This window comes from Eschrichtius robustus, chromosome 10 (assembly GCF_028021215.1).
Source record: "Eschrichtius robustus isolate mEscRob2 chromosome 10, mEscRob2.pri, whole genome shotgun sequence".
In the NCBI taxonomy this organism is placed as follows: domain Eukaryota; kingdom Metazoa; phylum Chordata; class Mammalia; order Artiodactyla; family Eschrichtiidae; genus Eschrichtius; species Eschrichtius robustus.
This window is the reverse complement of record NC_090833.1, coordinates 99,775,041-99,919,219: the sequence shown is the minus strand read 5'-3', so window position 1 is coordinate 99,919,219 and position 144,179 is coordinate 99,775,041.

Below are 144,179 nucleotides of genomic sequence, written 5' to 3'. Positions count from 1 at the left end.
AAGTGACTGATGTGGTTTTCCTTTATCACCTCAAGGGGAGGTGGGATTTGCTGCCGGTTTTCATGATTCTTTTTCTTCAGTGTTTGGGGTTTGCTTTGGGTTGAAGTTTGCAAGCTCTTTGGTTATGCAGCTTGGTGGTTGAAGTGATTCAGCTTTTTTTGTGGTCTCTGCAGTTATCCCCCAACCTTGTCATGGTGGCCTAGGTGACACTCACTTACATCATGTCTTCCCTGAGTGGGAATAATTCTGGAGGATGATTTCAAATTTGTTGGATTTTTATTATGATAAAGTACAGGTGAATAGAATTGTAAGCAGCAACATTAATACAGCAATACATAGCAAAATGGAAAGTAAAGAAACAGACTGGAGAAAGCATCCTCTTTCTCAGCAAGATCAAAGTTCCCTAGAGTGATTCACAGCAGCAAAGTGATTCCTGGAACTCTTTGCATGGAGAGGAATTCGATGCTAAAATTCCAGGAAGGAAGACACTGAGGGTGGATTAGGCACAGCTATCGGGAGACCCATTAAAAACCATTGTGCATTCATTTTCTGTCCTTGGATTTCTGCAAATCACTCAAGTTCTGATTCTGTGGGCCCAAAACAATGATGAGATAAAGCCCAGGGATCGGGTGGCTGGCCCATAGTCATCGGATGCTCAGCTTGGCTAGCCGGGGGTTTGTGGTCCTGCTGGGCAGCCTCAGAGCCCATGCTCCCGGTCCCCATGCAGTCAGGGCCAGGACTACCAGCCACTCTCCCTCCATGTGGCCTCCAGGCCCCTGGGCCCCCAGCTTCTCCAAAAGCACAGAGAACACTGCAGAGAAAACACTACCCACCCAGGTGCAGCTGAGGAAGCCAGAGGGAAATGTGGGCCGGGGGTGAAGCCCTGTGCCTTTGCTGGGCCACCCAGCCTTGGCCATCAGGGACTCCTCTGCCCAAGCAGAAGCCCCTGCCCTGCACCAATCCTGATTATGCTGTTGGAGAAGAAGCTGTCCACCCAATTCCGGCAGCCTATTCCAGGACAAGAGGACTATTGCACCTCTCAGCCCCCATGACGGCCTGGCAGATGGGCCGAGGCCTGGGCTAGACCTTGTTTGCTCCCTCTCTGGTCACCAGCCGCCAGCAGTGCCCCTGTAGTTGGACCTGCCCTTCCTGCTGCAGAAACATCTCTTTTATCTCCCTACCTGTCCCTCCCTCCCCACCTGTCCCTCCCTCCCCACCTTTTCCTCCCTCCCCCCGTCCCTCCCCTCCACACCTGTCCACTCTCCTCCCCACCTGTCCCTCTCCTCCATACCTGTCTCTCTCCTCCACACCTTTGGTGCAGGGTCTCCTCTTCTCAGATCTAGACTCTCCAGCCCCTCTGTGCTGGCCTTGAGCTGCCTGTCTGCCCCCCTGTTGTCATCCCCACCTCCCACATTGCTGGCAGTCAATTACCTTCTCATGACGCCGGTGTCATCGTGTTACCCCCTTCCCTGGAGACTGTGGGACCAACAGATTCCTGTTGCTTCACTGCCCTGCCCTGCTCCAAATGTCAGGCGCATCTCCTCCCACTTCTTCATGGGCCCCCTCCTCTACCCTCTCAAGGCTCCTCTTACATATTATGGAGATCTGTTTATAAGCCTGAGTGTTCCTCACAGAGAGGGAGAGGATTTCACCTGAAATACCTTGACTCCATCATGGTACTTGGGACAGGCTCACTCTACTGGCTCACTGGGTGGAAGGATGCTGTGTTCTTTGGGGGATGTACACACATCATCCTTATATCCTGCCATGTAGTCTATAACACCTGCACTTTGAATGCTTAATGAGAGAGGGAGAAGTAGAACCATTTAAGCAGGAACGTTGGTTTGGTGTCTGTTGTAGGAGCTAGGGTAGGAGTTGATCTTTCATCATCATCATCATCATTTGATCACCATGATCACCAATCACATTTGCCGAGTGCCCATCTGGTAATGGAATATAGATCCTAGACAATTTGAAGATGTTAAACTTTATAAGAAGCAACACCAATTTTTAAAAAATCAATAGGAAGACAAACAGTGAGATGCACTCACTTCAAGAAGGATGGAGGAGGAGGAGCAGGGAGCAGGCAGTGAAAGTTTGAACAGGGACTACACAGTGGGAGGGTCTCGGCTCTCTTCTGCAGAAAGCAGGAAACCGCAGCGCATCCTGCGTAGAAGCAGGATGTAGCCTCATGGGGACGGGAACGGCAGTCAGCCATTGAGGACTGACCTGGGTGCGGGGTGTTCCTGGAGGGGCAGGATGGCTTCTTAAGGTTGCAGTGTGTCTGACACTCCTAGGGCCTGGGGTGACCTGGCAGCATCAAGTGTTGAAGGGAAGGTGGGGCCAGGGGTCCCTCAGCAGCTTGAGGACTTTGGCAATTGTCTCAGTTTCCCTGCAGAACAAACCATCCCCAAACTGTCTCTCATGATTGGCTGGCTTGGGCTCTGCAGTCCTTTCGCTCCACCTGGTGCTGCCTGAGATGGTACCTGGAGGGCCTGGTGGAAGACTGGACTTGGCCAAGGTGCCAGGATGTCTGAGCGGCTCTCCCTCCCGCTGCGGCCTCCCCCTGAGCATCCTACATAGGCGTGGTGCCATCCCTGCTGCATTCTGTTGCTTCACTGGAGCCACGGGCCTGCATTAAATACGGGAGTGTGATTCCTGGGACGGTGGTCCCGGGGTCCCCTCTTGGAGAGTAGCTTGGACTCCTGTTTCTGAGTCAGGTTTGAGCTAGTGAGTCCCTTGGAGGTGTATTTAAATGATATAACCCACTTGGAGGGAAGAACAACATGAAAGTACAAAATGTAATCGTCCGTAAACCTTTAGTTGGTGTGCGCTGCTGTTCTTTGCTAAGAAAAGTCTTCTTTAAAGGATGTTTACAAACACCAAAAATCGCTTAGATAAATTCCACAGCAGACACATCCCCTCCTCAGCTCAGTGTATGGTTATTCAGCAAGTTGGCATGAGGGTGTGTTGTGGTCCACACGGACAATTTACTGGTACCCGAGGGTGCCAGGCTTTGTGCCCTCCAGCCTTGCAGATGTGGTATCAGCACCCCCCACCTCCCCATAGCCTTCCCCGGCCAGACCCTGCCACCGCCCACCCCCACCAAGCAAAGCCCCGGAACTTGACTTCCCTGCACCTCCATCCTGACCCAGCTCCCCTCAGATGTTCTCCCATAGAGAGTATGGCTTCACATTTCTGAAAGACGGATCCTGTATCTGAAACATCTGGGCGGTCTGAGCATCTGTTAGACAGTGAGTGGGTTCAGTGATGGGGAGGCCATCAGATTGTGCAAAGAGGAACCGTTCAGCGGGGGCCGAGAGACCCTCACGCACTGGGAGTCAGCCGGGGCTGGGGGTGCGCCTCCGGGTGCAGTGAGGAAGGGGTTTCAGTTCTAATCCAGGCCTCTGTGAACTCACTGTTCTTCCTTTTTTGGTGGGAAAAAATAAGGTCATTTCATACAATGATTTAGGTTTGAGTACTAAAACTATCAACTAGTACAATAAGCTAAAATCTGGAATCTAGTCGAGGTGCAGTTGTGCTCGGCGCTCTCCAGCACAGGCTCCCTGGGCCCCCTCTGGTCGGTGACTGGAGGAGGGCATTGCCCAGGCTCGGCCCCAGGGCTTCTCTTTGGACTTGGCCAACCGGAGGGTCGGGGGGAGAGGTCGGTGTTTCTTCCCTCTCCCTCCTGCTTTGGGGCCCTGTCCCCGGCAGTGCCCCACCCCCTGCATCGCACCTGTGCTAGAAGCCCCTCCCCATGTGCTCTGGGCTGACCACCTCCCCTGAGAACACCTGGCCTTGAGCCCAGCATACCTGACCCTCCTTTCCCCTGTCATTGGCCAAAGCAAGGTCTGTGACTGTGCCTAAATCAGAGAGCAGCGCACCCGACACGTGCCTGCATGGAAGGGCCCACGCTGAGGCCTGACTGTCGGTGGTATCCACTCGGACCCTCTTTGCCAGCAGGTGCACCAGCCACTCTTGCTCTGCAGAATCGCCCTTGGCCACAGGGGGCCTTCAGCCACGGCAGGCTTCCTCTCCGCAGACTCAGCCGAAGACTTCAGACAAAGAAGGTGCGAAAGGCCACTCCATGGCATCCATGTGGGAATCACTCTGGGTGCTCTCGGGAGGGAGTCAGGCAGAGGCCCCCCAGTGCTCTCCTGCCTCCTCATGACCCCTCCCAAAAGCATCCCGTCGGTCACTTGAACTGAGGCCATGTGTCAGCTTCTAGGGTCTGGGGAGGAATGTCCCCGCTTACTGGCTGGGTCAAGGTATTCCATCTGAAAGGCAGGATCCGCCTCCTCAGGTGGTGTGAGGATGCAGAGGGACAAGTGCATGCAAAGCGCCTGGAAGCAAGCCTGCAGGACGAAGCCTGCGGAGGAGATGGCCAGAGCCACCTCAGTTTGTTTGGTGGTTTTAAGGGCTAGGGAGTTCCCCCATTTTTACAAAGCAACAGAACTGGAGACATTGTGCAGCCCTTCTATGCACTTCTCTCTGCTGACGGGAGGACGGTTGGGCACTAAATGACAAGCTCAAAAAGTCGCTCAGCCCCAAGGCTCAGACCACCTGCAGGCCTGGCTTCAGGCCCTGCTGTCCACTGTAGCACAGGCGTCTCTGATCAGGTGCGGCAAGGGACAGGCCGTGGCCAGTGAGGCAGAGGGGGCAGGGGATCTTCCAGGGCTGCCTCTGGAGGCTGGGGAGAAATGTGCCTGAGAGGAAGGCCAGGGACCCCGAGCCGGGTCCCAGGGGCCGCTCTTGCCGGCTTCCACCAGATTCTGTCCAGTGGCTCTTCTTGGCCCTGGGGAGAGCAGCCCACAAGCGTCTACCCATCTCCTGGGGTTTTGTGCAGCGTCTGGGGCCCTGGAGACTTCTCCTTCCCATCAAGCCCCTGGCAGTGCTGCAGCTGCAGGTCCCTGGATCATGCTGTGAGCTCTGAGGGCACAGAGGCTACCCCCTGCACCCCTTAGGGTCGGGGGGGCTAATCCTAAAGTTACCCTGAATGGGAGTTTCTGCTTTCATTTAACACACGACGGCCCACAGCCCGCTAGTTCTGGCTGACCCCTGGCAGGAAAGGGGTCTGCCCCACCCTGTGGATTGGACCCTGTAGAGGTGGCCATGGAGAAAGGGGAGAGGTACCAGCCACCTGATGAGGCAGGAGCTGGTCCCAGGCCCCTGCCCCTATTAGGCATGAGGCCAGGCTCTGTGTTAGGAGCCTGGAGAGTGGGGGAGTTGGGGGCCTGCATTTGAATGCCTGACCATGGACCACTTTCCAGCTGTGACCTCAGGACTCTCGGTACCTCTCTGAGTGTTGATGTCCATATTTTCAAGAGCTCTGACCTCGCACAGTACCTGTAGGCTCAGAGGTGCCCAATGCACCTATTGACTCTGGACCTGAGGTCTGGTTGGGTTGTTGGCAGTCCCTGCCTCAGTCACTCAGTGCCTCTAGGAACAAGCTAGAGGCCTTTTTGCTCTTAAAGAAAGCGTTGAAGTCCATGAGTTCTTCAAGTCTCACAGTTATAAGATTCCAACTTTCTACGGTCCCACAAAAATCTGTTCTATTAGCAGCTTCCTCCAACACACCCACACACTCACTCATACACACACACACACACACACACACACGTACATTTCCATAGTCCTCTGTTGTGAGGCCCAATCTCTCAACCTTGCTGGACCTGCAGCTATGAAATGAAGTCAGCAGGGTTTGCTTTATCAACTTCAGACGGCCAAGGATGCATGAAAAAAAAGGAAGCTCCCTTTCAGAGGGTGAAGGTGCCCTGAGAAAGACAAGAACCCCAGGCTCAATGGCATGGCCATGTCCTGCGAGAGCCTTTCAAACATGCCTGGCAGTTTGTTTTTAAAGTTGTGAGAGCTGGAAAACAACAGACAGTGCTTCTCTGGATTTTATTTCACTCTCCCAGGCTGCACTTTCTGAGATGTACTCTCTCACCCTTGTCTTCCTCTGACTGTCACTGAGCCACGAGCTGCACAAAATCTCAGTGCTCGTGGCCCTTTCTCCTTGCTTTTGCTCCTATCCGTGGAGGCTGACATCTGTCTCATAAAAATGCAGGGAGGCAACCCTATTTCAGAGCTGAAGGATCCAAAAGGTCTCTGCCTTTCCCACAGGGACTATTCATCTCAACTCTTTCCTACAAGCATTCTCTGTCCACAGCACTTGCCTTATTATTGTTTTTCTCAGGGCTGCAAATTACTTCAAATAAACAAGCTAGTATGTAAAAAGTAATGGCTGGAACGCTTGGTTTCCACTAAATGATTATACTATGGGAACATTGTGACTTCTGGAATACTGGGGTAAGGTGATGGGTGGACAGCCGGTGCACAGAATGTTCTGTTCTGAGCTGCAAGTTGGTGGCTTTCATTCTCGTGCTTGGCCTTGCACAGGTTAGCAACCAGTGAGGAGAACTTGAGCTCTCAGGGTTCTCTGGGAGCCTGTCTCCTTTGCCCGGGGCCAGGTTCTGGCACAGAGAGTGGATTCCAGAGCCGGCCCTGCCTGCATTGCTTGTGCTGCTTGTGTGCCTGGCTGACAAGCTCACCTCAGCAAGATGGAAGCTGCCGTTAGCATATCTTCAGGGAGCAGAGGATCCCCAGATAAAGCTGTCTGGTGGGCGGGGCAGGTAGAAAACTCTGGGGCTGGGGTCTGTTTCAGGTCAAACCTGCTGGAAGGCAGATCCTTAGCAAGTGAACCTGCCCCTGCCCAGGGCTGGCCCCACTAACTGGTCCTGGTCCCCAGCCTCTCCCTGTCTCCTCTTCCGCCCATTGAGCCCACTCAGACATCTCTCGTGGGGTCACTGCTGAGGCCGACTGAGTAAAGACGTGAAGGTGCCCTGTGCGACCCCGTCCATAGTGGACGCCCTGTAAAGGTTGGATCCCTCTCTCCCACCTGGAACGTGAGCAATGCTGATTTTCTACCGCATGTTGAACTTGAGGCTGCAGCTTCACCCAGGGACTCCCCACCCCACAACCTGACCCTGGGGGTAATTATGTCTGCGTGGCCATCAGGCTGACCCCCGGAGGCAGCCTCGCCTTGGTCCACCTTTCCCATTAACGCATCCTGACCACCCCAGGGCTCACTTCTCAGGGAACGCACGGGGGATCTGGGAAGCTGTTCAATAGGACTGTCTGTGTCTCATCATTCACCATCAGGGCAACGTGTATTTCTCAACACGGCCACCGTGGGAGGTTTTGTGGAAGGAGGGTCTACTGGGGTTGCTGGGGACGACAGCAAATGAACTCAGGAGACAGAGAAGCCACCAGGAGAGACACGTACTCTGGAGGGTGAGGAAGCTGGGCCACGGGCAGCCCAGCTGAACATGAAAGGGATTAAAGTACTTGTGGTACATGGTGAGGTGGCATTTCTGTTTTATTGGAAAACAAAAGGAGAGAGGGTTTCCCGGTAGCCTTGGGGTGTCGCACCATCTTTCTGGCAGAGAGTGAAGGCCGCAGACACGGGGATGGAATGGCTCTGCAGTTCCCAGCGGCCTTGCAGAGCTACTGTGTCATAAGCCAGAGAGCAACTGAAATTACACATACGTCCATATTTGCTGTTGTTGAAAGCTCATCGAAGCAAGATTCCTGGGGCACAGCTTTGTGGCCCTTCTCAAGCTGGTCCAGGAATTGTTTACGAGGCCGGGTTTAACACTATGCCAGGAACTGTGTATCACAACTGCACTTCTTGGATATCTGCTGGAATCAAGAAGCCAGACGAGAGGGAGGGAAATAATCTGAGTGAGGAGGAGGGGGGACCCGGAGCCAACTCTCTCAGTGACTCGGGGTGACCTGCCCTTGTCCTCACACTGCCCTGTAGCCTGCTGCTGGCAGGACCTCGTGTACTGCTGATATTTTTATCTCTGCGTTAAGTGGTACTTTACCTTTATTGTTCTGGTTCCCCATCAACACAGCTTGCCATCTTCCCTTCCTGCCTTCTTTCTTGGCACTGAAGACACACACCTGCCTGCCTTTCCAATCTTTCTGGCAGGCCTCGGGTAGCAAGAGGAGGGCAGGAGGTTGCCAGCAGGGTCCCCCTCCAGCAGTGGGCTGTGCTGAGAAAACGCAGGGAAAGCAGGTGGGCCCTGTAGGCTCCCGGCCGCTGTCAGGCTATGTCCCTCCAGAGTGGCTCGCCAGGGCCCCGCCTGGTCAGTTTGCTCAGTCTTGGGCCATGTGCACGTGTTCCATGCACAGGCCGTCCAGGAGGAAAGGACCAGAGACAACCACCCCCCACCTCATGGGCCAGGGAAACTGCTGCCCATGTGAGAGGCCCTCGGCGCCCCACGGCCAGCTGGTTTGCGGCCAGGCGGCACTGAGCGTCCTTTGTTTCTCGCAGCGATGACTTCCCTCTTTGGGTCAATTATGCAGCCTAAGAGCTGTTATTACTTCTGAACAAAGTGTGCCTTGCAGCCTGTGGCAGCTTTAAGGGCAGCCCTGCCAATCAGCACCCTGCCACCCTCCAAAGACAGGGGGAGAGGGCGCCCCCAGCAGGTGGCGGTTGCTTGGCTGGTCCTCTTGTGGCCACCACCCTGCCAGGGCCACGAGTTACCAGAGGGCATTTGCTTGTTCGGGAGACCAGTGGGAGGAGGTGACGTGCCGGGGGGATGCTCAGAGGGCCCGCCTTTTGACCTGCCTTGGAGGCCAGCTCAGCAGCGTGAAGAAAAGCTGTGGCGCTCAGTTTGTCCCTGGGTGCCTCGCTCAAGAGAACTGAAGTTCAAGGCACAACAGGTGAGAGGGGGCAGCCCCAGGGGCGTGGCTCCTGGGAAGCAGGATTTGGGATTTGGAGGGAAGCTCAGAGCTCACTTAGTCCTAATCTCCACCAGCCTGGGATCCATGTCTGCAGCGCCCCTGTGGCTCATTTCTGATTTTCCATGACTTCCACGGGTCCTTAAAGAGAGGGTGAGCCCCACCCCCGCCAGTGGGTGTTATAATGAGGTTCTAGATGGCCCCCCTCGGCACGCCTTTGACCAGGGTCGTGAACCCCATGGACAGGAGCTGCGCGTTCTCTGTGGTGGCTCATGCAGAACGCAGCACGGATGAGCTGACCCCAGGTGGCTCTGGAGACAAATGACAAAACCCAAGTAGACAGTGCAGAAATCTCATTCTATCTTTTTGTTTCATGGACCGTTCTGGGATGTTTCGCAGGCTGAAAAGGGATGAATCTGAGGCCACCTCCCCTGGTATATTTGATGGAAGAATTTAAGAGGAGTTGGAAGGAGGGCTACGAAAGGGAGAGATGGCGTGGATGGGACCTGTCTCCCAGAGGTTCTGCTGGGCCAGTGAGCACGTTTACAGTGGTTGGGTCAAAGCCCCTGCGGGGAGAGCTTGTTTCCCCTTAACTCCCGCGGAATGTTTTGGAGGGAAGAGGTGAGGCTCTCTGGCTTGGCTGCAGCTCTCCTTGGGGCTTGTTTTCTCTCAAGGACGACACAGACTTCTGTCCTGGGGCTCCCTGACAGCGGCAGAGGCAGGTGTGGTCACCCTGCAGATGTTTTGGGAGCTCCCCTTCTAGGCGACAGACTGGGCTGGGCAGCGTGGGGCTCTGAGGTTGTCAGCTAGTTCCTGCCCTCGGGGAGCTGAGGGTCTGTCTTGTCCACCAGTGGCTGTGGTCTGGGGGGGAGGGGATGGTCTCGGCCCAGCTGGGAACAGCGCTGTGGATGCTGCAGGATCAGCAGGCAGGTGACCGCCTCCACCAGACAGCCAGGTGTGCAGAGCTGGGCCCGTTCTAATCGGACAGCGATAGCGTACTTCATAATCAACGCCTTGGTCATTGCTCTGAGAAGGCCAAGTGACCACGACAGCAGCCAAGCCTGCAGGCAAAGGAGCCCTGTGCATGAGGTGGCCATGGGTTGTCCAGGCTGTGGGAGCTGGGCTGAGGGGGGGGTCAGTGAGACGGGGCCTCCACCCTTGTGCCTGGGTTGACTCGGTGCTTCCTGGGATGATGCTGGCCTTGCCAGCCAGTGGAACCCTGAGCACCGTGCATTTTAGGTGGTTTTGTCCCTTCACTGGGCATTTTCGGTGTTGTTGAAATGGGGCACATAGCAATGGGATAATAAATTGACCTTTTTAAGGGTAGTCAATAATGAGCGTTGTTTTAGCTTAAAACAAAACATTAACTTTTCTGTCTAATCCTTTCGCTCAGTCACGGGTTTTCTTATTCACCGTTAGGCAGTACAAGGCTTTTTGCTAGCATGCACCTCTTAACTGTTCGGCTGCAGCTCAGTTCAGTGTGAGGGGCTCAGCTGACGACACGCTGTGTGTGGCCCCATACCTCCGAGCAGGGGCGACTGGGCTGCCCTTCGCCACCACGTTTGCTCCGTCATAAGTCATAAGCGTCGCCCACCGCCAGGCTCTCTGGCTGTGCCCCTGCTGAGCTGTGGTGCTGTTAACAAGCTCAGTGAAGTAAAAAATAGCTACAAGGCCCGCCAGTTCTGTGCTTCCGAAAGTGTCTTTTTAGGCCCATCACAATTCATCTCAGTGCCACATACAAGGCAGCTTAAATCAGGGGACAGATTTCTTTTTCTTTTCTACCTTCAGATTCTCTAGAGTGAAGAACTGAAAGTGAGGAAGATGGGGAGAAACTGAGGTCCAAGACTGGCCTGCAACCCATGCAGTCACTCGGACCCCATGCATGGCTTGATGCTCTGTCGTCACTGCCCTGCAGTTCTGAACATCCTTGAGCAGGGCCCCTCACTCTCAATTTTTAAAAAATCAATTAATTAATTAATTATTGGCTGCATTGGGTCTTCCTTGCTGCGTGCAGGCTTTCTTTAGTTGCGTCGAGCGAGGGCTACTCTTCGTTGCGGTGAGTGGGCTTCTCATTGCGGTGGCTTTTCTTGTTGCGGAGCACGGGCTCTAGGTGCGCGGGCTTCAGTAGTTGTGGCATGCAGGTTCAGTAGTTGTGGCACGCGGGTGCTAGAGCGCAGGCTCAGTAGTTGTGGCTCACGGGCTTAGTTGCTCCGCGGCATGTGGGATCTTCCCGGACCAGGGCTTGAACCCGTGTCCCCTGCATTGGCAGGCAGATTCTTAACCACTGTGCCACCAGGGAAGCCCCCCTCACTCTCATTTGACACTGGATCCTGTGTGTGCATGTGGGGGGCCTGTGGTCTCCCTGTGAGCAGGTCTGGTTTGCCCACGGCCACATGGAGATGTGCTGGGCACTGCACCCCCTTCCAGGGTCCATGCGGTTGGTGGAGGTGCCTCCTTAGTCTGGGTGGGACTCTGCTCCTGGGGTGGTCTTCCCGTTATATCTGGGCCTGGTCTTGCATGGGTCTCTCTGGTGCTGACCAAGCCCCTGGGCCGGTCCTGAAAGGCCCCACTGCCCAACTGGCCTCCACATTGGACCCTCCCTGGCATGTCTGTTTTCTCCTGGGCTCTCTGTCTGTATCATGTCTATGTGGTTCCTTGAAGGGCAGGACCAACCCAGCTCTCTGTTGCCCTTGGCAGGTTTCACCTCCCCCAGCCAACAAATGTTGGCTGAAAATCCCACTCTACCTGTTGGCCTTGGAGGAAGGGACGTGGCCTCTGGGTGGCTCCTTGTGCAGCCCTGAGACAGAGTCCCATAGCGCGAGGGGACCCAGAGGCTGCCCCCTCCTGAAGTCACATCATTTCCGCCTGCAACGCAGTTTGTTCTTCAGTGCCCACCTGCTTGGGCATTTTTGCTTTTCCTCAGGGCTCCTGTCTTGCGTGGGTAATTCCTTGCAGCCCAACTGATGGGGCTGGAGGCTCACCAGTGGGCAGAGTGGCCCAAAATTCACACAAAACTCCGTGGATGAATGTTAATCGGGGCTACCACTACCAAAGTCAAGGTCTGAGCTTGCTCACATTTCTTCTGAAAATCAGGGAACACTCTGCACTCAGGCGGGTGTGAAAAAGCCCATAGGGCATGACTTTCTGGCCAACAGAACCATTCTGAGAAGTGGGAGAAGTGGTCCTTATATTGCAGCTCTGGCTCATGGTCTGATATCAGCCTGCATGATGTCAGAGGGAAATAGAGTTTGACAAGGTCAACAGCAGAGCTCGGAATCCTGAAAGGGAAACTGTCCTCCTTCTCATTGCCTCTTGGAGAGGACAGGAAATCCCACAGGTGCCCGGATGCTGCCGGGCCTGGCCTTCAGTGATGTATGGTCCTGTAGTGTAAACAGAGAATGGGGAGGGGCGGGGAGTGGAGGGGTGATAGTGCAGGTTTAGGGCTTCAGTTAAGGAGCCCCTGAATTCTCACCCAACACGTTTTACACAGTGCATGCCAGGTGCTGTTTTAGAAGTAGCAGACATACAGGGGGGCAGATCCTGCCCTGGGAGGGATGGACATGTGGGGCAAAGAATCCCACATGTCAGGTGATGACAGAAGTAAGCACACGATTACAAAGTGTCACGAGTCCATGAAGGCACATGCTAAGGAGGGAGCACTATGCTGAGAGCTGAAGGACCAGTGGGAGGGATGTAGATGATGTGTGTATGTGCAAGGTTATCCCAGATAGAAGGGACAGCATGTGCAAAGGCCCTGGGGCAGGAGACTCTTGGCCTGTTCAAGGGACTGACGGGGGGCAGGGGGGTGGAAATAGCCTCGTGCTGATGTGGTGCCACCAAGAGGAATTTACTTTAAATAAAGGGTCCATGAAACTACTTGCTTTTCCGGTGTGTGTGTGAGTGCATGCACACACATAGGTGGCAAGGCAAAGAAGAAGGGAGCATAGAGGGAAGGAACTGGGCAGCCCCTGGTACCCCACAAACAGCATCCTGCAGGAGAGTGAAGCTGTGGTCTTATAGACATCATGGTGTGGACCCGGCAGGTGTCAAACATACCATACGAGTGGGTCACACCAGTCACGGGCAGCCTGGGGGCAGGATTACGACAGGGGCGGAGGGTCTTTTCCCCCAAAGGAGGGAGGCTGCATCTTCCCAACATTCCCAAAGGGCTAATTGCTGTTGATGGGGGACTCTGGGATTAGAAGAGAAAGTGGGGTAGGACGTTTTTGCTGTCCTTTTTTGTTAAAAAGGGAGTGGAAGTGCCATCCCCTGAGCACCTACAGGGGTCAGGCACGGTCCCCTTGCTTTATCACAACCGCCTCTTGAGAAGGAGTCCCTTAAACCCCGAGTGCCTCGACCAGCCAACAACTCTGGAGGGAGGGCAGGCGGCGGCCTGGGGACCTGCGGGCTGTGCCTCTCTCTGCAGCCTGCTTGCTGGTTGGCCTCGCTCCAGGAGGCCTGACATCACAAGCCCCTCTCTCCTCACCCTCTTGCAGCCCTGGTCCTCGGCGGCCTCCCTGTCCTTTGGCTGCGCTGCCTTGAGGAGGGCCTGGTCTCCAGCCCTGTCCTGCTTCTGCCCCGAGCTTTCCCGGGCCCAGCCCAGAGCTCCCCACACCTGCAGCCTCAGGTTTCTCCTCTCGTCCTCCTCTGTGGCCTGGAGAGCTTACTGCCCCTGAGAGTGTCGGGGAGGGGGAAGCTGAGGGAGGCGCTAGGTCCAGGGGGTGAGGGGGTTGGGAGGGTGCCAGGACTTCAGTGTCAGGGGGAAACTTGGGGGTTCTCCATTGCCCTGATCACCAGCAGGGTGAGCTCACTAATCTTGCTTTCTCCTTTGTGCAATGGAGATCTGGGTCCCGTTGGTCTAAGTACTGTGAGCTGAACCCGTGGTCTGTCATGCAGACTTGGCACAGAGCAAAGTCTGTCCCTATCAGCCTCCTTTCTGCCCTTCCTTCCACCGTTGACCGCCCCTGCCCCCCCGACAGAGCTAGGCTGTCCTTGGGGTCCCCAGTAGCCTGGGGTGGGGCTGGCCTGGGCCAGGCGGTGGTCCCAGGTTCCCACATGCCAATCCATTCCCGTCACCACATGGAATCCCCAAAAGACCTTGGGTGCGGAACATTCCCAGGTCTAGTTTGCTCCTTTCAGGCAGTTTCTTTCTGGAAAACAGAAATTTGCCAGTCATAAGAGGCATCCCTGGGACTCATTGGACCCAGATGGAGTGTTCCTGGAGCACAGATTCCACTGCTTATCATTAAGACTAGGGAAGAGGGAACCCCAGCTCCCACTGTGGGCGCCCAAACGGTCTGCTTCCAGAATTGGAGTTCCAGGCCCTGTGCTGGCAGCCAACTGGTTTTCTTACTGTTGACTCTTGTATCTTCCAGAAATGACCCCTCACAATAGCCTCCTTGTTGTACTATGAGTGTGGCTCCGTTTCTGTTCTGTGCCCTTCATGCTCCCAGCTCTAGAGAAACCCCTGACCATCTAGTAAATACAAAAGGTATCGTCCCCCGAAGCCATCTTTTGAAGTCAATTCGTAAAAGACAAGCTCCCTGCCCATTTGGAAGGAGCCGCATGCCCCTTAGAGGCAGCCAATATGAAATTTATTCCTTGAATCCCCTCTTTTTTGGTTTTAATAACAACACTCTTCAAAGCCAGCCTGTGTAGCAGGAGTTCTTTCCCCATCGGTGAAGGAAGCTCGTCCTCTGCCACGTTTGCGGCCATCCCTTTCTCCTCTAACAGTGTCTACAGAACTTCGAGGGCAGCCGTTCCTGCTGACAAGCCCTGGTTTCAGCCTGGTATTCGTGGGCCTGGGGCTCTGAGCTGAGAAGCGGAGTCCCGAGGCACAGATTCCCACTTTCCCCTTGATGAGTGTGATATTATGATTTATAATAAATATATAGTTTGGGCTTTGCCCAGTTTCCTGGCTCATGGCTCCCAAAACCCTTGGAATTTCTGAGCAATGAGAGCAATGGGAGCATCTTTTGTTATAATGTTTTGTCCCTTGTCCTCAGTTTCTGAAATTGCTTCAGAGCCATAAAGGTGAAATGGATGTCCTTTTCCACCATGCCTGAGTTTCTGTTAATGAGGTGACTTTTGGACCACACCTAAGGATGGGAGGCTTGTTGCCAGGGTAATCAACCACGAATAGAGGGTTGGAACTTTCAGCCCCATGCCCTGATTTCCAGGGAGGGGAGAGGACGTTGAATCAATCACCAATGGCCAATGATTTAATCAATTGTAACTGTGTAATGAAGCCTCCACAAAAACCCAAAAGAACGGGGTTCAGAGAGCTTCTGGGTTGGTGAATCAGAATGCTTCCATGTGCCACTGGACCGGGCCCCAAACTCACAGGGACAGAAGCTCCTTTGTTTGCGACCTCGCCTTAACAGGTGATTTAGTGAGTAAATTGGGTTTCCTGAGTTCTGTGAGCCTCTCTACCAAGATGATGGGGCGCAAGGTTAATGGGAACCTCTGACCTATGGCTGGTTGGTCAGAAGCACAGGTGACCACCTGGACTTGCAACTGGCATCTGAATGGAGGGCAGTCTAGTGGGAATGACCACTTAATCTGTGGGATGTGGCACTATCTCCAGGTAGAGAGTGTCAGAATGAAATGAAATTGTAGGGCACCCAGCCAGTGTCTGCTGAGAACTGCTCGGTGTAGGAAAACCACATAGCATATGGTAACAAGCTACAGGCAGGTAAAGTTTAACGTGGTGGAAAAGATTCAGGGTGAATGCTTTCCTGAGGCCAGACAAACACCAGGGTCAGGCTGGGAAGTGGTCGAAACAATTGGCACTTAGTGAGGAAGGCGTGGAATTGTCCCTTGGTGACTTGGAGGCATTTACATGGGTATTGCTATTTTGTTTATTCTTGGCATGCCCAGAACATCCTTGGGTGGCCAGGTTGTATGTGGCCCTTTGAAGCTCTAGCTTGCTGGTTTCTGCACCCAGTATACAGAAATGGCTATTTGCTTGGTGGCACTGCCCCAGTTATAGGCACAGTGTCTTGCTGGAAATGAGAGGATCTCTGAAGTACTGGCAAGCTCCACACTGGACAAAAATGCTGCTCTGAGAGTGTCCTGTGGAGGCAACCTCACCCAGCTCGCTGGATCTTGGGGACAGCATTGCTCTGGTCCAGTAGGACCCCGCTGCCCTCCTGAGCTAACCTGAGAGGGTCAGCCACCAGCCCTGCATGGTGGGTAAGGAGGAGGTGCCCTCCGCCGTGGGCCTGGGCCTCCACATGAGCGTCTGCACAGCGGCAGCCCCGAGTGTCTCCCGGTTTTCGTATGTGAGCTGTGGTGCTGGGCCTCTGGGTGATGCCATTCTAGGTGTGGGCTTTATTGGTGTCCAAGCACTCGATGGGTCATATGAACAGTCCCTTGTAGCTGCCCTTGCCCTCTAAATATCTGTAAATGTTAACATCTTTGCAAGGTTGGGGAACACTCAGCCCAAGCTGGATGAATAAGAATTACAAAATTATAGCCCTGGGGAGGGGGCTGTTTCTATCATGACTGGACCCATTCTGCATGCTCCTTCTCTTTTCCTTTCAAAATAAGCAAGATATCAAACCTGGAACTCACAGGGAAAGTTTGTCATGGATCCCGCAGAGGTGCTTGCAGGAAGGGAACGCAACTCCCTTTCTCTGAGCTGCTGGCGGCCACACTCCATCTGACACCGCAGGCTTCGACCGGCACAGCTGAAGGCTCTGCATCTTGGCCTGCGTGGCCCCCTTGGTCACTGCCCTCCTGAGGGGGCTGGGGCACAGTTAATGTGCCAGAACCTTGCCGTGCTTATCAGAGGCTGCCAGGCCAGGCAGCCAGTGGCTTGGGGACTTTCTGAGCCCTCAGGATGTCTCCCCAGCACGTCCTCGTCCTTGAAAGGCACCCAGGAGTCCAGAAATGAGAGTCTAATGTGGGCCTCAGACACTCTGGACTCCTTGTTCGTTCAGAATGTGAGATCTGGTTTATAACCGACCGTGTTGGCCTTTGCTTATAAGGTCTTTACGAGGCCAAGCTTGGAAACCATGTAGAGTGTGCAGAGTTTCCAAGGCTCCAGCTCGGTGGAGGCTTCACAGCATGCTCGGCTGTTTGCCTGAGCTTAACTGGCTGACCTCCACTGCTGCATGGACTTATCAGCAACTTGTCGAAAGGGAAATTTTTCTGTTTTACAAGAAAATGGAATGTTTTCTGCAGGAGCCTTCCAGGACTGGCAGGCAGAAGACCAGCAAGGGTTGAGAGAATTTAGCCCATGTTGATCCTGTGTGATGTTTGATTAAAGGTTTTTGTAAACTTCTGCCTCAGAAAGGGCTGGGGGGAAGGCGGGTGGGTTCAAGGGCCAGTCTTATCAGAGATCATGAGAAGTAAAATGCTTGCAAAATACCCTGGCATGGAAGACAAAACACAGGTCACATCCCAGGGAAACCTGCTTCCAGGAGGGGATTCCTGGGGTGCTCTTGGGGTTAATACCGTAGAAGGGAGCAGAGGGCAGTAGGGTAGGTCAGATGGAGGTGTGCAGGCTCAGGGCAAGCCCACTAAGGCCGCAGATGAGCCCTCGGGGCACCGGGGAGCCCGGTGAAGAGCAGTGCGAAGCCCATCGCAAGGTGGGAGAAGACCAGGCTGCGGGCTGACGTGGGTGCACGTGATTCAGGCAAGCCCTCCTTCAGCCACAGCCCCTGCCTGTGGCCTCCGGGCACGCACCTGCAGCCCATAGGCTCCCTCCCTCCAGCAAGAAGCACTGGGCCGTGTGGCTGAGCTGGGGACTCCAGGACTTGAGAGCAGCCTGCAGTAGATGGGAGCTGGGTGTTGGCGGATAAATCCTGACCCCCACGTGGACGACTCTGAGGCAGCATCTATGTGTCACCGTGTTGAAAATATACAACTTTTATCTGTAAGGGTTCCCCAGAGAAACAGAACCAATAAGATAGACAGACAGACGGATAGATGGATGTAAGAGGAGATTTATTATAGGAACTGGCTCACACATTTATGGAGGCTGAGAAGTGCCACCATCTGCTGTCTGCAAGCTTGAGAGCAGGAAAGCCTGGTAGAATTCAGTCTGGGTCCCAAGGCCTGAGAACCAGGAGCTCCATGTCTGAGGGCAGGAGTAGATCTCACCTTAAGAGGAGAGAGGGAATCCGCCCTTCCTCTGCCTTTTTGTTCCTTTCAGGTCCTCAGCAGACTGGATGATGTCCGCCCACACTGGCAAGGGTGATCTTTACTCAGTCCACGGAATCAAATGCTAATCTCTTTTGAAACACCCCACAGACGTACCCAGAAATAATGTTTTACCAGGTATCTGGTAAATAGTTTCACCGGTCAAGTTGACGTATAGAATTAACCATCACACAGCCTCTTCAGAAAACAACCCCAGTGTGGCCCACTCAGATTGGCTCTGCCTGGAGAAGTAGGACAGGAGCCATCCGGAGCTCTTCGCAGGAGTAGGAGGGATGGAGCTGGTCTGGGCTGGCTGGGGAGAGATAATCCAAGTGGCCCTGAACAGGCCAGCATGGACACAGCCCCCTCATAGTGTGGATCTTGCCTGGACATCTGGTACACCTGCCATCTGGGGGTAAGATGGCCCATAAACTGCAGGTGGCTCATGCCAGACCGAGACTGTCCGTGGGAGGCCAGAGGGTCTAGGCTTTGCTTTTCCTCTCCAGCCAGCTTAGAGGAGCCATACGAAGAGCAGTTAGGCCAACAGACCTCCTGGTGTTTGGAGGGATTAGTCTTTGTGGGCAGCGTCTTTAAAAACCACAATAAGGAAAGTTCTGGGATTTTGATCAGTGCCAAGTATTTCAGGGTACAGGCCATGGCTGTCATCCCTCCACGGTGCCATCGGAGGCACTGACCAGTGTGTCCAGAGAAGTTCTGAAGGCCGGTTATGGCTTGGATGCTAACGTTGGCCAAACCACCATTCTCTGTTGGAAGGCTCTGAAGAGGGTACCAGCTCTTCTGAGGATGAACCAGGGCATTTCTTTAACCATGCCAGTCACCATCAATTTTTAGACTTAGGTCTGTGCTCGGCATGGACCGTTCTCCTAGTAGCTGCGACGATCTATTGAAATGGGCACAAGCTGCCCAAAGATGTCGTGCTCTCGTGGATATGCGGCCAGGGTCCATGCAGATTTTCTTTGATCTGACTCATCAAATTGGAGAAAGCACCACGCCTCCCTGTTCTCCTGTGAACTTCCTTTAAAATCAACAATGAATTAACTTCTGATGACCATAGATAACAATCGACGTAGATTTTAGAATTAAAATTAGAGAAATACAAACAACAGGGTGCTGATAGATTCCTTCCAACTCCCCTCAGTTCTCGGCAAACGCTCATTGCTTCATGGAACCCCAATACCACCTTGGATCTGGAAAACTTGTGCCGGACCTTGTGGGAATGGTTCCAATTCTGCCAGTGGCTTTGCCAGTGTTGAAACCCCGATGGCCTTTCTCTCAACCTGCGGCTGTGTGCAAAACCTTCCCTGTGCCAAGGGCTGAGGGGCTTAGCCCTGCCCTGGAGAGCGGACCTCCTTTTGGAGGCTGAGGAGGGATCCTGGCTCCTTGGGGAGAGACCTAACCCTAACCTGACCTTAACCCTAACTGACGGTGGATGCAGCATGCAGCCGTGGGGCTCATGGAACCAGTGGATTTTTTACTGAGTTGCAGGCTTTCTGCTTCTTCCAGTCAGCTATCTATCTGGCTGCTAGTTTTCCACCGATTAGCTCCCTTCATCTAAGTAAATGCCTGAGATTGATTTTTTTTAATCCCCGGGTTGTGCTAGATACCATTCATTAAAGGAAATGAGGGTCTTTCCTCCAACATTTAAAAATACATTAAAAATACTTTAGTCGAGAACTGAGAAACTTGAAGGTGGTTCTGCGTTTGCAGACACTTGTTCCTTCTCTGTTTTGGGCTCTGTTGTACCTTGTGGCTGATCCTCTTCATTAAGTGGACCGGGGCACCCAGGCCTTTTAATGGCTCTCACCAGATGGTGGTCTCTGAGAGCTGGCCGGAGGCTTCCTTCCTTTCCTGTGAGTGATGAGCCTGGCTGTAGGGGGCAGTGTGTTTGGGTGCCCTTGCTGGTGTGAGACCAGTGTCCGTGACCTGGGTTCTTCAGTCCAAGGAGAGGCCTGGGAAGTTGAGCCGTTTGTCCTGCAGGATGCTCGGTGGTGCAATCCTCAAGCTGTCAGCAGCATGACTATCCAAACACGACCCTGAATGCATTATCTGTATGCTGATCTGAGAGCGCCAAGGCTCTGTCCTCTGGATTCCCAAGGCGGCCATGGTCGTGACTGTCCCCTCACCCAGAGCCCTGAGTCGGCCCTGTCCTTGCCCAGATTAGCCCTCCTGGGGAGCCTCCCTCCACGTGAACCTGCAGCCATGGGGCTGTGCAGTCCTTGGCCCCGGCCTGCCACTGCCTCTCTCAGGCATCTCAGGAGGGCTGAGGTAGATCGAGATTGCTCCTCCACTAAGCTGGAAGCCTCAAGGGATGGGGGACACGACTCAGTTCCCAGTCAGTTTCAACATCCGCTCCTGCATTTCGAGCATGTTCAGTGCGGTGCCTTCAGAGGGGTAAGCAGTCTCCAGTTTTCCACGCTCCCCACCCCTCCTTATCGCAAACCTGGGCATTTTGTGCAGCCACCAGAGGCATTGGGAAGTGTCATCTTCTAACCCTGAACTGGCATGAACGTCATGATTTCAAGCCAGTTAGGGACCATGGCCCATGGGGTAGGCACCGGGGCTGCTTCTGGGGGGCGGGGACAAGAGGCCCGGTTCACATAGGTCCCAGCACTGAGGTGCGGCTTCTCTTTGTGTCTTTTCAGTCCGCGGACTGTGCTTCGCTGTCTGACCTCCCTTTCCAATAAGCACTCCTTGGGTGACTCACTGGCTGAGGGCTGCGATGACGTCAGAGAGCACGTGAGCAGGGGGCAGGTCTCCAGGCGCTGGCTGATGGATGCCCAGCCCCTCTGCTCTGCTTCCCTCCTCCTCACCCCTTCGTCCACTTGGCCAGATCCCACAGGGCCTTCCCATTTTAGCTCACATCTCACCTTCTCAGTAACACGAGCTCCCACGAGACTGGCTGCCCGTCCCTGGACCCCCTGCTTTCCCTTTCCTGGCAGCTTGTCGCTGTCTGCATTCTACAGGACTTGCTTCTTCAGTGTTTTCTGTTTATGTTGGGTTCCCCCTCTGCTAGAATGCAGACTCTGAGGGCAGAATCTTGTCTTGTTCAGAACAAATGCCATGTTCTGAGCAGAATGCAGTTCTGGGGTAAATATCTGGTGATTGAATCAAACGCAGGTTGAAGCTGCGGGAGCCTGGCTCACCTCGCCCAGCGTTCCATCCTCAAGGTGTGAAACCCAGGCCCCGAGAGCCCACTGACTTGCTGGAGATGACAGGATAGCCCTGGCAGGGGTGGAGTGGGTGGCCTGGGGTCCACTCAGGGACCTTCCAGTGGCTCACCATCCCCAACTATGAATTCCCCATCCCCTTGCCCTCCTCAACTTCCCCCTGCAGATGGCGTGGAGCCCTGTGGGCAGCCCTCCAGGCACTGAATGAATGAGCAGGTGAGCACGTGTCGAAGGCTCTGACCAGCCACCCCTGTGTAGCATGGATGGGGCGCTGGGCACAGGTTCTCGAGCCTGGCCTCCATCACCAGCTGCTTGGCCTGGAGCAAGCTATGCCACTTCTCCGTGCCTCAGTTTTCCCATCTGTACAGTGGGGATAATAAGAGCAGTGCTTACCTCCTAAGATTACTGTGTGGTTTAAAGAGGAAACTGTGAGGAAAGTGCTTAGGACCATGCTGGCCCTTTAGGAGGGATGCAGTAGATGTTCACTGTTGCATTAAGAAGAACAGTAAATGTTCTTGTTACAGTGTTCAGTAAACAGTGTGGGAAGAAGGAATGATACACAAGTGCTTACATCCTTGGAGGGATCTGCAAGCATCTCACAGGCGCTTTCTTGGTGCATAGCGGGCAACACAGCAGGGAGTCTCCAGTTAATAGGTTTTCTTTTTGGAGTGTCTACAGCCCTTTCTCTGTCATTTACTAGCCCTGCACCCACGCCCACTGGGAAGCTCATTGGTTTATCCTGCAGCAGCAGCCTTTCCACTCAAGGACATATCAGTGGTGCCAAGGAATCCGTTCTGCTCCTTCCCTTCCTCCCATTCGGAATTCCTTCCTCCTCAGCCCCGTGAACTTCCTGCTGCTAATGGACTGGTCACTGTACTGAGGGTCCAGGGTGCTGCCTCTTTCCTCCAAGTGTTGGGACTGCACCCCACATACTAACACGCTATGCAGCCCCAGGACCCATGCTGGGACCAGGTGGGGTCAACATTGCAGTGAGAGGAGGACGTGGATTTCAGAAGAAACGGCTGTGGAAATGACTGTGGTGAGACTCACTCGACCTGGAATGCCTTCCTGCAGCTCTCTGCCCCAGCATCCTCTGGGCCCCCACTCCAGTAGCTTTCTGGCTGCTGTCACACTGGCCATCACCTCCCACCTCCTGTATGGCGTGTCCTTCCCTGGCCACACGGAAGCAGGTCTTGCTTCTGGCTGGCTTTGTTCTCCCAAGTGTAGGTAGGACTCTGTTTCTTTTCCAGGGAGTTGCTTTCTAAGCAGCCCTGGTGCCAGCAGAGAGAGTTTTTTTAGGGATGAGTGGGCAGTCTGGCATTTGTATCGAGTGTTCTGAGTTGACCTGGCCTGTGCAGGGTCACCAATGGGAACTGTGTAATGGGAAAGCGAGTTGCTTCTGAGCCCGGAGTTTCACTGACATTCCATCCGGCTGCCTGACAAGCTTTCTTTCAGGGCTCCATCCAAAGAGCAGCTGTGGCTGCTGGTCTGGGTCTCCACCACCTGGTCTTTCCTTCCTCCTCCCTGACTTCCGCATCCCTCCTCTTCTGCCTTTCTTGATCCCCATCCTGGCTCTGGAGGAGGGAAGAGACCCAGGCTGCAGGTCTCCCTGCCCACCGACAGAGGCTGCAGAAATCCCACCCCTACCCCAAGTCGCAGATTAAAGGCCAAGAACAAGCCAGTCCAGGAGATGCCCAGTCTCCATGCTCTCTGGGGAGGGGCTTGGGTCTCCCAGGACACATGGGTTGGATACTCTCCAGTCTGCCCTCCTTGCATCCAGGAACCCATCGGTTGGCTTTTACTGGCAGGCAGGCTCCCCCATCGCTGCAGTCTGTGGGTATGAGGAACATTAGACTTTCACTTCTCCAGTCTGATGACAAGAGTGCGGGTAGCAGGAAAAACACAGCCAACAGGCATTCCCAAACTCCCAGGGAGGAGCAGAGACCTTTCCATCCTGAAGGCCAGCACTCTTGCCCTCAGTCCCTGCGATAAAATTCCTCTCTCTCCTTTCGGTGCCCCAAAGCAGAGGTCCTTATGGCTGGAGCGGGAGGAAAGGATGGAGGAGGGCTGTAGGGCCTGGGAGAGGTGCTGAGGAGGGCTTAGTGGCGCCTTTGGCCTTCCTCATAGACTCCTGGGTAGCTCTGCAAATCACCACCACCCAGGACTCCTAGGAGGGGCTGAAGGCCTGTTGTGGGCCCCGGAAATAACAGAGGGGGCTTGGTCAGCTGCCTTCTTTCTAGAAGGCGTGGAATCTGCTGTCCTGAGCGTGGGTGACCTCCCTTTCTGTTTCTGTTATTCAGCCTCCTCCGAGACCCAGCTGCCCTGAGCAAGGCGATGATAGGACATGCAGGTGACTGGATTTCCAGGTGGGGCTGCCCTTGATCAGGAGGAGGGGCATTTGCAGCTGCAAATGGACCCTGACTTCAGACCCAGGGGGGAGTTTCTGCAGGGCAGTAAGGAGAAGCGGTGACTGGCTGCTGGGTATCCGGACCCTCCCCTAGGAACACCACGCCCCACCCTTGCATGCTCAAGGTCCCACCCACACTGCTCCTGACAGGGAGTCGGAGCTTGAGAGGAGTTGCCTGTCCTCCAGCCCAGGGGCAGCACAAGGGGTGCCTCCCCCAGTCGGTCAACAGGCCCAGTTATTGGAACAAGCTGTGAAAGGAAACAAGAGCTGCCCAGAGGGGCCGGGGCCTCCAGGACTGGCATCTAGAGGAGATGGTAAACAAGTCTTTCTCAGGGTCTCCCCGTTCAGTGTGCATTTATCAGGACAAGGGCCCCTCCCTCCCAACCCAGATGCACCTTGCGTATCTCACTGTGGGGTGAAGGTCAGATAGCGAGGCCTCTGTCCACTCCTATAATCTTCTTGAGTTACCCTCTACCCAGTGGCCCCATCCCTAATTATTCCCAGAGTCCAGTGGAGTAGGGGGCAGGGGGAGAGAGAACGCTGTCTTTCAAGACCCCAGAGAGGCTCTGTGGAGTTCTTACAGCCAGAGCTGAGTCCTGCTTTCCAGGGCAAGGCTGGGGTGGGGTCCTGGCCTTTGCATTCCTTGAACCCCGAGTGTTAGTGTTTCCATACTAAGGTCCCTGGAGGCCTGAGGTCAGAGATCTATTTCCAGCATCATTCCCATCCCCCCCCCCGCCCCCCCACTCATGCCGAGGCAGTGTCACCTGCAGAGGAAGCACCTGGGGGCTGAGAGGGCAGAGGGCAAGTGCCAAGTCACCAAGCAGAAAGGCCCGCGACCGCAGTGCTGTTGGCAGGGCCACTGGAATTCATACCTTCCTCCAGCCAGCCTGCGCGGCCACTCTTTGGCAGCCTCCGTCTAACAGTCTCCAAGGTTAATCTTTTCTCTTCTTTACAGGCACCCAGCTTGCTGCCTCAGGCCTTTGATCATGGCGGGAGTCTGAACTGAAGGTGTGTGATGGGTCTGGGAGAGGAGAAGAAAGGGACCAGGCGCTGCGGGCCTGGCCAGCGCCTATCGCTCACGGGTGCTGATAATACAGACTTTCAGAGTTTACCTATTTCTTGTCCCTCTGAGCTGGTGCCTCCTGCGCAGTTAGGGCTGACCACCCAGTGCTCGCTGAGAGAGTTGTGTTAAGAAACAACTCCTCCTGAGTGGAACTTTCTAGCAGAATGCTGGGGGTGGGGCTTCGGAGCCAGACCACCTAGGTTCCCGGGGAGACTATCCCCCCACCCCTTCCCTGTGTGAGCTCAGCCAGGTGATATCTTTTAGGCTTACCTAAAGATTTGCATGCTAGGCCCTGGGGCAAACTGTATCTTCCAAAGGGGTCACACCAGCATCCATCCCACCCACTAGCTCTCTGACAGTGTGACTTTGATATTCCTACACCTTTCTGGAAATTGTCCCTCCAGTGAACTGTGCTGGAGGTCGCGCTGTGAGGCTCTGAGGCCATCAGGGGTCACAGACGTTGCCCGGCTGCCCCTCTGGTTTCGCTTGCTCTGGGGGAAGCCAGCTGACCTGCTGTGAGGACATTCAAGTAGCTCGAGGATCACCCCACTTGCCCGCTGGGAGTGACTACAGCCTCTGCTGTCCCCTGACTGACCCTCCTGGGACCCTGAGCCGGAAAAACCCAGGTGAGCGGTGTCTAAATTCCTGCCCCAGGGCAATCGGGAGAGATAATAGAGATTGCTGTCATGTCCAGACACTACATTTTGAGTTTTGTTACTTAGCCATTGCACCCTGAACAGGTCCCCAGCAATGAAAGGAGACCATTCCTGCATTACTGAATCTCAGATTGCAGGCAGGCTGAGACTTCCTACCTCAATGAAGCTTCTTCCAAAAATCCGGACCATATGCTTCACTTGATGAATAAAATATCTGTTGCACCCACTGACCATTTAGGTATCGATTTCTAAGGTGTTTGGATGTGGCTATCTTGTCTTTGATAAAACTGAAAGCGAAACTGAGATGCATACCTTTCTCCTGGGTCCCCGTGGCACCTCAACCATGCACAGCACATGTTAGGACCTGGGCTCCTAGTTTATTTTTCTCCTTTTCCAGCCAGAAACCACTGGAAATAAGAAGAAAGAGACTGCTGACCTACCTGTTTGCCTGGACATCTAGAAAATAACTTTAAATATTTATATGTGATCTGCAGGAGATTACACATTTGCCACGGAGAACTTCAACTATTAGGTGATCCACTAGAGTAAAAAAACTGTTCCCTTTCGGGAAAGCACTTTATAGGCCTGCTTGAAACTTTGCTCTGTTCTGCTTAAATGTGTTTGGAAAACAAACAAACAAACAAAAACTTGTACTCACAAAAGCAAGTTGCCAAGTGGTTGAAATGGAAGGATGCCCTTGGCTTTGCAGTTCTAGGCACCGGCTCTGAATGTCCAGCTGTGTGCCCGTTTCCCATCAGCCCCTGCTGAGAGCAGCGTTGTCGCTTGGAGCAGTTTCCAGTGGAAAGTTTCTACTGTTCCCTGGGTGGGGCCAGCTCGACATTTGTGAGGGGCAGTGTGTGTGCCCCCCTCTCCATACTGAGCACCAGTTCCCACCGCAGGGAGATATGGCCTTGGGACCGGGTTCTGCAGATGGGACTGGGTGGGATACGTCTTCCTTTGTGTTCTCCCCTCCCTCGTACTGGAGGGAAGTGGGGGGCTTGGATGGTGACAGGGCCTCTAGAGAGAAGCCCGATTCCCAGATGACTGTGCAACAGGCACCCTACCCTACCTGCATTGGACTGGGGCGGAGACAAAGCAAACTCTTATCCTGTTACAACTCGCCTTGGCTAGCCTACCTGCAGACACGCCTGGAGGACAGGTGCGTTTCTGAGTTGCCCCGGTCTTTGCAGAGTCTAGTTGGTGATGTTCACAGAATAAGTGAGTGGAAGAGCAGTGTGACTTCACTTGGGATAGCAAGTGCTCAGTGTTTCCTTTCATTGGTTTCCACAAGAGGAAGGAGGAAGAAAGGGCTGAGATAAAACACTGAATGGGAAAGTGGAGCCCGCCAAGCTCTTTGCGTCTTGTCCCTCGTTTATGGCAGAAGAACGCTCCGAAGAGTTATGGAAGCGGGTCAGCCTTTTGCGTGGGCGGGCAGGCAGAACGGGATGTACTTCCAAGTGTTTACCTTTCTTTCAACCTGTTTTGCACTGTGTCCTGGTCAGGCGGCATTACTTAGACTGAATTGTTTTCGTCAGTAACCACAACTGGCAGTAGCAAAATAAGTGAGTGAGGATGTTTTATATAATACGAGTCCCTTCCTTGACTATAAAGATTCCTTTAGGAAATCTGGTTGTTCGGAACTGTAGACAAAAATCAAGGCACCCCTGGAAAGGACCAAGGTCAAATGGGTTCCTATATTAGCATTATGTATGCAAACTTGAAGTGAGGACAAGTGTTATTATTGAATATTTTCTGCATGTGTTTACATACTCATCCATAAAGGCACTAAATTGTCCCTCTCCCCTGTGTGTAAAAATGCCATTCGAGGTACATGCACCTATGGGCCTCACAAGCCTGTTCAGAATCAGATCGCCCACGAGCACCCACCATAGTCAACTCCAGTACCTCAGAGCTGACATTCATAAATCACCCTGTTTCAACTGGAAAAGGAATGTGCAAAATGCCAAGTGGTAAACTATGACGGAAATCTGTTTTTTGGAGCTGGTGTATTTGGAGTTAAAAGAGAACAATTAGATTTCCAACATCGTAAATGATTTTTATAGTGCATGTTCATGTCAAAGCAGAATTTTTTTACTTTTTTATTTAAAAAAGTAAAAAATTTTTTTATTGAAGTATAGTTGATTTACAATGTTGTGTTAATTTCTGCTGTACAGCAAAGTGACTCAGTTATACACATACGTGCATTCTTATTTTATATTCTTTTCCATCATGGTTTATCCCAGGAGACTGGATATAGTTCCCTGTGCTATACAGTAGGACACTGTTGTTTATCCATTCTAAATGTAATAGTTTGCATCCACTCACCCCAAACTCCCAGTCCATCCCTCTCTCTCCCCTGCTCCCCCTTGGCAACCACAAATCTGTTCTCTATGTCTTTGAGTCTGTTTCTGTTTTGTAGATAGATTCATTTGTGCCATATTTTAGATTTCACATATAAGTGATGTCATGTGGTATTTATCTTTCTCTTTCTGACTTACTGCACTCAGTATGACAGTCTCTAGTTGCATCCATGTTGCTGCAAATGGCATTTTTTCATTCTTTTTTATGGCTGAGCAATATCCCATTGTATGTGTGTACCACATCGTCTTTATCCACTCATCTATTGATGGACATTTAGGTTGTTTCCATGTCTTGGCTATTGTGAATAGTGCTGCTATGAACATAGGGGTGCAGGTATCTTTTTGATTTATAGTTTTGTCTGGATATCTTCCCAGGAGTGGTATTGCTGGATCATATGGTAGTTCTATTTTTAGTTTTCTGAGGAACCTCCATACTCTTTTCCGTAGTGGCTGTACCAACTTATATTCCCACCAACAGTGTAGGAGGGTTCAAAGCGGAAATTTTAAATGGAGACGTGGAGAGGTACAACTATTCCACATGCGATTTGCTTAATTGCAGGCCTGGCTGTGTGCTGTGGTTAGTGTATTTGTACTGGTCTATACTCATACAAATTTTACTGGAATTAGTGGCTAGAAATGCCCTATTTTCACAAGTAGATTAGGAGCTTTTAAAAGATGAGGCTGCAATCTCCTACAGATAGCATCCAAAAGCTTTTTGTGTACCTTTATTTTGAGCTGCAAGAATGATCTTGGGCATACCCTTCTATCTCTTCAGTGTACAGGGTCTGATTTAAAGTTTTTATGACACAAGCGCTGTGCCAAGAATGCTTGCGTCTGCAAAGAGCGGGGCACGATCCTAGTCATAGCAAGTCACATTTCAATGCTGAATGTTTCAGAGATTAGATTTTAATGTGTCTCACAGGAGTTAAGGGTTTCTTCAAAATCCTCTGACCGGTGGATTCCAAGTTTATGATCATATTTGCTAACTCCTCCTGTGGGAGACAAATCCCTTTCAGAGCCGTGGCTGCATTCATGAGGATGATTGGGCTGTGGAGTAATGTTTTGCTCTTTTCAGCAGATAGACTTGTTTTTCTCAAGCTTTGGGAGGCGGGGGTAGTGGTGGTGATGTCGGGGAGGTTACATTGCCCCAAATCTCCCCACTCCCCAAGACTGGGGAGTCATAAAACCTCAGTTAAACTGAGTATGAATGCAAACCTTGCAGCCAAGGCCATGGTGACAAGGAATAGAGGGCTGAGGCAACCCTGGGATGGGCAAGCACATGCATTGTGGTTTCAGGGACCCCAAATTCTTTGATACTCCTCCAAGTGAGAAGTGGGGTCTCTGACGCCCTCCCTCTATTCTGGGTGGGTCTGTGAGTGTTTCACCCAATAGCCTAGTGAGGTGGGAGGGAAAGTAGGTGACCTCGGAGGCCCAGCAACTCTGCCTCATCCTTTTGGGACACCAGTCTCAGGATGTTTCTTCCCAACCCGGCAATACACCGTGAGGAAGTCCAGATCACGTGGAGAGGCCACGTGTGCCTTCCCAGGGTCACCAGCCCCCGTGGCCCCCAGCCCCGGAGTCATCCCACCCCAGGCTCCAGCTTCAGTGGGCTCCAGCCCCCAGCACTTCTGGTGACCCCAGCTGGGGATGCAGACACTGGGGAGCAGGGCTGTGCCCCGACTGAATTCTCACCCACAGCACCAAGAGTATGGCTGCTGTTTTAAGGTGGGGTGGCCTGTCACATAGTAAGGAATATCCAGCCAGGACCCAGGTAGGTCTCCCTTCTTGCTGGGTGTAAGGGCTGAGGCCGGAATAACAAGGACAATAGCAAACACGAGTGCGACAATTTCCAAGGGCAACGGTCCTCCAAGCCCTTTACATCTGCTCACCATCTGCTCCTTGCGACAGCCGAGGCTCAGAGCCCGGGAGCCCGGTCGCTGGCGGTGAAGCCCCGTCCTGGGAGAGCCGAGGTTCACTGTCAGGGGCATGAGGGTTGGGGCAGTTCTTAGATGAGGGAAGGAGGAGAACGCCATGGAGGGAGGAATGAGGCCGCCCCACAAGGCCCAGCTGGCATCCTTGTCCCAGGAAACGTGGACATCCCTGCCTTGCTCCAGTGTGCGTCTGTAGGAAGCACAGCTGCACCATCGCACACACTCAGCCCCACCGTGGGGTGGTGGCCCTGGCCTGTGCCCCTTGCTCAGCACTTACCTGTGGCTCCTTGTGTGTGACACGAGTCCAGAGCCGATGCTGCTGTTTCAGGCTGTGAACCCACAGGAGGCAGCAGGGGTGGGGCGCTGCTGTCCTCTGAGAAAAAGGAAGGTGCCCAGTTCCACCGTCTGTGCCAGCCTCCATCTGTAGCTACTTTTTTTTTTTTTTTTTTTTTTTCAGTTAAGAGTGTACTTCTTTTTAGACAAGTTTTAATTTCACAGCAAAACTGAGGGGAAGATTCTTCCCCAGGCTGATCAGTGTGTGTGTGTCCAGGGTGAGGCCTTCTGGAAGCAGGATGGAGACAAGAAATTGACACAAATGGTTTATTTGGGAGGTGACTGCAGACAGTCCTGCTCAGGGAAGGGAGCAGGGAGACGGGGAGGGGACGTGGAACCATAAAAGGGGTGCCTTGTTGCAAACTGAGCTCCCAGGTGCTGCTTTGGGCACCTGGGCTGGATGCTGGGGAATGCCTCAGGCCTTCCCGGTGTGGTCCAGCTGCTGTATCCCTCCTCCCACTCCACACCCATTGGCTGAGGCCACTCCTGGAGGCTTTGGCTGAGAATTACAAGTCTGTGGTAAGGCCAGGCACCCGCCCTGGCCGCTCGAGGAGGACCCAGCACAGCCTGGCTTCCTGCAGGGCTGGGAGAGAGCGGTCTGTACACAGGTCTTGTGGGAACACCTGGGGCCAGGACTCAGACATTCTGGCCGGTGGTGAGGTCACAGGATTTGTAGCAAGGAGTTAGAAACATTCGTTTGAAAAGAGATCTGCCCCATCACCCACCACAACGGCCCGCAGGTCTTTCTCTGCTTCTGAGTGAGGAATCCCAGCCTCCCTGGTGACAGCCCAGACCTGTGATGGAGTTACAGGATGTCAGCTGTCGGCAGGGCCAGTGCAGCTCTGTGTGGGCCCATCCAGGAGGCAGCTCTTGCTTTGGAGAAGGAACTGCTGCCTTCAAACACCCCCTCTCCCTTCTCCCCAGCCTATGCCAATCAGACCACAACCACTAGCAGCCTTGGGAACAGGCTTGAGGTTGGCATTGGGCCCGATCCAGGCCATGTGAGAGTCATTCTTTGGCCCTGGCCAGTTAACAAACCAGTTTCCTGTCTCAGCACTTGCCATTTTTATGATACTGCACAGCGTAAAGCTCTATCTCATGTGCTGGCTCACCAGGTCTCAGCCGCCCACGACTGCATGGCCAGAGCAGGCAGACGTCATCACCTCTGTCTTAAAGATGAGGAAACAGAGGCCTAGGAATTGGCGGGGCTTCCCTGGCTCACATGACCTTGTATGTAAACAGGCCTGGCCCCTGCTGGTGAGTACTTGACATCCTTCCTTCCCCAGACCACATGGCTGTTGAATCTCAGCACCACCTCTGAGAGTTCCTCAGATACAGCGGAGGACAGGAGCCCACCTTCTCACTGTGCCAGGAAGGGCTGAGCAGACCCTCTGGAAGTAACCAAATCATGCCATGCTTCTGATGCTCTATGCACTTTTCACCAGAAAACCCCCAAATCATCCAAAACTCTGAGCCAAGTAAATGATACTTGTGCCGACATGCTTGGGGTGAAGTGCATCGATGTCTGTCACTTACCTTGAAATGAGCAAAAAATATGTTGCAGTGATGGTTGAAACTGACAGAAAACAAGAGCAGCAAATGTTCACAGTGACATCTAGGCACTGGGGTTCACTAAGCGATTCTTTCAAATTTTCTCTCTATTAGAAATGTTCACAATAACATGTTGGTGGTTCTTAGAGCTGCGAGGTCCCGTAGGATCACCCACTCATTTCTTCGTCCTGTCCTGATCACATAATCAGAATACTGTAGTGGAGACAGGGCCACCTACCCAGGTTTGAAGGCCCCGTGATGCGTGTTCCTGGAAGCAAAGGGTTGTTGTGGAGGCCCAGGCGGCATCTCGCAGGACAGTTAGCGGCTGTGGCCCCAGAACTGACTCCTAGCATCCCACATCGCTGAGACAAACCCAAGGCCCAACACATCCCTAGAGAGCCTCGGAGTGGGGAAGCACCACCCCAGGTTGACAAGCACTGGTTTACCCCTCATTTGACATGAGGGAAGCCTAGAGAAAGCAATTCACCCCAGAGACGGCACACAGCATTCAGGTGGCCACAAGAATCTAGAGCCAAGGGGTTTTGAGTCCTTGGCTGGGGCTCTTTCTTTATTCCCTGGTTTGTCCTAAGACTCTCAAAGGCTGAGGCAGTCAGTCATTCAGGGTAGCAATTCTTTGCACTGGGTACCATTTAAGATACTGAAACCCACTGTTAATGTGCTTTCTCTCTTACCCAGGTCACAGTGCCATCAGGAGATGTGCTCGGAACTGCTTCTCCAGGAGCTGTGACAGGTTTTGAGGACTCAGGCACAGCAGAGCAGCATTTGACAGGGCTGACCAGGTGTACGGATGCAGCCAGTGACACTGGAAAGGCTCTTCTTCGTCTGAAGTCCCTGGTTTAGGTAGTCATTCAACCTGAGACCAAGCAGTTCCTAGCGTGGGTTCATGTTGAACTCCACTGAGTCAGATTCATCATTCCTGGGACGCTCGCTGGGTGTGCATGGTGGCTGCAGCTGACCCATGCTCACCTCTTCATTCCATCCTGAGCTCTCTGTTCTGATAACGTATATACACGAGGCAAGGTGGGTGAGGTGCCACTGGACTCAGAATGCCTGTCAGAGACACAGCAGTGTTTCCAGAGGCTGATGAAACTCTGGGACACACCTGTTTCCCAAAGTTTGGCCTCAGTTTACCTGAGATGATTTAAATTTGGAGCATTTTAATTTGGCTCTGGGTTTAGCTATTCAGAAGCACTACAGAAGGTTTGCTGCAATCTCTGTTGAAACTGGCAGATCAATTATGTGTGTTTTTCTTCGTTCTCTCTGAATCATCATAAAATTATAGTAAATGGATACAGAAAGGTATAAATCCAGAGGGATGTGACAACAGCAGACTGGACATGTCAACAAAATTTTGGAAAATAGGAAGTACATGGTTTAGTGGAATAGATCAACTGCACACTACGTGCCAGCAAGTGCGGGTGTGCACATGCGTGTGGTGCGTGTGCATGTGTGTGTGGGAGATGGGTAATGGGATAATAATAAGGAAATTTAAGGTTGTTCCAGTTACTGTTGGTGCACAAAAAACCAACCCATAGTGACAGGCATATAATATCCTCCTGGATTCAGTGCTCAGGAATTCAGACAGGGAAGAGTGGGACTGGCTTATCTCTGTTCCTCCATGTCTGGAGCCTTAGCTGGGGAGACCCAAAGGCTGGTGGACCAGAGCACCCCACATGGCCCTTCATGTGGCTTGGGCTTCCTCACAGCATGGTGGCTGAGTTCTCGAAGGAGCATTCCAGGACAGCCAGATGGAGGCTGCTTGGCTTTCTGTGACCTACCTTCAAGAGTCAAACAGCCTCGCTTTGGCCATAATCTGTTGTTGAAGCAGTCATGAGACTGCCAGTAGAAAAGAAAGGTCCATAGACACTCACCTCTCAATGTGAGGGTGTCAGAGAATTTTGGAGCCATGCAGAAACCCAGGGGACTTGAAATCATAAGCATCAGATACTCTGAAGGCCAGAGTGAGGGCATAACGACCCTGCAGGAGGCAGAAGGGCTACTCTTCGGAGAGACTGACTTAGTGAGGCTCTGAGCTTTGAAGCCCCAGTCAGAGCTCAGAATGGAGAACCCAGACTGAAAACAGATGAATCAAGTAAAAATCTAAAAACCTGTTTTCCAAATAGTCAGATCCCCTCCCACTCAGTCCTCTTTCTCCCTCAACTTAAGTATGTTGCCACCCTGCAGGCGGAATGTTGACAGTTTCTTCTCTGGTGAGACTGAGAATGCAAAGAGAAAAGACCTATAGGATTGACATCAGTGGGTAGCTCAATGAAATAGCCCAGCACCCACCTGATTAGTGAAATGACCGGATGGCAAGCTCAGCCACGCTGAGCTTCCAACCAGCCAGCTAGGACCTTAAATAGGGGAGAGACGACTCCAGACACCTGAGCATTTGAGGAAAGCTTCTAGTGGGAATGATAGAGATAAACAATAACAACAAAGGATAGGAAGAAGAAACTCAAGGAAAGAGAGCCAACGCAGAAAATAAAGACATATCCATGAAACTATAATGTGATATTAAAAAGAAGAACATTTAGAATATGTGAAAGAGCTCTTAGAAGTTAAAATTATGTAGCAGAAGTAAAAAAAATCAATAGAATTTTGGAAAATAGTATTAAGGATATCTCCCAGGAAGTAGAAGAGAAAGACAAAGATAGTCACAAGAGAAAAATTAAAGGATTAATCAACAAGGTACAACATCTGACAAATAGGAGCTCCAGACAAAGATAAAGGAGAGGAAATTATCAGAGACGGTAACCAAAATGGAAGAATAGGAGTTTCCAGACTGAAAGAGCCACCAAGTGCTTAGCACAACAGTTTACGAAAAGACCCACATCAATGCATGTTATCATGAAACTCAGGACACCAGGGATAAGGAGAAGATACTAAAAAGCTTCCAGAGAGAGAAAAATAAGGTCATATACAAAGGATTTGCAATGAGCATGTCATAAGCCTCCTCACAGCAGCACTGGGAGTCAGTGGAGAGATGCCTTCCACACTGGGAGGGGAGGTGATCTGCATCCTGGAATCCTATACCCAGCCAAACTATCAGGCAGGTGCATAACTCAAATAGTAAATTTGCTGCTAGGAAACTTGACTGATTGCATGTGAAAACGCTCATATTTTCTTTGGTTTAGATTTATGTGGAATCTTTCAGGAAGGAACTATATAGCTACACTTGGTGTAGTATTTATCCTGGGGTTTATTCTTACCTCCTTGACATACCCTGCCCTTCAGCCTTCTCCCATCTCTGTTTTTCTTTATGGTCAAACTTGAAAACGTAGTGTGGGTTTCTCCCGATATCTGAAAGTAGAGTGTTCCTATGAAACCTTTCACAAGCTGAAATGGTGTAAAGTGAGGAATCAGTTACCTTAGGACACATTTTGCCAACAGATGCACAAAATCAACTGAGATAGAGCACAGATGCTCACAGACACAGCTGACAGCTATGGCAGCTTGATGCTGAGATGCTGAGTGTGTTTCCTGGGAAGAAGCTTGGCGGGGCCACTGTCGCTGCTCGGGGTACGCAGTGCCTCTGAAACGGCCGCTGCAAAACAAAAGCCGAACGCTATTTTCACTTTTTGCCTTTTTTCATCAAAGTGCAAATCCTCTTTGGATATCTTTTGTTTAGCGAAAACAGGTACTAATGCAGGTCTTTCGTAAAAGTGAAGTGGTGCAAGGTGAACTTTTGAAAAGCGGGGGATACCTGGATACATGAACGGTTCTAACCTCCGTTGGATCCATGGACTCATTCTGCCTCCTCTTTCTCATCCCAGCAGTCCCTATGCATTGCATTTTCTCGACTGCCTTTTTATCCATTTCCTTATTTTTAAAATAATAAACATAATACAACGCAGAAAACACTAATCAAAGAGAAAGTCCCAATTCACCCATTTACTTACCATTTGCATCTTCCTCCCTCAGGTGTTACTATTTACAGTGTGCTTCATGTTTTGCTTAGGAAGGTCTTCCCCATGCCAAGCTTCTGAATGCTTCCTCCCACATTTTCTATTCAATTCATATTTTAAAAGCATACTTATATACTTAATCCAACTGGCATTTATTTTTATGTGTGTTGCGAGGAACTTGGGTTTCAGCTGAGGATGTTTCCACTCTGCTCAACCCTCTGATGGTGAGGACACCTGGCTTCCCATCCAAGGAATGTTTTCAGTCTCATCTCGCTTCCCCCACTAGGTGTCTGGCTGTGTCCCCACTCCTTCCTCACAACTTCCTGGGCTCCAGCAATGGGATGGGTTCTCTCCTTCTTCCCTGGCTGCCCCACCCCAGAGTCCTCCCCTGGCTCCTCGGCCTGGGCACCTCCCTCTTCCAGCTGGCTCGGGACACCCTCCCCCTGGAGCACCGGGGTCCCCCTCCATCTTTCCTCCTCCTGCCTGCTGCCCACAGACCTTACCTCCCCAGCGCCTGTCTCTTCTGTATCCCTGAGAGACCCCAGGGTCATTTCTGCTTCTCCATCTGCTGTCACTGCAGGTCCCGTGGATCCTGACATTGCTGAGTGTGAACTTCCAGCTTCTGTCCCTATCTCTCCCCCCTGGACCCGCAGAAGTCCCCATCCCTCCTCAGTCTGAGCTTTCATACCTCTGGGCCTTTGCAGGGCCATTCCTTCTGCCTTGAACCCCTTTCCGCTAGTCTGTCTGACAAAGTCCACGTTTCCCTGAGAACCCAGTCCAACTCCACTCCCTTGCTCCACTCCCTGAGCTGCCTGAGCACCAAAACTTCCTCTCTGTCTGCGTTAGAGCCTGTGTACCCCGGGCCTGGTCCTCTTCTTCTGTGACGCCCATTCCCCGTTTCTCATTTATGAGGCTGGAGCCCAAATCCTCTGGTTCCCAGGCCCTGGTGCTGGAGCCTCACACGGGCAGGGCCTTGATGAGAGCACACACGGTCCCTGGGAGGTGAGGAAGACAGGTACTGTGCCGGCAACGGTAAGAATCTGGCACCAAGGGAGGCAAGTTGCCTGAGGTGGTGCTGTCAGCCAGGGCCTCTAGCCAGTGGCTGGCCTGCCTACTGGGAGTCAGGCTGCAGCTGGAGGAGGTCAGGCTGTCCCGGCACAGCCCTTAACAGTGCAGCTGAAGGGATTCAACCAGGAAGCTCCGTGGCTGGATGCCCTGCCTGGACTGCATGCGGATTCTTTGTAAAAGGATGCATTTTGTTCTTCCAGATCCCAAAGCCTTGTGCAACCCTGAAAAAATGCAGGCTCCCAGAACTGCTGTGCCACGATTGGGCTGCCCAGCACCTCTCACAGGGAGGAACGATGGCTCCATGTCTCAGGGCTGACGTCTCTGGGTTGGATCTGACACACATGCACAGTTTGTATGCTCTCCCTAAGCCCTGGAATGAACATGGTGCTGTGGCTCCGTCTCCTTCAGCATGAGGTTTTGATTTCCTGGTCCTCTGAGTGTGGGGAGTGACCGGAGAGCTGGCTGCTCGAAGCACGGGCTCTGGCCTGGTTAGAGGCGCAGGTCTGGTGCAGGCAGGGTCACCGTGGTCCTTTGTCCTCCTGGTGCAGAGTAACTAAGAGGACCAGCTGTGTTTCAGGCTCAGACACTGGCCAGCACCACGATGGAGGCACTGCTTCCCTCGGTGGGACTTTTTCTTCAATGGCTCTGTCTGTCTGTCTGTAAGCCTTGCTCCACCCTGACTTTCTATAAACCTGGGGTGGCAAAGCGCCAACACGCAGCCACCACCACTTCCTTCCTCCTCCTTGGCAGATGCCACTAAGTAATCATGGTGGTATCTGAACGTAAGCCCAGAATCCTTCTCAACACTTGCTGAGAGCTGCCATTCCAGATGAACATTGTAGACCATCTGTGCAACTGGGTCAGTTAGGAGATGTCCTGTGAGGCGACCATTCGTGGCTCTAGTGTGAACACCGGCCCGTGTCCACAATGACAGTCACAGACAGCACTGGGCGGGGCTACAGCCGGGGCTCCTGGTTCACCTCTCTTGTTCCACAGGCGAGGAGGTGGAGCCCAGAGAGGGTGATTGCGGGATGACTGGCGTAACTTCAAGCACGCCCTATAGGAGACGTGGGGAACACAGGCCCCATTCAGGAATGCTGCATTTGGGGGTTCCCTCTTGGAGGTGGAGTGTGAAATTGACATTACAGGCTCTGATGAGTGTGGCTGTGAGGAGCTCTTTTGCCCTGACGCAGCCCCGCATTTCCCTGAGGGCAGAGCCAAGCTCGGAGCACAGCATGTGTGCTGGTGCAGTTTCTGCCCTGGTCCTTGAACCTGTTTTCCAGGTGAAGATACTGAGGCCAAGCAGCTTGTCCAGATCCCTGGTTGGCAAATCAGAGCCAGGCAAGGGCCAGCTCGCCTGTTCCTTTCCACGAGAACCTCTCTAAGTGTGCCAAGTGTCAATCTTTTGTTCCTTTGAATCTGCTTTATCACCTTTGGGGCATTTCTGCTTGTTAGAAAGAACCTCACGCTCTCAGGACCAAGGCTGAGGCTGGCGAGCTTTTGGTCATCCCCACAGGGCACAGTGATGAAGACAGAGCATCTTGCTACCGTGAGAAATGGGTCCCCACAGGCAAAGAAGAAGCAGCACCTGGGACCTGTTAAAACCTCTATAGGTGTTTGCTGCAATTCAACTGAAATTAGTTAAATTTATGTCTTTGTTAATAATGCCTCTGTGCTCAAGCAAATTAGCCTGACTGGAGCCTTGGGTGCATGTGGGTGTGTAAGACGTGCATCTGCACACCTGACTTGTCACGGCAGTAGGTAGTTTTGCTTTCAAAAGGCCACATGTCCCTGGGTGCAGCACGGGTGAGCACTGGCCCTATGCATGGATGGTGTCGCTGTCTCTTCCCTGACTCTGCTCGGTGCGGCTGGTGGATGGGGACACGTTTGTGGAGGTGGTTGAAAGTGAGATAGAGGTTTCTGTCCTGGTGATCTACTGCCACATACCCGCTACCCTGCATTTGGAGGTTTAGAACAGCAATCATTTTTATTGTATGTCCTGATGTTGTGGGTCAGGAATTGGGGCAGGGTATGGCTTATCGAGTCTCCTGCTCCTCCCAGAGCTGATAGAGGTCACTTTGTGTTACCCATCTGATGGGTGGGCTGGTCTGGGGCATCCAAGACTGCATCTCTCACATGCCCAGGGCCTTGATGGGGGGGTGCCTGACCAGAGCGCCCCCATGTGGTCCTTGCAAGGTCCTGGGACTTCCTCTATGGACTTTACCAGAGTGAGAAGTTTCCAAGAGAGGAGGTGGAAGCTGCAAGCCCTGTGATCTAGTCTCAGATGTACCAGAAGGTCTCTTTGGCTGCATTCCCTTGAGGAGCAAGTCATGGGAGCCACCCCGGATCCCAGGGAGGGGAAATCGGCTGCCCTTCCCACTGGGGGGAGCGTAAAGACCTTGCGGCCATCCTTCATGCTCCACAGCCCATGTTGAGCCACCCGGCGCGCAGGGCAGTGAGTGTGCAGCGGGGAAGCGTGAGACCTAGCGCTGCAGAGGGGTCTGGCGAGTCAAAACCAGGATTGCTCCTTGCTCTTCTCTGTGCCGGGAGAGGCTGGTGCTCTGAGCAGAATTGCCTGGGGCCTCCTCCATAGAAAGGAGACGGGGGCCCCAAATGTATCCTCCCTGCCCTTTTGGGGTTTAGCAGTAGCTCGTTTCTCTCCGCATTCCCTCCCCACCCCCCGTCCCTTATCCCTTGTCCTCCAGCCTCTCCTGTCCTCCACTCTCTGGTCATTCCTGCTGTTGGGGGGGTCTGCACACTGCACCCTCCCTGCTGGCTCCTCACCAGCTCCGCTCTGCACGTGTCCCCTCATCAGCCCCTCTCTCCTCAGCCCTTTACATTGCCAGGTGTTTCCCAACAGGTGCCTGACCCATAAGGCACATTTAAAAATAATTAATTTGATCATATTTTCATAATAAAAGAACATGACAACATTTTTATGAACTGTGAGTAATAAAACAACAAATGCTAAAAAATAACTTGTGAGATTTCCCTTTTTTGGGGAGTGTTTAAGAGGTCGCCAGGCTGTATACGGGTGGTTACTCTGTCTCACAAATCTCGGGCCGCTTGTTGTGCTTTCCCTTTATCTTTGCAGCTGCGGCCCTGGGTGTGGTCGGCGGGCAGTGGCTTCTCATCAGGTTTTGTGGGGCCTGAAGCTCGTCCCTCCTTAAGACAAGGGCAGGATCTGAGCCCCACATTAGGAGAGGGCATGAGGGTGGGCTGGGGCACGACGACCCCAGGTGGCCACACTGCCCTTTCTGATTTGACCCTCAGCAACGTGTGTGGGGCCACGGGGCCGTCTGCGCCGCAAGTTTGCCGCCGTGGCAGCTGAGACACTGTTGTGAAGCTTCTGGCCCGAAGCCCTGCGGCTCGTCTGGAGGCCCTCAGTGCTCACCAGGCCCAGCCCACCACACTCCTCGCCACCACCTCCCTCCTGCCAATCCCGGTGATACCGAGATGCTGGTGGATGCAGGCTGGGGAGGATCTTGGAAAATGGGGAAACCTGGTGGTCGAGGTCAAACATCTGCCAGGGACATTTTCAAGAAAGAGGGAGTGAACTTCATACCCTGCGCTTCTTCCCTCTGCAGCATGAGCCTCCTGTGCCCCGGTGGGCCACCGCCAGCAGACGCCTTCCCCGCGTGTTCCATAGCCCAGCCGAGGCTGCCTCACGCTGCACAGACCACGATGACCTCAGACTCAACTTCATCAGCGTCCGTACCGAGCCTCTCCCTGAACTACTGATGCTGACATCTGGTGACCCAGTCAGCCACGTCTGGAGATGCAGGGAGGGACCAGGGCCCGGCGGCCAGGTTCTAATTAAGGAGCTGAGGAGCAGGAAAGCTTCTGTGCAGTGGTGGCAAATGAAGAACCACCTCCTTCTAGAACACTTAGGCGCGTCCTTCTTGGAATTAAGCGAATTGAAAGAATTGACACCGTGCCTTGGAGCCAGTCCAGGCTCTGGTCCACCTGGAGGGTCACCTTCTCCTGGGAGTGTTCTGTGCCAAGGCCACTTGACCAAGGAGCCGAGGTAACACTGGCTGGTCTTGCTGCGTCCACGTGAGTCTCCTCCCTTCAGGCTGTGGCGTCTGAGTCTTTTGTTCTTGTCTTAGTAGGTCTGTCTCCACTTCTCCAAATATCTGACAGTCAAAGCCCCACTGCTCACTCTGGAGTTTCCCAGGACCCCTGGCCCTGTGCCCATGTGGAACTTGGTCCAGCTCCATGAAAATGCTGCGGAGAAGGCTTGGCCTTTGTAATATAGTTACCCTGACCTTGGCCCAGACCTTGGGCTGGGCTAGATGTGAGCCAGGGCTTCCCACAGGCTGGGTGCAGGGGGGAGCTGTGTGCTTACACAGGGCTCCCCCAACTGTGACCTGCAATCCCATGTATGTGGCAACCTCCTGAGGACAGGAGCCCCTCTGTGGGCTGCCATTCTCTCCCTCCTGAAGGGTCCCAGCAGGCTCCCGGCTGAGGTCTTCGTCCTGTTGGCATGGTGCCCTCACTCACTCCCACCAGCTGCTCCTCTTTCAAACCCTCTGGGCTCCTCACGGTGGGGGATGGGATGTGGGGTACAACTCCTCTCCTTCCCTGCCCTCCCTGGCCCTCCATGCTGAGACAGGCTTGCACTGGGAGATGAAAGAAGACTGCTCTGTGTCACCGCAGCTGGGTGAACTCCAGGTGTTGTGAAGGCGAGGAGAAACTTCTCAAGGAGGAGAAGCTGAGAGTGACAGTCACAGAATTTTAATGCAGTTACATTTCCCTTCACAAAGACGCCTGTGAGCCCCCTTAACTCCTTTATGCATCTCACGGACTTTAGGCAAATCACGTTGGGTTATTCTTTAATGGAATTATCCCGCTAAAGGAATATCCATTAGGTCGCATTGTGCATCTGCAAAGTCTTGTCTTCTTTATAAACGCAATTTCTTTTTTGTTGGAGATCAAGCCCCAGTACCTTCCATTCTCACCTTGCAAAGAGGTACTATTGCAGTTCCCGCAGACAGGAACCTTCAAGTGTCAGAAATTCAGCCCAGGAGGAAGTGGCAGAGCAGGAGACAGCCTCTCTCTGTATTGCCTTTTAAAGCTTCCTGCAGCATTTAGTATACAACATTAAGTATATTTGGGTTTGAAGTACACAGTTAAGTAAACTGTGTTCTAAGGGAAATGTCTAAGGGGTTGTACTTTTCTCCTTTAGCGGGACCAGTGTGCCCTGCCCATGAACCGATGTGGCCGCAGGAGGAAGACTGGTTTCTCAGAGCCCAAACCCTCTCCAGGGCAGCCTGGGTCCCGGCCTTCCAGCTGCAGAGGAAAGATCTTGCGTGCATTTTGTGGTTTGCAAGCAGCTGCCACTGTGGTGAGGCCACACCCTTGGTGCCCAGGAAGCTCTGCACGTGGCATTCCACAGAGAGAAAATCAGAACCGGGAACGGGAACACACCCCAGGTGGACGTGTGATTGACAGAGCCCTGCAGCGAGCGGTCATGTGCAGACGTGCGAGCGCAGAGCACAGACCACCTCTCTGGGACGTGTGCGCGGCACGGAGTGAAGTGCTCCTACTTTTTGGTGTGGTTCTCTCGCCGGAGCCGAGGGAGGGTGTGGCTGTTCCCAGTCCCTCTGCCTCTCCCGGCTCAGCTGGGTGGCGGGCAGGCTCTGTCCAGCCCCTGCTCCGGCTGGCTGCACATCATGTAACGAGCTGCAGTCCTGGAGGGGCCTCTCCCTGTCGTGATCCCTATTTACCACTTCCTTGCGCGGAGACTGAGGCTGATCACCTGGCACAGGCTCTCAGATCCTTTGGCACATCTGAGAAGCTGGCTCAGCAGCAGGGCGTCTCTGCTGGGCTTGGGGACAACCCTTGAGCGCCTCTGGACTCCTGCCCAGGGTGGGGCCGGGCGGGGGCCTGGAAGACTGAGATCTGAGGTTGGGGAGAGCAGCTGAGATGAAATGAGATCTCGGAGGAGGGACCGTGCCTGCCTGAGAAGTGGCTTCTTCCCAGGACCAAGTGCTGACAAACAACCCCGAGAACAGAGGGAAAAACAGCATCTCCTCTGCCCCACCCCCTTCCCACTGGCAGCCAGCCACCTCCTCAGTTAATTGGAAACACAGAAGACACTGTTGTGAAATGCAACTCCTGTGCCATCAGCGCCTCTGCGGGCTCTTCCCCGTGTTTATGGACAAATGGTCACAAGCTGTCGTCAACTTCAGAAGGGGTTCCGGGCAGCACACAGCCACCCCGAGAGGGAGGCCAGGAGCACATGTGTTGCACAACCCAGCAGGGTCATCTGTCCCCTGCGCTGAAGGCCCCGGGAAGACCATCAGCCGGACGCTGGGTGGGCAGGCCGCCTGTAAGCCGCCCCCAGAGCCAATCAATCGCTCACTGCACGTAAACCAGCCTTGAAGGTGCTGTCTGGGTACCGACATCACTCACAGCCTGTTTCCCCACCTGCCGGGGTGCATGGGGTGCAGTCCACATGTGCTCTGCCAGGCCTGCCTGGTGTGGGTGTGACCTGTCTCACAGGTGGGAGAGCAGCTGGGTGGTGCCCCCGCGCTCGTGGCCTGCTCCCACCCGCGGCCAGGTTGTAACAAGGCAGGTGGGGAGCGGTGTTGCTGCTCTGTGGGCTAAGTGGATAGTATGTGGGGGGCTATGAGGACAGGTTAGACCCAGAGCTGTGCCAGGCTGGACAGGCCAGTCCCCTGTCCTTTGCCTGATCCAGCTGCCCACGCGGCTTGTCGGAGGGAAGAGGCCAGCGGAGGCCCTCCCATTGGTTCTCTCCCGCCAGGACGCTTGTGAAGCTGTCCAAGGTTGTGACACCGGGCTGTCCCCGCACAGCAAACCACCAACACCTTCAGCTCTGGGGGTGGCACTCACAGAGCCTGGTGGGAGGCCATGGCTTGACCTTGGGACACTATATCTGTTAAAGTACAGATGTCACTCGCAGAACTGCCACAGGTTTGAACCCTGAGGGTTTGGGAAGAGCAACAGAATGTGGACAGGATTCTCGAGGCGAAAGGACACTTATGAAAGGGCCTGAGATCAGCTGGGATGTCAAGACAAAGGGCCCAGGGACTCCCCCCACTCCAAGTGCATAAAGAAAACGGGCCCAGGAATCCCCAGGACAATGGGGCTTTGATGCCACACTCTCCACTCACCCTCCTGGGGCTTCCACGGGCCATCTGGGCAGCTCTGGTATGTCCTGGGGTCCCCATCACTGCCTCCAGAATGTTCTGACCTACTGGTAGCCAGAGGGGGATTAAGGTGGTGAGCAGGCTTCCTTGGGGCTCCAGGGCTGATGGGGTTGCGCTCTGTGTGAACTTCACCCTCCTGGGAGGTGGCTGGCCTGGCGCGGCCCCACCCCGGGCTCCATAAGTGTGGTGGGTAGCCTTGGCGTGGCTCCTGCCCCATGGCACATGGCCCTGGGGAGGTGTCAGTTTCCAAAACAAGAGCATTCCCCCCCCTCCCCCCGCTCCGCCTAAGTCTATGGCCCTCTGGTTAAGGCATCAGGCAGCCTGGAGCCTGGATCTGTACTCTGCTGCTACTAGCTGGGTGACCTTGGGCAAACCAGCATATCATTGAGATGATAATATCACCTCCTTCATGGGATGTTCTGAGACACAAATGGGAGAATATATGTGCAAGCCTGAGCGCAGTGAATTTCAACCGCTGTTAGTTCCTATCTTCCCTATTGAAGGAGGGAGAGAGGTTAAAGTGGCTTTTAGGAGCAGTCCATTGGAGAAGAGTTGCAGGCTTTGTCCCAGGGCTCTGTCGGAGGGTGGGGCTGCTGCAGTGTCTGACGGTAGCCTGAGAAGGGGCAAAGAACAAGAACAAGATGCCGCAGGGCCCAGGATGCTGCGCTGTGCACATGGAGACTAAGCCCCTTCCCCAGAAACCTGCTCTCCAGATGGGGTGGGAGGTGACACACAGCTGAATTCAGCAGGGCCCCCTTTGAGCCCTGTGTCCAAGTGTGAGTGGTTTGCTGGTGCTGGCTCCACTGATAGGGCCTGGGAATCCTGCACAAGTGAGTGCGTGAGATGGGCGCATGCAGGGCCAGCCCGTGCAGGGACATCATAAAGGTTATAAACACGCAATAAAGGGTGATGGAATGGGCTCCAGGAAATAATGGCAAATCTGCCTTCATTGAGTTCTGCTCCAGGACTCGGTTGAATGTTAAGGGTAAATGACCAGGGATACAATTCACCAGATGATTGGGATTTTTAAGGACTCCTCAGGCTTTGTTATGCCAATGACGTCGAGTGGGTGGGCTGGAACTCTGGGGCTCTGTGGACCTGCGGCTTCAGAATCACCCAGGGAACCTCTGATAAACACAGATTCCTGGGGTCTCCCTGTAGAGATTCTGGTTGGGCCAGGCCTGGGGCATCTGCATTAAAATCCTTTCCTAGACTTGGAACCACTGCGATAGATAACTATGGAGAAGAACTGGGCAAGGTGGTCTTCTCTCCAAAATCTAATTATTGGGGGCCCTGCTGGCAGGTGCCATGTCCAACCTGCCCAGACCCCTTCTTTGCGGGGCCAAGTCACGGGATCCCAGATGTTGCCATCCCAAGAACCACACAAAGCCTCTGGCCTTTCTCTCCGAGCCTCTCCTCATTTTGCTCTGAAAACTCAGCCGAGTTTAACCTCCACAGAGGCTGACTTTCCTCCTCCCCCGGTATACTCCAGGTCACGCTTGGGGACGCATGAAGGATTTGACACCCACGTACACATTTGTCAGCTGCTGATCACACACCGAGCTGGAGGTGAAGGCAGCCGTCCAGGACACTGGAGGGACTATGTGTTCCAGCTTGCACGTGCTCAGCTGCCACCTGCAGAACCTGTTTGCCCACTCTCACCCAGGACCGGAGCCAGAAGGAGCTGGGGCAGGACCGCCCCTCCTCTGCCAGCACTGGCTCCCTGCTGTGGAGAAATGGGAAGGGCCCGCGCTCCACAGGTGAGCTCAGGTGAGCCCTTAAGCGGCATCTGTGATATGGTGGGAGCCTTCCAGCTTGAGGAGGCCCACGGAGGCCTGAGCTTCCTGTCAGCTGGGTCACCTGGCACCTCCCCTTCACAGCCCGCCTCCCTTCCCCCCAACCATGAGTGTGTGTGACATTCTTAGACTCCTTTAAAGGCAGAGGGAGATGGATTTGCTTGCTCAACTTCAGGACCAGCTGTCCGAACCAGCAAGCCCTGGCCAAGCGCTTCAGCCAGTAGACCAGAAGACACTCCCAGAGAAGTTTTATAACTACTTCTGATTCACTTTGTTTGATTTAAATGTGCATCTGTAGTCTCCACTAAGCCTAATGTTTCTGCTGCAAATACTAAAGTCACCAGCAGGTCGAGGGTGGACGATCTCTCTGGTTCATTAGCTTATCTTCTGTTTGGTAGGAGACCCGTGTTATGCCCGGAATGTGGTGTGTCTGTCCACATACTGGTCACAGCAGGGAAGTGATTTAGATAAGGTTAGAGATGCCAGTAAGTCCGGTTTTGAATCCTGACTCTCAAAGACACCGACTTCTCACAGGATACAGGTACTGGAGGTGTGCCTCCATCCTCACAAGTCGGCCATCTTCACATGCTGGACATGAGGACCAGACAGGGTCTCTTGTTTCTCTGTGGTTGGTTGTGCCACACTGCAGAGGCCACTGGCACAAATGAATTGGTTTCTTCCCAGTGGGGTGGGGAGACCTTGTCGTGTCTACATTATTAAATTTGGGAACTTGAAGGTGCTTCTAAAAGGAGGACGCTCACTGCTGAGTCACGTGGGCAGGCAAGTGGGAAGGATGGTCAGGGGCATCTGGTTAGCGATCCCTGGGGAAGGTGACTCTGTCGTTGCGGTCTGACTGTCATGGATGAGATGGATGGATGAGGTCCACGGAGAATAGCTAGAGGATGGTCAAGCAGAAATCTCGGTTCTTATCCCTTGTGCTGCTTCAGGACTTCCTCAGTTCAAGGGTGGCTGATGAGGAAGACCTGGGAAGGGTACCGCCCCTCTGGCATGTCTGCCCACATGCCTGGGTCCAGCGCAGCCTGTGGGACACGGATGGACTTTGGAAGTCACAGCTCAAGGGAACATGGCGAGCAGGAGACAGAAACTTCCATCTGACCCCAACTAGACTGACTGCCATTTGCCAGATCTGGGCTTGTTCACCCGGCTCTGCTCAGCCTGGCCATCGCCTGTGAATGGAGGTGACATCAGCTCCTATTTGTTGAAGGCTATGAGTGCTCCCCAGGCCTTGCTGCCTTTCCGTCGTCACAGCAGCCCTGTGAGCTGGGGATTGTCTCCGCTCCATTTCCCACCAGGGAGGTACGTCTCACAGAGGCTGGGAAAGCAGTCCATGTCCCATGACCTGGCAAAGTAGGAGTGGCCCGTCACCCGCAGCCTGGTTTGGATGGCTGCTCTGTGCGGCACCCCCCCACACCCAGTTCCGGTGTAAGGTATAAAGAGATGCCCAGGACAGGATGTGAAGTCTGCGGGGCAGGGGGAGAGTCAGGCTCTCAGGGGGAGGAGGAGCCTTCCAGATTCAGAGCCCTGTCAGCTAAAGTGTAAACCTGTAGAATATGTGGACCTGGGACTGATGGGTAATTTACAGATTCTTTGCTAATGTATGAGGGACCTCCCTGTGAACCTGAGCTGGTCTGGGCCCACAGAGCTGGCTGTGGCAGGGCCAGTGTGTCAGAGGCAGAGGCTACCAGGTGGCTTCAGTGGACCCCACACACCTAGCAGGGCTGACATCTTGTGGATGGGTCTTCTTGCCACACCGGTCCAGGCGCTGACAAAGGCAACTCAGAGGGTCCACAGAAGGCTCTCCCTCAGCCACTCAGGCTTTGATGCCTTGGAGGACAGAGCCTTATCAATCACCGTGGGATGCACAGTGTGCAAGGGCTGGGCTCTGCACAACCCCCTTGCCTCAGGCTGGATGTTCTCTCTGCTGTTGGTATTCCCAAGGAGGAAGAATCTGCAGTGGGTCTCCAAGGGGCGTGTTTGGTTGAAACGATCCTTGGGACTACTGGTGTTTTGTGGGCAGGGCCCAAATTTCCCGGAAATGCAGCTACCATATACGTTCAGGGAAGATCTCGACTCCATGTCGTTCAGAGCTTTGTCGATCTTTGTTTATAATTTCAGAAAACCACGGCACCAATGGCGATGCCACCATCCAGGGGGCTGAATCACTGAAGCAACACCCGCTGTCAGGCTGTGTCACACCTGCTGCAGCCCGGAAATTTTATACTTGATGCAAGTATTGGAGGACTTGATCATGTTATCTCAGGCAGCTGTGCCTAAACATTTACTATTGAAATAGATTATACATTACTTTTCTTCAGTTTTCTTTTATATTGACATTGTCATTTTATATTCTCTCTATCATCTATCGCTTATGTTGTTGTAGATACATGATATTATCCAGTTATTTAACTTCAGAAGAGTAAAGGGATTATTACAAATATTTATTATGAAAGGAGCAGATTGATCAGATCATCCACGTGCAAATTGATGCTGGAAATGGACATGCAGCCCAGCCTCCCTCTGGCGCGCCTCCCTGTTGGAAAGGCAGCCTGCACCTGCATCAGGCCTGCTCTGACCTTGCTGGCCCTGCCCTGCAGGGGCCCCGACCCGACGTCCAGGCCAGCTCTGACTGTGGCCTGCCCAGCCACATCAAGGGTCTGCATGGAGGGCTTATTGCTGAATCTAAGGGGGCGCTTGAGGGCACCTGGGCTCTGAGAGGGGCAGACCCCAAGCCAGGGCCGACACGTGTGCTTCCCTGGGACTTTTCAGTAGTGTTTGGAATGTGTGTTGACACAGGGTGGTAAGATGGCAGGATGGGAAATGGGAAAGGTGAGCTGGCACCGTCCAGTGGGCACCCAGAGGCCTGTTGAACCCTTGGGTTCTTTCCAATGCTTCAGGAGGAAAACATAAGGACACCCAGAGCACTTCCTGTTTGGTCCGGGGTCCCTCTCTTAGAGGTCAGGGCCTTCATGTGACATAAGGAGCAGGCTGGTCTTAAACAACCACCCAACCTGGGCAACTGCTTCCGTCTCCTCGTAGCAGGTATGGGAGGAGCTGGGTTTCTTTGCTGACTCCACAAACAGCTTTGAGAACAGTTCCGGGAGAGGGTTCCAACACTGTTTGGGAAAGAATCCCGGAAGCAAGCACAGGGCCCTCCCAGGAGACCCCTTTGCCGAATATCTTCCCTTTGGTTGTATAAATTCTGGCAGGTTTGGTGAACAATAGGGAAGGCTTGTTCATTTACAGTCTTGTCATGTCCATTTTCCAGAGGATTCTAAGTTGAGCAATGTGAGTGCAGGCTACCACTGGTTACTGCGGAATCCAGCAGACGGCTGTCCTGGGGAAATCTGATATGAAGGATATGTGTGTGTGCCTCTGTGCATGTGCGTGCATGTGCATGAGCATGTAAAGGTGTGGACCCATGTGTGAGAGTGTGCACGCGTGTTGGCGTGTATGATTATGTGCATGTGCATATATACGTGTGTTTGTGTGCTTGCATCTGGAGGGTCATCAAAAGGCTGGGACGAGGAATTCAAGCCCCCAGGGGCCCTTGGCAGCCATGCAGCGAGTCAGCAGGATTCACAAGACCCAGTGGCATTTGGAGGCCTCCATCTGTGTCTTCTAGGGTCTTCTGTCCAGCCTGTGGGCACATCCCCTTCTCTTGTTTGAAAGACAAGTTGGAGCAAATATGACTTGACGTGTACCTGGGTCCCAGTTCCTAGGTGGGTTTTCTGCTCCCCTCGCCTGACCAGTGACAAGCACGCGCAGCAAGTTGGCCAGGCAGTGAGGTTGCACTGAGACCCCAGCCCTCCTGGGTGCTGGGCCCCTTCCCTGCGCATGTGGGCTGGGATTCGGAACCAGGTTTTCAGCTGTGCACATACCATGAACTACATACCACCCCAGTGAAGTGCTGGCAGCATCCTAAGAGCAAATGCCTTAGTATGTTGTAGTGAAACTCAGCAGGGTAATCAAGCCTCACATCCACCCGCTCAGGTTGAACTTTGTCTGCAAATGAGTTACAAAGCAATTTTCAGTTCTCAGAGCTTTTTGGATTTCGAATGACTGGTAAAGAATTACAGATCTGCAAAAATAAACAGACCCAGTTGACATAACTAGACTTGAAAGTCAGACCTGGGTTTTGCCGGCACACAGTCCGTATGTGTGCGCGTGTGTGTGCATGTGCGTGTGTGAGTGTGTACTCTCTCCAGGCCTTAGGATGGTGGTGAGGTCAAAAGTCATCCCTAGATTAGCCCCCTCCTCAGGGCCTCTGCTGAAAGCGGCCCAGCTGCCGCCCCACGGCTGCAGCAGCAGATGGCCCCTTGCCTGGGGCAGGCAGGTTGGGGGCGGGGAGGCTAGGGCTGAGCTCTCAGCGCTCAGGCTGCCAGCACCGCCCCCTCCTCCATCACTACTCTCAGTCAAGGGCGCCTGAAACGGTCAGTAGCTGCTGAGACGGGACTCAGAGGGGGAGGCACCTTAGGTGGGAGGCGAGGGGGACCCGGGGACAGGCTGTGGCTGCTCTCAGGGAAGGAGAGCTTGGAGAGAGAGCCCCGGGGCCAGTGGGGCAGGTGGATCATCCCCTCGACGATCTGGAGGGAGGGTGGGGAAGGGTGGCTGCGCCTGCAAGGACAGCAAGGACGGGGAAGGGCGTGGGCTAGAGGCGACCCTGCACCTGATGCATTTAGCAAAAACACCTCCCACCTACGTGCCAACTTTGGGATGGGTGCTGCCACTGAGCTCTTAGAACATGTCTGCACGGGAGCCAGAAGTGTCTGGGGTCAGAGAAGGGGTGGCTCCTTTGTCACAATGTCAGGCTGTGCTTGTCTCTCTGAGGTCCCCAGGCTGCTTTCCCCTCTCAGCAGAGCGCTGGGGCCCAGACCAACCCTCTCGGGCTTTCGTGGAAGCCGCGCTCAGTGACGGGGCATCCTCGAGGGAGAAGCTGCCCTCTACGCAGGGCCCGGGGGCAGGGCTGCGTGACGTCACCAGGGATGCTGACGGGCCCTGCGTCTTGAGCCGGGGCTGCAGGGCGTCTGCCATTGCCTGTGACAACCCATGGTCCTGGCAGAAGGGGTCACCCAGGTCTTGGGGTTGCCTGAGGCCCAGTGAGTCTGAGATTGGGTTTCCTACACCCTCAGACAGATGGGGCCTAGAGTTACCTTTAAGCTAATTTAAACAGAAGTAATGAGAAGTGATATCTGAGGTCCATGGCGAGCGTCACCTTACAGACCATTTTACCAGAGGCATCTGGGGTTGGAGAGTCATCTCGGGGGCCGACTTGAGGGAAAAGCTCTGGGTTTGTGACACCCTTGTGAGCACGGAAGACATTTTGAGAAGGGGGTTTCCTACTGGAAAGATTCCATGGCCGGAATCAAGGGTCTAGAAACTCCTTATCATACTTTCTTTTTTCCAGTTGGAGATTAAGAAAAGAAGTGTACAATAAATATGAAATATACTATACATACAAGAGTCTAATTTATATGTACACTAGAAAGAGCAATAATGAAAAACACCATACGCCTCGGGTGGGCGCCCAGACTAATGGTAGAATGTGAGGCACACTCCTTTTCTCACTTTAGCTTCAGAGACCACTGACCTGAATTCTGTTAATCGTTATCTCATCTTGTTTAAAGTTTTGCTGTTTATGGAAGTCTTGCTCAGCAATAGATTGCTAAATTTTGCCAGTTTTTGAAACTTTTACAAATAAAATCATATTGTATAAATCCTGTGATTGGCTTTTTTCTGCTCATGAGATTCATGCACGTTGAGGCATAGACCTGTCGCCCAATCATTTCCACTGCTGCATAGTATTCCATTGTAGGAATTATTTGGATTGTTTCCAGGCTTTTGCTATCGTAAGCAATGCCCATCTGAATATCCCTTAAAGGCACAGATCCCAGAGTGTGACTGTTTTGGTTCAAATCCTGGCTGCCGGTTTCCGCTAGTGTGACCTTGAATAAGTCAGTGTACCCTCTGTGCTCCAGGTTCCATACCTGTAAAATGCAGATATTAGTATACGCATTAGAAAGCTGTAAGGAGGATTAGGTGAGCTAATTTAGATAAAGCACTTAAAATGACAGCTGGCATGGTCATTTTAAAGATCAGATATGGGCTTCCCTGGTGGCGCAGTGGTTGAGAATCTGCCCGCCAATGCAGGGGACACGGGTTCGAGCCCTGGTCTGGGAAGATCCCACATGCCGCGGAGCAACTACGCCCGTGAGCCACAATTACTGAGCCTGCGCATCTGGAGCCTGTGCTCCACAAGAGAGGCCACGATAGTGAGAGGCCCGCGCACCGCGATGAAGAGTGGTCCCCACTTGCCACAACAAGAGAAAGCCCTCGCGCAGAAACGACGACCCAGTGCAGCCATTAATAAATAAATAAATAAATAAAAATTAAAAAACAAAAAACAACAAAAAAACACTATAAAGATCAGATATGATGCGGTTGGTGGTAAGGATAGTGGTGATGATGATGGTGACAGTGATGGTGGTGGTGGTGATGGTGATGGTCATAGTGATGGTGGTGATGATGGTGATAATGATGGTGGTAATGATGATAGTGATCATAATGGTAATAATGATGGTGATGGTGATGATGATGGTGATGGTGGCGGGGATGGTGGGCTGGAGGGGATGGTATGACAACTGCTTGGACACATGTGCAAAAAAGAATCCCTTTATATAATACTTTAGTCTCCTCTTTTACTGAAACCCTTTATTGGTTTCCTTCTGTGAGCAATAATTAGCTCATAACTCCTTTCCCATCCCTTTCCTCTTACAAGCATCTTGTCCTGCCCCAGTGATACTCCGAGCAAGGCTTTACCTTCCTGGCATCCTTAGCTGAACTGAGCTGAGGCTTAAGGAGGACCTGGGTGGAGAGTTCCAGGTGCTGGCGGCCAGGTGCTCTTGCTGTGCTGTAGAGCCATGTGTGCAGAGACCCATGCCTGGGACACCAACAGCATCACCTGTGTAGACCAAGAACATCGAAGTAGCAACTCAGCCAAGGAAAGGTTGCAGGAAGAGGCCCTGTGGGACGCTTGGAGCTAGAGCCTGAAGTCGGAGGTCTTTTGAAACTGGGGGTGGGGTCCCAAGGAGACATGTGCTTGGAAAGGGACCGGCCATCTGGTAGGACTGCTTAGGGCCTTTTTAAGTTCGTGAGGAGAAGTCAGAGTGATTAAAAGTATCTCATCCAATGACATTTACCAACAGAAAAGAAGTGTAGGGGGAGGGGCGGGGCAACAATCCCGTGTGTCCCTTCCTTCAGTCTGGCTTGTTAGCCTGTGCTGGGCATCACCCTAGACCCCGGAGGTAACACAGTACCAAGGTGCCTACATCCTCTGCCCTTAGGAAGCGGGTCAGGGAACAATGTAAGGTGAGATGACAGATACTCTGGGGAAGGTAACGCAGGGTGAGGGATGGGGGATGGGTGCTGGCAGAGGCGAGGGGAAGCCTGCTGTCAGCTTCCCTGAAAAAATGAGAAGGCACCGTTTTGGGATGTGCCCGGGCCGAGAAATGACTGTGGGGCCTCTGGGAGGAGAAAGCTTGGAGTGCTCAGGAAACCCAAAGGAGATCCCTGGGAGAGAGAGTGGAGCAGCCGGGAGAGGCTGCAGGTGAGGCAGAAGGTGGTGTGCAGGTGTGCAGGTGTGCAAGAATCAGAGTCTCCAGTGGCTCCTGGGTCTGGGAGGTGTGAGCTGTACTCTCCCCCACGGTGGAGAGTGAGTGGGGGGAGGACGACCCAGCATTTGGTCCCCACCTCCTGTGCCCTTGGTGGGAGGAGGCAGCTCCCAGGATAGCACCTGGAGGCCAGACTCACCCAGAACTCTTTGGCTTTGAGGGTATGCCTTCAGGACAAGAAGTATTCCTGTTTGAACTGACCGCCTCACCCCTTGTCTAGACACAACCACAGGGACAGACCGATGGGGGTCAATTTGTGTCCCTCCTAAATTCATATGTTGGAGTCCTGACCCCCAGTACCTAGAATGGGATCTCACTTAGACAGAGGGTCTTTATAGAGGCCATCAAGATAAAATGAGGTTATTAGGGTCGCCCCCAGCCTAATATGACTCGTATCTTTATTACAAAAGGGGAATTTGGACATGCACACAAGGAGATGCCGTGTGAAGATGGAGGCAAATATTGGGGTGATGGATCTACAGGCCAAGGAATGACAAGGATTGCTGGCAAACTACCAGGAACTGGGGGAACAGCCTGGAACTCCCTTACAGCTTCAGAAGAAATCAATCCTGCCAACACCTTGGTCTTGGACTTCCAGCCTCCTGAACTTTGAGAAAATACATGTCTCTTGTGTAAGCCACACAGTGTGAGGTACTTTGTCACAGCAACACTAGGAAACTTATACAAGTGATGTAAAAGAGAATTTCTCCAAATTGGAAAGGTTCTTATCATCTTCAGGAGATTGATTTTTTTTTTTTTTAAATATTCTTCTATGGCTGTTAATTTTTTTTCAAAGAATTTGTGCTACTTTAATACTCAGAGTTAAGAAGGAGAAATCTAGATGAAACCATTTTGGGCAGAATTTGATGGGTAACCAGCATTGCAGAATTCACATAGATTCTGCCTGCTGTCTACAGCAGCTCCTGAAGTCACCATAATACAGATGTAAGGTGCACAAAGGACACTGCTCTCTGTTGCTTTGCTGGAGGAATTAAGACATTGAGGGAACAGAAGCAAGCTGATGCCAGCATTGCATTGGTCAGGAAGCTGCTACCAACATTTGTGCGTATATTGCCATGTGGCACATGACAAGTTTTATTGGATGAATGGGTTATGAGGATCCCCCTGGAAAAAACTGTAGTCGTTAACCCCTAATCTAGAAAAACTGTCAATTGTACTTGCATTCTTTATGCAGCCCTCGGTGTGTGTTTAGTATGCATGTTTATTTAGGATGACTGCTTTTTAAGCAATAGGCTGAATTAAGATGGGAAAGTTCACAGAAATGTTTTCTTGAAATGATGTTTTTCCAGCACAGAGACAGAGGAAGCTGACCAAACATCTGGAGTCTTGCCTGCTCAGGAGCTGAAGTGCAAACCCCACCCCGAAAAGGATTTTGGTTGTCCAGACGTAGTAGAGAGCTGACCCCAGGCCTGTGCTCAATTTTGGCTGAAGAGGCTACAGCAGAGTGGAAACTCAGTGGCGCAAACCTGAGCGCTGCAATTCTAAGAAGCAAACGATTCCTCTGGGCCATCCGGTAGCAGGAGCTAAAAGGAGAATTGAGATTTGAGAGCAGGCAAGCAAGGAGGAGGAGAGGACGGCTCAGGCTCCTCCTTTGGACTATCTACCATCCAAAACCAAGGCAGCCTTTCCATGTGGCCAGGTTTAAGGTGCACCTGTCTGTGGAAGGGAGATCCAGGGCAACTAGGTGTCCCTTCCACAGTTTTGCAGATGTCACCGGGAGTGCAAGTACGCAGCCAGCGTGCTCATCCCTTGTGTGCACAGCCTGGTGTGCACACCACCATGTCATGGTCCTTAGCCAGTATCTCCCCCTGGGGTCTCAGCAGGCTCAGAATCAAAACAAAACTTTGGGCTGAAGGATGTGGGACTGCCTTTCCTTGGGCACTTCCTCCGCCGTGGTTAGATTGCTCAGGGCGGGGGTGGCCTGCTGGCTGGTGTCAGGCAGTCTTAGCTGAGTGAAGATGCCCAGAGCCAGTGAAGGCTCTCGGGGCAGGCGAGGGTGTGCAATGGGTTGCCTTGAAACCAACATGATGAGAATACAGCTTTCTCCTTCACTACTAGTGCTTTGGGAGGAAGGCCAACGCTATGATGGGAGGGGTCCTGGGCGCCCACTGTCAGCGCCTGCCTCCTCCGCCCGGCAGCCGGGAGTTCTGCCCTGCGACCAGGCCACCCTCCATCTGCTGTCTGGAATAATGAGCTCACCCCGCTGCTGCTGGCACAAGCCAACTTTCATTCTTCTATTCACTAGGTTACCCTTTCAGCTTCCCATTGTTCTTTGCTAATGGCCTTACAACGTGCCTGCCTGTTACCTTTCCTCCCCTGCTGGCGGAGGGCCGAGGAGGAAAGCCTCAATCTCTCTGACTTGAAGAGCCGGCTGGGGGTAGAATGTCGCCCCTCCCAGACTTCACTGCAGCCACTGGTCTGGCGAAATATTTTATGGGGCACCTCCCCCTTCTACTGGGGACCCGGCCGGGTTGCCACACATCCTGGCTTCTGTGTCTTTTCAAGCCCCACCTCAATCAAGCACATGGTTGTCCCCGTGCCTGTGACAGATGGCCCGGGTGCCTGAGGTGGGTTAGAGGCTTGGCCCTCAATTCCTGAGAGGAGAGGCGACAGGGCAGCATGCCCGGATGACTTGAGTGCCCCCAGGCTACAATGACTTTTAACTCTTTCTGGGTCGAGGGCCAGGTCCTGCAGGAAGAGGAGCCGTCAGAATTGGCCCTTTCCACTTGGCCTTCTTATTATCTGCTGGTGCAGCTGAGGGCACAAAAGGGCAAGAAGGGCTCACATGGCAGCAAGAGAATTCACTTCTTCTGCGGGGGTAGTTGAGAGCTTAACCGTGGTGTGCAATCACTGCCCTCAGGAACAAGTGTCAGATAATAATTTACCAACACGTGGCTATTGTCCCTTTAGCTTAGCTGTACAGATGGATCCAAAATAGAGGGGTTTCTTATCTGAAAAGGAGACGTCAGAGAACAGAAGCTACTGGGACCCCGTCCCGAGTTACACCAACGTTGGCTGTGCCCAGCTCTCCCAGGGGAGGTTCGGCCTCCACCGTAGGGGGGTTGCAGGACAAGAGTCGGGGAGATGACTCGCCGGCCACTGCCCTTTCAATGGCCAAGTTCCGACCTCTACAGCTTCCTAATCCACGACATACACTTTGTGGGCAGAGGTTCTCGTGGTGAAATGGGAGCACATGCACGGCTGCCGGCTGGCTTTGTGGTTTGAGTGCATGGCTTTCTCCAGACTTAAAAGCAGTGGCACGCTGTGCCAGAGCCGCCCAGCATCCAGGCATGTGGCCACGTCGAGTATGCAAAGGAGTCGGACGCTTGCCGGTGGCCTGGGGCACCTGAGCCCGCCGCCCCACAGCCCTGGGAGGCCCAGCAGGTGCCACGTCAGGCAGGTGTGCAGCTCACCATATGCTCTGGCCAGGGTCGGGTTTCTGCTGGCGTCTTTCAATTCCCCACCAGGTGAGATCCAGTGGGTGGAAGGGGCTCACACCAGCCTGTGGCTGCACCAGTCACCTCTGGGCATTTGTTTGCTCTGCACTGACAGGTTTGTTTGAAACTTTGGAACCGGGACAGCCCTGAAACCTCGACCATGGCAGGTAGAGCAAGGCCAGAAGTCAGTGGCCAGGGAGATGGGGAGCCGCAGCCTACTGTCAGGAGCCTACAAACTGGGTAATTCTTTCTAAAACCCTCTGTATTTCAGAGAGCTCTGTTTATGGCTAAATTAGGCAGGTGCCTTCCAAATGCACCGTCCTTCTCTGCAGAGCCCGGACTCAGGCTGCAAGACGGTCTAAGGCAGGGGCCTCCCACTTTGTTCCCCCTCTGATCCCCCTGGGGAGCTTTAAAGATCCCCGTACTTAGGCTGCACCCTTGAGAATGAGATTGAACACCCAGGAAATAGGGCCAGGCATCATTGCTCACATGACGCAACAGAGTGTTGGAGATCCCACAGTTCAGAGCTCTGCTGCCCCACACAGCAACCACCGGCCACATGTGGACACTCACACTGAAGTTATTTGAAATAAATTGAAGATTTAGCTTCTCAGTGTTCAATGGCTGTCCTGGACCGCGCCGGGAGAGAACGTTTTTGTGGTCGCAGGAAGTTTGATGGGGCAGTGTTGCTGTGGAGAGTCCCTCCGACGCCCACTTTCACAAGTCGGGCACCAGGGAGGTGACCTGGTAGCTCAGGGCAGTGGCTGGTCTCCTGAATCCTCATTCCTCAGTGCTCAGGCTCCTGGGGTGCAGGTGTGTCCAGAGAAAGGCCTCCACAAAATCAAGTGTGCAGAGATGGGGTACCCCAGAAGTGCCTTTCTGGACACCCTCACCGCCCCGCCTTCAGAGTGCTGGGCTCGCTTTGGTCGGCCTCAGTGGTATATATTTCCAGGGAACCATCCTGTCTTCCGGTCACACGTGTGTGGGGGAACACTTGCCCCACATCAGACTTATGGCTGTGACTCCTGAAAAGCAGTAATGCAACTGAGCTGCGCCCCCCAACCCCTGCCGAGGATGCGAGCGTGGCGCACGCGCTGTGAGGGTGCAGCCTCTGTCTGCCCGTCTGGGTCTTGCCCTGTAATTTATCAGATGATCATTTTTTGCAGTAAAGGGATCATGGCACACGCCGGGGATCTCTGACACGGAAGGTTTGGTCCTCCAGAGCCCAAGTGCAAACCAAAGAGTGCGGCGGTGAACGGGTTTAGACAAAAACGGTGCTGGGAGGGGGGCTTTCCTGGCATTTCACAGCACGTGCTGCCAACTGTTGCAAAAAGAAAAAACACCACCCCTAAGAAGAAAGCGAGGGGAGATGTACATATTACTGCAGACCGCAGCCTCCCTCCTCCTCCGTCATTGTTCCAGGGCCGGCGGCAGGCCCCGCGACAGCTGGGTATCACTAACAGCTGCTGTTTCCTGGGGTGAAATTAAAAGATTAGGGGATATGGGCACGTGCTGGCCTCAGGAGCCCAAACAATGCTTGATTTAGGGTGAAACTTGTCTGGGGAGGCTGACAAAGGAGGAGGCTCCGAGTTGGCCAGGGGTCAGAGAGGGGAGCTGGCTCTGCCGGAGACAAAAGGGCTGAGCGGGGAGGGGGCAGAGGGCTGGGTGGGGGACCTGGCTGAGTGAAAAGAGGCCTCGCGGCAGCTGCTCCTGCTCCAGAAATTTGAGACGGTTCTTTTCACAAACACAAATGTGGGAGAAGAATAGGGGGCCACGCTTAGCTGAAATGACTCGTTTGCAAATGAAAGGGAGATTGAGAGCCCTTACATTGTCCAAGTTTTCACCTAAGAGGATGGAAAATGATTAGTGCACGCGGCAGCACGAAGTGTGCCTCGGAGCAGATGGGCCAGCCACCCCGCGCTGGGCTCTGTGTTTACATAACAATCGTGGGCCCAGCCCGGCGGGTGCAGAAGCCCCGGCCCCTTAAGTGTCCAGCACGGCACCCGGCTGCCCCCGACTTGGGCTGATGCAGTTCCAGCCGGAGCCCACGACGGGAGGCCTTTGCTGCAGGCTGTGTGGATGTTAATTTATGTGCCAGGCTAAATTAAATACACTTCATAGCCAAGAAGCCACAGATGACTGCTGGGGAGGCAGGCAGGGCCACGGACGGTGGGCACTGTGGCTGTCAGCCCTTAGGCGGAACATCCCACACTCCCCGATGGCCGTTTCCTTTTGCTGGCTGGTGATGGATGGACAAAACAGCGCATTGGAGGGGTGTGTGGTCCTCCCTGCATGATGCGAAGGGTTTAACCATGAGAGAGCACACAGCCTATCCCCAAAGTCTTGGGAAAGGCTCGGCCACGGGCGCCACAGAAAGAAAGATGCAGCAGGAATGACCTCAGTGCTTCCCATGTGCCTTGAAGCCTCGGGGTGTGGTGGTGGTGCAAGGGTGAGGGTCCTTGGGTTTGCACTCCAGCCTCACTTCTGAAATATTCCTACCCCAAAGGCATAGCTTACTCTAGCTCACCATGAGGAAACATCAGACAAACCGCACTGAGGACAGTTTACAGAAAGCCTGGCCATATTCCTCAAGTCATCCTAAGGCAGAGAAATTCTGAGGACATGCCAGAGAGATGGCCTGCTGAGTGCAACCCACACTCTGCTTTGTTCTTTGCTATAAACGGCATTGTTGAAACAACTGGCAAAATCTGAGTGAGGTCTGCAGATTAGATGCTTAACATTGCATCAGGTTAATTTCCACATTTTTGTGATTGTACTGTGGTTGCTCCTGCCTTTTAAGGAAATACACAGTATATAGGGGCAAAGGGCATCACCCCTGCAACTGACTCTCATATGATTCATAAAAATAATTGTGTGTGTGTGTGTGTGTGTGTGTGTGTGTGTGTTATGGAGGGAGAGAGTGAGAGAGAATGACAGAGAAAGAGACAGAGAGATGGAGACACAGGGAGAGAAGGAGAGAAGGGGAAGAGGGGGAAGAAGGGAGGGAGAGAGGAGGAAGGAAGGATAGAGTGGTAGCTCTCACATCTGGGAAACCTGCTTGAAGGTGCTATGGTAGCTCTTTATACAATTGCCAGTTTCCTCTAATCTGAGATTCTGCCCAGATACAGATGTTAAGACGGAAAGACGGGCAATAGGGACACAGAGATTGAGGGGTCCCTCTCGCACCCGTCCAGGTACACTGGAAGTCCACAGTCCTGGGGCCTCTCAGCACGGGTGACTGTGGCCGTGGGAGGCTGGCAGGTCACTGGGTGGAAAGGTCTCCTGGGGGCGGAGGACAGAGGCCTCCGACTGCCAAATGTAGACGTGGGCGTGGGTGGGGTTCCCCGGGGATTCAGAGGGAGGAAACCCGTCCCAGGGATGTCCCCGTGCACCCCATGTGAGAGCTACAGCTGAGGTGCCGTCTCTGAGGTGCATCTGAGGTGCATTTTTCCCTCCATCCTTTGAGTCATTACCACGTTATCAAATTCAATTAATTGCCCCTCCTACTAAGTTTAAGCTAAGCTTAACTACTTTTGCTGTTTTGCTTCTCACTTCTGCCTATACATTTGTATCACCTGGAGAGGTTATTAAGAAATGCCCAGGCCCCATCCCAGAACACCTACATCAGAATCGTCGGGGACGGGTGAGCGGGAAGCTGGCAACCTTGTGCTTTAAAAAGTTATTTTAGCGGTTTTGAATGTGCACTCTGGGTTGCAAAGGGGTCCTGGAAGGTTGGCCTCAGAGACCTGGCTATGTTCTTAAAAACAGCAGGGATGTGACACCCGCACTCACCGTGCCTGGAGTGGTCCTGAGGGCAGGGTCAGGCGTGGGGCCATGCTGGCTTGAACCTTCATCACACAAAGGCTGATGCTGAGAGCCTTGTGTCCTTTAAATCCCCCATCCCAACCCTGGCTTAGGGCCAAGGCACACGTGGCAACAATGAAGTGTGTACTGCAAGGGACACGGTGTGAAAGCACATGCTCTCAGTCACTAACGGTTAGGGAGGCAGGGCATCTTTGTCATGCATGGATGGGTCTTGGCGATACAGAACCCAGAAACCTCACTGAGCAGGGCCTGGTGTTAGCGCTGGTGCAGAGCACGAACCCTGCAAGAAGGCTTCTCAGACCCTTTCCTCTCAATTGATTTTAGTGATGGAATTTTAATCACTTCTTCCTTTTAGGGTTTCTGGGGCATACAGGCATTATTTTTGCTTTCTGTTCAGAATGTGTAGGGTGTTATAAAAACTGTCATTTCCTGTATGTGTTTTTACACAATGTCAGATGCAGCAGGAATGTTTCCACAACAGGTGAATTTAGCTGGTCCACCAATTATTCTGCCTGGGTTAGTGGCCATGAGATGTGTACCCGCCCAACTCCTTGGAGGGTGGAGGGGACGTCCAGGAGTATCTGGAGGAGCCGTAAGGGTACTGTCTCAAAGTGAACTTTTTAGAAATGAACGCTTCTGAAGGCATCTGCGTAGCCTGTCCGCCTGCTCTGAAACCATGGAAATATGCTCTGTCCACATAGGAAGGCAATCGAGGCATTGCTGGGGGGAGCACAATGAATGGTAGGATGAGGACCCTTGATAGGGCCTTGAGTCCTGTCTTAGTCTTCACTGTAGACTTAAACAACAAACATTCATTTCTCACAGTTCTGGAGGCTGGATGTCCAAGAAGAGGGTGCCAGAATGGTTGGGTTTGGGAGAGAGCCCTCTTCCTGGCTTACAGACAGCCAGCTTCTCACTGTGTCATGTGGCAGAGAGAGCAAGCTCTGGTCTCTTTCTCTTCCTATAAGGACACTAATCCCAACATGGGAGCCCCACCCTCATGGCCTCATATAACTCTAATCACTTCCCGAAGGCCCCACCTCCAAACATCATCCCACTGGCGGTTAAGGCTTCAACACGTGGATTTTGGGGGGACACAAACATTCAGTCCACATCAGTCTAGATGATGAAGGGGAGCTTGCTCGGTGCGTTCCTAATGGCATCTCATGCAAAACTTAATCTCATGTATATGAAATATATTTGAAAATGGTCTACGGAGGCAAGTGGGGTTGAACTTTAAGTACAGGGCAGTTAGTGGGACTGTAGGTTACCAAGCTGAAAAAGAAATTAAGAAAAGTTATCAACAAGGACAACGTTGTTCCGCTACTTTGATAAGGTCATTTTCAATTCCTCTGACAGACTTCAAACCCTCAGTTTGTAATGTCACAGAATACATTGCGTTTGTGTGCAGACCTTTCCTGCTGAGGCCATTGTGTGTGCGTTTGCTGAGGCGTTGCCTACACCAGTGGAAAGGGCTGTGTGTCCCTGGCAACTTTAAGGAAAGGGAAAGGCCAGCAAAGAAAGCCCCTTCCCTGTCCTTCATTCTGCCTCTGGGAATGGGGTGGCTTGAGTTATAAGCAGGTTTGCGTAGGGCTGGTGGGCAGCTCGGCCACTTCTGTGCAGTGGTGTTCTTGCTATCTCAGCGCGGACATCCTTCTCAGAGGCTGAGGGAGGGATGCAGGGCGTCAGGGGTTTTTGTGGGTCACAGGACACCAGGGGACTCCGGCACAAAGGCACCAGCTGCTGGTGACAACGTTGGCTGGAGCGAGGGCTTGTTTGCGAGGCACTGGCTTCTGGCGTCCTGGGTGGCAGGTGAGGCCGGCTGACCCCTGCTTGCCCGCCCCCAGGGATCCACAGGGAGCCCCGGTGTGGGGGTCTGGGACAGAGCCCTGCCTCCAGCCCAGATGTCCTGAAGGATGTGTGGGGGGACACGACCCTCCATTCGGATGCAGCAGGATTGTACTCTACAGCACAGTAAACACGGCAAAGCTTCCTTAGGCGGACTCCGTGCACAGCCTTGTCTGTCTGAATCCAAACCTTCTCTGTCCTGTGACGTTTGTGCCACCTGAAAGCTCTGCTTTGCTGTGCTGATAGCCCTGGAGAGAGCCTGTGTGCGCGATAAAAAGTAATAGCCACAACCCACGAAGACAGAATTCAGCCATGGTCCTGCAGCCAGCCGGGCTGGCGGCAGGGTAGGCGTTGGCTGACTCGAAGACCTGGAGTTACTTCTCCTCTGTTCAGTCTCCTCATCCATGGGCTGGGGACAGGAATAGCCCATTGCTCTGCAGGGGCCACAATCTCATGGGCTGCCTGCTCAGTGCCTGGAACCCCGCGCGGCTCCCAGAGGCCGAGTAGCGCCATCCCTGTGCGGCATAAGAGAAGGACCTGACAGAAAGAAACTCTGCTCAGAAATGGTCCTCAGCACCACATGGCAACACAGCGGGAGTTGCACATGGTTCGCATGTGCGTGGACTCTGTGTGTGCGGTGCTTGCACAGAGAAACCCTAAGAAAAGCAGAGTGAAGGAGGCAGCCCGTCATAGCATGCGCTCACCACCCGCCCTGCGACCCAGGGCGCAGCTGCAGCTGGCTCGAGTGTGGCTTGAGGCTCGTGGCCCAAATCTCCTGTGTTCTCCTCCCTCCAACCTTCCTGGGAGGTCTTAGAGAGTTGACATGGCAGTTGTATCAGCACCCGGTGTCCCCCAGATGTGGCAGAGAGGGCTGGGAGGTGCGGAAGGGTCGCCTCCATCCTTGCATTGCTCCTGCGTTTTCCATTGGCTGTGGGATTCTGAGCTGCAGAAGCTGAGACCTTTGCTTTGGGCCTCAGCGTTGGGACATTCTGGGAGTGGCCTGTGTGGACAGGCAAGCTGGCTCCAGCATGGGATGAGTGTAACTGGGCCTTGGCTGTCTGGGGCACAGGGCCTAGGAGGCCGAGAGAGAGGCCCCGGGGATGTCCGGCATAGACAGAGCCCAGAGCAGAAGCCTTGGCAACACTCAAAGAAGGCACGGACCTTCTTGCAACTGCTCAGCCATGCCCCCAAGGAGGTGTGCACTCGTTTCTTCTGTATGGTGCCCTCTCTGTGGCCCACAGGGTACCCAAATCCCTTCATTCACCTTCATCCAGCCCACAGTGTCAAGGTCCTCACAAACCAGCACAGCCTCCGAGGGTACTATTTCCAGCATGTGCAGCAAAAGGCATGGGTCTGAGAGTAGAAAATTGGCTCCTGTGCTTTTTTTTTTCCAATGAGAAAGCACATATTGTGCTGTCCTCTCAGCCTCAGAGCCAGAGGCTAATTAGACTCTAGTTTTCCATTGTTCTCAGGAAAGCAAAAGCTAAACATGCTCCTGGCAAAGGAGGGGGCAGCGGTGCCATGGGCAGCCCCTTTCTCTCTGGCGCAGAGATTCCAGCCAGCAGCCTGGCATATGCTTGGCCTCAGGGCGAGGGGCTGGCAGGGCTCTGAGAGGGGTCTGTGTGGCACTTTTTTCTTCTCCAGCTCTGCCTTTCCGTAGAGGCACATTCCCTGGGCAGCAGATGCTCCCTGGACAGCAGGAGATGAAATGGCTCCGGTTGGGGCCAGCAGAACTTTGCATGCCAGGGTGTGGGTGTGGCAGTTTTAAGATATGCCCATCTGTTCTGTGGCACCCCTCCCATCGAGGGGTGAAGTCTCCGTCCCCTCCCCTTGAACCCAGGCTCATTTTGAGGACTGGCGCTCCCTGGAGCCCTGAGCCAACATGCAGGAAATCCTACCATCTTGTGCCACCATGTTGTAAGGAAACACAACACAGCCGGGGGGAGTGAGCACAGGTGGAGGCTTGAGACCACATGATGAGGGCCTGGCCAGCCCCAAGACACTCTAGTCCCCGCCTGGCTACAGCTGCTGAGGGCCTATGCCAGAGCTGCTCAGCTGAGCCCTCCCAAACTGTGAGAAATCAGAAAATGACTGTGGTTGTTTTAAGACACTAGATTTGGGGTGGTTTTTACGGAGCGATAGTCAGAATACTTGGTATTCCCTACTATTACCGCTTCCGCTCCCAGATCCAGAAACCAAATGCTTCCCTTGATGGCTAGTGGACACTTAGACTAGACGGCCCAGGAGTTCTTCTGCATCTCCTGATATTGGCTCTCCACTAGGCCTGCTCATACAATGGGACACAAATGCCATGCCCTGTGCTTGCTTATTTACAAGTGCCTCTTCGCTTATTTACTTTTAATTTCTCTCCTGCTTTCAGAGGGATTGCATGTGCCTTGGCAACTCACACAAGAGGTTAAAATAAAATCAAGGAAATTGGGCAACTTAAGTAGAAAAGTGGGGAAGTGAAATGAATACATCAGGAACCTGAGATAAAGTAGATACTGGAATTGAGTTAACATTTAACTCCAATTTCTCAGCAGTGAAGAAGTTTTTAAAAGTGCCAGTTCTGAATTTAAGAAAAAAATGGCAGAGCAGCTCTTCAGGAGAGACAAGTTACTTTCCTGGCACTTATGTCCAGGAAAATTGAGTATTTGAACATACGGCATAGGCAGTAACATAATATTCAGTGTTTCCCACGATACTTGTTTTTTAAGAAAAGTCTTTTTCATGTAGTAACTTTTACTGTCATTGCATAATAAAGCTTTGGGTGAGACGGTTTGTCCTCTTCTGGATATAGTCTATCTGTTGGCAGCTGGACGGGGCCCAGGAAGCCTGGGGAACAGAACCCACCGGGCGGCGGGGGGTGAGGGCAGGCTTCTCACTGTGCTTTTGGCAGGAACAGGATGGTGTCCGGAGAATGCCAGGGGTGGATCTTCTGTGCTGTTTGATTAAGGCCAGATCCTGGTGCTTTAGAGCCCTCCAGACACAGTGAAAAGCTGACATTCTGTTCTAAAAGTTCTGTAGGCGCTCCGGCTCAGGCTGAGAGCCAGGGGAGAGAGGAGTCCCTGAGGGTTGCTGGTCAGTGTCTGCTTCTCCCTTAGAAGCGTTTCTTGAGCTGACCTCTCTAGAGTATGAGCTCGTCTTGAATGGGCAGCTGGCCCCACCGATCCATGCACGTGAACCAAGACCCAGGCTGGGGCCCTCCAGGGACCCTTGGATCTGCGGGCCTAAGGGATGGCTCAGACTGCTGTCCTTCCACAGGAGCTGGGCCAGGCTTCCCTTCTCAGGCACCGAAGAATGGCTCTGTGGTCCCCGTCATGGGGATAACGCGTTCATTCCGCACAAAAGGCAGACACCCACCATACGAATGCCTTTATGCATTATTTCCCTGCATCAAAAATAAATCTTTTTTATCTGACCTGACCTGGGGATTTCATGATGGAATTAAACATACTTCTGCCTTTGTGGTTTCCTTCCTCCTACACACTTGCTTATACCCACAGACAGGCGGGGGGCGGGGCACACGGGGGTCTCTCCTTGACACTGGACATCAGGGTGGGTTGTCTGTGTGTCCCTAGTCAGGAGGCCTGTGCCCTGTCCCTTGGTGATGCCTGGGGATCTGGTGGGCATGGGTCCTCCACCTCAGGCCTCCGGGTCCATAGAGGGGTTGTACAGCCCGGCCTAGCAGTGGACCTGGCAAGAGGGCCTGGGGGCCCACATATGTCGGGACATGGCTACCGGTGGCCTCTGATGGGCTTCTCCACGGCTTGGCCCTGGATGAAACTCAGAGACTCAGGCAATCTCTGGGGCAGGATAGGGGGAGACCGGTGACTCCTGAGATAGAATTCCCCACCTACCTGGTGTGCTGGATCTAGCTGTTGATCTGTAGAGAAAAGGAGGATGTATGCTTTTCTGTTCACCAAGACTCACAGAAGCTTCAAGAATATTATTATTTTTTGATAAGATGATAAAATGCTGCTTCCTCCTACTTCTAACTCCACGCACTTCCATTAATTCACACCGAGCTGGCTCTGCTCAGCCTCTTAAAGGACACCCAGACAGACACTGTGACATCCCCTCCTGCCACCCCCGGTGGAGGAGCCTTCCTGGGCAGGAGCTCACCCCCAGGGGGCTGGCAGCCTCTCCCCGCCACCTCCCTCTCTCGGAAGGGACCTGGCCACTGTGGAAATTTATCCCAGGTAGAGCAGACACGGAATCTTCTGTGGTCTCGCCCTTACTCTGCATGGACTGATTCAAGTTTGAATTCTGATTTGTGCCACCTCTGAGGGCCGTGTGCCTTCTGAACAAAGGATTCCCTTTGGGAAGCCCTTGGCCCTCCTGCCCTGTCAGCTCCAGGGGCCCATGTGCTGCCGCCTCCACGGAGTGGATGCCCGGCGGGTTAGAGCTGGGACTGCTGGGACTGTGGTTTAGACCTGGGACCCATACACTTCCCAAAGCGATTCCATTGCAGGGGCATTTCCTCATCTCTCTCTTTGAGGGCCATGACAAAGTTGCTCTCTGGGCGACGATGTTTCTTCAGGCCTATTCTCACTTGGTAAATAAGGTCACGAATGCAGACAGCCTGGAAGACTTTGCTGTGACTGTGATGATGTGTCAGGGACTGGTGACCCTGGGATGTGCTCCTAGGCTCCCTTCAGGGAAGGACTTGTTGTCCCAGCTGCAGGAAAGGTGGTCAGCAGAGGGCCTTCAGCTGTCATGACCACAGCGTCACCTCTGCTACCGTTGCTGCCCTGCCCACGGCCATCCCCTTCCAGGTGGCCTCAGGTGGTGACCAGTGGAGACAGGGGTGCAAAGCCTGACAGGAGCTGGGCTGCTGGATGCTCCTGGGTCCCGCTGACTTTGCTGGATGTGCCAGGTAGAGAGAGAGGTCAAGTGTGAGCTCACATGACCTTGGTCTCAGCCCTCTGTGTTTCCTGGGATGACGCTGAGAAGGGCCTTGGGTGCATAGGATGGGGAGTGCTCCTGGAGCCCGAAATGTCCTGGGGAATGAGCATTCCTCCCCATTTGTAGAATGAGAATACCCTAGGCCCCCTGCCCTCTGCAGAACTCCTCTGAGAGGAGCCGCCTTTCCACCCAGGGCACAGCCCCAGCTGCACGCATCTCCTGAGCAAAGATTAGTTGAAGGATCCCTGAATGACAAGGCTTGAAAAGAGATGTCCAGGAAGAAAAGGACCCAATAGATGAGACATTGTGATTCTGAACCTGGAACAATTTTGAGACAATAATCAAGGCAGTTATCGCAAGGAGAAAAACAGGAGGCTCCCAGAGAAAGTTGAGGTACAAATATGAGACAAGTGAAGAAGTGGCATGAAACGAAGCCATAAAGAGCTATAAGAAATGAGAACTTGACCTCAACGCTAGGAATATTGTCCCCAGCCTGCAGTGTGTGAAATGGGTTCTGCAGAGAAGGACGTCCATCCGAAGTTGGCACTGCTTGGCGCAGAACTGAACAATGTTTTACAGTTACGATAATACAGACGACACTTGTTGGTTTTTAATTGTTAGAAATAATAAATACCAAAGTGGTTACTTGTTTTTCACTAAAGTAAAATGGTAAATGTTAATAACATGGACAATGTCCAAGTAAAAAGTAGTGAAAAAAGAAGGATGGAAAAGAAGGTGGGAGAGATGTTATTCTCATCTTATAAAGTAAGATGCCAGGAGTTGCTTTTGGAAGCTCTGATGGAAATAGAAATACGTATTTAGGAATAGTCTTCAGGTTCCAAAGGCAACAAATAAAATAACTAAAATACTAAGTGTAAGTACCAGACATTGGGACAAGAGGGTAGTATAAGTTAGCAATAGTAGAGGCAGAATAGTTAGACATAGTATAAGTTACAATCCTCATTGTTCAACTGGAAACCCAACCCGCATTGCACAAAGCTGATGACTTATGAAAACAGATGCATAAGCCACAGGCAATCACAGATGACTGAAAACCAGAACTCTTCCATGGTTCTCCTCTGGGCAGAGGGCGGGTACGGGGTGCAACACTCTTGCCTTTTCATCATAAGCTCTTCTTTTATTAAGTGATGTACTGTGAACTTCATAAAAATAATAATAAAAAAAAAATCTGTCTTTGTAGAAAACTGGAAAATATAGAAAAAGGAAAAGTAGTAAAATGTATTCAAGAATTCAGTACAATTCTACTGAGATATAACCAGTTAAGATTCTTATTGTTGGCATTTTTCAAATTTCAATATGGTAATTCCTCTTAAATAATTACTGTGTATATATTTTTTGATGTTTTCTCTTTTAAATGCTAGATTGTATTATAAGCACCTACTGATGACATCAGATTCCTTTGTAAATAGACTATAATAACTGTATTATACTCCATTATTTTATGTACCATAATTTATATAATAATTCTCCTAACATTGGATATTTGGATTGTTTCCAATATATGTTACTATGACAAATTCTGAGGTGAACCTTTTTTTACAATGTAAATCTTAGTATTCCTGATGATTTCCTTAGGATATATTCCTAGAAAGGGGATTACAAGGTCAACATATATAAACATTTTAAAAATGCTATGTTGCAAAATTGCTTTCAAGTAAGATTCTACTTAATTTTTTTTTCCTTTGGAGACCTACTGGTCTACACTTTGTCTTCATTTGTATTGTTCGAACCTGCAGAATGTATTCAATGTTAGTCACATATTTATCTGGGATTTGAGATTTGGCTGAGAGAAATTCCATGAGTGTGTGGCATTGTTAGCATGCTATAAATATTGACCTCTGTAGCTAGGTGTAAAACCACAGGATTTGTAAATTCAAACCACTAATGAGTTCTCAAAATAACAACTCTAAGAACTGTGTCAGGGTTGACTCAATTGTGCTGATAGCAGGAGAGAAATATTGCTGACTGCATGGAGACTGTACTGGTTGGGATGGGCTAATGAACCAAGATAGACCAAGATTAACTGTGAATGTGACCAGCTTATCTGACTTCCTCTCCTCTCCTCTCTTGCCCTCTCCTCTCCTTTCCTCTCCTCTTTCCTTCCCCCATTCCTCCTTGTCTTTTTTCTGCCTTCCTCATCTACTCATCCATTCATCCACCCATTCATCTACCCATCCTGCCTTTCATCCATCCATCTACTCATCCACTCATCTATCAATTCATCTATCCATTCACCTATCCATCCATCGATCCATCCACCCACCCACCTAGTCATCCATCTACCTATTCCTCCTTCCACCCATCAATCCACCCACCCCCATCTACCGATCCTTCCTCCCATCTTTCCATGTATCCATCCATCCATCCATCCTACCAAGATTTTTGAAAGCGTCTTTAAATTACTATAGCAGCAAATCTCTTTCAGTACCTCAAAAGGTCAGAGATTTTTCACTACAAAATACTATGGGACTGAAGACCTCTATGACATTTAACCATCAAAAGCAGCTGCAGAAAACATGTCTCAAATAATCCAGCACACAGGCAGTGTTTGTGGGAAGTCTAAGAAACACTCCCTTAAAAAATTAGATATTTTTATCTACAGTGAAGAAAGCAGAAAATGAAAAAGGATAAAATTCAGATCTTAGGAGTTTAAGAAGACCAAATCCATTTTTAAGCCTTTCGTAAAGAATTCAAAGCTCTCCAGAAGTTTCCTGTCACTGGGCAGGGCAGAATTTGACAAAGTGCAAGTAAAGGAGGGAGGACTGACCTTAAACTGTGGTTGCTGTTAAATACTTTTCTGGTTTTGACTTCTCTTTTGCCTTGGCAACAGCTTTACTGAGATGGTTTCTTTCCTGTCCAGAGAAAGGAGCATCTGCACTCTTGATGGTTCTTCTGGATCATTAATTTCTCTTTGGTTTTGTGGTTCTATCAATCAAATAAAATATTATGGGAGAATACTGCCGTAATGAATGGCAGTATTTTATGAATCCTCTTGGATCATCCTCTGAAGTCAGCCCAGGCTCATCAAATATTTATAAATCCAGTATCTCATTCAACAGGGCACACTGAGATTTCCCTGTGTGCTCCACACTGTGCAGCATATGCTGTAAATGAAAATACGGTTCTGGACATTAGGATTTAAGCTCATTGAGATGACAAGATGCACTTATGAAAGAGTTGACTAAAAATACAAATGAATGACAATAGGTTAGTACTTAATCAACATTCACATTGGGGAGTAGTGGCCCACACTTAGGATGAAGTGGCCAGCAGATCTGAGCCCTTGGAGTTTGGAACTCTATCCTGGGGTCAAATGGGCATCACTGGGGATTTTGAGTTGAAGAATAAAATGGAATTTGTGTCTGAAACTAGAAAGAGATTTACTCCTCTCTTAGACTCCAAGTGGAAAGATATAGATATAATACCTGTCACAGAATACTGACCGAAAGATGATTAATTCTCATGCCAGCAGATGTTATTAAGGCAATCATATTGATCATTAAAACAAGGGAGACTGGGATGTCAGAGTTGGGGTCTGACAGAGTTAATTGGTCAGTCCTGTACATGAAAACACACTAGAAAAATAGTCAAGGAGGTCTACAGGGCCATAGTCAGATGGAGTTGGAGGTGACCTTTGGTCAGTTTCTTGAGCAGAAATTTATAGTCAAAATGGTCAAGAAAAAGAAAATAGTCACATCAGGGGGATGATGGTACAGTTGGTGGTCTGATTTAATGGAGAGAGAAACTATGTTGAAAAGCTAAGGGAGTGAGTAAGTAAGAGAAGGGTGGTTGGATTTTTTTTTTTTTAACATCTTTATTGGAGTATAATTCCTCTACAATGGTGTGTTAGTTTCTGCTGTATAACAAAGTGAATCAGCCATACATATACATATCAGCCATACATATACATATATCCCCATATCTCCTCCCTCTTGTGGTCTCCTCCCTCCCACCCTCCCTATTCCATCCCTCTAGGTGTTCACAAAGCACCGAGCTGATCTCCCTGTGCTATGCGGCTGCTTCCCACTAGCTATCTGTTTTACATTTGGTAGTGTATATATGTCCATGCCACTCTCTCACTTCGTCTCAGCTTACCCTTCCCCCTGCCTGTGTCCTCAAGTCCATTCTCTATGTCTGCATCTTTATTCCTGTCCTGCCCCTAGGTTCTTCAGAACAATTTTTTTTAGATTCCATATATATGTGTTAGCATACGGTATTTGTTTTTCTCTTTCTGACTTACTTCACTCTGTATGACAGACTCTAGGTCCATCTACCTCACTACAAATAACTCAATTTCGTTTCTTTTTATGGCTGAGTGGGTGAGCCTTTTTTTCTTTTAAAAAAAGGAAGGACAAGCAGAAAACTGAATAGATGTGAGCATGAATGAGATGAAGAGGATAAAATGGGATGAAATATGGGTGAAAGATGATGATGGGCAAACTTCTTGATTCAGAAGATTAAGGGAGTGAAAGCCCAAGAACAAAGCTTTGGAGGGGGGATGGAGAACTTGGATGGGATGGAGATGATGTGGAGAGAGAAACGAGTGGGCACCCAACTCTGAGAGGCGGGCTTGCAGTTCTTATTGCCACCTGCCCCCTGCTTCCAGGCAGCCAGCTCAAAAAACACACCAAACAGGATTGTGCAAGTAGACAGGACACCTGCGAGGATCCAGGGGGTGGGAGATGAAAGCTGCATGAGCTGGAGGGCGAGGGACATCTGGGTGCTGATCTGGTATGAGTTTGGGGTAGAAAATTAACCATCAGAAATAGCTGTAGATGCACTGATTTCCATTTCCGTTTTGGTTCTTGGCAGGGGAGAAGGTGAGTTGTCACTAGGAGAGAGAGTTTTCACTAGGAGAGAGAATTCCCTACCATCATTTTTCTGTCTCCTGTGACAGGGCTGGGTGTGCTGTTTACCCAGGGAGGAAAGTGTGTGTGCAGGGAGGGTGTGGGAAAGGACTTGAGGAGGGGACTCTGTTGCCAGGCAGGAGGGATGCCTTCGTGGGAGGGTGTGCAGGTCTGGAGTGCTCAGGGCTCATGGCAGCCTGTGATCCGGCCACTGCCCACCCTTATCAGGGCACAGGGCTGCTGGCTGGCTGCACTTTGTGTGGTGGGGGTAACCAAGTGACAGCCTCTAGTGAAGAACTGCTCAGACTTTCTTTGCTGTCCCATGTGTGAGCTCACATCAGAGGAAACTGGAGAAGAAGAGGGTGCCCAGAACCCCTTTATTGTGGTTATGGAGAGTGAGTGGTGATCTATGCACAGGCAGCCATCCAGTGGAGTACTGGAACGTTGGCCCCTGGCCTTCCTCCCAAGGAGGGATGTGATCAAGCTGCTCAACCCAGGCCTCAGGCAGGGCCTCCAGTCTAATCTTAAGCTGCATTTCAGTGTTCTTTACTTCAACTAGGGTGGACGCACTGGGAGGTGACATGCAAATTTATGCAAATAAGAGGCAAATCAGCCCCTGGCTCCAGTCTGGACCCCTGTGTTCTCCCCTTCCTCAGGATGGGATTCTGGGGCTGAAGAGAGCAGGACCTTACCTTTGGCACATGGCAGAGAGGGCTGTGGTTTGATTTGTCCTTCAGCACAGCTCGGGCCCTTTCTACAAAGCTGTGCCTTTCTTGTCACCCCAAGAAGAAAGGGGACCGCTTGAACAGCTGGTGGTGTCATGGGCAGCAGCTGCCAAGCCACCTCACCCAGAATCCAATCCTGGCTCCCCCACTAGCTGGGTACATGTACAGCTGTGGTGGTTAATTTTGAGTGTTAACCTGGCTGGGTGATGGGGTGCCTAGATACTCGGGCAAACATTATCCTAGGGTTTCTGTGAGAGGGTTTTGAATGAGACAAACATTTAAATCAGTGGACTGAATAAAGCACATTGCCCTCCCCAATGTGGGTGGGCCTCATCCAATCAGTCGAAGAATAAAAAGACCAGTCTCCCTGAAGCAAGAGAGCATTCTCTAGCAGATGGCCTTTGGACTTCTTCTGCACCATTGGCTCTTCCTGGGTCTCCAGCCTGCTGGCACCATTGGCTCTTCCTGGGTCTCCAGCCTGCTGCCTCGCCCTGCACAGTTTGGACTCACCAGCCTCCACCATCTTGTGGGCTCATTCCTTATAATAAATCTCTTTTTCTCTCTATACATGCCCTGTTGACTCTGTTTCTCTGGAGAACCCTGACTCTAAGCCCCATTTTATTCTCTCTGGGGTAAAAGACACCTGAATCACAAAAGTATATGGAGGATGAAATGGGATGATGGAGGCTGGTGGTCTTTACACTTTAGCAAGGTTTGCAACTATTTGGAAGTTTGTTAAAACTCAGATCTCTGGGCCTTAGTCCAGGAGACCCTGATTCAACAGGTCTGAGCAGGGGCTCAGGAATGTGCATTTCTACATGTCCCCAAATGATGCTGTTGCCCAGGGAACACACTTTGGAAACCACTGAGGTAGGTGATGGTCTGGCTGGGCTCATTGCATGTGCATGCGATGCAGCTGGTAGGTAGGTGTCCCTAAATTCATCTGCACCAGGATTGGTGACTGCAGTGGGACTATGAGAGAAGACCCTGGTATCCTCGGGCCTACCCAAATCAGGCTCATAAGGTCCCTACTTACCTACAGCATAGCTCATTATGGATCTCAGCATATGGGAACAAAATCCACACAGACAAGGAGGCACCTGCAGAGTTTGCTGGTTTGCTTAGTTTCCAGAACACAGTGCATGAGCAGCTGTGAAATGTTCTTATCCCCCCACCTCCAAATGCACACGGGTGGCTCACAGTCTTGCAATTAAGGTGAGTAAAGTTTAATTTTGCAATTAAGGTGAATAAAGTTTAATTTGACTCCAAAGACTTGAAATTTTTACACTTGGCACTTTAGAATAATTGAGTGCATTTTAAAGCCCTGGTCAAAAATCATCACTAATTTAAACAATACTAGACTGTATTATTGAGAAAAGTGAGGGGAAATCAAAGAGCTTAATCTGAATCCTTGGTCTCTTTGGGGATGGGGAGCTATGGTCAAAGGCCCCAAATTTGGAGAAAATTATTTTGAGGTGACATGTTTTACTTTAAGTTGCCTTCTTCAAATTCAGCAGAGCCCTGGGAGCCGTCTACAGCACCCCAGCCACAGGACATGAACCGTGCATGCTGCACGCCATGCACGGCCCATCACTTGGATCTGGGCCCCCATGGAACTTAGCTGGTGATCTCCTCTCTCCTCTTTGCCCAGGTGACGCCCAGGAGCGCAGCACACCTGCGGGTAACCCACTCAGCTACCTGTGACTGCCAGATGCCCGTTGCCTAGAGATGGGTCATCAGTTTGCATTACTAGTCAAGTCTCTGCTCCCACAGCAAATGCAGAAGGGCACCCAGGAGCGGGATGCTGAGCCGGAGCACAGCTGCCCTTTGGAGCCTGGGCGAGTGGAGGTCTTGGGGCTCAGGAGACGACTGTCAGGAGATGCATGGGGAGAGCTCATTAGCTACTATGACCCAAGGGTGGGCTAATGGAGCCCATTGTTGGGGAAAAGCTCCAGAGAAGGTTCTGAAAGGAGAACTTTCCTTGCCATCCTGTGAGGTGCTTGGATGACCAGCAACAGCCTAGGTGGGCAGCTGTGGCCCTGCTTGGAGCTCAGCGTGAGGGTCCTGTGGTGGGAAGAGCTGGACTGGCCTTGGGAGCAGGTCTCTGCTCATGCCTTGCTGTCAGGGACCTGGGAAAGGGGGCACCTGGGACTGAAGCACCCCAGCTAGCTTCCTGTTCTCTTCCAGGCAGGGGAAGCATGGGTGTCTCCATGGGACAAGCACCTTTCATGACTAATGGGGATCTTGCAGGAATGAGGATGCTGACTCAGCAGGTTTGGGTGGGGCCCAAGGGTTTGCATGTCTCACAGGCTCCCAGTACTACTCCTCTACAGACCACACTGAGCAGCGGTGCTCTGGTCTAGATGGACACTCCTGATAAAGACAAAAGCCAGCTTTTGAATTGTGGATGCAAACTGGAATAGGGAAAGTTCCTTACTGTCTACTGACTTCCATTTGCATGATTTTTATCTTCTAATGAGAGACTCTTTAATGTTATGGGCTGTGTTGTACACGTGTAGCAGTGCCTGGCAAAAAAGTCGATTTATTCTTAATTAATGACCAATTGAATGGACAAGGTCTAGGATGTCCCCCTAAACACAGTTATCACCGTGGGTTTTACGCTTGGTAAACCGGGCAATTACTGCTTTTGTGTGAGTCTACAAAGAAACTTCCAGCTGGCTCCCAGGGATATGCCCTGGATTCTTGGAACATCTGTAGCTGAGTGTGTTAAGAACTTGTGTTTCTCAGGCCCATCCTCCTACCCTCAGGTTCTAAACATGTCTTAGACACCCTCCATATCACCCCCTCATCCCACACACTCCCGATGGAAATCAATAGTCATGTTCTCAAACCCACACTTTCCTCCCATTTCCACGGTCTTTTCTCCAGTGACAATAGACAATACTGACCCTGTAGGGTGGTGTCTGCTCGGCCATTGGGAACTGGGTTGAGACAGGAGTTGCCCTTCACTGCATTTGATATGGCCCTACCCTTCTTGTGCTCTAAGATGTAATTGGCTCCACTCCGCCCACTTTAAATGACCGGAATCACCGTCTTATCCACAAGATTCACGTGTCCCCTTATGTGGTGCTTTGGGTACAAGTTGCCTTGTTACCTAACATCCTCTAGCACCATCCTTTCCAACCCTTCTTCAAATTCCACCCAAGCCTCACTATGTCTGTGCATCCTTTCCAGGTAAACCACAGGCTCTGTGGCCGAGACCTTCACTCCCTTCCCTGTGGACTCCTGTCTTCCTTCTTCACTCAGAGATGGATGCAAGGACGTCCCACTTTTCTCTCACATTTGTTTGTTCATGCACATTTCTTTTCACTGCTTTCTTTCTTAGCTGGAAGATCCCTGATATGCCCATGTCACTCTCCAGAGTCTCAGGAGTGGCACTCAGAGTGCTGGGGGAGTTGCCATAGAGGTTGTAAGTATCCATCTCTGGCTCCTTCTCCACACATATACACCTGGCTGCTCGTCATTTACAAATATTCTCAACTTCAGAAATAATCTGTTTTGGCTCCTACAGCACAATTTACAATGAGCCACAGTTGCTCTGTAGCACTTACACATTAAATGGACTTGGCAACTTAAAACAAAAAATTGAATTCATTGGATTTGTCTATGGTTAGAAAACAGAGAGCTGCTCCTTGTCAGAAATGTGAACTTTAGAAAGAAGTCTTTCCAATGACTGGGGACAAACTGAGAGACAATATTCATCATTTGCATTTTACGCTGACTCTTCACATTTGCTAACTTTAGAGAGTCTCCAATGGTGCGATGGTTTCATGTCATTTGAAAGGGAATCAGAAGGCTTAGAATTTTAGAGTTTCTTCAGTAACCCCCTTAGGAGATGCTGAGTATACTTCTATCTCCCCATAGCTCTGGGCCTTGGGCTAAAGGCCATGAATATTCTGATGGTTGACTTTTCCATGCTCTAAACTGCACATGAAAGGTTCTCTAGCACTTTTTAGATGTGAATGTTGGAAATGGAATCTGAGAGTGTTGAGAGTGCTGGGCTGCCCCTCTGCCCTGTTTCTAACTTCCTTTACTGTCACTGAAATGAAAGAGGCTCTTAGTGTGATGCTGGAGGGAGCAGGAAGTGGTAAAAAGTGTGCGGTAAGCGATCAGGGGCAGAAAATGCAAAGCTGTTTGTACTCAGTGCATCCCAGGGATGGCTCTGTAATTTCCCCAGGCGAGGCTGACAAGCCTTTCTTGGGAAAACCCTGAGAATGTCACTGCTCTTAGGCCATGCTTTGGTGTTGGGACAGTCCCATGGGACTGAGCAAGGCTGGCTGGCTGGAGGGGAGCTCTGCCCTGAGGTCCCCATGGCAATAGTGGCTGCCCAGGTGGCAGGTGTGGGCAAGTGTGGGGTCGCTGCCTGTGCAGGCTCCAGGCCTGATTGTCTATGTACTGGGGGTGAGGCTACCACCTGGATTAACCAGCTTGGAGGCTTGGCTCGTCCTGCCCCTCCCTCTCTCCCTGCCCTCGGAGCTGGTGGGCAGTGGAGACTAGTGAGGGCTTTCAGTGAGATTGCATGGGTTTACCCCTGTGGATGGCCACTCAGCTCATTGCCTAAGTCTTGGATGACTAAATACAGGCTAGAATTGGCCCTGTTTTCCCACAGACTTCCTTTCCCTGATTTTGTTGCATGCTGAGGAGTGCTTTTGGTTCTGGGCTGACCTAGTGGACATCTACAAACTGTGACATGTATGTGGATTATTGTGAGAGTTTGGTATCCGTACAAAATACTAGTTGGTTCTTCCTGGATAGGCAAAGTGGGTGAGTCCAGGTTTTGCAGGCCTGATGTTTATATGATTTGGGAGCCACTGCATAAAAGTCTATAAAGTTACAACACAAAAAGCTGATGACACCTGCTAGGCGGGAGGAAGGATGTGAAGAGTTAGTAAGAGCCTTACTTTGTCAAATTTAAGAGAAAACATGACGTTTCTCCATTGCCAAATTTCCTTGAATATGTGGGTGGCCTGGGCAAGTGAAGGGTCTTGGGGTTTATCTTCATTCAAGTCATGGAAGGTCCACATGGTAGCCAATGACGTGGTTCTAGAACATTTCAGAAGCACTGATACCATGCTCTGATCATAACATTAATTTTAAAATAATATCATCATATGTTATAGCACGAAACAATGCTAAAGGAAACTCATGACAGAAAAAAATTCACATAATTCCATCTTTCTAGTATAAAAACTGTTCTCAGTATGAATACATGTTTTAAAATAGCTGTAATAAAAGCAGAAACTAACACACTATTGTTAAGCAATTATACCCCAATAAAAAATTTTTAAAAATAACTGTAATAATAATCTTGGAGTGGGGAAGGCCTTTCGAAAAAGACACAAAACTTAGAACCATAAATGAAAAGATTGACACATAAAAATAAGATTATGAGAGCAATACACAGCATAAGGCAAATCAAAAAACAAATGAAACACTGGGAAAATATTTGCATCTCAAAATGTAGACAAGAGACTAATTTTCCTCATTTATAAAGAACTCCTACAAATCAATAGCGAAAAGGCCAATACCCCCAAAGGAAATGGAGTACAAAATATTAATAAATAGTTCTCAGACAAGTAATACAAATAGTATTTAAGCACATGAGGTGAAAGCCCACCTCACTCCAAATAAGAGACCTACTGATTAGAGCTATACTGAAATTTTTAAAAAGCAGTTTTTCTTTTTTTGTGTGTGGAAGTTGACAAACTGATTCTAAAATGTAGGAAATTCAAAGGGCCCAACAAAAGGCCAAGGTGATCTTGAAGAAGAAGAACAAAATGGCAACACTCACCCCACCAGGGAGAAAGACCTGTGAGAAAGCTAGAGGGTTAAGACCCTGCGGTGTCTACACAGAGATAGGCAGACCACGAAACAGAAGAATAGAGTCTATGAACAGACGTGGAAGGTGGCTTGGTGTATGCAAAATGGACACCATGGTATAAAGGGAAACATTTTTTCCCCTATCAGTGGTACGTATTCAAATATATACATATATATATATATATATATATATATATATATATATATATGAATTTATCTTGACTTTACTGGCTTTATACTGACAGTGAATTGCAGATGAATTACAGTTCTAAAGGTGAAAGGCAAAAACAATAAAGCTTCAAACAAAAATAGGAGAACATCTTCATGAACTTTTAGTAGGCAAACATTTCTTAAACAGGACACAAAAGGTGCACAGAGGGGAGAAGTTGATACATAGGACTCAATGAAGCATTTCTGTTCCTCCAAAGATAACATTATGAGGGTTAAAAGACAATCCACAGAATGGGAGAAGGTATTTGCAATATGTAGATCTGACAAACGACTTGTATCCAAAATATATAAAGAGCTCCTACAATTCAATAAGAAAAGACAAAACACTCAATAGAAAAATGGGCACTTCCTCAAATAGGAATCCCAAATGTTGATAAGCACATGAAAAGGTGCTTAGCTTCATTAGTCATCAGAGCAATGCATTGAAAACCACAAGGTGATATGACCACACACAGCCACAAAATTGATAATGTTGGCAAGGCAAAGTGTTGGCAAGGGTGGAGAGCAACTGAACTCCATACACTGCTGGTGGGAGCATGCATTGGTACCACCAGGTGGGAGAGCTCTTTGCCAGTATCTACTAAAGCTGAGCCTACCCTATGCCCCAGGACTGGGTCAACTTGGGTTGGGTTGGGTGTGGGTAGTACCTGGAAAGAAGCAAGTATGTTAGATTCTGTGCATTCACTTTTTTCAGTCTTCAGCATGTGTGTTATGCCTCAATACAAAGTTCGATGAAAGGGTAACATTAAAACATTGAACTACACTGAAGTTCCAGAGATAAAAAAAAAAAGTGATAACATTGGTGTGGGGAAATATGACGTTCTCATATAGGGCTGGTGGGAGTTTAAATTGGTGCAACATCTGAGAAGTGAAATTGGCATTCTCTATCAAAATAACAAATGCAATTCTACCTCTAGTTACTGCAGAGAGACTTGTGCAAAATGACATCAATGTATGGAAAGCGAAACATTGGAAATAACTCAAATGTCCTTGTATGGTGACTACCTACACCATGGTTCATCCTCATCGTTGATTGGTATGTACCACATAAACCAGGCAGGATGCTAATGGTGTATGGGCATAAACAGTTGCCAAGGCAGCAGGGGAAGCTCTCTGCATAGTCCATGTATCCTTGTAAGTCATTTGCATTTTGAACTACCATGTATCATTCACCTGTTGAAATATAAAGAAAATTAAAATAGAATTTATAATCATAGAATAATATCACTTTGTATTATTTTCTACTTGCAATATTCTACATCCTTTTCCAAGTTCATTGTCTTCCTGCTTATTTTGAATTGTGGCATCTTACAATTGTTATTATGTCATTAGATTGATGTACCGTAATTAACCCAACCACTCTCCTACTGTACATTTAGATGATTTTTCACCTTTACTATTCATTTTACCTTTTGATTTATTTTCTGGAGACTGTCTTCTCATTAGTGGACCCCGGGCCACATGATTAGGCTCTGTTTCCAGGCTCAGGATGGATGGCTCTGTGGCCCCCACCAGGCTCCCTCTTTTGCCGGTGCCTTGGGCAGGACAAGGAGCTCACTGATCCAGCAAACACAGGACAGCAGCCTTCCATGGCTCTGCCCTTTTGGGTTGAGGACAGGACTGGAAAGGGTGAGAAGAGGCTGTGTGGCTGTTGCTGACTTCGTGAGAACTTCATGGGAAGGACAGAGGCAGGGACTGTAGATCTTGTCAGGCTCTCCGGGACTGGGAAAGAGTTCCCTCTGGGAACCCTGCCACGAGCTTTCGTCAGCAGTGGCTTGCAGGCGAGGCTTTTTCTGGCAAGTCTTTCTGGATCAAAAGCATTGGTGAGAACTTGCTTCTGGTATAGGCTATGACAATTCCTAACTCATACCATGAACAGTGGTTGAATGTGGCGACTCTGCTCTTGCGAGGGACAGGCTGGTCCCCTTCATTGCACAACGGACTTTACAGTTTACATAAGCTTTAGCTCCCATTTGCATGGGAGTTGCTGTATTTGAAGAGGAGAATGGTCCCACTGTAGTCGAGATGAGAGGCGAGCATCTCAGGGCTGCAGCTGCATCCCTTGGTCTACCCTCACCTCCCTGTCTCATGACCTCCCTGAGCTCTCCACCTGCATGGTCTGCATCTCCCCTACTTAGGTGCCAACTCTTCAGAGGACCAATGTGGGAAACAGCAGGTTCATTCAATGACTCTTCATTTTCTCCCTGCTGGGGCAGAGGACCTGGGCTCAGCGTTTAGGCTTTTTAATAGATTTCCGGTAATCTCAAATGTCTTGATTCTCTGGGCTCATTTTTCTTTAATGTCTACAGTAAACTTGGTGAAATGAAAGTCTACAGCCATTAGTGAATTGAAACCTTATTATGCTAATAATTGTGAAAGTAGGTCAGTTTTGTAAAAGAGAATATGTAAGCCAAAAAATTGGGAAAGAAGTATTTGAGAAATTTAACATGCATGTGTGTATTCTGTGGCTAAAAAGATTTTCCCCTCTTTGCCAAATGAAACAGAATTTTCAGAGAAATATAATATATATTTTTTGAAATTAAAAAATCATTCTTGTATATGTTTTGGTGGCAAGGACGTCTGTTGCTTTTTGACTATTTTTTCAAAGAAATCTTGGGAGCAACAGAACATTGAATATTGCAGAAGAAGATTTGGAAAACATTCAGCTGACATGCATTTGCTGAATTGTCCCCAGGGAAGATTTTGTGGGAAAGCACTGCCTATAAATCAAGGATGTAGTTAGCTTTTGTGGAGAAATTTAGCCCTCATTTCCACATTGGAAACGTATCTTTGGCATTCCTCTGTAATTTCTAAGTGGACCGTGTTGGGTGAAATGCTCATTTTCACATGGCAAAACTCCCCAGGGAAGGGTTGAATCATGAAAGGCAGAATTAGGAGTGACATGGCTTGTTTTGGGGGATGAAGGTGGCCCAAGGTCCAAGTGGGGTCATGCCTGTGAGGTGGCACCAGCCATGGGAAATCCACTCTTCCGTTGGATGGCACTAGCTTGTGCACTGGAAGAGGAACGTCTCCATCTTCTTATTCTGCCCGGGTCCAAACAAAGGGGACCCTCGTCCCCTCAGACAGTGACGAGCAGGCCAGGGCTCAGCATCTGGGACGAGGTCGGGGCTGTCATCCTGGAGGCAGGAGGGCTCCTTTCTCAGTCTATATCCTGGGGGGCTTCTGGACCAGGGCTTCTAAAATTTAGCTTGAGAGACCCGAATGGGTTGTTTACATTTTTGTTTTCTCGTGTGTGAAGAGGAGAGCAGAGGCAGTCTTCTGCGTGGGTTGTCTGTCCCTCGGTGGGGCTCATCTGTCAGTGTGCATGGGCTGTCAGGTCACACGCATCTCTCTCCAGTGTCAGAGAGAAGTCTGAAAGCCACTATTCTAGAAACAGGCCTCCGAGCATTTTATTTAAGGGGATAAGTTCCTCTTGAGTGCAAATGTGAGAAACCTCCTCAAGCTACAAGGTTCTGGAGTCAGCCAGGAGCAGTTTTGCAGGTCTGCAGTGAGGGCTCCAGCTGAATGTTCCTGAAATGTTTACTTACACCTTTCATCATCTGTGGAAGAGCTTCACCGGCGAGTGATTCCATTTCTCTTAAAGAAGCTGGAACTATATTCTGGGGTGTTGCTGTAGGAGCACAATTTCTGTCTTTCCTCCCAGGAAACATTTGTCAAGGATCGGTGAAGGGCACCCAGGTGTGAAGCCACCCAGCCCGCAGGCCTCCGTCCCCAGGCTGTGGGGTTCTGGTGCACACTGCCCCCACCCAGAGGCTGTTTCTGGGAGACGTGGGCTCGGGAGCAGCTAATTCGAGGAATACATGTGAGCCAGGGGAAGAGGCCTGGACACTCCCCCGTCTGGCCCCCACATGTCCATCTTCCTTCTTCACCTCCCTGACGATCCTTTACGCACCAGACAGCCCAGCTGGAGTGGACAATGCTCTGGACAGCGTCAGGGCCATGCCACTTCCCGCTTCACACATTGCACTTAGGTGCCTTCCCAGTAAACCCCCATCCCAGGCCCTCTGTTCTGTCCACTCTCCACCATAGGGCAGGCCAGGGCCAGGCTCCTGCTACCAGTTCCCACACTTTTCCCCCGCCCTCTGCGTGCCTAGCTTTCTGTCACTCTCATCCAAGCTCACAATTTGCCTTTTTAGCGACCCTTCCCTCCTCCCACCAGGTCTGAGTCCTGTTCCCCCTCACTGTCTCTTTCTCCTGTTGGTTGCCTTCTTCACTACCTATTTTTTGCCTTTACTGCAACCTAAAAATGCACCCAAAAGTTTGGTGGCTTAAAACAGCAAAAGGTTACTCTCTCCCACGCTGCTGTGGGCTGACTGGCCCAGCAGGCTTTGTTTGGAGTTTCTGATGCGATTGTAATCAGACGATGACCAGACCTGGAGTCACCTGAGGGCTCCATGGAGGGGATGTCGGGATGATGCCTTTGTCCACGAGCCTGGAGAAGGTGTTGGCAGTCAGCTGTCAGCTCCCAGGTGCTCTTGGTTGGAGCTCCCACACGTGGCCTCTCCACGTGGCTATGGCTTCTCACAGCATTGCGGCCTGGTCCCAAGAGCCAGCATCCCAAGTCCTGGGCAGCTGCAAGCCTTCTTATGACCTTGCCTTGGAAGGTCCAGAGCTTCTACTGGATGAGCAAGTCACTGAGGCTGATACCAACCAGGGTTCTAGACCTTCCCCAATCAATAGAAATTGACTAGAGGCCAGACAAGAAATTCAGGCAAGGCTTTACTGGGGCCCCTGCTGCAGCAGCGGGGAGCCAGAACAAGTTACAGGTTCCCTTGCTCACTTGCTCCCTTGGTGGGGGGGAAGTGAGCTGGTTCTTTATATGGGGTGAGCGTAGGGGTGTGTCCAGGGGTCAGGCAGGGTGGGTGGCTTAGGTGGTCTGCCCACCCCTTTGGTGGTGTTGAGTGCTGGGGGCATGCACAGTACTTTGCTTTTGCTCCCAGCTCTTCAGAAGTGGCAGTTGTGGGTTTTTTGTTTTTTTTTTTTTGGTCTTTTTGTATATTGTTGTACAGAATTTACCCCAGCTGAGTATGCACCCAGTTATTTTTAGTTCCTTATAGTTTCTTTGTATTTTGTTGCTGGAGGAGATGTTTGTTCAGGTGCAAGCATTGCAGCAAAGTGTCCCAGGTCCCAGCCTGTCTCAAGCCCAGCCCAGGTGCCAGTGAGGAGAATTAGACCCCCAGTTGGGAACCCATAGGCCATACTGCAGAAAGATGGTGGTGGGTTGTGAGACATCTTTGGAAAATACAACCTGACACTGTGGACTCACCTGAAATCACTGTTTTCATTTATTTATTTTCTTGCCCATCCCAGTGGGTTGGAAGCTCCTGGAAAGCAGGGTCCCGGCACCTGGACATTCATGTTAAAATGAAAAAAAATGAAAATTTCCCTGTTGCATTTTGACAGGAAGATAAAACTCTATCTGAATAATGTCAAAGGAATAACATTTTAACAGAGGAAGTATAAGCATAAGTAACTGGGATTGTTGCTTAATATTTAGGGGCTGGTGCTCCTGTACTCTCATCCATTCATTCTTTGCTTATTAAATTCAAAAGATACGAAGTGAGATTTCCACGCCAGAAACAGCACTAGGTTCTAGGGACTGAAAAACATGTAAAAGCCACACCTCTTGTGCTCTCATTGGTGAATTTCCTTGTGATTTCATGGTAGTAACGTTATTTATCTGTTATTGAACCTGTGCTCCATGCCGGGCATTGTGGAATTCTTACAACAACTGTACTGGGGGCAGCAGCAGTCCCACCTTACAAATGTGGACTCAGGTTTAAAGAGGCTAAGTGGCACCCCCAAGATTCTACAGCTCATGTTCTTCACCCTGTTTTGTGATTGGGCTCCATCACCCTGTATAACTGTATGATTGGGCCCCATCACCCTGTATGCTTGTATGATGGGCCCTCACTACCCTATATGAGTATATGATTGGACCCCCGTCACCCTGTATGGTTGTACGATTGGGCTCCATCACTCTGTATGGTTGTATGGTTGTCAGATGGACCCCATCACTCTGTATACTTGTATGACTGGGCCCCATCACCCTGTATGCTTGTATGATGGGCCCTCACTACCCTATATGAGTATATGATTGGAGCCCCGTCACCCTGTATGGTTGTACGATTGGGCTCCATCACTCTGTATGGTTGTATGGTTGTCAGATGGGCCCCCATCACTCTGTATACTTGTATGACTGGGCCCCATCACCCTGTATGCTTGTATGATGGGCCCTCACTACCCTATATGAGTATATGATTGGAGCCCCGTCACCCTGTATGGTTGTACGATTGGGCTCCATCACTCTGTATGGTTGTATGGTTGTCAGATGGGCCCCCATCACTCTGTATAACTGTATGATTGGGCCCCATCACCCTGTATGCTTGTATGATGGGCCCTCACTACCCTATATGAGTATATGATTGGAGCCCCGTCACCCTGTATGGTTGTACGATTGGGCTCCATCACTCTGTATGGTTGTATGGTTGTCAGATGGGCCCCCATCACTCTGTATAATTGTATGATTGGGCCCCATCACCCTGTATGCTTGTATGATGGGCCCTCACTACCCTATATGAGTATATGATTGGAGCCGCGTCACCCTGTATGGTTGTACGATTGGGCTCCATCACTCTGTATGGTTGTATGGTTGTCAGATGGACCCCATCACTCTGTATACTTGTATGATTGGGCCCCATCACCCTGTATGCTTGTATGATGGGCCCTCACTACCCTATATGAGTATATGATTGGAGCCCCGTCACCCTGTATGGTTGTCAGATGGGCCCCCATCAATCTGTATACTTGTATGATTGGGCCCCATCACCCTGTATGCTTGTATGATGGGCCTTCACTACCCTATATGAGTATATGATTGGAGCCCCGTCACCCTGTATGGTTGTACGATTGGGCTCCATCACTCTGTATGGTTGTATGGTTGTCAGATGGGCCCCCATCACTCTGTATAACTGTATGATTGGGCCCCATCACCCTGTATGCTTGTATGATGGGCCCTCACTACCCTCTATGAGTATATGATTGGAGCCGCGTCACCCTGTATGGTTGTACGATTGGGCTCCATCACTCTGTATGGTTGTATGGTTGTCAGATGGGCCCCCATCACTCTGTATAACTGTATGATTGGGCCCCATCACCCTGTATGCTTGTATGATGGGCCCTCACTACCCTCTATGAGTATATGATTGGAGCCCCGTCACCCTGTATGGTTGTACGATTGGGCTCCATCACTCTGTATGGTTGTATGGTTGTCAGATGGGCCCCCATCACTCTGTATACTTGTATGATTGGGCCCCATCACCCTGTATGCTTGTATGATGGGCCCTCACTACCCTATATGAGTATATGATTGGAGCCCCGTCACCCTGTATGGTTGTCAGATGGGCCCCCATCACTCTGTATACTTGTATGATTGGGCCCCATCACCCTGTATGCTTGTATGATGGGCCCTCAGTACCCTATATGAGTATATGATTGGAGCCGCGTCACCCTGTATGGTTGTACGATTGGGCTCCATCACTCTGTATGGTTGTATGGTTGTCAGATGGGCCCCCATCACTCTGTATACTTGTATGATTGGGCCCCATCACCCTGTATGCTTGTATGATGGGCCCTCACTACCCTATATGAGTATATGATTGGAGCCCCGTCACCCTGTATGGTTGTACGATTGGGCTCCATCACTCTGTATGGTTGTATGGTTGTCAGATGGGCCCCCATCACTCTGTATAACTGTATGATTGGGCCCCATCACCCTGTATGCTTGTATGATGGGCCCTCACTACCCTATATGAGTATATGATTGGAGCCGCGTCACCCTGTATGGTTGTACGATTGGGCTCCATCACTCTGTATGGTTGTATGGTTGTCAGATGGGCCCCCATCACTCTGTATACTTGTATGATTGGGCCCCATCACCCTGTATGCTTGTATGATGGGCCCTCACTACCCTATATGAGTATATGATTGGAGCCGCGTCACCCTGTATGGTTGTACGATTGGGCTCCATCACTCTGTATGGTTGTATGGTTGTCAGATGGGCCCCCATCACTCTGTATACCTGTATGATTGGGCCCCATCACCCTGTATGCTTGTATGATGGGCCCTCACTACCCTATATGAGTATATGATTGGAGCCCCGACACCCTGTATGGTTGTACGATTGGGCTCCATCACTCTGTATGGTTGTATGGTTGTCAGATGGGCCCCCATCACTCTGTATATTTGTATGATTGGGCCCCATCACCCTGTATGCTTGTATGATGGGCCCTCACTACCCTATATGAGTATATGATTGGAGCCGCGTCACCCTGTATGGTTGTACGATTGGGCTCCATCACTCTGTATGGTTGTATGGTTGTCAGATGGGCCCCCATCACTCTGTATACTTGTATGATTGGGCCCCATCACCCTGTATGCTTGTATGATGGGCCCTCACTACCCTATATGAGTATATGATTGGAGCCCCGTCACCCTGTATGGTTGTACGATTGGGCTCCATCACTCTGTATGGTTGTATGGTTGTCAGATGGGCCCCCATCACTCTGTATAACTGTATGATTGGGCCCCATCACCCTGTATGCTTGTATGATGGGCCCTCATTACCCTATATGAGTATATGATTGGAGCCCCGTCACCCTGTATGGTTGTACGATTGGGCTCCATCACTCTGTATGGTTGTATGGTTGTCAGATGGGCCCCCATCACTCTTTATAACTGTATGATTGGGCCCCATCACCCTGTATGCTTGTATGATGGGCCCTCACTACCCTATATGAGTATATGATTGGAGCCGCGTCACCCTGTATGGTTGTACGATTGGGCTCCATCACTCCGTATGGTTGTATGGTTGTCAGATGGGCCCCCATCACTCTGTATACTTGTATGATTGGGCCCCATCACCCTGTATGCTTGTATGATGGGCACTCACTACCCTATATGAGTATATGATTGGAGCCCCGTCACCCTGTATGGTTGTACGATTGGGCTCCATCACTCTGTATGGTTGTATGGTTGTCAGATGGGCCCCCATCACTCTGTATAACTGTATGATTGGGCCCCATCACCCTGTATGCTTGTATGATGAGCCCTCACTACCTTATATGAGTATATGATTGGAGCCGCGTCACCCTGTATGGTTGTACGATTGGGCTCCATCACTCTGTATGGTTGTATGGTTGTCAGATGGGCCCCCATCACTCTGTATAACTGTATGATTGGGCCCCATCACCCTGTATGCTTGTATGAATGGGCCCTCACTACCCTATATGAGTATATGATTGGAGCCCCGTCACCCTGTATGGTTGTACGATTGGGCTCCATCACACTGTATGGTTGTATGGTTGTCAGATGGGCCCCCATCACTCTGTATAACTGTATGATTGGGCCCCGTCACCCTGTATGCTTGTATGATGGGCCCTCACTACCCTATATGTGTATATGATTGGAGCCGCGTCACTCTGTATGGTTGTACCATTGGGCTCCATCACTCTGTATGGTTGTATGGTTGTCAGATGGGCCCCCATCACTCTGTATACTTGTATGATTGGGCCCCATCACCCTGTATGCTTGTATGATGGGCCCTCACTACCCTATATGAGTATATGATTGGAGCCCCGTCACCCTGTATGGTTGTACGATTGGGCTCCATCACTCTGTATGGTTGTATGGTTGTCAGATGGGCCCCCATCACTCTGTATAACTGTATGATTGGGCCCCATCACCCTGTATGCTTGTATGATGGGCCCTCACTACCCTATATGAGTATATGATTGGAGCCGCGTCACCCTGTATGGTTGTATGATTGGGCTCCATCACTCTGTATGGTTGTATGGTTGTCAGATGTGCCCCCATCACTCTGTATAACTGTATGATTGGGCCCCATCACCCTGTATGCTTGTATGATGGGCCCTCACTACCCTCTATGAGTATATGATTGGAGCCGCGTCACCCTGTATGGTTGTACGATTGGGCTCCATCACTCTGTATGGTTGTATGGTTGTCAGATGGGCCCCCATCACTCTGTATAACTGTATGATTGGGCCCCATCACCCTGTATGCTTGTATGATGGGCCCTCACTACCCTCTATGAGTATATGATTGGAGCCCCGTCACCCTGTATGGTTGTACGATTGGGCTCCATCACTCTGTATGGTTGTATGGTTGTCAGATGGGCCCCCATCACTCTGTATAACTGTATGATTGGGCCCCATCACCCTGTATGCTTGTATGATGGGCCCTCACTACCCTATATGAGTATATGATTGGAGCCTCGTCACCCTGTATGGTTGTACGATTGGGCTCCATCACTCTGTATGGTTGTATGGTTGTCAGATGGGCCCCCATCACTCTGTATACTTGTATGATTGGGCCCCATCACCCTGTATGCTTGTATGATGGGCCCTCACTACCCTATATGAGTATATGATTGGAGCCCCGTCACCCTGTATGGTTGTACGATTGGGCTCCATCACTCTGTATGGTTGTATGGTTGTCAGATGGGCCCCCATCACTCTGTATAACTGTATGATTGGGCCCCATCACCCTGTATGCTTGTATGATGGGCCCTCACTACCCTCTATGAGTATATGATTGGAGCCCCGTCACCCTGTATGGTTGTACGATTGGGCTCCATCACTCTGTATGGTTGTATGGTTGTCAGATGGGCCCCCATCACTCTGTATAACTGTATGATTGGGCCCCATCACCCTGTATGCTTGTATGATGGGCCCTCACTACCCTATATGAGTATATGATTGGAGCCCCGTCACCCTGTATGGTTGTACGATTGGGCTCCATCACTCTGTATGGTTGTATGGTTGTCAGATGGGCCCCCATCACTCTGTATAATTGTATGATTGGGCCCCATCACCCTGTATGCTTGTATGATGGGCCCTCACTACCCTATATGAGTATATGATTGGAGCCCCGTCACCCTGTATGGTTGTACGATTGGGCTCCATCACTCTGTATGGTTGTATGGTTGTCAGATGGGCCCCCATCACTCTGTATACTTGTATGATTGGGCCCCATCACCCTGTATGCTTGTATGATGGGCCCTCACTACCCTATATGAGTATATGATTGGAGCCGCGTCACCCTGTATGGTTGTACGATTGGGCTCCATCACTCTGTATGGTTGTATGGTTGTCAGATGGGCCCCCATCACTCTGTATACTTGTATGATTGGGCCCCATCACCCTGTATGCTTGTATGATGGGCCCTCACTACCCTATATGAGTATATGATTGGAGCCCCGTCACCCTGTATGGTTGTCAGATGGGCCCCCATCACTCTGTATACTTGTATGATTGGGCCCCATCACCCTGTATGCTTGTATGATGGGCCCTCAGTACCCTATATGAGTATATGATTGGAGCCGCGTCACCCTGTATGGTTGTACGATTGGGCTCCATCACTCTGTATGGTTGTATGGTTGTCAGATGGGCCCCCATCACTCTGTATACTTGTATGATTGGGCCCCATCACCCTGTATGCTTGTATGATGGGCCCTCACTACCCTATAAGAGTATATGATTGGAGCCCCGTCAACCTGTATGGTTGTACGATTGGGCTCCATCACTCTGTATGGTTGTATGGTTGTCAGATGGGCCCCCATCACTCTGTATAACTGTATGATTGGGCCCCATCACCCTGTATGCTTGTATGATGGGCCCTCACTACCCTATATGAGTATATGATTGGAGCCGCGTCACCCTGTATGGTTGTACGATTGGGCTCCATCACTCTGTATGGTTGTATGGTTGTCAGATGGGCCCCCATCACTCTGTATACTTGTATGATTGGGCCCCATCACCCTGTATGCTTGTATGATGGGCCCTCACTACCCTATATGAGTATATGATTGGAGCCGCGTCACCCTGTATGGTTGTACGATTGGGCTCCATCACTCTGTATGGTTGTATGGTTGTCAGATGGGCCCCCATCACTCTGTATACTTGTATGATTGGGCCCCATCACCCTGTATGCTTGTATGATGGGCCCTCACTACCCTATATGAGTATATGATTGGAGCCCCGACACCCTGTATGGTTGTACGATTGGGCTCCATCACTCTGTATGGTTGTATGGTTGTCAGATGGGCCCCCATCACTCTGTATACTTGTATGATTGGGCCCCATCACCCTGTATGCTTGTATGATGGGCCCTCACTACCCTATATGAGTATATGATTGGAGCCGCGTCACCCTGTATGGTTGTACGATTGGGCTCCATCACTCTGTATGGTTGTATGGTTGTCAGATGGGCCCCCATCACTCTGTATACTTGTATGATTGGGCCCCATCACCCTGTATGCTTGTATGATGGGCCCTCACTACCCTATATGAGTATATGATTGGAGCCGCATCACCCTGTATGGTTGTACGATTGGGCTCCATCACTCTGTTTGGTTGTATGGTTGTCAGATGGGCCCCCATCACTCTGTATAACTGTATGATTGGGCCCCATCACCCTGTATGCTTGTATGATGGGCCCTCACTACCCTCTATGAGTATATGATTGGAGCCGCGTCACCCTGTATGGTTGTACGATTGGGCTCCATCACTCTGTATGGTTGTATGGTTGTCAGATGGGCCCCCATCACTCTGCATAACTGTATGATTGGGCCCCATCACCCTGTATGCTTGTATGATGGGCCCTCACTACCCTCTATGAGTATATGATTGGAGCCCCGTCACCCTGTATGGTTGTACGATTGGGCTCCATCACTCTGTATGGTTGTATGGTTGTCAGATGGGCCCCCATCACTCTGTATAACTGTATGATTGGGCCCCATCACCCTGTATGCTTGTATGATGGGCCCTCACTACCCTATATGAGTATATGATTGGACCCCCATCACCCTGTATGGTTGTACGATTGGGCTCCATCACTCTGTATGGTTGTATGGTTGTCAGATGGGCCCCCATCACTCTGTATACTTGTATGATTGGGCCCCATCACCCTGTATGCTTGTATGATGGGCCCTCACTACCCTATATGAGTATATGATTGGAGCCCCGTCACCCTGTATGGTTGTACGATTGGGCTCCATCACTCTGTATGGTTGTATGGTTGTCAGATGGGCCCCCATCACTCTGTATAACTGTATGATTGGGCCCCATCACCCTGTATGCTTGTATGATGGGCCCTCACTACCCTATATGAGTATATGATTGGACCCCCGTCACCCTGTATGGTTGTACGATTGGGCTCCATCACTCTGTATGGTTGTATGGTTGTCAGATGGGCCCCCATCACTCTGTATACTTGTATGATTGAGCCCCATCACCCTGTATGCTTGTATGATGGGCCCTCACTACCCTATATGAGTATATGATTGGAGCCCCGTCACCCTGTATGGTTGTACGATTGGGCTCCATCACTCTGTATGGTTGTATGGTTGTCAGATGGGCCCCCATCACTCTGTATAACTGTATGATTGGGCCCCATCACCCTGTATGCTTGTATGATGGGCCCTCACTACCCTATATGAGTATATGATTGGAGCCGCGTCACCCTGTATGGTTGTACGATTGGGCTCCATCACTCTGTATGGTTGTATGGTTGTCAGATGGGCCCCCATCACTCTGTATAACTGTATGATTGGGCCCCATCACCCTGTATGCTTGTATGATGGGCCCTCACTACCCTCTATGAGTATATGATTGGAGCCGCGTCACCCTGTATGGTTGTACGATTGGGCTCCATCACTCTGTATGGTTGTATGGTTGTCAGATGGGCCCCCATCACTCTGTATAACTGTATGATTGGGCCCCATCACCCTGTATGCTTGTATGATGGGCCCTCACTACCCTCTATGAGTATATGATTGGAGCCCCGTCACCCTGTATGGTTGTACGATTGGGCTCCATCACTCTGTATGGTTGTATGGTTGTCAGATGGGCCCCCATCACTCTGTATACTTGTATGATTGGGCCCCATCACCCTGTATGCTTGTATGATGGGCCCTCACTACCCTATATGAGTATATGATTGGAGCCCCGTCACCCTGTATGGTTGTCAGATGGGCCCCCATCACTCTGTATACTTGTATGATTGGGCCCCATCACCCTGTATGCTTGTATGATGGGCCCTCAGTACCCTATATGAGTATATGATTGGAGCCGCGTCACCCTGTATGGTTGTACGATTGGGCTCCATCACTCTGTATGGTTGTATGGTTGTCAGATGGGCCCCCATCACTCTGTATACTTGTATGATTGGGCCCCATCACCCTGTATGCTTGTATGATGGGCCCTCACTACCCTATATGAGTATATGATTGGAGCCCCGTCACCCTGTATGGTTGTACGATTGGGCTCCATCACTCTGTATGGTTGTATGGTTGTCAGATGGGCCCCCATCACTCTGTATAACTGTATGATTGGGCCCCATCACCCTGTATGCTTGTATGATGGGCCCTCACTACCCTATATGAGTATATGATTGGAGCCGCGTCACCCTGTATGGTTGTACGATTGGGCTCCATCACTCTGTATGGTTGTATGGTTGTCAGATGGGCCCCCATCACTCTGTATACTTGTATGATTGGGCCCCATCACCCTGTATGCTTGTATGATGGGCCCTCACTACCCTATATGAGTATATGATTGGAGCCGCGTCACCCTGTATGGTTGTACGATTGGGCTCCATCACTCTGTATGGTTGTATGGTTGTCAGATGGGCCCCCATCACTCTGTATACCTGTATGATTGGGCCCCATCACCCTGTATGCTTGTATGATGGGCCCTCACTACCCTATATGAGTATATGATTGGAGCCCCGACACCCTGTATGGTTGTACGATTGGGCTCCATCACTCTGTATGGTTGTATGGTTGTCAGATGGGCCCCCATCACTCTGTATATTTGTATGATTGGGCCCCATCACCCTGTATGCTTGTATGATGGGCCCTCACTACCCTATATGAGTATATGATTGGAGCCGCGTCACCCTGTATGGTTGTACGATTGGGCTCCATCACTCTGTATGGTTGTATGGTTGTCAGATGGGCCCCCATCACTCTGTATACTTGTATGATTGGGCCCCATCACCCTGTATGCTTGTATGATGGGCCCTCACTACCCTATATGAGTATATGATTGGAGCCCCGTCACCCTGTATGGTTGTACGATTGGGCTCCATCACTCTGTATGGTTGTATGGTTGTCAGATGGGCCCCCATCACTCTGTATAACTGTATGATTGGGCCCCATCACCCTGTATGCTTGTATGATGGGCCCTCATTACCCTATATGAGTATATGATTGGAGCCCCGTCACCCTGTATGGTTGTACGATTGGGCTCCATCACTCTGTATGGTTGTATGGTTGTCAGATGGGCCCCCATCACTCTTTATAACTGTATGATTGGGCCCCATCACCCTGTATGCTTGTATGATGGGCCCTCACTACCCTATATGAGTATATGATTGGAGCCGCGTCACCCTGTATGGTTGTACGATTGGGCTCCATCACTCCGTATGGTTGTATGGTTGTCAGATGGGCCCCCATCACTCTGTATACTTGTATGATTGGGCCCCATCACCCTGTATGCTTGTATGATGGGCACTCACTACCCTATATGAGTATATGATTGGAGCCCCGTCACCCTGTATGGTTGTACGATTGGGCTCCATCACTCTGTATGGTTGTATGGTTGTCAGATGGGCCCCCATCACTCTGTATAACTGTATGATTGGGCCCCATCACCCTGTATGCTTGTATGATGAGCCCTCACTACCTTATATGAGTATATGATTGGAGCCGCGTCACCCTGTATGGTTGTACGATTGGGCTCCATCACTCTGTATGGTTGTATGGTTGTCAGATGGGCCCCCATCACTCTGTATAACTGTATGATTGGGCCCCATCACCCTGTATGCTTGTATGAATGGGCCCTCACTACCCTATATGAGTATATGATTGGAGCCCCGTCACCCTGTATGGTTGTACGATTGGGCTCCATCACACTGTATGGTTGTATGGTTGTCAGATGGGCCCCCATCACTCTGTATAACTGTATGATTGGGCCCCGTCACCCTGTATGCTTGTATGATGGGCCCTCACTACCCTATATGTGTATATGATTGGAGCCGCGTCACTCTGTATGGTTGTACCATTGGGCTCCATCACTCTGTATGGTTGTATGGTTGTCAGATGGGCCCCCATCACTCTGTATACTTGTATGATTGGGCCCCATCACCCTGTATGCTTGTATGATGGGCCCTCACTACCCTATATGAGTATATGATTGGAGCCCCGTCACCCTGTATGGTTGTACGATTGGGCTCCATCACTCTGTATGGTTGTATGGTTGTCAGATGGGCCCCCATCACTCTGTATAACTGTATGATTGGGCCCCATCACCCTGTATGCTTGTATGATGGGCCCTCACTACCCTATATGAGTATATGATTGGAGCCGCGTCACCCTGTATGGTTGTATGATTGGGCTCCATCACTCTGTATGGTTGTATGGTTGTCAGATGTGCCCCCATCACTCTGTATAACTGTATGATTGGGCCCCATCACCCTGTATGCTTGTATGATGGGCCCTCACTACCCTCTATGAGTATATGATTGGAGCCGCGTCACCCTGTATGGTTGTACGATTGGGCTCCATCACTCTGTATGGTTGTATGGTTGTCAGATGGGCCCCCATCACTCTGTATAACTGTATGATTGGGCCCCATCACCCTGTATGCTTGTATGATGGGCCCTCACTACCCTCTATGAGTATATGATTGGAGCCCCGTCACCCTGTATGGTTGTACGATTGGGCTCCATCACTCTGTATGGTTGTATGGTTGTCAGATGGGCCCCCATCACTCTGTATAACTGTATGATTGGGCCCCATCACCCTGTATGCTTGTATGATGGGCCCTCACTACCCTATATGAGTATATGATTGGAGCCTCGTCACCCTGTATGGTTGTACGATTGGGCTCCATCACTCTGTATGGTTGTATGGTTGTCAGATGGGCCCCCATCACTCTGTATACTTGTATGATTGGGCCCCATCACCCTGTATGCTTGTATGATGGGCCCTCACTACCCTATATGAGTATATGATTGGAGCCCCGTCACCCTGTATGGTTGTACGATTGGGCTCCATCACTCTGTATGGTTGTATGGTTGTCAGATGGGCCCCCATCACTCTGTATAACTGTATGATTGGGCCCCATCACCCTGTATGCTTGTATGATGGGCCCTCACTACCCTCTATGAGTATATGATTGGAGCCCCGTCACCCTGTATGGTTGTACGATTGGGCTCCATCACTCTGTATGGTTGTATGGTTGTCAGATGGGCCCCCATCACTCTGTATAACTGTATGATTGGGCCCCATCACCCTGTATGCTTGTATGATGGGCCCTCACTACCCTATATGAGTATATGATTGGAGCCCCGTCACCCTGTATGGTTGTACGATTGGGCTCCATCACTCTGTATGGTTGTATGGTTGTCAGATGGGCCCCCATCACTCTGTATAATTGTATGATTGGGCCCCATCACCCTGTATGCTTGTATGATGGGCCCTCACTACCCTATATGAGTATATGATTGGAGCCCCGTCACCCTGTATGGTTGTACGATTGGGCTCCATCACTCTGTATGGTTGTATGGTTGTCAGATGGGCCCCCATCACTCTGTATACTTGTATGATTGGGCCCCATCACCCTGTATGCTTGTATGATGGGCCCTCACTACCCTATATGAGTATATGATTGGAGCCGCGTCACCCTGTATGGTTGTACGATTGGGCTCCATCACTCTGTATGGTTGTATGGTTGTCAGATGGGCCCCCATCACTCTGTATACTTGTATGATTGGGCCCCATCACCCTGTATGCTTGTATGATGGGCCCTCACTACCCTATATGAGTATATGATTGGAGCCCCGTCACCCTGTATGGTTGTCAGATGGGCCCCCATCACTCTGTATACTTGTATGATTGGGCCCCATCACCCTGTATGCTTGTATGATGGGCCCTCAGTACCCTATATGAGTATATGATTGGAGCCGCGTCACCCTGTATGGTTGTACGATTGGGCTCCATCACTCTGTATGGTTGTATGGTTGTCAGATGGGCCCCCATCACTCTGTATACTTGTATGATTGGGCCCCATCACCCTGTATGCTTGTATGATGGGCCCTCACTACCCTATAAGAGTATATGATTGGAGCCCCGTCAACCTGTATGGTTGTACGATTGGGCTCCATCACTCTGTATGGTTGTATGGTTGTCAGATGGGCCCCCATCACTCTGTATAACTGTATGATTGGGCCCCATCACCCTGTATGCTTGTATGATGGGCCCTCACTACCCTATATGAGTATATGATTGGAGCCGCGTCACCCTGTATGGTTGTACGATTGGGCTCCATCACTCTGTATGGTTGTATGGTTGTCAGATGGGCCCCCATCACTCTGTATACTTGTATGATTGGGCCCCATCACCCTGTATGCTTGTATGATGGGCCCTCACTACCCTATATGAGTATATGATTGGAGCCGCGTCACCCTGTATGGTTGTACGATTGGGCTCCATCACTCTGTATGGTTGTATGGTTGTCAGATGGGCCCCCATCACTCTGTATACTTGTATGATTGGGCCCCATCACCCTGTATGCTTGTATGATGGGCCCTCACTACCCTATATGAGTATATGATTGGAGCCCCGACACCCTGTATGGTTGTACGATTGGGCTCCATCACTCTGTATGGTTGTATGGTTGTCAGATGGGCCCCCATCACTCTGTATACTTGTATGATTGGGCCCCATCACCCTGTATGCTTGTATGATGGGCCCTCACTACCCTATATGAGTATATGATTGGAGCCGCGTCACCCTGTATGGTTGTACGATTGGGCTCCATCACTCTGTATGGTTGTATGGTTGTCAGATGGGCCCCCATCACTCTGTATACTTGTATGATTGGGCCCCATCACCCTGTATGCTTGTATGATGGGCCCTCACTACCCTATATGAGTATATGATTGGAGCCGCATCACCCTGTATGGTTGTACGATTGGGCTCCATCACTCTGTTTGGTTGTATGGTTGTCAGATGGGCCCCCATCACTCTGTATAACTGTATGATTGGGCCCCATCACCCTGTATGCTTGTATGATGGGCCCTCACTACCCTCTATGAGTATATGATTGGAGCCGCGTCACCCTGTATGGTTGTACGATTGGGCTCCATCACTCTGTATGGTTGTATGGTTGTCAGATGGGCCCCCATCACTCTGCATAACTGTATGATTGGGCCCCATCACCCTGTATGCTTGTATGATGGGCCCTCACTACCCTCTATGAGTATATGATTGGAGCCCCGTCACCCTGTATGGTTGTACGATTGGGCTCCATCACTCTGTATGGTTGTATGGTTGTCAGATGGGCCCCCATCACTCTGTATAACTGTATGATTGGGCCCCATCACCCTGTATGCTTGTATGATGGGCCCTCACTACCCTATATGAGTATATGATTGGACCCCCATCACCCTGTATGGTTGTACGATTGGGCTCCATCACTCTGTATGGTTGTATGGTTGTCAGATGGGCCCCCATCACTCTGTATACTTGTATGATTGGGCCCCATCACCCTGTATGCTTGTATGATGGGCCCTCACTACCCTATATGAGTATATGATTGGAGCCCCGTCACCCTGTATGGTTGTACGATTGGGCTCCATCACTCTGTATGGTTGTATGGTTGTCAGATGGGCCCCCATCACTCTGTATAACTGTATGATTGGGCCCCATCACCCTGTATGCTTGTATGATGGGCCCTCACTACCCTATATGAGTATATGATTGGACCCCCGTCACCCTGTATGGTTGTACGATTGGGCTCCATCACTCTGTATGGTTGTATGGTTGTCAGATGGGCCCCCATCACTCTGTATACTTGTATGATTGAGCCCCATCACCCTGTATGCTTGTATGATGGGCCCTCACTACCCTATATGAGTATATGATTGGAGCCCCGTCACCCTGTATGGTTGTACGATTGGGCTCCATCACTCTGTATGGTTGTATGGTTGTCAGATGGGCCCCCATCACTCTGTATAACTGTATGATTGGGCCCCATCACCCTGTATGCTTGTATGATGGGCCCTCACTACCCTATATGAGTATATGATTGGAGCCGCGTCACCCTGTATGGTTGTACGATTGGGCTCCATCACTCTGTATGGTTGTATGGTTGTCAGATGGGCCCCCATCACTCTGTATAACTGTATGATTGGGCCCCATCACCCTGTATGCTTGTATGATGGGCCCTCACTACCCTCTATGAGTATATGATTGGAGCCGCGTCACCCTGTATGGTTGTACGATTGGGCTCCATCACTCTGTATGGTTGTATGGTTGTCAGATGGGCCCCCATCACTCTGTATAACTGTATGATTGGGCCCCATCACCCTGTATGCTTGTATGATGGGCCCTCACTACCCTCTATGAGTATATGATTGGAGCCCTGTCACCCTGTATGGTTGTACGATTGGGCTCCATCACTCTGTATGGTTGTATGGTTGTCAGATGGGCCCCCATCACTCTGTATAACTGTATGATTGGGCCCCATCACCCTGTATGCTTGTATGATGGGCCCTCACTACCCTATATGAGTATATGATTGGACCCCCGTCACCCTGTATGGTTGTACGATTGGGCTCCATCACTCTGTATGGTTGTATGGTTGTCAGATGGGCCCCCATCACTCTGTATACTTGTATGATTGGGCCCCATCACCCTGTATGCTTGTATGATGGGCCCTCACTACCCTATATGAGTATATGATTGGAGCCCCGTCACCCTGTATGGTTGTACGATTGGGCTCCATCACTCTGTATGGTTGTATGGTTGTCAGATGGGCCCCCATCACTCTGTATAACTGTATGATTGGGCCCCATCACCCTGTATGCTTGTATGATGGGCCCTCACTACCCTATATGAGTATATGATTGGAGCCCCGTCACCCTGTATGGTTGTACGATTGGGCTCCATCACTCTGTATGGTTGTATGGTTGTCAGATGGGCCCCCATCACTCTGTATAACTGTATGATTGGGCCCCATCACCCTGTATGCTTGTATGATGGGCCCTCACTACCCTCTATGAGTATATGTTTGGAGCCCCGTCACCCTGTATGGTTGTACGATTGGGCTCCATCACTCTGTATGGTTGTATGGTTGTCAGATGGGCCCCCATCACTCTGTATACTTGTATGATTGGGCCCCATCACCCTGTATGCTTGTATGATGGGCCCTCACTACCCTATATGAGTATATGATTGGAGCCCCGTCACCCTGTATGGTTGTACGATTGGGCTCCATCACTCTGTATGGTTGTATGGTTGTCAGATGGGCCCCCATCACTCTGTATAACTGTATGATTGGGCCCCATCACCCTGTATGCTTGTATGATGGGCCCTCACTACCCTATATGAGTATATGATTGGAGCCCCGTCACCCTGTATGGTTGTACGATTGGGCTCCATCACTCTGTATGGTTGTATGGTTGTCAGATGGGCCCCCATCACTCTGTATACTTGTATGATTGGGCCCCATCACCCTGTATGCTTGTATGATGGGCCCTCACTACCCTCTATGAGTATATGATTGGAGCCCCGTCACCCTGTATGGTTGTACGATTGGGCTCCATCACTCTGTATGGTTGTATGGTTGTCAGATGGGCCCCCATCACTCTGTATAACTGTATGATTGGGCCCCATCACCCTGTATGCTTGTATGATGGGCCCTCACTACCCTATATGAGTATATGATTGGAGCCGCGTCACCCTGTATGGTTGTACGATTGGGCTCCATCACTCTGTATGGTTGTATGGTTGTCAGATGGGCCCCCATCACTCTGTATAACTGTATGATTGGGCCCCATCACCCTGTATGCTTGTATGATGGGCCCTCACTACCCTCTATGAGAATATGATTGGAGCCGCGTCACCCTGTATGGTTGTACGATTGGGCTCCATCACTCTGTATGGTTGTATGGTTGTCAGATGGGCCCCCATCACTCTGTATAACTGTATGATTGGGCCCCATCACCCTGTATGCTTGTATGATGGGCCCTCACTACCCTCTATGAGTATATGATTGGAGCCCTGTCACCCTGTATGGTTGTACGATTGGGCTCCATCACTCTGTATGGTTGTATGGTTGTCAGATGGGCCCCCATCACTCTGTATAACTGTATGATTGGGCCCCATCACCCTGTATGCTTGTATGATGGGCCCTCACTACCCTATATGAGTATATGATTGGAGCCCCGTCACCCTGTATGGTTGTACGATTGGGCTCCATCATTCTGTATGGTTGTATGGTTGTCAGATGGGCCCCCATCACTCTGTATACTTGTATGATTGGGCCCCATCACCCTGTATGCTTGTATGATGGGCCCTCACTACCCTATATGAGTATATGATTGGAGCCCCGTCACCCTGTATGGTTGTACGATTGGGCTCCATCACTCTGTATGGTTGTATGGTTGTCAGATGGGCCCCCATCACTCTGTATAACTGTATGATTGGGCCCCATCACCCTGTATGCTTGTATGATGGGCCCTCACTACCCTCTATGAGTATATGATTGGAGCCCCGTCACCCTGTATGGTTGTACGATTGGGCTCCATCACTCTGTATGGTTGTATGGTTGTCAGATGGGCCCCCATCACTCTGTATAACTGTATGATTGGGCCCCATCACCCTGTATGCTTGTATGATGGGCCCTCACTACCCTCTATGAGTATATGATTGGAGCCCCGTCACCCTGTATGGTTGTACGATTGGGCTCCATCACTCTGTATGGTTGTATGGTTGTCAGATGGGCCCCCATCACTCTGTATAACTGTATGATTGGGCCCCATCACCCTGTATGCTTGTATGATGGGCCCTCACTACCCTCTATGAGTATATGATTGGAGCCGCGTCACCCTGTATGGTTGTACGATTGGGCTCCATCACTCTGTATGGTTGTATGGTTGTCAGATGGGCCCCCATCACTCTGTATAACTGTATGATTGGGCCCCATCACCCTGTATGCTTGTATGATGGGCCCTCACTACCCTCTATGAGTATATGATTGGAGCCGCGTCACCCTGTATGGTTGTACGATTGGGCTCCATCACTCTGTATGGTTGTATGGTTGTCAGATGGGCCCCCATCACTCTGTATAACTGTATGATTGGGCCCCATCACCCTGTATGCTTGTATGATGGGCCCTCACTACCCTCTATGAGTATATGATTGGAGCCCCGTCACCCTGTATGGTTGTACGATTGGGCTCCATCACTCTGTATGGTTGTATGGTTGTCAGATGGGCCCCCATCACTCTGTATAACTGTATGATTGGGCCCCATCACCCTGTATGCTTGTATGATGGGCCCTCAGTACCCTATATGAGTATATGATTGGAGCCCCGTCACCCTGTATGGTTGTACGATTGGGCTCCATCACTCTGTATGGTTGTATGGTTGTCAGATGGGCCCCCATCACTCTGTATACTTGTATGATTGGGCCCCATCACCCTGTATGCTTGTATGATGGGCCCTCACTACCCTCTATGAGTATATGATTGGAGCCCCGTCACCCTGTATGGTTGTACGATTAGGCTCCATCACTCTGTATGGTTGTATGGTTGTCAGATGGGCCCCCATCACTCTGTATAACTGTATGATTGGGCCCCATCACCCTGTATGCTTGTATGATGGGCCCTCACTACCCTCTATGAGTATATGATTGGAGCCCCGTCACCCTGTATGGTTGTACGATTGGGCTCCATCACTCTGTATGGTTGTATGGTTGTCAGATGGGCCCCCATCACTCTGTATAACTGTATGATTGGGCCCCATCACCCTGTATGCTTGTATGATGGGCCCTCACTACCCTCTATGAGTATATGATTGGAGCCCCGTCACCCTGTATGGTTGTACGATTGGGCTCCATCACTCTGTATGGTTGTATGGTTGTCAGATGGGCCCCCATCACTCTGTATAACTGTATGATTGGGCCCCATCACCCTGTATGCTTGTATGATGGGCCCTCACTACCCTATATGAGTATATGATTGGAGCCCCGTCACCCTGTATGGTTGTACGATTGGGCTCCATCACTCTGTATGGTTGTATGGTTGTCAGATGGGCCCCCATCACTCTGTATAATTGTATGATTGGGCCCCATCACCCTGTATGCTTGTATGATGGGCCCTCACTACCCTATATGAGTATATGATTGGAGCCCCGTCACCCTGTATGGTTGTACGATTGGGCTCCATCACTCTGTATGGTTGTATGGTTGTCAGATGGGCCCCCATCACTCTGTATACTTGTATGATTGGGCCCCATCACCCTGTATGCTTGTATGATGGGCCCTCACTACCCTATATGAGTATATGATTGGAGCCGCGTCACCCTGTATGGTTGTACGATTGGGCTCCATCACTCTGTATGGTTGTATGGTTGTCAGATGGGCCCCCATCACTCTGTATACTTGTATGATTGGGCCCCATCACCCTGTATGCTTGTATGATGGGCCCTCACTACCCTATATGAGTATATGATTGGAGCCCCGTCACCCTGTATGGTTGTCAGATGGGCCCCCATCACTCTGTATACTTGTATGATTGGGCCCCATCACCCTGTATGCTTGTATGATGGGCCCTCAGTACCCTATATGAGTATATGATTGGAGCCGCGTCACCATATGGTTGTACGATTGGGCTCCATCACTCTGTATGGTTGTATGGTTGTCAGATGGGCCCCCATCACTCTGTATACTTGTATGATTGGGACCCATCACCCTGTATGCTTGTATGATGGGCCCTCACTACCCTATATGAGTATATGATTGGAGCCCCGTCACCCTGTATGGTTGTACGATTGGGCTCCATCACTCTGTATGGTTGTATGGTTGTCAGATGGGCCCCCATCACTCTGTATAACTGTATGATTGGGCCCCATCACCCTGTATGCTTGTATGATGGGCCCTCACTACCCTATATGAGTATATGATTGGAGCCGCGTCACCCTGTATGGTTGTACGATTGGGCTCCATCACTCTGTATGGTTGTATGGTTGTCAGATGGGCCCCCATCACTCTGTATACTTGTATGATTGGGCCCCATCACCCTGTATGCTTGTATGATGGGCCCTCACTACCCTATATGAGTATATGATTGGAGCCGCGTCACCCTGTATGGTTGTACGATTGGGCTCCATCACTCTGTATGGTTGTATGGTTGTCAGATGGGCCCCCATCACTCTGTATACTTGTATGATTGGGCCCCATCACCCTGTATGCTTGTATGATGGGCCCTCACTACCTTATATGAGTATATGATTGGAGCCGCGTCACCCTGTATGGTTGTACGATTGGGCTCCATCACTCTGTATGGTTGTATGGTTGTCAGATGGGCCCCCATCACTCTGTATAACTGTATGATTGGGCCCCATCACCCTGTATGCTTGTATGAATGGGCCCTCACTACCCTATATGAGTATATGATTGGAGCCCCGTCACCCTGTATGGTTGTACGATTGGGCTCCATCACTCTGTATGGTTGTATGGTTGTCAGATGGGCCCCCATCACTCTGTATAACTGTATGATTGGGCCCCGTCACCCTGTATGCTTGTATGATGGGCCCTCACTACCCTATATGTGTATATGATTGGAGCCGCGTCACTCTGTATGGTTGTACGATTGGGCTCCATCACTCTGTATGGTTGTATGGTTGTCAGATGGGCCCCCATCACTCTGTATACTTGTATGATTGGGCCCCATCACCCTGTATGCTTGTATGATGGGCCCTCACTACCCTATATGAGTATATGATTGGAGCCCCGTCACCCTGTATGGTTGTACGATTGGGCTCCATCACTCTGTATGGTTGTATGGTTGTCAGATGGGCCCCCATCACTCTGTATAACTGTATGATTGGGCCCCATCACCCTGTATGCTTGTATGATGGGCCCTCACTACCCTATATGAGTATATGATTGGAGCCGCGTCACCCTGTATGGTTGTACGATTGGGCTCCATCACTCTGTATGGTTGTATGGTTGTCAGATGGGCCCCCATCACTCTGTATAACTGTATGATTGGGCCCCATCACCCTGTATGCTTGTATGATGGGCCCTCACTACCCTCTATGAGTATATGATTGGACCCCCGTCACCCTGTATGGTTGTACGATTGGGCTCCATCACTCTGTATGGTTGTATGGTTGTCAGATGGGCCCGCATCACTCTGTATAACTGTATGATTGGGCCCCATCACCCTGTATGCTTGTATGATGGGCCCTCACTACCCTATATGAGTATATGATTCGACCCCCGTCACCCTGTATGGTTGTACGATTGGGCTCCATCACTCTGTATGGTTGTATGGTTGTCAGATGGGCCCCCATCACTCTGTATACTTGTATGATTGGGCCCCATCACCCTGTATGCTTGTATGATGGGCCCTCACTACCCTATATGAGTATATGATTGGAGCCCCGTCACCCTGTATGGTTGTACGATTGGGCTCCATCACTCTGTATGGTTGTATGGTTGTCAGATGGGCCCCCATCACTCTGTATAACTGTATGATTGGGCCCCATCACCCTGTATGCTTGTATGATGGGCCCTCACTACCCTCTATGAGTATATGATTGGACCCCCGTCACCCTGTATGGTTGTACGATTGGGCTCCATCACTCTGTATGGTTGTATGGTTGTCAGATGGGCCCCCATCACTCTGTATACTTGTATGATTGGGCCCCATCACCCTGTATGCTTGTATGATGGGCCCTCACTACCCTATATGAGTATATGATTGGAGCCCCGTCACCCTGTATGGTTGTACGATTGGGCTCCATCACTCTGTATGGTTGTATGGTTGTCAGATGGGCCCCCATCACTCTGTATAACTGTATGATTGGGCCCCATCACCCTGTATGCTTGTATGATGGGCCCTCACTACCCTATATGAGTATATGATTGGAGCCGCGTCACCCTGTATGGTTGTACGATTGGGCTCCATCACTCTGTATGGTTGTATGGTTGTCAGATGGGCCCCCATCACTCTGTATAACTGTATGATTGGGCCCCATCACCCTGTATGCTTGTATGATGGGCCCTCACTACCCTCTATGAGTATATGATTGGAGCCGCGTCACCCTGTATGGTTGTACGATTGGGCTCCATCACTCTGTATGGTTGTATGGTTGTCAGATGGGCCCCCATCACTCTGTATAACTGTATGATTGGGCCCCATCACCCTGTATGCTTGTATGATGGGCCCTCACTACCCTCTATGAGTATATGATTGGAGCCCTGTCACCCTGTATGGTTGTACGATTGGGCTCCATCACTCTGTATGGTTGTATGGTTGTCAGATGGGCCCCCATCACTCTGTATAACTGTATGATTGGGCCCCATCACCCTGTATGCTTGTATGATGGGCCTTCACTACCCTATATGAGTATATGATTGGAGCCCCGTCACCCTGTATGGTTGTACGATTGGGCTCCATCACTCTGTATGGTTGTATGGTTGTCAGATGGGCCCCCATCACTCTGTATAACTGTATGATTGGGCCCCATCACCCTGTATGCTTGTATGATGGGCCCTCACTACCCTCTATGAGTATATGATTGGAGCCCCGTCACCCTGTATGGTTGTACGATTGGGCTCCATCACTCTGTATGGTTGTATGGTTGTCAGATGGGCCCCCATCACTCTGTATAACTGTATGATTGGGCCCCATCACCCTGTATGCTTGTATGATGGGCCCTCACTACCCTCTATGAGTATATGATTGGAGCCGCGTCACCCTGTATGGTTGTACGATTGGGCTCCATCACTCTGTATGGTTGTATGGTTGTCAGATGGGCCCCCATCACTCTGTATAACTGTATGATTGGGCCCCATCACCCTGTATGCTTGTATGATGGGCCCTCACTACCCTATATGAGTATATGATTGGACCCCCGTCACCCTGTATGGTTGTACGATTGGGCTCCATCACTCTGTATGGTTGTATGGTTGTCAGATGGGCCCCCATCACTCTGTATACTTGTATGATTGGGCCCCATCACCCTGTATGCTTGTATGATGGGCCCTCACTACCCTCTATGAGTATATGATTGGAGCCCCGTCACCCTGTATGGTTGTACGATTGGGCTCCATCACTGTGTATGGTTGTATGGTTGTCAGATGGGCCCCCATCACTCTGTATAACTGTATGATTGGGCCCCATCACCCTGTATGCTTGTATGATGGGCCCTCACTACCCTATATGAGTATATGATTGGACCCCCGTCACCCTGTATGGTTGTACGATTGGGCTCCATCACTCTGTATGGTTGTATGGTTGTCAGATGGGCCCCCATCACTCTGTATACTTGTATGATTGGGCCCCATCACCCTGTATGCTTGTATGATGGGCCCTCACTACCCTCTATGAGTATATGATTGGAGCCCCGTCACCCTGTATGGTTGTACGATTGGGCTCCATCACTCTGTATGGTTGTATGGTTGTCAGATGGGCCCCCATCACTCTGTATAACTGTATGATTGGGCCCCATCACCCTGTATGCTTGTATGATGGGCCCTCACTACCCTATATGAGTATATGATTGGAGCCCCGTCACCCTGTATGGTTGTACGATTGGGCTCCATCACTCTGTATGGTTGTATGGTTGTCAGATGGGCCCCCATCACTCTGTATAACTGTATGATTGGGCCCCATCACCCTGTATGCTTGTATGATGGGCCCTCACTACCCTCTATGAGTATATGATTGGAGCCCCGTCACCCTGTATGGTTGTACGATTGGGCTCCATCACTCTGTATGGTTGTATGGTTGTCAGATGGGCCCCCATCACTCTGTATAACTGTATGATTGGGCCCCATCACCCTGTATGCTTGTATGATGGGCCCTCACTACCCTCTATGAGTATATGATTGGAGCCGCGTCACCCTGTATGGTTGTACGATTGGGCTCCATCACTCTGTATGGTTGTATGGTTGTCAGATGGGCCCCCATCACTCTGTATAACTGTATGATTGGGCCCCATCACCCTGTATGCTTGTATGATGGGCCCTCACTACCCTCTATGAGTATATGATTGGAGCCGCGTCACCCTGTATGGTTGTACGATTGGGCTCCATCACTCTGTATGGTTGTATGGTTGTCAGATGGGCCCCCATCACTCTGTATAACTGTATGATTGGGCCCCATCACCCTGTATGCTTGTATGATGGGCCCTCACTACCCTCTATGAGTATATGATTGGAGCCGCGTCACCCTGTATGGTTGTACGATTGGGCTCCATCACTCTGTATGGTTGTATGGTTGTCAGATGGGCCCCCATCACTCTGTATAACTGTATGATTGGGCCCCATCACCCTGTATGCTTGTATGATGGGCCCTCACTACCCTATATGAGTATATGATTGGACCCCCGTCACCCTGTATGGTTGTACGATTGGGCTCCATCACTCTGTATGGTTGTATGGTTGTCAGATGGGCCCCCATCACTCTGTATACTTGTATGATTGGGCCCCATCACCCTGTATGCTTGTATGATGGGCCCTCACTACCCTCTATGAGTATATGATTGGAGCCCCGTCACCCTGTATGGTTGTACGATTGGGCTCCATCACTCTGTATGGTTGTATGGTTGTCAGATGGGCCCCCATCACTCTGTATAACTGTATGATTGGGCCCCATCACCCTGTATGCTTGTATGATGGGCCCTCACTACCCTATATGAGTATATGATTGGACCCCCGTCACCCTGTATGGTTGTACGATTGGGCTCCATCACTCTGTATGGTTGTATGGTTGTCAGATGGGCCCCCATCACTCTGTATACTTGTATGATTGGGCCCCATCACCCTGTATGCTTGTATGATGGGCCCTCACTACCCTATATGAGTATATGATTGGAGCCCCGTCACCCTGTATGGTTGTACGATTGGGCTCCATCACTCTGTATGGTTGTATGGTTGTCAGATGGGCCCCCATCACTCTGTATAACTGTATGATTGGGCCCCATCACCCTGTATGCTTGTATGATGGGCCCTCACTACCCTCTATGAGTATATGATTGGAGCCGCGTCACCCTGTATGGTTGTACGATTGGGCTCCATCACTCTGTATGGTTGTATGGTTGTCAGATGGGCCCCCATCACTCTGTATAACTGTATGATTGGGCCCCATCACCCTGTATGCTTGTATGATGGGCCCTCACTACCCTCTATGAGTATATGATTGGAGCCGCGTCACCCTGTATGGTTGTACGATTGGGCTCCATCACTCTGTATGGTTGTATGGTTGTCAGATGGGCCCCCATCACTCTGTATACTTGTATGATTGGGCCCCATCACCCTGTATGCTTGTATGATGGGCCCTCACTACCCTCTATGAGTATATGATTGGAGCCCCGTCACCCTGTATGGTTGTACGATTGGGCTCCATCACTCTGTATGGTTGTATGGTTGTCAGATGGGCCCCCATCACTCTGTATAACTGTATGATTGGGCCCCATCACCCTGTATGCTTGTATGATGGGCCCTCACTACCCTATATGAGTATATGATTGGACCCCCGTCACCCTGTATGGTTGTACGATTGGGCTCCATCACTCTGTATGGTTGTATGGTTGTCAGATGGGCCCCCATCACTCTGTATACTTGTATGATTGGGCCCCATCACCCTGTATGCTTGTATGATGGGCCCTCACTACCCTATATGAGTATATGATTGGAGCCCCGTCACCCTGTATGGTTGTACGATTGGGCTCCATCACTCTGTATGGTTGTATGGTTGTCAGATGGGCCCCCATCACTCTGTATAACTGTATGATTGGGCCCCATCACCCTGTATGCTTGTATGATGGGCCCTCACTACCCTCTATGAGTATATGATTGGAGCCGCGTCACCCTGTATGGTTGTACGATTGGGCTCCATCACTCTGTATGGTTGTATGGTTGTCAGATGGGCCCCCATCACTCTGTATACTTGTATGATTGGGCCCCATCACCCTGTATGCTTGTATGATGGGCCCTCACTACCCTCTATGAGTATATGATTGGAGCCCCGTCACCCTGTATGGTTGTCAGATGGGCCCCCATCACTCTGTATAAGTGTATGATTGGGCCCCATCACCCAGTATGCTTGTATGAATGGGCTCCAGCGCCCTGTATAATTAAACGCGTGTGCCTGGGTTTCATGTCCTGGGATACTGCTCCAGGCCGTGTGTGCCAAATCAACAAGGCAGGGAGGACGGAAGTGAGCAGGGCCCAGAGAGTGGCTGGCAGGGTCCTGTGGGTAGGTGGTCCAAGACAAGTTCATCTTGTCTCAATAGGAAAGAGTCTGGAAATGAAGTCTGGCCCAGGCCTATGAAGCTAGCAGGCTGTCAAGGGACTTGTACAGAACTAACCCGCATGGTGCCAAGTTTGTTTATTCTTGGCTGAAAATGACTTCTTTTTTTCTGAAGAAAGAGGCCCGTGGTGGACATAAAATAATTCTTGCAAACAACTTTGTGCTGAGCTCAGGCCCAGTGACTCAATGTCATGTGGATTATATTTCCTATAAAATGATACAGGGGTGAAAAATCAAGGGGAAAAGTGTTGGATAGGAGGCTTTTGGAAGTGGGTTGTCCCCAGTGTAGACAAGTTATTTCCCCACACTCCTTCCTGTGGAGATGGAGTGCCAGACTGAGAGGGAGCCAGTGTGGGAGGGGTGTGAGGCAATGCCTCCCCACTGTTCTCTGGGGGCCCTGGGCCTATGCACAAATGTGAGGGCTTAGCTGCCGCTTCTTGAAGCATATTCATTACTTGGTGGGTGTGTGAGTGTCCTGCAGCTGCTGTAACAACATACCACACTCTGGGCAGCTTAAACAGGAGAAACTTTCTGTCTCCGTTCTGGAGGCTGGACGTCTGGGTCAAGGTGGCAGCAGGGCTCGTTCCTTCCAGGCTGTGAGGGAGAAATCTGTTGCAACTCCAGGGGTTTGTTGATGACCTTCTGTGATCCTTGGCTTGTGGCTGCGTCCTCCTGATCTCTTCCTTCACATTCACATGACATCTCCCTCTATGGGGGTCTGTCACTGTGTCCAAATGTTCCCTTTTTTCATAAGGACCCAGTCATACTGGATTAGGGCCCATCCTAATGACCTCATCTTCACTTGCTCATCTTCAAAGACCCTATTTCCAAGTAAGATCAATTCACAGCTCCTGCGGTTAGAGCTTTAACAAATCATTTTGGGGGAACACAACATATCATGGCGGTTGTTTAAAGTTTTTCCCTTCTACTCTGTCCCTTCCCTTTCCTCTAGCCACACTGCTAATAAAAACTTCCTCACCACGTGTATCAGGATACAGGCTGAGCTGCTGTAACAAAAGGAACCCCCACTAGACTAGTACAGCTTTCCTTCCCTCATGTGGGGCAGTGCAGAGGCAGCGACATGGGCCACCAGGGAAGTTTGCCCCTTGGGGTCAACTGGGATCCCAGATTCCTTTGGTCTTTACCTGTCTTCTCCTAAGGAAACATTTCTCAACAGGGAGTCGGCCTCAGTGTCCCCTGGATGGCTTCCTAAAACAGACTGTTGGGCTCCCCTCGGGGTCCACACCATGCAATCACACCCGTGTCCCTTTGCAGACAGGTGGAGCTGACTGCAGGATTCCATCCCCTAGGTGACCTGCAGCCCAGTACTGGCAGGCTCGGGACGCTGCAAGCCCAGCTGCCTGCCACACAGCGAGATCTTGGGTGCGACTGATGCCCCAGAGCTCTGTGTCATGGAGCAGGCTGAGGCTGGAGATTTGCCTGAACTTGTCCCTGGCTTGGCCTCCTTCCCTCCTGTGCCCCCTGCCTTCCTGCTCCCCTCAGAGCACATCCTTAAGAAATCACATGTGCGTGTGCCCACACTTCAGCTCTGCTTCAGGAAGCCAGACTTGGGCAGCAATGCAATGCTAGGCATAGAGTAGGCATGGATGAAAAGCCCATGCATTCAGGAGGGAAGGGGAGCCCCACTTTCTCTGTACACTTGTTCTCTGCTGGACACTGAGGCCAGTCCTCCCCGCCCCACCCCACAGGAGAGCCCAGGGATGTGCCACAGGACCTTCGAAGTGAGCAGTGTAGCCCCACATTACAGAAGAGGGAAAAGGGACAGATGGAGCTGGGAAGTGACTTCGCCAAGCCATGTGGTCGGGCAGCGGCAGACCAGGGATCCGAACCCAGAACTGGGTCACCCCCAAACTGCATCACCGTCCCCATGGCCTTGGGTGAGGAGTCTTACCTCCACAGAATACCTCATCCATAAATTGGGAGTCTTCTGTGTAAAGATTCAATGGTCTGATCCACACAGAACACATACACGTGTGTACACACACATTTATGCACATATATGCACATGAACACATGCACACATACATTTGTATCTATACACACACACACAGACTATGTGCAAAAATGCTTGCACATAGGCTCAATTAATGCTGGCAAGTGTCCATGTTGTTCTTTTAAGGAAATGTACAGTGTTAAGTAAACAGAGTCATGGAGCCCTGGACCTTCTCAATCCATCAGAGCTGCCTGTGTGAGCTCACATGTGACAGAGGTCCTGCAGTGCTCAGCTCCTGGGAGTCCACACTGCGTGGAGGGCAGAGAGTCTGGCCCTTGGGGGGCTGTGAGGGCTCCCTGGGTGTGCCCCACTGCTCCTCTGCCTCTGGTTACCGGGGATCCCCCTTTGTGTGTCCCTCATGTGTAGCCATCCATGTCTGCCTGTTGCTTGAGCACCAACCATGCTCTTAGAAAGTTGCTTCAACTGCATCTAGGGAGCAAAGGGCCTTGGCTCCTGCTGGGGTCGTTTCTGGAGGTCTGGAGTGGGTGGAGACCCTTCGGCAGCCTTTCTCCCCACCCCAGATAAATGTTGGTTCCCCAGTGTGTGGGCTTGGTCAGCCCCCAAACCTCAACTCGCCTTTTTTAGGGTGCTGTCTTAATCTGGAAAACACAGCCTGCAGCCAAAGTGTTGTGATAGCACTTTTCAGGGAGTGCAAGCCAGGAAGCAGGACGAGGGAAGGGGTTGGAGACAGCTAGGACAGAGAGCAAACACCGGGGCGCCAAGCACTCCAGCCACAGCGTCACCACTAGCACCACTGCCTGCTCCCTCTCGAGGACCAAAAATAGGGCCTTTCAGAATGGTCTGCAGCCATGGGACAGGGGAGGGAGAGGATTCTCTGCCTCTTTTCTCTCTAAGACGCAACTCCCCCTTACCCAACCCCGGCCCAGCCTTAGCCTCTACAGTCCTGCTGGGGAGCTAGAGCCACAAGTTCAGTCTGGTCAAGGGACCAGTGTGTAGGCAGGTGACACTTTGCTGCCAGTGGACCCATGCATGGGGCCCCCAGATCTGTAGTGATGGTGGTGACAGCTTGGGGGACCCGAAAATACAGGCGTGGATCAGAGGTGTCACATTAGTGGAACTCCTTAGGGAGCTATGGGGGAATAAGAAGTCATTACCCATACCCTCATTCTCAAGTATGAATATGCATGAGAATTACCTGGGCCCCATCCTGGAAATTCTGGCTGGGTAGGTCTGGGTTGGCCCTTGATCTTCATTTTAAATAAGCCTTCCTAAAACCATATGGAGGTTCCTAAAACAATATGGAGGTTCCTTAAAGATTAAAAATAGATCTTTCATATGATCCAGCAATTCTGCTTGTGGTTATACACTCAAAGGAAATGAAGACAAGATATTGAATAGATATATGCACTCCCATGTTTATTGTAGCATTATTCACAATAGCCAAGATGTGGAAACAACCTAAGTGCCCATCAACAGGTGAGTGGATAAAGAAGACGTGTTATATACATACAATGGAATTTTCTTCAGCCATGAGAAAGAAGGAGATCTTTCCATTTGCAGCAGCATGGATGGAACTTTAGAACATTATGCTAAGAGAGATAAGTCAGACAGAGAAAGACAAGTTCTATATGATATCACTTATATATGGAATCTAAAAAAGCCAAACTCATAAAAATAGAGAGTAAAATGGTGGTTACCTGGGGATGGGGGTGGGGGTAATAGGACAGATTCTGTTTAAGGGTACAAATATGCAAAGTGTAGTAAATAAGCTCTAGAGAGCTAATGAACTTTATAGTGAATATAGATAATGGTATTGTACCATAATCATCAAACTTGCTAAGAGACTAGAACTCAATGATTCCAACTACTGAAAAGAAAGGATAATAATGTGGTGTGGTAGAGGTGCTAATTATTGCTACAGCAATCACATTTCAATCTATAAATGTATCAACATGTTCTGCATCTTAAATTTACACAATGTTATATGTCAAATATATTTCAGTAATTAAAAAAAAAAGCCTTCCTAGTGATGCTGATTCCTGAGGGCCACAGATGACACTGGTCCATGGTCTTCCCTCACACCCAATATTTCCCTGTTCCCTGACAAGGAAGATATCATAATCACCTATTACTGCTTAACTAATTACCCCAAATGCAGTGGTTTGTAGCAGCAACATTTATTACTGCAGGTTTCTGTAGATCAAGGATCTGGCACAAATGATGGTGGGGAAGATGTAGCTGAGCCCCTGCTTCAGAGACTCTTAAGGTGTTGGTTGAACTGTAGTCATTGTAAAGCTTGAAGTTGGGAGGATCTTTGTCTTCACAGGCAGGATTCAATTCATTTTGATCTGTTAGTCAGAGGCTTGGTTTCCTGCCATGTGGATTTCTCCAACACAACAGCTTGCTTCATTAAACCGAGCAAGCCAAGGGGAGTGAGTTCAAGCAAGATAGAAGTCACAGTCTTTTATGGCCCAATCTTGGAGGTGGCGTCCTGTATTCTGTTCATTGGAAGCAACTCACCCGGTCCAGTCCCCACACATTGGGAGAGGATTATTCAAGAGTGTGAATACCAGGATGTGGGGACCACCGAGGAACCATTTCAGAAGCTGCCTACTCCAACCTGCCCTCTGGCCCACAATGATTCATGTTTCTCCTCCAAGGTCCTCAAAGGTCTCATCACATAGCCCGAAGTCAAGAGCCTCATCATGGAAGTGAGGTTCAGGGGTGGGTGAGGTTCCTCCAGTGTGGTTGTCTAAGTCCAGCTCCTCTGGATCTGCAGACCCATGAACTAAAGAGACAAGTTATCTGCCCCTACACACCCTGCACACATTGGAGGGACAGGCATAGGGTAAATGGTATAGACATTTCTGTTCCAAAAGGGGGAATATGGGAGGCACTTGTCTATAGCAATTCTGAAATCCATCTGGGCAAACGTTAGATGTTCCTTAATTAGGTCTCAAGGCCTGGGGAAAAATTCTCTGTGCTCTTGGCAGCGCTCTCTTTGCTCTTGGTTCTGTCCTCTTAGTCATTCTTACTTTTTCATCAAAGATGAAGTGTGGGGCTTCCCTGGTGGCACAGTGGTTGAGAATCTGCCTGCCGATGCAGGGGACACGGGTTCGAGCCCTGGTCTGGGAAGATCCCACATGCTGTGGAGCAACTAGGTCCGTGAGCCACAACTACTTAGCCTGCGCGTCTGGAGCCTGTGCTCTGCAACGGGAGAGGCCGCGACAGTGAGAGGCCCGCGCACCGCGATGAAGAGTGGCCCCCGCTCGCCGCAACTGGAGAAAGCCCTCGCACAGAAACGAAGACCCAACACAGCCAAAAATAAAAATAAAAAAAAAAAAAAAAGATGAAGTGTGTTTGCCTTGAGCATCTCTCAGCCTGCTTCCGACCAGTATAATTGGGGTTGGGGGGCCCAAAACCCTCTTTTCATTTTGTACCGTCTCTGTCCCTTTTAGTTCAAGCTGAAAGTGTTTTTGCTGATGTAATTTTCTCAAAACACTTTTTGGGTCTCCTGTGAATCTCACTGGGGCAATCTCCATTAGACAAAAGCCACCACAAAATCTCTTTAAGATAAGCCCTTCTCTGCCTTGGGCTTCTGCTGAAACAGATGAGGGACAATGCTTCCAACTTTCTAGAGACCCTATTGTTCAGTTGAGAGGAAATGTGAGATACACACTTAGTCCCTTGAAAGGGTCCTTTGTGAGTGTCAGTAGTACTCTGATGCTTTGATCATTCTGAGGTCTTAACAAAAAGATTGTACAGTCTCACTATTGGCTTTATTTCTAGATCACTTTTGAAGATTGCTCAGAAAGCTTTTCTTAATTTTAGCATCTTTTACCACCAGAAGAAGCTGAGAATTTTCAAAATCATCAAGTCTTGGTTCCTTTTGGTTTAATAATTTTTCTCCCAATTTATCTCTCTCCTCTCATATTTTACTATAAGAAGCAAGAAGAAACCAGGAAACATGTTTAGCATTTTGCTTGGGAATCTCCTGAGCTAGACCACACAGTTCATTAGGTACAAGTTCCACCTTCCATATAACTGCAGGTGACAGTGTTGCTTGCTGCGTAGCAAGGATTCCCTGTTCCCCCAATTTCCTATAGTGTGTCCCTGTCCTTTTGAGCTCTCACTGGAAGTGTCTTCAAAGCCCAGATATGTGTTAACCGTCTGTTCAAAGCAGTTTAGGCTTTCTCCATCATTCTTCTCAAAATCCCTCCAGCTTTCACCCACTGCCCAGTTTCTGAACCCACTTCCACATTTTCAGGTGTTGGTTGCAGCAGCACAATACTGGTACTAAAATCTGTCTTGATTATCTATTGCCATATAATACATTAACCCAAAACTTCGTGTCTTAAAACAATAACAGTTACTATCTCAGTTTCTGTTGGTCAGGAATCTAGACACAGCTTACCTGGGGCCCTGCTTCAGGGTCTCACAGGCTGCAACACAGGTTTTGCTGGGGCTCTGGTCATCCCAAGTCTTAACTAGGGAAGGACCGTCCTCCAAGCTCACTCACATGGTTGTTGGTAGGTTCTGGTTCCTCGCAGGCTGTGGCCTCACTTCCTTGCCACATGGGGCCTCTCATTTGTGACAGCTTGCTTCAGCAAATCAGTAAACTGGGAGGGCCAGAGGGGGTGAGAGCCAGGCTGAAGTCAAAGGCCTTGGTAGGTTAAACTTGGAAATGGCGTCCTGTCATATTTGTCATATTCAATTCATTAGAAGTAGAGCACTAAGTCCAGTTGGCACACATACTCCCATGCACACACACACACACACATGCGCACACACACACTCACATATGTGCAAACACACATGCATACTCACACACGTACACACACATTTAAAAACATGCATGCACACATACATGTACATGTTCAACTCCCCACATACTTGCACACTCACACACATGTGCATGCACATATATTCAAAACCCACAATACATACCTGCACACACACAAAGACACACACACACACACATATGCTTCCATGTAAACACACACTCAAAACCCACACACGCATGCTTGCACACAATACACAGGCATACTTGCATACAGATACACATATACATATGTACACACACACGGGGAGGGGGTAGGAATCCTAGGGTGTAGGAATCACTGGGGGCCATTTCAGAAGCTGCCTAGCACAGGCACCAAGCCATGAGGAGGTCCCTCTGGACCCCTTCCCCTGGAGTTTCTGGGGCAGGAAACCTCTGCTCCTTTGGCCTCTGTTTTCTCGGGGAATGGAGCTTTCCCTGGTTCTGCAGCAGCAGCTGGGGGGCTTCAGCTCCGAGATGGCACACCCATAGCCAGTAAGTTGGTGCTGGTCTGAACCAGGCACTTGGCCATCGTCATGGCCCAGGAATCCCTTCCACGTCCTTCTGTGTGTCCTGTGCTTCCTCACAGCAAGGCCGCTGGCTTTGCAGAGCAAGCATCTGAGAGTGAGCCAGGAGAAAGTCTCAGAAAGCACACATGGCCCTGTTTGCTGAAATCTATGGATGGAGACCATCCTGGAGGTCTGCCCAGGTCTGGGGGCTGGATGTGGGCTCCCCCCTGGATGGGTGGGTCGTGAGATCACTGTAAGAAGAGCATCTGGGATGGGACAGTGTAATGACCCTCTGTGCAAATACAATCTTCCCCACTAGCCAATCAGATGGTTTAAACCCATCCCTAAAGGAAGCTGTTAATTTATTATTGTCCCTCCCAGAGAGAACACGCACAGCCTGCAGGGTGGGCTGGAGACTTGGACTCATGAGGCCTCCAAGGGCAGGAGACCCTGCCCAGGGAAATGCCATGGGAATGCTTTTGGGGACACCTGAGACTTTCCACACAGCCAAATCAGAAGGACTTGGTCACCCTCTGGCCAGGCTCACTCCACTTCGGTACAAGTGGCTGGCTCCCCTCCAAAACTGGCCTTCAGCCATGGTGACTGGGCGGTGGCTGACAAGAGCAGAGGTGTCCTCAGGGGACACCAGGACACGGGGGATGAGTCACTGGGTGGTGCCACCCCAGGCAATCCCGGCCTCCCGGGTCCTCCTCTGCACCCAGAGGTGGCAAGGCTGCACCCCTTTGGAAGGTGGACCACCGGGAGCACGGGGCAGAAATTCCCCATCTGGTGTGTCCGGAACATGGTTCTGTACTGTCTCTAGGTGTTTTTCCAGGGCCATGCTGCAAGTTTGCAGATTCTAGCAGGCAGGAAGCCTGCTCTTTCCGGGTGGTCCCCAGAAAAGCTCTCCCACTGGACTGTGAGAAGGAACGATGGGCATTGTGAGACAAGAACGGGCGGACAGAGCCGGTGGGGCCTGAGCTGAAGTGCCCAGACCAGATGCTGCTTCTGTCCTAGATTCCTGGTCTGTAAATTAAGGGCTGTATCTCACTGTCTGGCCCTCCCCAAATTCTCATGGGCATTGGGGCCATTGTCTGGTGTGCAAATCATTAACAAAACATGCTGGGTTGCAAAATGTTGTTGATTCCTGAGCACTTTCATTAGCTCCATCTGCATTTCCCAATATCTTCCAGCTGACTTCCTCCCTCCCTCAGCTCTGGCGTCAGGACCCTCTCTCTCCAGCTCGCAGCGATCCTCCTGCGACTCCTTTCTGGGATTCCTCTTGGCAATAGTTCTCTCAACAGAAACAACAAAAGCCTTTGTCTGCCTTCAGCGAAGTCGAGGAGACTCCTTAAACTGGGTTAAGGGACGATTTTCCAGTTTTATGCTTTTCCCTAATTAGCTTAATGTATTTAAGAACTCTGCATTTTGCAAAATGATAATGTTATTTAACCAGCCCCTTTGTCTATGGAGTTGCATGATTGATAATAAACATCCACTGATGGAAAAGCATTGTGCTAGGAGAGTCACCTACACTGACTGTATAATCCTCACAACAGGTAAACTAAGGCACAGGCAGACTAGACTACAGTCAGCAATGAGTAATTCTCCAAGAGTAGTGGCAAATTCTGGGATGCTCTTGCCATCCAGAGGTGGATTCAAGCTCCTTATTCTGAATGTGGGCTGTATTCAGTGGTGGAAAGGATGGTGTGTGGCTTTAAGGCTAGATCAGAAAAGGCAATGCAGCTTCTTTTTGACTCTCTCTCAGGATCCCTATTCTTGGATCCCAGCTGCCATGTTGGGAGGAGGCCCAGCTGCCACAGGAAAGGCCACAATTCCAGAGGTCCCAGCTTCGTGAAAGCCAGCATCCACTGCCCACTGTTAAGTGAGTGGTCCTTCAGACGCTTGCAGACTCTAGGCCACAGCAAGCTATTCCTGCTGAACGCTGCCCAAGTTGCAGATTTGTGAGCAAAATAAATGTGGTGGTTGTTTAAGACACTACATTTTGGGGTGGTTTGTTGCCCAGCAATAGATAACCAAAGGCCTGGGCTGAGATTCAAACCCAGGTCTCTGTGTCTCTAGGGACCCTCCCAAGATGCAAAATAAAAAGAGGAAACTGTCTATGCCCCTTGGTCTAGGTCTGCTGCCAGTTTTTGTCTGGTCACCCTCATAAAGCCAGAGCCACAACAGCCATTGGTGATGAGGGCTGCCCTGCTAACACTGCTATTTCTCATGCTTTCTATGCAGTCACTGTGGCTCTGGTTCCCTGACAGACCCCTGCCAGCCACTGGAGCTGTTTGCTTAGAGGAAAGGAGGTAACCAAGGGCGCTCACCACCTCTCAGGGCCACTAGGGTGAATGCCTGCACCTGAAAGGTGGTGTTGTCTCCCCTGATTTTGGTGCCCCTCATCAGAAGCCTCGAGCTTCTTACAAGTATTTGCATCATCATGTGCCCATGAGAGACGGGGCTGAGGTGCAGCTGGTGATTCACTGTTCCAGCCCCGTCATTCGGGGGTACAGCTGCAGAGACCTGCGCTGAAAGCCTCAACCCCACAGCCCATAAGGGGCGAAGTCCACACCCGAACCCTGTGGCCAGCACTGTGGGACCACTGCCAATTGGAAGTTTAAGGACAGACACTTTGACACAGCAGCTGAGGTGTGTTTGGGGTGCTGAATTCCACACTGTACCTGTTTTTACCACAATGAGCTTCTTGGAATATGCAGTTTTCATTCCAAGACCCAGGGGACCCCAAGCACTGTTGAAGGCAGATCTTATATATGCAATGAATTTGTAACGCATTTTTCCTTTTTTAAATGATTTTTTTGATGTGGACCATTTTTTAAAGTCTTTATTGAATTTGTTACAATATCGCTTCTATTTTAGGTTTTTGTTTTTTAGCCACGAGGCATGTGGGATCTTAGCTCCCCGACCAGGGATTGAACCCACACCCCCTGCATTGGAAGGCGAAGTCTTAACCACTGGACTGCGAGGGAAGTCCCCTGCATTTTTCCTTTTTTAAAAAAAAATTGTAGGGACTTCCCTGGTGATCCACTGGTAAAGAATCCACCTTCCAATTCAGGGGACTCGGGTTCAAGCCCTGGTCGGGGAACTAAGATCCCACATGCCGCAGGGAAACTAAGCCCGTGCGCCACAGCTACTGAGCTCGCACGCCTCAACTAGAGAGGAGAAAAACCCGCACGCCACAACTAGAGAGAAGCCCGAGTGCTGCAACGAAAAGATCCTGCATGCCTCAATGAAGGTGCCATGTGCCTGCAACTAAGACCTCACACAGCCAAAATAAATAAAAAAATAAATTAAAAAAATTGTAGTAAAAAACATAACATACATTTTACCATCTTAGCCATTTGTAAGTGCATGGTTCAGTAGTGTTCAGTACATTCACACTGTTGTGAAGTAGATCTCCAGAACTTTTTCATCTTCCCAAACTGAAACTGCCCCTATTAAACACCAACTCCCCATTATACCCTCTCCCCAGGCCCTGGCACCCCATTCTACTTTTCTATGACTTTGACTCTTCTAGGGACCTCATGTAAGTGGAATCACATAGTATTTGTGATAGAATCACTTAACAGAATGTCCTGAAGTTTCATCCATGTTGGAGCATGTGTCAGAATTTCCTTCCTTTTTAAAGGCTGATTAGTATTCCACTCTATATATATACCACGTTTTGTCTACCCATTTATCCATTGGTGGACACTTGTGTTGCTTCCACCTCTTGGCTGTCGTGAACAATGCTGCTATGAACATGGGTGTGCAAATGCAATGCATTTTTTTGTGTGCCTTGGGTAGCGGCCCTTTCCTCCTGGGCAGACTCAGGGCACCTTGGACCTCCAGCAGTTGGCTGTTCACGAGGTCCTGGCTTTGGCCTGCTCTGCCAGCTTCCTGACAGGGTAGGGGAGTGTGGGGTCTGGCCTTCCTCAAAGGGTGTGCTGCAGCAACCTGGGCAAAAACTGGTGCTAGCAGCTGCCAGATGCCCTCACATTTAAGAGGTCCAGGTGCCACCAGACACAGCCCATGAATTACCCATAACTAGTTTCCTGACAGCTCTGGTTGTCATCCCACCTGTTGCAGCAAAGAAGTCTCAAGTTTCTTTGGTCAGGTTGGCTTAAGCGTTTCCAGCACCAGTGTTTGCAAATACAGTTGTAGGGCCTATGGCTCTGGGCCTCCTGTTAGACTGTCTGCTGAATTTGTAGGCAGAACCAGGCGGTTTGAGAAATCCTGATGGAGCAACACAGGAGAACACTTAAAGAAGCCAAATTTATTGCAAATAGATATGAAGCTGTGGCCTGCTAGTCTGGCTGTACAGCTGTGTAAAATCGTTCAGCAACGTGAGCCAACAGATTCTAAGCAGAGTGAAAACCTGGCTGTAAAATTTGATAGGCTGCTGGGGCTTGCAAGACAGATGGGGTGGGGTGGGTGAGGGAACTGGGCCCAAAGGTTATGCTCTGGGTGGCTCTCAGACCTACAGGGTAGTCTGGGCATTAAGACATATGATAGCCACCCAGGATCTCTTTCACAGAGCAAAAGTAAAGACTGCAGGCCGACTGCTATGATAAACGAGAGAGATGAAGGAGAAAGGGTCATAAATTGTGGAGTTTAGGAGGTGTTAGAATGCAAAGAGCAGTGGGGAAGCGAGAAGAGTCTGATTGCATTTCCCATAGAATATGGTTTAGCTCCTAAATCAATCTCGCATTGTATGCGTTTGTAGTACACTTCTGAATACCAGATTATGGGCGGTGCTCTGTAAACGATCAGCAGCCCTAAACAACACCGAACAGCTCAGAGATGACAGCAGTGCTATCAGGACCAGAGGGCATTCCCTGGGGCCAGAAAACCAGGCCAGAAAACCAGTTGTAGTTCCCCTTCAGCTCTCACCAGCCCTCAGAGAGGAGAGGCTGAGCAAGCTGGGGGCAGCTGCCCCCATACCCAGCTCTCACCACTTCCTGCTCTACCTGCATGGCTCTTGTTGGGGCTTTAAACTGCTTGCCCCATGACAGCCTGACAGACGCCCATCCGGCTATACACTGAGGGCTGGGAGCTGCTGCAAGGACTGCTGGGCTCTGCCCCGTGTGTCTCAGAGCTGAGTGAACACCCTAGACAATGGCCAAGCTCTGGTCCCATCCTGAAGGCTCTTTGTGGTCATGATTTCGTCTTCTGTGAGTATCGGTTTGGATTGCAACTTATCTAAGCAAGAGAAGGATGACCACAGGAGCTGCAGTCCTGGCTTAGTTATCCCCCAGAGAGTTGGATTTGTACAGCAGAGGAAAGCAAAGCTAAATTCAGTGTATGTAGACGTGAACAGAAAGGGGAGAACCATATAGCAGAGCTGAGTGTATAGAGTCAGAGTGGCACTTGGAGGGAAATTTAGAAACTACAATCATGGGATAAGAAACATATGATTGAAAGAATTTTAACCACCCATGAATCTAGAAAAAGGCCAGCAACGCAAACCTAAACAAAAGGAAAGAAGGAAGAAAAACAAATGTAGTCATATTTGAAACAGTAAATAAGTGAGAAACACACCCAGTAGGTAAGATCCATGAAATCCGAGACCTGTTTGTTCTCCCCAACACTTACACAGGCACAGAATGTTCTTGTAAATCTGATTAGGGAGGAAAGAGAGCTGACATAGCGCTAGAGGTAGAGAGAGCTCAAATATGAGAGGCTAAAATACCAATTTTATATCAATAAATTTGGAAATCCAGATAGGATTGATGACTTTTTCAGAAACAAAGTCCATCAAACTGAATCAGAAGAATTCTGAATGTACCAAAAATGATAGAATAAATGGAAAGTATAGTCAAAGTTCTACCTGTATGAAATGCACTGTCCTTTCACAGGTTTTAAGACCCATGCAACCTTAAAGGGAAGGCCCATTCCACATTATTTAACATATTTTTTCATGGGATTAAAAAAAGGGGTTAAAAAAGTTTTGTATGCTATTCTACAAAGGTGGTAACGCATTTGAGAGTCAAGTTGAACAGAATAAAAATGTATGTAAAGTAGACATATATTTAATGATGAAGTATCATAAATTTAATGATATAATATTTAATGGTGATGTTCTGGAAGCATTTCCATTATTGTCAGAAAAAATGCTTGTATGGCTACCACAAATACAGATATTCAACACTGTTTATAAGATCTCAGCAAAAACAGGGAAAAAATAAGTAGAAATATTTAAAAGGGAGAGACACAATTGTAATTATTTGCATATAAAAAATCCAAGATAGTAAATCACACTAATTTGAACTCATATAGTTTAATTGAGTAGCTGGACCCAAGATAACTTTACAAAACCTAATTCATTTTCCAAAAGCCAGAAAAAGGATAATGTAATTTTTAAGGAAATGTTCTATTCATATAATTATTGAAAACTGACAATATCGTGTAATATACATAAAAAGATACCCATTGTTATGAATTGAATTGTGGCCCCATCCCCAAATCCAGATGTTGAAGTCCTAACCCCCAGTACCTCAGAATGTGACATTATTTGGAAGTATAGTTACGACAGTTGTAATTATGTTGGAGTAGGGTGGCCCCTGCTCCAACATGACTGGTAACCATATAAAAAAAGGAAATTTGGAGACAGACACACACATGGAGGACGCCATGTGCAGATGAAGACTGAGGTCAGGGTGATGCTTCTACAAGCCAAAGAGCACCAAAGGTCACCAGCAAACCACCAGAAGCTGGGAGACAGGCCTGGAACAGATCCCCCCCCCCCCCACCATGGCCTCAGATGGAACCAAACCTGCTGACACCTTGCTTTTGGACTTCTGGTCTCCAGCACTGGGAGACAATACATTTCTGTTAGTTAAGCCACCTAAGCTGTGGTACTTTGTTATGACAGCCCTGGCACACTACTACACCTATATGTAGAACGCTAAGAACATTTACTGAAAGATCTAAAAGAAGACTTGAACAAGGTGAGACATGTGCCCTATTTGTGGGTGGAAGAAGTTGCCTCTGGGAGGGTGCCTTGTAGCTGTGGAGTTCCTCTCAGAGGAAAGCTGTAGTTTCCTTCTGGAACAGCAGGAGTGTGTCCCTGCTGGCAGTGCTCTGGGGAAACTGGACACGTTGCCACCCCACCCCAACCCCAGCTCCTGGACCGGGGCAGAGCTGGCTGCTCCTCGCCTCCTTGGGTCCCCCTCCCCACCCCACTCTCACCTGCAGAGGAGGGGAGCCCCTGGGCTTCCACAGGGCGGGGGACTACCAGCTCATTCCCCAGAGGGGAGAATTGGTCCATCCTTCTGAGACACCCGTGTGATGAATAAACCTTTTGAGGGGTCGGGTGGAGGGACAGTCTTGTCTCGGGGAGTTTTCATTATATCACCCGCACTATCAGCCTCTCCCTTGACTTGGGTTTTTGTCCTGTGAGAAGGGGTCAGTGCAGGGCCTGGTGGGGCTGCCTGGGGCCGTCCCAAGGCCTGCAGAGCCTTCGCTGGTGCTCAATGTGTTGTGTGTGTATGTGTTGTGTGTGTATATATGTGGTATGTATATGTGTGTGGTGTGTATGTGTAGTGTGTATATATGTGTGGTGTGTGTGTGTGTGGTGTGTATGTGTGGTGTTTGTATGTGTGTGGTGTGTGTATGTGATATGTGTGTCTATGTGTCTATGTATGTGGTGTGCCTGTATGTGTGTATGTGTGTGGTGTGTATATATGTGATATGTGTGTGTATGTGTGAATATATGTGGTGTGTCTGTATGTGTGTATGTGTGTAATGTGTGTATATGAGATATGTGTGTGTATGTGTGTATGTATGTGGTGTGTATGTGATATGTGTGTGTATGTGTGTGGTGTGTCTGCATGTGTGCATGTGTGTGGTGTGTGTGTATGAATGCAGTGTGTGTGTATGTGTGATGTGTGTGTTTATGTGTGTATGTGATATGTGTGTATGTGTGTATGTATGTGGTGTGTATGTGATATGTCTGTGTATGTGTGTGGTGTGTGTATATGTTTGTGTGTTTGTGTGTGTAGTGGTGTGTGTGTATGTGATATGTGTGTGTATGTGGTGTGTGTGTGTATGTGATATGTGTGTATGCATGTGGTGTGTCTGTATGTGTGTATGCGTGTGGTGTGTGTACGTGCGTGTATGTATGTGATATGTGTGTGTATGTGTGTGGTGTGTGTATATGTGTGTGTATGCGTGTATGTGATATGTGTGTATGTGGTGTGTGTGTATGTGATATGTATGTGTATGTGTGTATGAATGTGTATGTGTGTATGTGATGTGTGTATGTGTGTATGTGTGTATGTGGTGTGTGTGTGTGTGTGTGTGTGTGTGTGTGTGTAGTGGGACGAGGCAGGAATCTTCATTTGTTACAGAGGTCCCACTACAGAAGTTCTGGAAATCATACTGCCTGAAACCCTGGATCAGGGCTAAGCCACGTCAATTTGCATTCACAGATTATATACTAAATATGGTTGAAAAGTAGGGAAACAAAAACAGTCTGGATAGTCTTGTAGAGAAATAAAACCCACGCTCAGTGGGATGCTGGATCTTGGTAAACTCGGGCCTCCCCTTCCTGCTGTCTTGTGAGAAGGCTGGGGCAGTGCGGCCTCCAGCTCGAGTCTGTTTGTCCAGGGAGCAGTTTGTCAAGCAGCGGCGGCTGGTGGTCACACCCTCCCTCTGTGGTCAGAGGCCCGGTGAGTGTCAGCGGGCAGGACACTGTTTAGACAGAAAGGACCTGCCTTTCTGTCAACACTGGAGCATTTGTCTCCTGCCGGCTCCGTGGGAGCTGTTTACAGGAAGCCTTCAGAGCTCCCAGTGCAGCGAACATTCTCAGGGCAGGTGCCCCAGACAGCTGCCAAGCCCAGCACCTGATGCACCTCTGTTCTCTGGCTTTGCCAATAGGTCCAAGTTGATGGTTCAAAGAATATTGCTAGTTATCTCTGAAACAACATATTAATAGCTGAATTCTTTTACCTGAGAAAGTTCCAGTATTGGTACTTTAAATACTTTTGTCCTTGGAAATTTATTTAATCTTTATTGTGCAAATATCTGAGTCTGTTGCATTTGGGTCCTAGTTAAAGACTTTCCTATGAGAGATTCTCTTTTCTTATGGTATATGATATATGATATGATACCTGTATATGATATATGTCCATATGAGATGAAGATATGTCCATCTGCACATATGATATATATCCATATCTATACCTATACCTCTGTCTATCTATGTATTGTATATACTGTGTTACATAACTGGATATAAATGGAACAACCGACTTTCTCTCTGCATCTGCTCTCCCAGTTCATCTTCTTAAGACCATGTTGTCGTCATCTCAGACGTGAAGTGCTTCTCAATTGTCCCTCAACCTAGTGATTCAGGCTCCCAGCTCCTGGCTCCCGTTTCATCAGTCTGTGATTGTCTGTCTGATACTGCTCTTGCCTTTTGGTGCCCACTCAGCCTTGTTCCCTGTGCACATCCGGTCCACCAGGGGTCCCCAAGAGAGATGTCCCCTGGGGCAGCTTCCTGGCCCTGCCCTCGGCAGGTTTGCTCCTTGTCCTCCACAGCCGCCTTCCAGGTGGCGGCTTTACCGGCTGCCCAGCACCCTCACAGCCATCTCCCTCCTCTCGCTTCCTTTCTGGGCTGTCTTTCTCTCTCTCTCTCTAGAATGAGATCACAACTCTTTAAAGAAGGAACTGGAAGGTCTTCCTTGCCTCCTTCTGCCTCTAGGTCCCACCCAGATGCTGATACCTGCCTGTGGGCAGGCAGGGCTGAAGACTGCTCACTGCCACGGCTTCAGCATATAGGAGAAGGGGAGAGAAGAGTACATTTATATGAGAGCTCGGGGAGCCTCCTTGATCCTGTAATCCTGTGACTTTCAACTCCTGTGTATCAGCAGAAGTATCTCTTTAAACGCCCAATGTGCACAGCAGATAAGGACAGAGCCCGCGCAGCTGCAGTGGTGGGCTCTGGTAAGTTCTCACAACCCACATAGCACCCCAGGAGGTCTTGAGAAAGCAGAGGCCTTGGGGACAGCAGGGTGTAGAGTCTGAGCACTTTGTCCCTAATAATTATACAAAAGGGCTCCAGAATTTTTTTTCCTTCTGGGGCTTAAGGAAGCAACATTTGGATAACTTTATTGTTGGAGAGGAAAGAATCCTTCAGTTAAAACATCTTTTGTGTTCACCCTTTCCTCTTCTTTGTGTTTTCAGGGAAAGTTGGAAAGGAAGAATTGATTCTGCTGTTTTGATGAGCAGATTTTACCATGCAGGTGGAGGAAGGCCTCGGCCCAGGAAACAGGCAAGTAAGTGTACAAACAAAGCATCTGCTCTATAAATAGTCCTCCCCCGGCATGACTCAGGGGACCTGGGCCAGCGGCTCCAACCATTCAAGCTGACAAATCCTGGGTTGGTTATGGAAACGTGGCAAAAGCAGCTTGTAGTTCTTTATTCTCCATTCCTGTTTAGCCTTTGGAGAGAGAGTGGGCCGACTTTCCTTCCATGGCAGATCATAACCCACGTCACTGATGATCTCGAAAATGATTGTGTCTGTCCTTCTTGGAAGACAGATGTGGAGGGAGTGGAGCTCTGAGTCCTGTCCTGTATAAGCAGGATTCCGGGCTCCAATATCAAGAAAATAATGCACAGGTGCTCTGTACTGGCAAATGCACAGCTTGCCTTGTTGGTTGTCAGATGTGCTCACAGCAACAGGAAAATGATCTTCTCTTATGAAAACAGCGATAATTTACAGGGAAAGTGTATGTTATATGGCTGCTATGTGTGCCTGTCTAGAAAGTTTAGGTTGAAGGCAGAATCACAGGAAAAGCCCCTCCACCCCCACTGAATCCTTTCATGGGAATTTGTTTTCAGACAATTCTGCTGTCCTTGGGGCTTTTGGAACAAGGAGAGTGATTCACCTGGCTCTGGGCCACATTCTGTCCATGTTTTCTTTCTCAGGTTCCATGTAGAAAGGATGGGGTGCTGGGAGGTGGATTCACAGTGGGACCCAGGATTTTAATTGTCATGAGCTGGCAACCTTGCGGAGAGACTGTCAGAGACTTGGGACAGGGTATCGGTCCTTGTTTTATGACCTAGGTTGAGATGGGAGCTTTGTGAATTTTCCCTCTGACACTACTGTGATGGCTGGGTCCGTCAGAAAGACTTGTCACACGGCCTGGCAGTTGAAAAGGTCACACTGGGATTTCTTAATCCTGGGTCCACAGACCTTTAGGCAGCCGATGGGTAACATTCAGGGGGTTGTGAAAATGGGTGAGGAAACACTGTGTCTTTAGTTTCACTAGACTCTCACTTCAGCATTTCTGTCCACTGTATTGACAGGACCTCTGACCCCCCACTGGCAGAATCCCAGCTCACGTCCTTTTGGGACAATTGTTACAGACACCTTAACATTCCCTTTATGCTTATCAATACCTCCAGGTTGTAGTTTATAGACCAAGCACTAATTCGTTATTTAGTGTCTTCATGAAGAACATTTCAAATTAAAAAAATTTTTTTATAATTCTAGTTCACTCTAATGGGCTTCCTTTGTAATCCTGTGCATTTTATTAATTTAAAAACATTATTCCATGAAGGGGGTCCATAGACCTTGCCAGACTGCCCTAAGAATCCATGCATGGAAGTTGTTGGGACCCCAGTGGGAAGTTGCACTCTTGGACAGGAGGAGAGTTGAGGCTGTGTGGACCCTGGCAGAAGAGCCTTCTGGTGCCTTCCCAACCAGCGTTTGTAGTGAGGGGGGTGGCCCTTGTTTCCTATTAGTACAAATTATATGCCTATTCATTCATGACCAGAATAATGACACAATTACATGTGTAGAATGTACATGGAATTTTAACTTAGATGAAATTGCCTTTTGAAGCAGTTTTCTTATCGCTTAAAACTGGAAAGGTGAATTTCTTACATCGGTAAAGATAAGTTCATGTAGATGGATAGAAAGACAAACTCTAGTACAAAATATGCCTTAGAAGTTCTTTTTGGGGGGCCTGGTTTTTTGAGGTGGTGAAGTGCTTAGTAATTCCTGATATGACCCCTTTTGGGGTGATGTTCATCGCTGATGTTCAAATGATAACCTTGGTAGAGAATTCTAACGTTCCTTTCACTTGCACAAGTACAGATACATGAGGCACTTTGGTTCACAGTAGAATTTCCCCATGAGCAGTTTCCTGTGCTGCACCGAGGGAGAGGAATCGCAGTGTGTGGACCCCGAGGATAAATGCACATATGGTTACCATGGCGGCTGCTGACCGCTGGGTGAGTGCAGAAGGCCGGCCTAGGAGGGTCCCCAGAGACATCAGCACCCCACGTGGATCCTGTTCTTTCAACACCCCCAACTTCAGTGTCCATGAAGAGAACACTTCTAATCTTAGTTTAGAATTAGATGATCATACTTAACTTTCATAATCAGAACACGAAGTACCAGAACACCAGAAACGTTCATGGAATCAGCAAGAGCAGAAGCAGTTCTATCTGCCAGTTAATTTCACTGGCTGAAGCAAAGTTATTTTAAAGGAAAATTAACACCGATTTCATTTCTTGTTAGTTTCCTCCTTTCTCTTTAGTCCCTTTTTGTGATTTTGTGAGCCAGACAGTTTCTTAGGAGGCATATCAAACAGGTAAGGATTCCATAGAGTGTGTGCCTGATGGGCACCCCACCACCAGCAAGCGTTGAGAACGACTGTGTTTCACCTGCTCCGTCTGGGCTGGGGAGACATGCATGCAGGCTCAGAGTCGTCTGTCTCTTGCTACTGGAGATGGTCCTGTCATTGGTGATCTACTCAGACAACCTAGGGCAATGATCAGGCCCACGTTCCCTGGCCAAGATTCCACGAGTGAGCTCAGCATTCGTGGGTTGTCAATGCTTTCAAGGTGAGAAATTGAAAGTGCCAACATCTTATTTCGTTTGTGCTCAGAAAAAAACCACCAACTCTTATGTGGTTTAGCGGATATTCTGCCTTACTTTGTGTAAGTGAGACGTTTGTGACTATGACGAAGGGGACATGAAGACCCATGAGACCAGGCAGTTCCTTACTCACCCAAAGCAGGGAGGAGTTCTGCCCCCAGAACCCTGGCCACCCTCTCAGGTGTGGTGGTAACATGCAGACAGGCCAGGGGGATGCAGGAATATCAGTGCTGATTCTCTACTTCCTAGGGCATGGCGAGGCTGGGGACCACCCAGGTGACTGTGGAGCAGTCAAATGGCAGGGCTGGCCAAGGGTGGGCTGGGCAGGTTGTGTCTAGGGCATCTCCTGAGTCCCTGCACCTTCCAGAGGGAGTGCTGGTCTGCCGGTCTCTGCTGGGACCCAAGACTTTCTGGAGTTGCAAGGACAGAAGGGCCCAGGTGTGGTGCTGGAGTTGGGTCAACTTAGCCAGGCTGGAACTACACTGACCACCGTGCCCTCGTGCATAGCTTTCTATTCCCACATAGCCAATGATTGCAGAAACCCACACCCATTTATTACCTCACAGTCTCTGAGGGTCAGAGGTCCAGGAAGGACTTACTGGGTCTTCTGCTCAGGGTTTCAAGGTGTCGGCTGGGCTGCAGTCTCATCTGGGGGCTGGACGGGAAAGGAGTCCGCTCCTGACTCATGCAGGTTGGTGGCAGAGCTCATTCCATGTGACCACAGGATGGAGGTTCCCATGTTCTTGCTGGCACCCAGCAGGGGCTGCTCTCAGCTCCCGAAGGTGCTCCCAGGCCCTTGCCCTGTGGCCCTTCCATAGCGCCTTGCACAGCAGGCCAGCTCCCTTCTCCAAAGCCAGTGTGGAGAGAGGGCCTCTCACTTCAGCGGGGGTGGGGGTGGGGTCCTAGTCCTTCTCTCACGGGCTTTGGTTAGATTAAGTCAGGTCCCCCTGAAGCATCTCTTTTGGGATAACTAACTTTTTAAAAAATGTGAGCCTTTAAGAACATCTGAAAGCTTGCTTCACCTTTGCCGTCTCCTACGGGTAATTGGGCAGCAGCAGCGAAGTTGGGGCCACTGGCACCTGTGGTTGGTGTGGGGTACAGCTCACCTTCAGCTCCCGAGGGTCCCTGATGGCTTCTCTGAGCTCCAGCCTAGGTGCCTGTGCAGGCTCATGGTGAAAGATGCCAGCTCCCTGTGCATTGGGGTTGGAGGAGGTGAGGGGGACATGGATCCCCATATCCAGCTTGTCTCTAGGGGGCCTGCTCTCCCCCACCTCATGTCTGTTGGCTGAGCTACAGTGAAGCCAGGCCCTCCACCAGATGCAGGACTCTTCTTTCCATCAGCCCCATCCTTGTGGAAGGTCTGATCCCTCTGTCTTGTACCCCTTATTCTCTGCCAGGCTTAGTGGGTCAGCCTCTGATGGAATCACAAGTGGCCCCTGGGGTCAGCGTGCTATGGCCAGAGTTCAAGGTGGCCAGGCTAGGGGCTGTGTCCTCATGAGACCACCCCCATTGTGGACATCCTCATTGGTCTCCACCTGTTTCAGGAGCTGGTTCTTGGTTTCACTGTTTGCAGTGAGGGCCCCACCCCCGAGACTCCAATCCACATATGGAAAAGCTTGAGAGTAGACAGATGAGGTTCCTTCCCCAGGTCACATGGGGAATGACTGGGGATTTGAAATCCATGGGCTGGCTTCATCACCCTCTGATGACCATTGGTTGTGGCCTCAAAGTGCAAAGCCTCAGGGAAGTTACACTCCAGGCTTCCTTTTGTGTCACCATGGCACCATAATTCCTCCTCCATCAGTGCTGGAAGGGACCTTTTAGGCCATGAGCATGATGTTTTGCTAAATAGCCCAAGGACCCACTCCTCTGCAAAGCTTTCTACCCGCTGATCTTCCCACAGACATGTGTCTCCTTTTCTCTGTGATCCTTGGTGCTTTGCATAGATGTTGCACAAAATTCCATTATGGTCCCCTACAGGCTTTATTATAATTGCTGGCTTGTACGCCCACCTCCTGGCTGATCAGAGAGCTTTTGGAGACAGGCAGCCACACCTTTTCCTCTGTGCAACCCCAGTACCTAGTTCATGACAGGCACTTGGTAAATGTTGACCAAATGAAGAAGATGAAGACACAGAGTTGTGAGTGACAGAGACAGAATAACATCTGGGTCTCACTGTTTACCAGTCAAGTAAAAACTTCGGCATCTGTGACTCTTGGTCACCTGTAAAAGAGAGAGATTTTGTCAGCCCCAGATGATGAGACAACCACTTCCCAAGATTCCTTCTGGACCTTACAGTTCTTTTTAAGATTCACCCTAGGTTTTTGTCAAAGATACAAGAGGTCGTTTGATCCAAAGACGTAGACTGTGGATTTAGCAGAGCTGAGTCTAAATCCTATTTTTGTCACTAATGAACCAGATGTTGGGCCCTGGCAAAGTGACCTGAGCTCCCTGGGCCCCAGCTTATTCCTCCATAAACGTGGAGATGATAATAAGAGCTGGAGTTCAGGGTGGCTGTGAAGTTCACCTCCCAGGGGACTCACTGATGCTGTGCTGTCATTCATTCACTTGCTCAGCAAACATCCATTTGTGCCTTGCTCCAGGCCAGGGCCTCGGATTCTGAGGATGAAGACCTGTGAGAGCTCAGTTGTGTGGGGGAAACCAGACATCAAAACAGAAGATTGGGACCCAGGTGATAATACTGTGGCCACATGGGTGGGGGACCCATGCTGGGATGGAAGTGAGGGAAAATCAAGGAAGGCTTAAATAAAAACAACAAAGGGCTTCAGTTGAGTCTTTAAGATGGGGTCAGGGGTAGGTGTTCAATATACACTAGGTTTTCTCCACTCACTGTCATTAATTTATCTATAATCAAGTACAGCTAATCCCACACTTATGCAACTGCTCCTTTCCAAAAGGTCTTTCTCAACTTGAACTTTGCATGAGAAGAAAAAGAAACAAACTCTGCAGCTTTCTTTCTTTTTCTTTTTTGAAAGAATGCTTTGGATTTAAAGATATGGAGCCCTCTATATATGCACACAACTTCATATCTGTTTACTTGTTCCAAAATACTTCAATGTATTGAACTTATGTGCAGGCGGAGAGAGGTTTGGCCATGTTCATACTTCAATCTGCTCACTTTGCCCTCTTGTCTGTGAGCAGGTCCTGCCCTTCCTGGCCGGGTCCTTCTAGGCATGGACAGCATGCAGCCTGGTGTTTGCGCGGGCCGGTGCTGGGGACGGAGGGGCGGGCCAGCTCCTTGGGGAGGGCTCCCCTGCAGCCTCTGCCCTTCCGTCTCTGGGGGGCTCATCCCTGAGACTGTTTTGTGCTATGCTGGGGACCTGGCTTCTCCAGGACCATGCTCCTCGACTCTCCCCTGCACTGTGCCCTGGAGGCTGGTGTGTACGGAACTGTCAGACTGTTCTCCTACCTTTGCCTTCATTTTAGGGTTCAGCCAGTGGGGACTTCCAGCATGACACAGGTCCCTGTAGGTGTCTGCGACCCTGGACACTTGGCCCCTCTCTGTGGGCGGTGTCCCCCCAGCACACTTGCTCTTCCCTTTGCCCAGCAAGCTCTCCGCACACCTGGCCCCTTTCCTGGCTCAGGATCCTGCTTAGGACTACCCTGGGAGCTCCTGTATGCCCACGTAGATGGTGCCCCTCAGGAAAGTGCTGCTTACATCACATGGTGCTCCCCCACGTCCCTTCTACTTTAGTATTTTTCAAAGCATGCATCCCTCCCTGAAATCCATCATGCAGCCGTGCTCCTGTTTCCAGGTAGGTGAGCTCTAGGAGAGAAGAGACATTTTCTGTCTTAGTCACCAGTGAATCTTTACCACCTGGATCAGGGTTTAGCCCGTAGTAGATGCTCAATAAATATTTGCTGTGCAGATGGATGAATCAAGATTGTTTTGCTCTGCAATGTCAGCATTAGGCGATTGACACCAAGGAGCTAGAAATATACTTGAGAGTGGTACCAAGATCCGAGTCCCTCAGATGAGTCCAATTTCTCTGAATAGGCGCATTCTCCCTTCCTCTGCTTTCTGTGCTTGGTGGCAAGCCCTGGGAAAGGAGAAAAAGCGGAATTTCAATGGACTACTGGAAGGATGTAGAGATGCCAGAGAGAAGAGAAAGCCATCCTGCTCCGGGGACCCCGAAGTGCCCGACCACGTGGGATCGCGAGTTCTCGTCCAGCGTCCACTCAGGAGATCCTTTTTTCAGACCTTGAGGAAACAGCCTGAATGCTTACTTGTCATTCAGTTGGTTTTCCTCTCTAATCTCCGAAGCAGTCACCACATCCTTTCTCTTTCTCATTTTATCTGAGCCTCCTGAGAAGTTCACACGAGTCACAGTTAGCGGTCTGAGGGGCGGGGTGGGAGGAAGGGCTTCCTGCTGACCTCTGCCCTGAACTGCTAGTGATTTGCATGTGTCAGTTGGCGTGCAGATTCTGAGTCAGATGGGGCTTTCCTCTTCAGCTTAGCAGACAGTCATCATGTGCACGGTTGTGAGTGTCGACTCTTTTTTTTTTTTTTTTTTAAACAATCTGAGAGTGCAATGTAAAATCTGAAAAACTGATCATAAAAGTTATTCAGATGGCGTTTTCTTTCCTTGGAAAGCTGATGGCTGTTTATGTCCCTGGGACTCTAGCTTCTGATGATGCAGCAACATGAATGGCTCTATGAGCCCGGGGAAAGTCACTGGGATGCTGGTGGTCACCTTAGAGAAAGGAAGGCTGGGTGCTGGTGTTCGTGGGGCAGTGGTGCAGGAGTACAGACAGGGGGGTCTGCCACAGGGTGCTAAACAGACCTGGGCTTTTAGATGTGCCCCTAGCCCACAGACCCCTCACCAAATCCCAGGGCCCAGCTACTCAAGTGGGGTCCCTGGACTGCAGCACTGGCATCGCCTGTTAGAAATGCAGAGTCTTAGGCCACACTGCAGCCCGCACTCCAGGATCTACATTTTGGCCAGATGCCAGGGGATGCGTGACTGTCAGCATGGAAGCACCGCTCACCCCCTTCAGGCTCCTGCAAGGTTCATGGCGCCAACCAGAGGCTCTGAGGGCTTTTGATGGGGAAGTGGGCCAGGTCTGAGTAGAGCAGAATGGGCGGGTGGATGTGTCCCACAAGCCCCTCCTGTCAGTGTGACCTCTGAATAAGGTGGGCACTGGGCTCAATGTACTTTGGGCTGGAGGTGCCGCCTCACCCAGGGAATGCTTGATGCCTAAGAGGATCTGGGCCTGGGAGATGTGGGATGATGTGCCACAGAATGCCCTTCCAGAGGGCCCTGGTGGTGGTGGCGGTGGGGGTCCCTGTCATCTGTCTCCTTTCCCTGCTGCTCCCCACTGTGGACTTCTGGGCTGTCCCTAGCTGGCCTCCTTGGCGTGGGGAGGCATAAAGGGACCCGAGGCCACGAAGCCTGTCCTTATGATTCAGGGCACTGTGTCTGTCCAGCATTTGCTGCCTGAAACAGGAGGCTGTCCCCGTGGCCCAGTGGATTCTCTCTCCCGCGGCATTTCTAAAAGGTCAGACCACACGCCTGTGATTTCTCCTATTGTTTACTTCAAGCACCAAGTTAATCTCACCAAGTTCCTTGCGAGCTCCTTATCTCTTTGGGCATCGCCCCTGTGCATGCAGTGTATTTCCACAGCCCTGGTTCTCCATGACCAGTGTCCAGAGGCCTCCCTCCAGCCCCTCCTCGTGCCCCCAGAGGATGAGGCCTGATAAATGAGCTTGTGGGGCCACAGATGCATCCCGGCGCATCCCGTGCTCTTCTTCATTGTACTTTTGCATGAAATATGCCCCTAGTTCTGCTGTGACCACTGTCGCTCGCCATTTGACAAGCACCCGGGCATTAGCAAGTTTCGCGCTTTCTTCCCTTTTTGGTTGTGTGTGGCTTAAAGGTTCTGTCATCACATGGCTCAGGAAATGATCTATGTCCAAGTGACTCCTCTCAGAAACCCTGGAGGTGTTTTATATGGCAACATGGTCCCTGGTTGCCTACACTGTCATTGGTTGGTTAAATTCTTTGTGACCTAGATTTTTAAATTCAACAATATTTGCAGAACCTGTGACACATGCCATTGAAGCTTGTCTCCCCTACTCCATCTTAAGGCCAGGAAAGTCTCTGGCCTTAAACAACACCTGTTTTCACAATTGGTCAGGGCTAGTGCATCCTTCCAAGTTCAAAAGACACAGGCAAGTAGCATGCCTAGCCCCAGGCCTGGCAACCAATGAACTCACAGTAAATGTTCTACACAATTATTTCTGGGTGTTTATTGTAATGATCTTAACATGCCCCCAAATAGGAAGATGCATTTCATAACAAACCTGGAGCTTTCCCCGGTCCTGCTGGACACTCTGAGCAGTACAACCTCCCAGACCCCAACTCACAATGCCCAGGAATCTATATTCTAACCAGACCTTATTCATCCAGGGGGGTGACACTTGGGAACAGGGGTCTCGCGTCAGAACCACAGTGGATTTTACCCCAGTATGTTCAGAACGAGTTAAACAGTGTGTTGCTGAATTGGTTAAAGGGATGGCTGTTAACCCAAACTGTCTGACATCAGCAGATGACCGATGCTGTGTGTCCCTAGGCCCTCTTTGTGTCACCATCTGTCCTCAGAAGACAAATGATGGACAAGTCAGGCGAGAATAGCAAAGGGCTTTCTTCTGGCTGGGGAAACCCTTTCTCAGCTTCCCAAATCTACAGGGGTGTAGAGCTGCAGAAGGCCCCGAAGTGTGGGCTGAGGCAGAGGGCAGAGACTCCAACACTCTGACACCCACTTCCCTTTGGCGTCTGACACTGTCTTCGCAAGGGGCGGGGAGGGGGGCAGGTGAATGCTTAGTGGTGTCTTGAAAAGACTTGGCCTTAAAAGGGATACTGGTGTCTGGGATTGTTCCCATGAAGCTGCAAAGTTAGATGGCAGGCTTCGTGATCTAAGGCCAATTAGTTACTCCTCTTGCAGCCAAGGACTGCAGTGTGAAGAAAAGACTCACAGTGGATGTGAGCGAGGGCTTTCCCATGATGTTCCCAATCCATGGCATGTCCAATCCGATCTGCAGCCGTGAGTGTGACCCAGGCACCCGTCCAGGACTCTGAGGCCACAGATTCTCAATGTTTTGGGTTTTTGAATAATTGTATGTGCTGGCAAAGGGCTCTGGGGCACTTACCTGACCACTGGTTGGAACCGTGCCACTGGACTTGGGTCATTTTCTGCTGCAGGGAAGAGAAGACAGCTGGCAGGTGACTACCAGCCTAGAAAAAAATGTTCATACTTCTCTTGGCCAGGGATGCTGAAGACATGGGCTGGGGTGAGGACTTAGCACTAAACATATTCATCTAGTTGAGATTGTTTTGTGTTCCAACTCCTGATTTTGGTGCTACCTTCCTCCTCATTTCTGAAAAAAAATTTTAGGTTCCAACTGCACTTTAAAAATACCTAGGCTGCCTAGAGCTCAAATAGACAATTGTTTGCTAATGTTCACAGCAGCTTTATTCACAATAGCTAAAAGGTGGAAACAACCCAGTGTCCATTGGTGGATGGACAAACAAAATGTGGTAAATACATATGTATTAATCATGTTTCTTTATTTTTTGTAATGCTTATGCTTTGACATCTTGCTGACCCTGGAGGGACTGTCCCTCCCAGGGCCAGCCAGTGCCTAGAGATAGTAACTGACTTCCTTGTGAGCACACCTTTCACATGCAACCCAACCCATCCAGAGCCCACAACCCACCCCCTCCTCTATCTGGCTCTCTTACTCAGGTTATTTTCCACGGGCCCTAATAAGCCCAGGTCCAGATTGCAGGTAACTAAGGACAGCCTCGATGTGCCAGAGTCTGCTGAAATTATTCAAACTAGCCAGTGCTAAGCCTGCTCACTCTGCCTCACCCGTTTCTTCCCACAGAAACCACATGTCCTCCTCTGCCTCCTCCCTGACCCTGGTGCTTCCCTGTGTGACCCCGCGTGGCATGCCCTGCCTCCTGTTTCTAGAGATCTGTGAGTAACGAAACTTCTTCCTTCAGGACAATCATTTCCATGGCTGTGTGTCTTACCATGCCTGAGTAGGTACATTTAAAACAGTATACAATGAAATATTATTCAACCATAATAAGGAAGGAAATTCTGACAATGCTACAACATGGCTGAATCTTGAGGACGTTCTGCTTAGTGAGATAAGCCAGTCACAAAACGACACATTTTGTGTGAGTCCATTTATATGAGACTAGTCAGATTTACAGAAACAGAAAGTAGAGTGGTGGTTGCCAAGGGCTGAAGGGAGGGGAGAATGGGGAGTTAGTGCTTAATGGGGATGGAACTTCAGTTTGGGAAGATGAAAGAGTTCTGGAGATAGATGATGGTGATGGTTGCACAACAACGTGAATATACATAGTGCCACTGAACTGTGCAGTGGATAATGGTTAAAATGGTAAATTTTATGTTATACATGTTTTCTCACAATTTAAAAAGGCATCTAGGCTGCTGGCAGAGGTGTCCTTTATCCCCCATGGGTCATGGCTCCCTGAGGGCAAGATGAGGTCATTGTCACATCTCCCCAGCACCTGGCAGGTGCCTGGCCTCAGGTGTCCACAGTGTGGGTATCAAACCATGGCTCACCCACTCACGGAGCTCTGCTTCGTCCTCACATTTTGTCAGCTTCAGGAGGCTGGTTGTCTGCTGGCCCAGGGGCTTTGCCACGATCCCAGGGGCTGCTGAGATGCTTCCCTCTTAGCCAATCAGGGCAGAAAGGCAGCTTCCTGGCAAATAACGCAGGAGAAGCAGCTGGTCCCATGAGTGCGGGGCTTCTCTGGCCTGGAGGGGCAGCTGCTACCTGAGAAATGGCATTGAGGTGGGAGCCCAGGCCCTGCTTGTTTAGGGAGGCCAGGATCTCTGGGGACTATTCTACACCTGGCTTTCTGCCTCATTTTGCATTTTCATTCATTTGATGGCATCCCTGCCTCACCTGAAATGCCCAGGAGGTTGCACACGCCAGGACATCTGGGGGTGACAAGATTCAGGGTGGTAGGCGGCTCCACCCCCTGTGATTTGATGCAGCCCAAGAGCACCTGCCCCTTTGGTTTTGATAATTAGATTTTGGATAGGCTCCAAATGAAACCACAACCCAACCCTAAAGGAAACACCCCAGCACTGTGCCAACACAAAGCTGAGAACCCAGTGGCTTTTCTGAGGACCCCTGACTCCCACGTCATAGGCCAGGGAACACGTGGCCTCTAGAGCTGGGGAGACTGTAGACATTTGTCTGCTTCCTTTCAAGGCTTGAGGCTGCTTTGCCTCCCCTCCCCAGTCTTGCAGGTTCTTTTGAAAACCCCCGACTCCTGCTTTCAACTCTTTCCTCTGGTCTCTGATAAAAGGCAAATTAAGAATCACTTCTAACAGTCTCCCTGAGAGCTGAGAGGGCTTGTCTGCAGAGACACGACATCAAAGAGCAGAGCTCAGGTGCACCCTTGGCCTGAGACGGTGGGAGGAGGGAGTGTCTGCAGCCCCTGGGTCCCCTGCCCCAGGCTGCATGGCCACAGTGCTGCCTGGCCTCCCGACAGGCCTCCAAAATCTTCCTGGGCACAAAGCCCAGGACAAACCCTGCAAAGAGCCAAGTTGCCTGAAGACGACATCGTGATTTCCCCATGAAGAGCAGATTGGCCGCTGTCCTTTTCCCTGGGTGGCACGGTTCGAGCTTCACAGAGATTCTCCCCTGCTTTACAATGTTTACAGCAGCTCCGGGAGTGACTGTGCTCTGTGTTCTAGAGTCCAGGGCACCCCCATTTGTGGACTGCCCCCTACTGCCCTGGGCCTGCCTCCAGTTCCTGGCTAACGGCATCTCTGTCCCCATCTCAGCAGTGTCAGGGCGCCCACCACGGGGCTGGGCCTGGGATTTGGGCTGGTGAGCTTACTAACTGGCCCAAGGCCTCACCAGGCTGCCGAGGTTCCCAGAGCCCTGCTCTGGCCGCGGCTGCAGGAGTGTGGGAATGAGTGTGCATGTGCATCTCTCCCTGCACTCAGGGCTGGGGGTCTGGTGGGTGACAGGTTATTTGTAGGGTTTTTTTTTTCCCATCTTCTTGACTGCGGCCTCCTTGAGGGGAGGGTTGCAGAATCATGATTCTGGCTGTTCCTTACGTACCAAGCACTCAGGCTTGGCTGTGGAGAGCATGGAGTGTTGCGTGAGGCACCGTGCACCATGCACCATGGAGTGTCTGCTGGAGACCAGACGCTCACAGGTCCCGCGACCTGATGCTGAATCACCATCCACCCCACGCTTAGTGGCACCAAACAAGCTCCACTTCACTTCGTCCATGGATTCGGAGGTCAGGATTTCAGGCTGGGCCTGTGGGAAGACTCACTCCATGGGGGTGACTGGGCAGCTGGGGCTTGGGTCACCTGGATGTGCTTCTCCCGCAGATGCATGTGCTGAGTGGAGCCCCTCTGTGTGGTTTGGGTTTCCTTCCAGCATGGCGGCCTCAGCACAGTCAAGTGTCTCCTGAGGTGACCTGCAGCTTCGGAGCCAGAGTCCATGAACAAGGCGGACGCTGCAAGGTTGTTGGCGTGCAGCCTTGGAAGGCACCACACACCCGGGGAGGGAGCAGCAGAGACTCCAGGGGAGGCACAAGGACCCACCCTCAGTGGGGAGGGGCAGACACCACACTGACTTGTGTGCTTTTCTCAGGAGGAAGACGTTTCCACGTGGAAAGAATTGCATCCTGGTGTCAGACGTGCAGGAACTTGAGTGAATGAGGTGTGTCAGGCCGCAATCACTCTGGGCCTCAGGCTTCCCATCTGGGCAGCCAGGGTACGTGACAGTCACTTTATGAGGGTGGAATGCATGCTCCACACCAAGCCCCCTTCCCCGTGGTCCGCGGGGCTGCTGGGCACTGCACTGTAGTCGGCCCCCTCACCCCCGCCCCACGCTCCTGTCTGCAGCAGAGACTGGTTTTGATTTGGGTGTGAGGAATTTGCCCAGGCCTGGGTGGAGCCGGGAGGCTGCCATGGAAAGCAGCTGCAGAGAAAGTCGGCCCTGGACCACTTCCAACTATGACAAGAATGTTAGCCTGTGCCTCTTTCAGCTGGGATGGGCGAAGCAGCCATTTTTAGCAGCCGTGGGGTCCCAGCCCAGCCTCTGCCGAGCTGATGGGCTGGGAAGCTCTGGAATCTGCCTGATCTGAATTGCACTACATGGGGAGGCAGGTGAGGGGCAGTTAGGCTCTGCACGTCTCTCAGAAGCATTGGCTGGGCCACAGAAAGGAGAGGCACGTGGGCAGGAACACGCCCCTAGAGCATGGACTCCTTTCATGGGAAAACTCCAATCTTGTGCCGTCCAGCAGGGTGGCGGTGCTTCCCTGCAGGCATGCCAGTCACCTTAAGTGACTCCCAGGGCTTATTCAGAGAGCCTTCGAGCTTCAGGGCGTGAGGCGAAGACTTCCTGCGGCCTATGGAGGGCTTGCGGCCATGCCTACCTCACCCACCACCATCACCTGTCCGGCCAGTCTGAACGATGTGGCATCTGCAAAGACACGCACGAGATGGTGTTAAATGTGCGATCAGATGTCTGGTTCCACTTCCAACGCCAATGTGATTTTGTTGTTTTCCCAACCATTTTGTAAGGGAATGGGTTGCGGGGATCCAGGATGCTGGAAGAGGCAGCTCAGGGACAGGGCAGGGCGGGGCGTTGGCTCAGACCTCAGCCGGCACCTGCTGGTCACCTGGTAGTTGACCCTCAGAGTCCTCACCTTTGAATGAGGAGGGGAAATCACAGCCACCTCTGCAGGCTGGAACCCCCAGAAGGGCAGGGATGTGTGTTTAAATGTCACCTGCCAGCCAGCCCCCAGCAGAGAGAGGACAGGAAGGGCTGATTGCAGTGGCGCTTTCCTGCTACAGGATGAAGCAGAGGGCCAGCTGGCCGCTCACTCACAACCTGCAAGGGCTTGTGTGGTCCAGAGCCCCCTCCTGCGTCACACGGGGGGACCCCCCCCACCCCCTGCCTTTTGTACCTACCTGCCTTTGCCATGTGCTGGCCTCCTGAAATACCCCTCCCTCCCTCTCCACCTATTGCCCAACTGTTTTTCCTCCAAAACACCTCAGTAATTTCTCTCCCTGAAGGCCCCCAGAGAGGCCCCCAGGAAGGGCTCCTTGCAGGAGCAGACATCACGGGACCTGCGCACACACCGTGGGTCTGGCCCATCTGCTGTGTCCAGCCCGTTCAGCTGCCTGCATTGGTATCTCTACGCCCAGAGCCTTTTTATAGAACTGCCACAGCTTGCTCGTTTTGCGCTCACAGCAGGCTGAAGTGCCCGAGTTTAACAGCCCCAGGGATTCAGCACTTTGGACTGATCCAGCCTCTCAGAGTGAAGAGGAACACCCAACTCCTTCATTCTCGGGGCCGGCTGGGGGGCGTGTTTCGCACCTGGGGGCTACAAAGTCTGGTTTGTGGACAGATGCAGAGCTGTGAGCTGTTGCTCCTCCGCTAAGGGGTAAACACAGGACTCAACAGCAAGTACAAACTTTTACAGCGATGAGACGCAGGGCCCGCGGTTAAGCCCTTGGTCATTGTTCCAGCAATGCATTTCACAAAAGCGCCAATCTGCAATGCACTGGAATTAAAGGACAGAAAACACTGGTCCTTCACCACCCTGGGTAGTTTGAGAACATCGTTTCCCACCGTGCCCATAAGTTCACTACGGGAGTAAGTGCCAGCGCACTGGCTGTCCTCTTGTGCCCCCGTGCATTCACTGTCGCTTGTCACGCCACTTTCCATGGGGTCTGTGAGGGCTTTCTGTGCAGAGTGGAGTCCTTTGGGGCCGGACCCATGCCTCACTGGCACCCGGTCTCATCAGCACCCCTCGGTGGCAAGTAATGGAAAGTTGGCCACTCCATCAAGTCTCACTGAATGGTCCTGAAAATACCATGAACATATTGGTACCCAGCAGCTTTCTGGGCTGTATGTTGGGGCCTGAAGCAGCTGGCGCATTCCTGCTGGACCCCTTAGCCTTCAGGGGCTCGGCTGAACCAGGACAGAAGGCCCCAAAGGGTCGAGAAAGGGTGGGGAAGCCTAACTTGGAGGGGAAGGAGGTGGACATTGTCATTCTTTTTAGGGAACAGGCTGCCCATTTCCCATGGAAAAGCACAACAAATGAAAGGATGGCTCCAGAGATGGTGATAATCAGCCAAGTAAGCACTCAGCAATAACGGGGCAGCCTGTGTAAGGTCAGGGCCCCTTTGAGAATCTGCTGAAAACTGTGGACTCTGTTATGAGGAGATGCACACACACGTGCACACATGCACGTGATGCACCTCGTGTGTGCAATTTACAAAGGGCGTTGACACAGAAGCACTTTCACGGTTTCCAGGGTTAAGGAGTCCTGTTTTAAAAGGAAAGAGGACAAAGAAAAGCTGCAAAAAGAAAAAGCAGAATGCAGGAAGGAAAAAAAATTCCTCAAAGACCTTGTATGATTAAAATAGGGAAAGTCCATTTCACATGCTCATGTGCAAACTTGAATTGCTGATAAGAGGTGGTCTCCTCTAAGAATGGAGCAGATTGGCCTACCACCTCCTCTGTTGGCTGGGAATTTATGCAGGAAAGCCAGAGAGCACACCCCAAACTTCAGGGCGATGGGCCTCCACTCTTCTTCCCAAAAAGTGGGCTCCCAAGAAAACCCGCACAGACGCACCACCCTGGGCTGGCACTGCCCTTCTGGAGAGACCCGGTCCTCAGAGAGACAGACTCAGGCCATGGGACCCAGGCTCGTCATTAGTGGCTGGGACCGACCGCGCCTGCAAGCAAAGAGGCTAAGTG